Source organism: Anas platyrhynchos, chromosome 39 (genome assembly GCF_047663525.1).
Source record: "Anas platyrhynchos isolate ZD024472 breed Pekin duck chromosome 39, IASCAAS_PekinDuck_T2T, whole genome shotgun sequence".
Lineage (NCBI taxonomy): Eukaryota > Metazoa > Chordata > Aves > Anseriformes > Anatidae > Anas > Anas platyrhynchos.
Window position 1 is genome coordinate 2,191,286 of NC_092627.1, and position 139,750 is coordinate 2,331,035.

The following is a 139,750-nucleotide window of genomic DNA, read 5'->3' on the forward strand; positions in this document are numbered from 1 at the left end:
GATTTGCTCAGGAACAGCGAACCCGGAGGGTCCAGTTGCATGTGGGGCTGCGTAAAGGCTCCCCTGGGGAGTTCACTTGTACCCAAAGCCTTCCTTTGGGGGCACATTTGGATGGGTGAAAAGGGCTCGGAACGCATTTCCTGGGGCCTGATTTTTCAGTCGTCTTCGATGCCGGCTAGGGCTATGTTTAGGGTTGCTCGGAAACAGCGAACCCGGAGGGTCCAGTTGCATGTGGGGCTGCGTAAAGGCTCCCCTGGGGAGTTCACTTGTACCCAAAGCCTTCCTTTGGGGGCACTTTTGGATGGTCCAAAGGGGCTCGCAACGCGTTTTCTGGGGCCCGGTTTTTCAGTCTTCTCTCATGACGGCTAGGGATATATTTAGGGATACTCGGAAACAGCGAACCCGGAGGGTCCAGTTGCATGTGGGGCTGCGTAAAGGCTCCCCTGGGGAGTTCACTTGTACCCAAAGCCTTCCTTTAGGGGCACTTTTGCATGGTCCAAAGGGGCTTGCAATGCGTTTTCTGGGGCCCGGTTTTTCAGTCTTCTCCCATGCTGGCTAGGGATATGTTTAGGGTTGCTCAGAAAAAGCGAACCCGGAGGGTCCAGTTGCATGTGGGGCTGCGTACAGGCTCCCCTGGGGAGTTCTCTTGTACCCAAAGCCTTCCTTTGGGGGCACTTTTGGATGGTCCAAAGGGGCTCGCAACGCCTTTCCTGGGGCCTGATTTTTCACTCGTCTCCGATGCCGGCTAGTGTTATGTTTAGGGATGTTCGGAAACAGCGAACCCGGAGGGTCCAGTTGCATGTGGGGCTCCTTAAAGGCTCCACTGGGGAGTTCTCTTGTACACAAAGCCTTCCTTTGGGGGCACTTTTGGATGGGCGAAAAGGGCTCGCAACGCATTTCCTGGGGCCTGATTTTTCACTCGTCTTTGATACCGGCTAGGGCTATGTTTAGGGATACTCGGAAACAGCGAACCCGGAGGGTCCAGTTGCATGTGGGGCTGCGTAAAGGCTCCCCTGGGGAGTTCACTTGTACCCAAAGCCTTCCTTTGGTGACACTTTTGGATTGTCCAAAGGGGCTCGCAACGCATTACCTGGGGCCTGATTTTTCAGTCGTCTTCGATGACGGCTAGGGCTACGTTTAGGTTTGCTCAGGAACAGCGAACCCGGAGGGTCCAGTTGCATGTGGGGCTGCGTAAAGGCTCCCCTGGGGAGTTCACTTGTACCCAAAGCCTTCCTTTGGGGACACTTTTGGATGGGCGAAAAGGGCTCGCAACGCATTTCCTGGGGCCTGATTTTTCAGTCGTCTTCGATGCCGGCTAGGGCTATGTTTAGGGATGTTCGGAAACAGCGAACCCGGAGGGTCCAGTTGCATGTGGGGCTGCGTAAAGGCTCCCCTGGGGAGTTCACTTGTACCCAAAGCCTTCCTTTGGGGGCACTTTTGCATGGTCCAAAGGGGCTTGCAATGCGTTTTCTGGGGCCCAGTTTTTCAGCCTTCTCCCATGTCGGCTAGGGATATATTTAGGGTTGCTCAGAAAAAGCGAACCCGGAGGGTCCAGTTGCATGTGGGGCTGCGTAAAGGCTCCCCTGGGGAGTTCTCTTGTACCCAAAGTCTTCCTTTGGGGGCACTTTTGGATGGGCGAAAAGGGCTCGCAACGCATTTCCTGGGGCCTGATTTTTCACTCGTCTCCGATGCCGGCTAGTGTTATGTTTAGGGATGTTCGGAAACAGCGAACCCGGAGGGTCCAGTTGCATGTGGGGCTGCGTAAAGGCTCCCCTGGGGAGTTCTCTTGTACCCAAAGACTTCCTTTGGGGGCACTTTTGGATGGTCCAAAGGGGCTTGGAACGCATTTCCTGGGGTTGATTTTTCAGTCGTCTTCGATGCCGGCTAGGGCTATGTTTAGGGATACTCGGAAACAGCGAACCCAAAGGGTCCAGTTGCATGTGGGGCTGCGTAAAGGCTCCCCTGGGGAGTTCACTTGTACCCAAAGCCTTCCTTTGGGGGCACTTTTGCATGGTCAAAGGGGCTTGCAATGCGTTTTCTGGGGCCCAGTTTTTCAGCCTTCTCCCATGTCGGCTAGGAATATATTTAGGGTTGCTCAGAAAAAGCGAACCCGGAGGGTCCAGTTGCATGTGGGGCTGCGTAAAGGCTCCCCTGGGGAGTTCACTTGTACCCAAAGCCTTCCTTTGGGGGCACTTTTGGATAGGCGAAAAGGGCTCGCAACGCATTTCCTGGGGCCTGATTTTTCACTCGTCTCCGATGCCGGCTAGTGTTATGTTTAGGGATGTTCGGAAACAGCGAACCCGGAGGGTCCAGTTGCATGTGGGGCTGCGTAAAGGCTCCCCTGGGGAGTTCTCTTGTACCCAAAGACTTCCTTTGGGGGCACTTTTGGATGGTCCAAAGGGGCTCGCAACGCATTTCCTGGGGCCTGATTTTTCAGTCGTCTCCGATGACGGCTAGGCCTAGGTTTAGGATTGCTCAGGAAAAGTGAACCCAGAGGGTCCAGTTGCATGTGGGGCTGCGTAAATGCTCCCCTGGGGAGTTCACTTGTACCCAAAGCCTTCCTTTGGGGACACTTTTGGATGGGCGAAAAGGGCTCGCAACGCATTTCCTGGGGCCTGATTTTTCACTCGTCTCCGATGCCGGCTAGTGTTACGTTTAGGGATGTTCGGAAACAGCGAACCCGGAGGGTCCAGTTGCATGTGTGGCTGCGTAAAGGCTCCCCTGGGGAGTTCACTTGTACCCAAAGCCTTCCTTTGGGGGCACTTTTGCATGGTCCAAAGGGGCTTGCAATGCGTTTTCTGGGGCCCGGTTTTTCAGTCTTCTCCCATGCCGGCTAGGGATATATTTAGGGTTACTCGGAAAATTCGAACCCGGAGGGTCCAGTTGCATGTGGGGCTGCGTAAAGGCTCCCCTGGGGAGTTCTCTTGTACCCAAAGCCTTCCTTTTGGGGCACTTTTGGATGGTCCAAAGGGGCTCGCAACGCATTTCCTGGGGACTGATTTTTCACTCGTCTCCAATGACGGCTAGGGCTACGTTTAGGATTCCTCAGGAAAAGCGAACCCGGAGGGTCCAGTTGCATGTGGGGCTGCTTAAAGGCTCCACTGGGGAGTTCTCTTGTACACAAAGCCTTCCTTTGGGGGCACTTTTGGATGGGCGAAAAGGGCTCGCAACGCATTTCCTGGGGCCTGATTTTTCACTCGTCTTTGATACCGGCTAGGGCTATGTTTAGGGATGCTCGGAAACAGCGAACCCGGAGGGTCCAGTTGCATATGGGGCTGCGTAAAGGCTCCCCTGGGGAGTTCTCTTGTACCCAAAGCCTTCATTTGAGGGCACTTTTGGATGGTCCAAAGGGCTCGAAATGCATTTCCGGGGGCCTGATTTTTCACTCGTCTCCAATGACGGCTAGGGACACGTATATGTTTGCTCATAAACAGCGAACCCGGAGGGTCCAGTTGCATATGGGGCTGCGTAAAGGCTCCCCTGGGAACTTCAGATGTACCCAAAGCCTTCCTTTGGGGGCACTTTTGGATGGGCGAAAGGGTCTCGCAACGCGTTTCCTGGGGACTGATTTTTCACTCGTCTCCGATGACGGCTAGGGCTATGTTTAGGGATGCTTGGAAACAGCGAACCCGGAGGGTCCAGTTGCATGTGGGGCTGCGTGAAGGCTCCCCTGCGAACTTCAGATGTACCCAAAGCCTTCCTTTGGTTACACTTTTGGATGGTCCAAAGAAGCTTGCAACGCGTTTTCTGGGGCCTGATTTTTCAGTCGTCATCGAAGCAGGCTAGGGCTATGTTTAGGGATGCTTGGAAACAGCGAACCTGGAGGGTCCAGTTGCATGTGGGGCTGCGTAAAGGCTCCTCTGGGCAGTTCACTTGCACACAAAGCCTTCCTTTGGGGGCAATTTTGCATGGGCGAAAAGGGCTCGCAACGCATTTCCTGGGACCTGATTTTTCAGTCGTCTTCGATGCCGGCTAGGGCTATGTTTAGGGATGCTCGGAAACAGCGAACCCGGAGGGTCCAGTTGCATGTGGGGCTGCGTAAAGGCTCCCCTGGGGAGTTCTCTTGTACCCAAAGCCTTCCTTTGGTGACACTTTTGGATGGTCCAAAGGGGCTTGCAACGCGTTTCCTGGGGCCTGATTTTTCAGTCGTCTTCGATGACGGCTAGGGCTATGTTTAGGGATGCTCGGAAAAAGCGAACCCGGAGGGTCCAGTTGCATGTGGGGCTGCGTAAAGGCTCCCCTGGGGAGTTCTCTTGTACCCCAAGCCTTCCTTTGGGTGCACTTTTGGATGGTCCAAAGGGGCTCGGAACGCATTTCCTGGGGCCTGATTTCTCAGTCGTCTTGAATGCCGGTTGGGCTACGTTTAGGTTTGCTCAGGAACAGCGAACCCGGAGGGTCCAGTTGCATATGGGGCTGCGTAAAGGCTCCCCTGGGGAGTTCACTTGTACCCAAAGCTTTTTTTGGGGGGCACTTTTGGATGGGCGAAAAGGGCTCGGAACGCATTTCCTGGGGCCTGATTTTTCAGTCGTCTTCGATGCCGGCTAGGGATATGTTTAGGGATGCTCGGAAACAGCGAACCCGGTGGGTCCAGTTGCATGTGGGGCTGCGTAAAGGCTCCCCTGGGGAGTTCTCTTGTACCCAAAGCCTTCCTTTGGGGGCACTTTTGGATTGTCGAAAAAGGCTCCCAACGTGTTTCCTGGGGCCTGATTTTTCACTCGTCTCCTATGACGGCAAGGGCTATGTTTATGGTTGCTCGGAAACAGCGAACCCGGAGGGTCCAGTTTCATATGGGGCTGCGTAAACGCTCCCCTGGGGAGTTCACTTGTACCCAAAGCCTTCCTTTGGGGGCACATTTGGATGGTCCAAAGGGGCTCGGAACGCATTTCCTGGGGCCTGATTTTTCAGTCGTCTTCAATGCCGGCTTGGGCTACGTTTAGGTTTGCTCAGGAACAGAGAACCCGGAGGGTCCAGTTGCATGTGTGGCTGCGTAAAGGCTCCCCTGGGGAGTTCTCTTGTACCCAAAGCTTTTTTTTGGGGACACTTTTTGATGGGCGAAAAGGGCTCGGAACGCATTTCCTGGGGCCTGATTTTTCAGTCGTCTTCGATGCCGGCTAGGGATATGTTTAGGGATGCTCGGAAACAGCGAACCCGGTGGGTCCAGTTGCATGTGAGGCTGCGTAAAGGCTCCCCTGGGGAGTTCTCTTGTACCCAAAGCCTTCCTTTGGGGGCACTTTTGGATGGGCGAAAGGGTCTCGCAACGCGTTTCCTGGGGCCTGATTTTTCACTTGTCTCCGATGACGGCTAGGTCTATGTTTAGGGATGCTTGGAAACAGCGAACCCGGAGGGTCCAGTTGCATGTGGGGCTGCGTAAAGGCTCCCCTGGGGAGTTCACTTGTACCCAAAGCCTTCTTTTGGTGACACTTTTGGATGGTCCAAAGGGGTTGAAACGCGTTTTCTGGGGCCTGGTTTTTCTATCTTCTCCCATGCCGGCTAGGGATATATTTAGGGTTGCTCGGAAACAGCGAACCCGGAGGGTCGAGTTGCATGTGGGGCTGCGTAAAGGCTCCCCTTGAGAGTTCTCTTGTACCCAAAGCCTTCCTTTGGGGGCACTTTTGGATTGGCGAAAGGGGCTCGGAACGCATTTCCTGGGGCCTGATTTTTCAGTTAACTGTGATGCCGGCTAGGGCTATGTTTAGGGATACTCGGAAACAGCGAATCCAGAGGGTCCAGTTGCATGTGGGGCTGCGTAAAGGCTCCCCTGGGAACTTCAGATGTACCAAAAGCCTTCCTTTGGGGGCACTTTTGGATGGGAGAAAGAGGCTCGCAACGCATTTCCTGGGGCCTGATTTTTCAGTCCTCTCCGATGACGGCGAGGGATATATTTAGGGTTGCTCAGGAACAGCGAACCCGGAGGGTCCAGTTGCATATGGGGCTGCGTAAAGGCTCCCCTGGGGAGTTCTCTTGTACCCAAAGCCTTCCTTTGGGGGCACTTTTGGATGGGCGAAAAGGGCTCGCAACGCATTTCCTGGGGCCGGATTTTTCACTCGTCTCCGATGCCGGCTAGGGCTATGTTTAGGGATGCTCGGAAACAGCGAACCCGGACGGTCCAGTTGCATGTGGGGCTGCATAAAGGCTCCCCTGGGGAGTTCACTTGTTCCCAAAGCGTTCCTTTTGGGGCACTTTTGGATTGGCGAAAAGGGCTCGGAACGTGTTTCCTCGTACCTGATTTTTCACTCGTCTCCGAAACCGGCTAGGGCTATGTTTAGGTTTGCTCAGGAACAGCGAACCCGGAGGGTCCAGTTGCATGTGGGGCTGCGTAAAGGCTCCCCTGGGGAGTTCACTTGTACCCCAAGCCTTCCTTTGGGGGCACTTTTGGATGGGTGAAAAGGGCTCGGAACGCATTTCCTGGGGCCTGATTTTTCACTCGTCTCCGATGCCAGCTAGGGTTATGTTTAGGGATGCTCGGAAACAGCGAACCCGGAGGGTCCAGTTGCATGTGGTGCTGCGTAAAGGCTCCCCTGGGGAGTTCTCTTTTACCCCAAGCCTTCCTTTGGTTGCACTTTTGGATGGTCCAAAGGGGCTCGGAACGCGTTTCCTGGGGCCTGAATTTTCAGTCTTCTTCGATGCCGGCTAGGGCTATGTTTAGGGATGCTCGGAAACAGCGAACCCGGAGGGTCCAGTTGCATGTGGGGCTGCGTAAAGGCTCCCCTGGGGAGTTCTCTTGTACCCAAAGCTTTCCTTTGGGGGCACTTTTGGATGGCCGAAAAGGGCTCGGAACGCATTTCCTGGGGCCTGATTTTTCAGTAGTCTTCGATGCCGGCTAGGGATATGTTTAGGGATGCTCGGAAACCGTGAACCCGGTGGGTCCAGTTGCATGTGAGGCTGCGTAAAGGCTCCCCTGGGGAGTTCTCTTGTACCCCAAGCCTTCCTTTGGGGGCACTTTTGGATTGGCGAAAAAGGCTCCCAACGCGTTTCCTGGGGCCTGATTTTTCACTCGTCTCCGATGACGGAAAGGGCTATGTTTAGGGTTGCTCGGAACCAGCGAACCCTGAGGGTCCAGTTTCATATGGGGCTGCGTAAACTCTCCCCTGGGGAGTTCACTTGTACCCAAAGCCTTCCTTTGGGGGCACTTTTGGATTGGCGAAAAGGGCTCGCAACGCATTTCCTGGGGCCTGATTTTTCAGTCGTCTTCGATGACGGCTAGGGCTATGTTTAGGGATGCTTGGAACCAGCGAACCCGGAGGGTCCAGTTGCATGTGGGTCTGCATAAAGGCTCCCCTGGGGAGTTCACTTGTACCCAAAGCCTTCCTTTGGTGACACCTTTGGATTGGCCAAAGGGGCTTGCAACGCGTTTTCTGGGGCCCGGTTTTTCAGTCTTCTCCCATGCCGGCTAGGGATATATTTAGGGCTGCTCGGAAATAGCGAACCCGGAGGGTCGAGTTGCATGTGGGGCTGCATAAAGGCTCCCCTGGGGAGTTCACTTGTACCCAAAGCCTTCCTTTGGGGGCACTTTTGGATGGGCGAAATTGTCTCGCATCCCGTTTTCTGGGGCCTGATTTTTCAGTCGTCTTCGATGCCGGCTAGGGCTATGTTTAGGGATGCTCGGAAACAGCGAACCCGGAGGGTCCAGTTGCATATGGGGCTGCGTAAAGGCTCCCCTGGGGAGTTCACTTGTACCCAAAGCCTTCATTTGAGGGTACTTTTGGATGGTCCAAAGGGGCTCGAAATGCATTTCCGGGGGCCTGATTTTTCACTCGTCTCCAATGACGGCTAGGGACACGTATATGTTTGCTCATAAACAGCGAACCCGGAGGGTCCAGTTGCATATGGGGCTGCGTAAAGGCTCCCCTGGGAACTTCAGATGTACCCAAAGCCTTCCTTTGGGGGCACTTTTGGATGGGCGAAAGGGTCTCGCAACGCGTTTCCTGGGGACTGATTTTTCACTTGTCTCCGATGACGGCTAGGGCTATGTTTAGGGATGCTTGGAAACAGCGAACCCGGAGGGTCCAGTTGCATGTGGGGCTGCGTAAAGGCTCCCCTGGGGAGTTCACTTGTACCCAAAGCCTTCTTTTGGTGACACTTTTGGATGGTCCAAAGGGGTTGAAACGCGTTTTCTGGGGCCTGGTTTTTCACTCGTCTCCAATGACGGCTAGGGACACGTATATGTTTGCTCATAAACAGCGAACCCGGAGGGTCCAGTTGCATATGGGGCTGCGTAAAGGCTTCCCTGGGAACTTCAGATGTACCCAAAGCCTTCCTTTGGGGGCACTTTTGGATGGGCGAAAGGGTCTCGCAACGCGTTTCCTGGGGACTGATTTTTCACTTGTCTCCGATGACGGCTAGGGCTATGTTTAGGGATGCTCGGAAACAGCGAACCCGGAGGGTCGAGTTGCATGTGGGGCTGCGTAAAGGCTCCCCTGGGGAGTTCTCTTGTACCCAAAGCCTTCCTTTGGGGGCACTTTTGGATGGTCCAAAGGGGCTCGAAATGCATTTCCGGGGGCCTGATTTTTCACTCGTCTCCAATGACGGCTAGGGACACGTATATGTTTGCTCATAAACAGCGAACCCGGAGGGTCCAGTTGCATATGGGGCTGCGTAAAGGCTCCCCTGGGAACTTCAGATGTACCCAAAGCCTTCCTTTGGGGGCACTTTTGGATGGGCGAAAGGGTCTCGCAACGCGTTTCCTGGGGACTGATTTTTCACTTGTCTCCGATGACGGCTAGGGCTATGTTTAGGGATGCTCGGAAACAGCGAACCCGGAGGGTCGAGTTGCATGTGGGGCTGCGTAAAGGCTCCCCTGGGGAGTTCTCTTGTACCCAAAGCCTTCCTTTGGGGGCACTTTTGGATTGGCGAAAGGGTCTCGGAACGCATTTCCTGGGGCCTGATTTTTCAGTTGTCTGTGATGCCGGCTAGGGCTATGTTTAGGGATACTCGGAAACAGCGAATCCAGAGGGTCCAGTTGCATGTGGGGCTGCGTAAAGGCTCCCCTGGGAACTTCAGATGTACTAAAAGCCTTCCTTTGGGGGCACTTTTGGATGGGAGAAAGAGGCTCGCAACGCATTTCCTGGGGCCTGATTTTTCACTCCTCTCCGATGCCGGCTAGGGATAAATTTAGGGTTGCTCAGGAACAGCGAACCCGGAGGGTCCAGTTGCATATGGGGCTGCGTAAAGGCTCCCCTGGGGAGTTCTCTTGTACCCAAAGCTTTCCTTTGGGGGCACTTTTGGATGGGCGAAAAGGGCTTGCAACGCATTTCCTGGGGCCGGATTTTTCACTCGTCTCCGATGACGGCTAGGGCTATGTTTAGGGATGCTCAGAATCAGCGAACCCGGAGGGTCCAGTTGCATGTGGGGCTGCATAAAGGCCCCCCTGGGGAGTTCACTTGTTCCAAAAGCGTTCCTTTGGGGGCACTTTTGGATTGGCGAAAAGGGCTCGGAACGCGTTTCCTCGTACCTGATTTTTCACTCGTCTCCGAAACCGGCTAGGGCTATGTTTAGGTTTGCTCAGGAACAGCGAACCCGGAGGGTCCATTTGCATGTGGGGCTGCGTAATGGCTCCCCTGGGGAGTTCACTTGTACCCAAAGTCTTCCTTTCGGGGCACTTTTGGATGGTCCAAAGGGCCTCGGAATGCATTTCTTGGGGCCTGATTTTTCACTCGTCTCCAATGACGGCTAGGGCTACGTTTAGGTTTGCTCATAAACAGCGAACCCGGAGGGTCCAGTTGCATATGGGGCTGCGTAAAGGCTCCCCTGGGAACTTCAGATGTACCCAAAGCCTTCCTTTGGGGCACTTTTGGATGGGCGAAAGGGTCTCGCAACGCGTTTCCTGGGGACTGATTTTTCACTCGTCTCCGATGACGGCTAGGGCTATGTTTAGGGATACTTGGAAATAGCGAACCCGGAGGGTCCAGTTGCATGTGGGGCTCCGTAAAGGCTCCCCTGGGGAGTTCATTTGTACCCAAAGCCTTCCTTTGGGGGCACTTTTGGATTGGCGAAAGGGGCTCGAAACGCATTTCCTGGGGCCTGATTTTTCAGTTGTCTGTGATGCCGGCTAGGGCTATGTTTCGGGATACATGGAAACAGCGAATCCAGAGTGTCCAGTTGCATGTGGGGCTGTGTAAAGTCTCCCCTGGTAACTTCAGATATACTAAAAGCCTTCCTTTTGGGGCACTTTTGGATTGTCAAAAGGGGCTTGCAACGCGTTTCCTGGGGCCTGATTTTTCAGTCGTCTTCGATGCCGGCTAGGGCTATGTTTAGGGATGCTCGGAAACAGCGAACCCGGAGGGTCCAGTTGCATGTGGGGCTGCGTAAAGGCTCCCCTGGGGAGTTCACTTGTACCCCAAGCCTTCCTTTGGGGGCACTTTTGGATGGTCCAAAGGGGCTCGGAAGGCGTTTCCTGGGGCCTGATTTTTCACTCGTCTCCAATGCCAGCCAAGGTTATGTTTAGGGATGCTCGGAAACAGCGAACCCGGAGGGTCCAGTTGCATGTGGTGCTGCGTAAAGGCTCCCCTGGGGAGTTCTCTTGTACCCAAAGCTTTCCTTTGGGGGCACTGTTGGATTGGCGAAAAAGGCTCCCAACACGTTTCCTGGGGCCTGATTTTTCACTCGTCTCCGATGACGGAAAGGGCTATGTTTAGGGTTGCTCGGAAACAGCGAACCCGGAGGGTCCAGTTTCATATGGGGCTGCGTAAAGGCTCCCCTGGGGAGTTCACTTGTACCCAAAGCCTTCCTTTGGGGGCACTTTTGGATTGCCGAAAAGGGCTCGGAACGCATTTCCTGGGGCCTGATTTTTCAGTCGTCTTCAATGCCGGCTAGGGCTATGTTTAGGGTTGCTCGGAAACAGCGAACCCGGAGGGTCCAGTTTCATATGGGGCTGCGTAAAGGCTCCCCTGGGGAGTTCACTTGTACCCAAAGCCTTCCTTTGGGGGCACTTTTGCATGGTCCAAAGGGGCTTGCAATGCGTTTTCTGGTGCCCGGATTTCAGCCTTCTCCCATGTCGTCTAGGGATATATTTAGGGTTGCTCTGAAAAAGCGAACCCGGAGGGTCCAGTTGCATGTGGGGCTGCGTACAGGCTCCCCTGGGGAGTTCTCTTGTACCCAAAGCCTTCCTTTTGGGGCACTTTTGGATGGTCCAAAGGGGCTCGCAACGCCTTTCCTGGGACCTGATTTTTCACTCGTCTCCGATGCTGGCTACTGTTATGTTTAGGGATGTTCGGAAACAGCGAACCCGGAGGGTCCAGTTGCATGTGGGGCTGCGTAAAGGCTCCCCTGGGGAGTTCACTTGTACCCAAAGCCTTCCTTTGGTGACACTTTTGGATTGTCCAAAGGGGCTCGCAACGCATTTCCTGGGGCCTGATTTTTCACTACTCTCCGATGACGGCTAGGGCTACCTTTAGGTTTGCTCAGGAACAGCGAACCCGGAGGGTCCAGTTGCATGTGGGGCTGCGTAAAGGCTCCCCTGGGGAGTTCTCTTGTACCCAAAGCCTTCCTTTGGGGGCACTTTTGGATGGGCGAAAAGGGGCTTGCAACGCCTTTCCTGGGGCCTGATTTTTCACTCATCTTCGTTGCCGGCTAGGGCTATGTTTAGGGATACTCGGAAACAGCGAACCCGGAGGGTCCAGTTGCATGTGGGGCTGCGTAAAGGCTCCCCTGGGGAGTTCACTTGTACCCAAAGCCTTTCTTTGGGGGCACTTTTGGATGGTCCAAAAGGGCTTGGAACGCATTTCCTGGGGCCTCATTTTTCACTCGTCTCCTATGACGGCTAGGGCTACGTTTAGATTTGCTCAGGAACAGCGAACCCGGAGGGTCCAGTTGCATGTGGGGCTGCGTAAAGGCTCCCCTGGGGAGTTCACTTGTACCCAAAGCCTTCCTTTGGGGGCACATTTGGATGGGTGAAAAGGGCTCGGAACGCATTTCCTGGGGCATGATTTTTCAGTCGTCTTCGATGCCGGCTAGGGCTATGTTTAGGGTTGCTCGGAAACAGCGAACCCGGAGGGTCCAGTTGCATGTGGGGCTGCGTAAAGGCTCCCCTGGGGAGTTCACTTGTACCCAAAGCCTTCCTTTGGGGGCACTTTTGGATGGTCCAAAGGGGCTTGCAACGCGTTTTCTGGGGCCCGGTTTTTCAGTCTTCTCTCATGACGGCTAGGGATATATTTAGGGATACTCGGAAACAGCGAACCCGGAGGGTCCAGTTGCATGTGGGGCTGCGTAAAGGCTCCCCTGGGGAGTTCACTTGTACCCAAAGCCTTCCTTTAGGGGCACTTTTGCATGGTCCAAAGGGGCTTGCAATGCGTTTTCTGGGGCCCGGTTTTTCAGTCTTCTCCCATGCTGGCTAGGGATATGTTTAGGGTTGCTCAGAAAAAGCGAACCCGGAGGGTCCAGTTGCATGTGGGGCTGCGTACAGGCTCCCCTGGGGAGTTCTCTTGTACCCAAAGCCTTCCTTTGGGGGCACTTTTGGATGGTCCAAAGGGGCTCGCAACGCCTTTCCTGGGGCCTGATTTTTCACTCGTCTCCGATGCCGGCTAGTGTTATGTTTAGGGATGTTCGGAAACAGCGAACCCGGAGGGTCCAGTTGCATGTGGGGCTGCGTAAAGGCTCCCCTGGGGAGTTCTCTTGTACCCAAAGCCTTCCTTTGGGGGCACTTTTGGATTGGCGAAAAGGGCTCGCAACGCATTTCCTGGGGCCTGATTTTTCAGTCGTCTTCAATGACGGCTAGGGCTACGTTTAGGTTTGCTCAGGAACAGCGAACCCGGAGGGTCCAGTTGCATGTGGGGCTGCGTAAAGGCTCCCCTGGGGAGTTCTCTTGTACCCAAAGCGTTCCTTTGGGGGCACTTTTGGATGGGCGAAAAGGGGCTTGGAACGCCTTTCCTGGGGCCTGATTTTTCAGTCGTCTTCGATGCCGGCTAGGGCTACGTTAAGATTTACTCAGGAACAGCGAACCCGGAGGGTCCAGTTGCATGTGGGGCTGCGTAAAGGCTCCCCTGGGGAGTTCACTTGTACCCAAAGCCTTCCTTTGGGGGCACATTTGCATGGTCCAAAGGGGCTTGCAACGCGTTTTCTGGGGCCCGGTTTTTCAGCCTTCTCCCATGTCGGCTAGGAATATATTTAGGGTTGCTCAGAAAAAGCGAACCCGGAGGGTCCAGTTGCATGTGGGGCTGCGTAAAGGCTCCCCTGGGGAGTTCACTTGTACCCAAAGCCTTCCTTTGGGGGCACTTTTGGATAGACAAAAAGGGCTCGCAACGCATTTCCTGGGGCCTGATTTTTAACTCGTCTCCGATGCCGGCTAGTGTTATGTTTAGGGATGTTCGGAAACAGCGAACCCGGAGGGTCCAGTTGCATGTGGGGCTGCGTAAAGGCTCCCCTGGGGAGTTCACTTGTACCCAAAGCCTTCCTTTGGGGGCACTTTTGCATGGTCCAATGGGGCTTGGAACGCATTTCCTGGGGCGTGATTTTTCAGTCGTCTCTGATGACGGCTAGGGCTACGTTTAGATTTGTTCAGGAACAGCGAATCCGGAGGGTCTAGTTGCATGTGGGGCTGCGTAAAGGCTCCCCTGGGGAGTTCACTTGTACCCAAAGCCTTCCTTTGGGGGCACTTTTGGATGGTCCAAAAGGGCTTGGAACGCATTTCCTGGGGCCTCATTTTTCACTCGTTTCCAATGACGGCTAGGGCTACGTTTAGATTTGCTCAGGAACAGCGAACCCGGAGGGTCCAGTTGCATGTGGGGCTGCGTAAAGGCTCCCCTGGGGAGTTCTCTTGTACCCAAAGCCTTCCTTTGGGGACACTTTTGGATGGGCGAAAAGGGCTCGCAACGCATTTCCTGGGGCCTGATTTTTCACTCGTCTCCGATGCCGGCTAGTGTTATGTTTAGGGATGTTCGGAAACAGCGAACCCGGAGGGTCCAGTTGCATGTGGGGCTGCGTAAAGGCTCCCCTGGGGAGTTCACTTGTACCCAAAGCCTTCCTTTGGGGGCACTTTTGCATGGTCCAAAGGGGCTTGCAATGCGTTTTCTGGGGCCCGGTTTTTCAGTCTTCTCCCATGCCGGCTAGGGATATATTTAGGGTTACTCGGAAAATTCGAACCCGGAGGGTCCAGTTGCATGTGGGGCTGCGTAAAGGCTCCCCTGGGGAGTTCTCTTGTACCCAAAGCCTTCCTTTTGGGGCACTTTTGGATGGTCCAAAGGGGCTCGCAACGCATTTCCTGGGGCCTGATTTTTCACTCGTCTCCGATGCCGGATACTGTTATGTTTAGGGATGTTCGGAAACAGCGAACCCGGAGGGTCCAGTTGCATGTGGGCCTGCGTAAAGGCTCCCCTGGGGAGCTCACTTGTACCCAAAGCCTTCCTTTGGTGACACTTTTGGATTGTCCAAAGGGGCTCGCAACGCATTTCCTGGGGCCTGATTTTTCAGTCGTCTTCGATGACGGCTAGGGCTACGTTTAGGTTTGCTCAGGAACAGCGAACCCGGAGGGTCCAGTTGCATGTGGGGCTGCGTAAAGGCTCCCCTGGGGAGTTCTCTTGTACCCAAAGCCTTCCTTTGGGGGCACTTTTGGATGGGCGAAAAGGGCTCGCAACGCATTTCCTGGGGCCTGATTTTTCACTCGTCTCCGATGACGGCTAGGGCTACGTTTAGGTTTGCTCAGGAAAAGCGAACCCGGAGGGTCCAGTTGCATGTGGGGCTGCGTAAAGGCTCCCCTGGGGAGTTCACTTGTACCCAAAGCCTTCCTTTGGTGACACTTTTGGATTGTCCAAAGGGGCTCGCAACGCATTACCTGGGGCCTGATTTTTCAGTTGTCTTCGATGACGGCTAGGGCTACGTTTAGGTTTGCTCAGGAACAGCGAACCCGGAGGGTCCAGTTGCATGTGGGGCTGCGTAAAGGCTCCCCTGGGGAGTTCACTTGTACCCAAAGCCTTCCTTTGGGGACACTTTTGGATGGGCGAAAAGGGCTCGCAACGCATTGCCTGGGGCCTGATTTTTCAGTCGTCTTCGATGCCGGCTAGGGCTATGTTTAGGGATGTTCGGAAACAGCGAACCCGGAGGGTCCAGTTGCATGTGGGGCTGCGTAAAGGCTCCCCTGGGGAGTTCACTTGTACCCAAAGCCTTCCTTTGGGGGCACTTTTGCATGGTCCAAAGGGGCTTGCAATGCGTTTTCTGGGGCCCAGTTTTTCAGCCTTCTCCCATGTCGGCTAGGGATATATTTAGGGTTGCTCAGAAAAAGCGAACCCGGAGGGTCCAGTTGCATGTGGGGCTGCGTAAAGGCTCCCCTGGGGAGTTCTCTTGTACCCAAAGTCTTCCTTTGGGGGCACTTTTGATGGGCGAAAAGGGCTCGCAACGCATTTCCTGGGGCCTGATTTTTCACTCGTCTCCGATGCCGGCTAGTGTTATGTTTAGGGATGTTCGGAAAGAGCGAACCCGGAGGGTCCAGTTGCATGTGGGGCTGCGTAAAGGCTCCCCTGGGGAGTTCTCTTGTACCCAAAGACTTCCTTTGGGGGCACTTTTGGATGGTCCAAAGGGGCTCGCAACGCATTTCCTGGGGCCTGATTTTTCAGTCGTCTCCGATGACGGCTAGGCCTAGGTTTAGGATTGCTCAGGAAAAGCGAACCCAGAGGGTCCAGTTGCATGTGGGGCTGCGTAAATGCTCCCCTGGGGAGTTCACTTGTACCCAAAGCCTTCCTTTGGGGGCACTTTTGGATGGGCGAAAAGGGCTCGCAACGCATTTCCTGGGGCCTGATTTTTCACTCGTCTTCGATGCCGGCTAGGGCTATGTTTAGGGATACTCGGAAACAGCGAACCCGGAGGGTCCAGTTGCATGTGGGGCTGCGTAAAGGCTCCCCTGGGGAGTTCACTTGTACCCAAAGCCTTCCTTTGGGGGCACTTTTGGATGGTCCAAAGGGGCTTGCAATGCGTTTTCTGGGGCCGGATTTCAGCCTTCTCCCATGTCGGCTAGGGATTTATTTAGGGTTGCACAGAAAAAGCGAACCCGGAGGGTCCAGTTGCATGTGGGGCTGTGTAAAGGCTCCCCTGGGGAGTTCTCTTGTACCCAAAGCCTTCCTTTGGGGGCACTTTTGGATGGTCCAAAGGGGCTCGGAACGCATTTCCTGGGGCCTGATTTTTCAGTCGTCTTCGATGACGGCTAGGGCTACGTTTAGGTTTGCTCAGGAACAGCGAACCCGGAGGGTCCAGTTGCATGTGGGGCTGCGTAAAGGCTCCCCTGGGGAGCTCACTTGTACCCAAAGCTTTCCTTTGGGGGCACTTTTGGATGGTCCAAAGGGGCTTGGAACGCATTTCCTGGGGCCTGATTTTTCAGTCGTCTCCGAAGAAGGCTAGGGCTACGTTTAGATTTGCTCAGGAACAGCGAATCCGGAGGGTCTAGTTGCATGTGGGGCTGCGTAAATGCTCCCCTGGGGAGTTCACTTGTACCCAAAGCCTTCCTTTGGGGGCACTTTTGGATGGGCGAAAAGGGCTCGCAACGCATTTCCTGGGGCCTGATTTTTCACTCGTCTTCGATGCCGGCTAGGGCTATGTTTAGGGATACTCGGAAACAGCGAACCCGGAGGGTCCAGTTGCATGTGGGGCTGCGTAAAGGCTCCCCTGGGGAGTTCACTTGTACCCAAAGCCTTCCTTTGGGGGCACTTTTGGATGGTCCAAAGGGGCTTGCAATGCGTTTTCTGGGGCCGGATTTCAGCCTTCTCCCATGTCGGCTAGGGATTTATTTAGGGTTGCACAGAAAAAGCGAACCCGGAGGGTCCAGTTGCATGTGGGGCTGTGTAAAGGCTCCCCTGGGGAGTTCTCTTGTACCCAAAGCCTTCCTTTGGGGGCACTTTTGGATGGTCCAAAGGGGCTCGGAACGCATTTCCTGGGGCCTGATTTTTCAGTCGTCTTCGATGACGGCTAGGGCTACGTTTAGGTTTGCTCAGGAACAGCGAACCCGGAGGGTCCAGTTGCATGTGGGGCTGCGTAAAGGCTCCCCTGGGGAGCTCACTTGTACCCAAAGCTTTCCTTTGGGGGCACTTTTGGATGGTCCAAAGGGGCTTGGAACGCATTTCCTGGGGCCTGATTTTTCAGTCGTCTCCGAAGAAGGCTAGGGCTACGTTAAGATTTGCTCAGGAACAGCGAATCCGGAGGGTCTAGTTGCATGTGGGGCTGCGTAAATGCTCCCCTGGGGAGTTCACTTGTACCCAAAGCCTTCCTTTGGGGGCACTTTTGGATGGTCCAAAAGGGCTTGGAACGCATTTCCTGGGGCATCATTTTTCACTCGTCTCCGATGACGGCTAGGGCTACGTTTAGATTTGCTCAGGAACAGCGAACCCGGAGGGTCCAGTTGCATGTGGGGCTGCGTAAAGGCTCCCCTGGGGAGTTCTCTTGTACCCAAAGCCTTCCTTTGGGGACACTTTTGGATGGGCGAAAAGGGCTCGCAACGCATTTCCTGGGGCCTGATTTTTCACTCGTCTCCGATGCCGGATAGTGTTATGTTTAGGGATGTTCGGAAACAGCGAACCCGGAGGTTCCAGTTGCATGTGGAGCTGCGTAAAGGCTCCCCTGGGGAGCTCACTTGTACCCAAAGCCTTCCTTTGGGGGCACTTTTGGATGGTCCAAAGGGGCTTGGAACGCATTTCCTGGGGCCTGATTTTTCAGTCGTCTCCGATGACGGCTAGGGCTACATTTAGCTTTGCTCAGGAACAGCGAATCCGGAGGGTCTAGTTGCATGTGGGGCTGCGTAAAGGCTCCCCTGGGGAGTTCACTTGTACCCAAAGCCTTCCTTTGGGGGCAGTTTTGGATGGTCCAAAAGGGCTTGGAACGCATTTCCTGGGGCCTCATTTTTCACTCGTCTCCGATGACGGCTAGGGCTACGTTAAGATTTACTCAGGAACAGCGAACCCGGAGGGTCCAGTTGCATGTGGGGCTGCGTAAAGGCTCCCCTGGGGAGTTCTCTTGTACCCAAAGCCTTCCTTTGGGGACACTTTTGGATGGGCGAAAAGGGCTCGCAACGCATTTCCTGGGGCCTGATTTTTCAGTCGTCTTCGATGCCGGCTAGGGCTATGTTTAGGGATGTTCGGAAACAGCGAACCCGGAGGGTCCAGTTGCATGTGGGGCTGCGTAAAGGCTCCCCTGGGGAGTTCACTTGTACCCAAAGCCTTCCTTTGGGGGCACTTTTCGATGGTCCAAAGGGGCTTGCAATGCGTTTTCTGGGGCCCGGTTTTTCAGTCTTCTCCCATGCCGGCTAGGGATATATTTAGGTTTACTCGGAAAATTCGAACCCAGAGGGTCCAGTTGCATGTGGGGCTGCGTAAAGGCTCCCCTGGGGAGTTCTCTTGTACCCAAAGCCTTCCTTTGGGGGCACTTTTGGATGGTCCAAAGGGGCTCGCAACGCATTTCCTGGAGCCTGATTTTTCACTCGTCTCCGATGACGGCTAGGGCTACGTTTAGGTTTGCTCAGGAACAGCGAACCCGGAGGGTCCAGTTGCATGTGGGGCTGCGTAAAGGCTCCCCTGGGGAGTTCTCTTGTACCCAAAGCCTTCCTTTGGGGGCACTTTTGATGGGCCAAAATGGCTTGGAACGCATTTCCTGGGGTTGATTTTTCAGTCGTCTTCGATGCCGGCTAGGGCTATGTTTAGGGATACTCGGAAACAGCGAACCCAAAGGGTCCAGTTGCATGTGGGGCTGCGTAAAGGCTCCCCTGGGGAGTTCACTTGTACCCAAAGCCTTCCTTTGGGGGCACTTTTGCATGGTCAAAGGGGCTTGCAATGCGTTTTCTGGGGCCCAGTTTTTCAGCCTTCTCCCATGTCGGCTAGGAATATATTTAGGGTTGCTCAGAAAAAGCGAACCCGGAGGGTCCAGTTGCATGTGGGGCTGCGTAAAGGCTCCCCTGGGGAGTTCACTTGTACCCAAAGCCTTCCTTTGGGGGCACTTTTGGATAGGCGAAAAGGGCTCGCAACGCATTTCCTGGGGCCTGATTTTTCACTCGTCTCCGATGCCGGCTAGTGTTATGTTTAGGGATGTTCGGAAACAGCGAACCAGGAGGGTCCAGTTGCATGTGGAGCTGCGTAAAGGCTCCCCTGGGGAGCTCACTTGTACCCAAAGCCTTCCTTTGGCGGCACTTTTGGATGGTCCAAACGGGCTTGGAACGCATTTCCTGGGGCCTGATTTTTCAGTCGTCTCCGACGACGGCTAGGGCTACGTTTAGATTTGGTCAGGAAAAGCGAACCCGGAGGGTCCAGTTGCATGTGGGGCTGCGTAAAGGCTCCCCTGGGGAGTTCTCTTGTACCCAAAGCCTTCCTTTGGGGACACTTTTGGATGGGCGAAAAGGGCTCGCAACGCATTTCCTGGGGCCTGATTTTTCAGCCGTCTTCGATGCCGGCTAGGGCTATGTTTAGGGATGTTCGGAAACAGCGAACCCGGAGGGTCCAGTTGCATGTGGGGCTGCGTAAAGGCTCCCCTGGGGAGTTCTCTTGTACACAAAGCCTTCCTTTGGGGGCACTTTTGGATAGGTGAAAAGGGCTCGCAACGCATTTCCTGGGGCCTGATTTTTCACTCGTCTCCGATGCCGGCTAGTGTTATGTTTAGCGATGTTCGGAAACAGCGAACCCAGAGGGTCCAGTTGCATGTGGGGCTACGTAAAGGCTCCCCTGGGGAGTTCTCTTGTACCCAAAGCCTTCCTTTGGGGGCACTTTTGGATGGTCCAAAGGGGCTCGCAACGCGTTTTCTGGGGCCTGGTTTTTCAGTCATCTCTCATGACGGCTAGGGATATATATAGGGATGCTCGGAAACAGCGAACCCGGAGGGTCCAGTTGCATGTGGGGCTGCGTAAAGGCTCCCCTGGGCAGTTCTCTTGTACCCAAAGCCTTCCTTTGGGGGCACTTTTGGATAGGCGAAAAGGGCTCGCAACGCATTTCCTGGGGCCTGATTTTTCAGTCGTCTCCGATGCCGGCTAGTGTTATGTTTAGTGATGTTCGGAAACAGCGAACCCGGAGGGTCCAGTTGCATGTGGGGCTGCGTAAAGGCTCCCCTGGGGAGTTCACTTGTACCCAAAGCCTTCCTTTGGGGTCAGTTTTGGATGGTCCAAAGGGGCTCGCAACGCGTTTTCTGGGGCCTGATTTTTCACTCGTCTCCGAAGACGGCTAGGGCTACGTTTAGATTTGCTCAGAAACAGTGAACCCGGAGGGTCCAGTTGCATGTGGGGCTGCGTAAAGGCTCCCCTGGGGAGTTCTCTTGTACCCAAAGCCTTTTTTGGGGGGCACTTTTGGATGGTCCAAAGGGGCTCGCAACGCATTTCCTGGGGCCTGATTTTTCACTCGTCTCCGATGACGGCTAGGCCTACGTTTAGGATTGCTCAGGAAAAGCGAACCCGGAGGGTCCAGTTGCATGTGGGGCTGCGTAAATGCTCCCCTGGGGAGTTCACTTGTACCCAAAGCCTTCCTTTGGGGGCACTTTTGGATGGTCCAAAGGGGCTTGCAATGCGTTTTCTGGGGCCCGGTTTTTCAGTCTTCTCCCATGCCGGCTAGGGATATATTTAGGGTTACTCGGAAAATTCGAACCCAGAGGGTCCAGTTGCATGTGGGGCTGCGTAAAGGCTCCCCTGGGGAGTTCTCTTGTACCCAAAGCCTTCCTTTGGGGGCACTTTTGGATGGTCCAAAGGGGCTCGCAACGCATTTCCTGGAGCCTGATTTTTCACTCGTCTCCGATGACGGCTAGGGCTACGTTTAGATTTGCTCAGGAACAGCGAACCCGGAGGGTCCAGTTGCATGTGGGGCTGTGTAAAGGCTCCCCTGGGGAGTTCACTTGTACCCAAAGCCTTCCTTTGGGGGCACTTTTGGATGGGCGAAAAGGGCTCGCAACGCCTTTCCTGGGGCCTGATTTTTCACTCGTCTCCGATGCCGGCTAGTGTTATGTTTAGGGATGTTCGGAAACAGCGAACCCGGAGGGTCCAGTTGCATGTGGGGCTGCGTAAAGGCTCCCCTGGGGAGTTCACTTGTACCCAAAGCCTTCCTTTGGTGACACTTTTGGATTGTCCAAAGGGGATCGCAAAGCATTTCCTGGGGCCTGATTTTTCAGTCGTCTTCGATGACGGCTAGGGCTACGTTTAGGTTTGCTCAGGAACAGCGAACCCGGATGGTCCAGATGCATGTGGGGCTGCGTAAAGGCTCCCCTGGGGAGTTCTCTTGTACCCAAAGCGTTCCTTTGGGGGCACTTTTGGATGGGCGAAAAGGGCTCGCAACGCATTTCCTGGGGCCTGATTTTTCACTCGTCTTCGATGCCGGCAAGGGCTATGTTTAGGGATACTCAAAAACAGCGAACCCGGAGGGTCCAGTTGCATGTGGGGCTGCGTAAAGGCTCCCCTGGGGAGTTCACTTGTACCCAAAGCCTTCCTTTGGGGGCACATTTGCATGGTCCAAAGGGGCTTGCAACGCGTTTTCTGGGGCCCGGTTTTTCAGTCTTCTCCCATGTCGGCTAGGGATATATTTAGGGTTGCTCAGAAAAAGCGAACCCGGAGGGTCCAGTTGCATGTGGGGCTGCGTAAAGGCTCCCCTGGGCAGTTCTCTTGTACCCAAAGCCTTCCTTTGGGGGCACTTTTGGATAGGCGAAAAGGGCTCGCAACGCATTTCCTGGGGCCTGATTTTTCACTCGTCTCCGATGCCGGCTAGTGTTATGTTTAGGGATGTTCGGAAACAGCGAACCCGGAGGGTCCAGTTGCATGTGGAGCTGCGTAAAGGCTCCCCTGGGGAGCTCACTTGTACCCAAAGCCTTCCTTTGGGGGCACTTTTGGATGGTCCAAAGGGGCTCGCAACGCATTTCCTGGGGCCTGATTTTTCACTCGTCTCCGATGACGGCTAGGGCTACGTTAAGATTTGCTCAGGAACAGCGAATCCAGATGGTCCAGTTGCATGTGGGGCTGCGTAAAGGCTCCCCTGGGGAGTTCACTTGTACCCAAAGCCTTCCTTTGGGGGCACTATTGCATGGTCCAAAAGGGCTTGGAACGCATTTCCTGGGGCCTCATTTTTCACTCGTCTCCGATGACGGCTAGGGTTACGTTTAGATTTGCTCAGGAACAGCGAACCCGGAGGGTCCAGTTGCATGTGGGGCTGCGTAAAGGCTCCCCTGGGGAGTTCACTTGTACCCAAAGCCTTCCTTTGGGGACACGTTTGGATGGGCGAAAAGGGCTCGCAACGCATTTCCTGGGGCCTGATTTTTCAGTCGTCTTCGATGCCGGCTAGGGCTATGTTTAGGGATGTTCGGAAAAATCGAACCCGGAGGGTCCAGTTGCATGTGGGGCTGCGTAAAGGCTCCCCTGGGAACTTCAAGTGTACCCAAAGCCTTCCTTTGGGGGCACTTTTGGATGGTCCAAAGGGGCTCGCAACGCATTTCCTGGGGCCTGATTTTTCACTCGTCTCCGATGACGGCTAGGGCTACGTTTAGGATTGCTCAGGAAAAGCGAACCCGGAGGGTCCAGTTGCATGTGGGGCTGCGTAAAGGCTCCCCTGGGGAGTTCACTTGTACCCAAAGCCTTCCTTTGGGGGCACTTTTGGATGGGCGAAAAGGGCTCGCAACGCCTTTCCTGGGGCCTGATTTTTCACTCGTCTCCGATGCCGGCTAGTGTTATGTTTAGGGATGTTCGGAAACAGCGAACCCGGAGGGTCCAGTTGCATGTGGGGCTGCGTAAAGGCTCCCCTGGGGAGTTCACTTGTACCCAAAGCCTTCCTTTGGTGACACTTTTGGATTGTCCAAAGGGGATCGCAACGCATTTCCTGGGGCCTGATTTTTCAGTCGTCTTCGATGACGGCTAGGGCTACGTTTAGGTTTGCTCAGGAACAGCGAACCCGGATGGTCCAGATGCATGTGGGGCTGCGTAAAGGCTCCCCTGGGAAGTTCTCTTGTACCCAAAGCGTTCCTTTGGGGGCACTTTTAGATGGGCGAAAAGGGCTCGCAACGCATTTCCTGGGGCCTGATTTTTCACTCGTCTTCGATGCCGGCAAGGGCTATGTTTAGGGATACTCGGAAACAGCGAACCCGGAGGGTCCAGTTGCATGTGGGGCTGCGTAAAGGCTCCCCTGGGGAGTTCACTTGTACCCAAAGCCTTCCTTTGGGGGCACATTTGCATGGTCCAAAGGGGCTTGCAACGCGTTTTCTGGGGCCCGGTTTTTCAGTCTTCTCCCATGTCGGCTAGGGATATATTTAGGGTTGCTCAGAAAAAGCGAACCCGGAGGGTCCAGTTGCATGTGGGGCTGCGTAAAGGCTCCCCTGGGCAGTTCTCTTGTACCCAAAGCCTTCCTTTGGGGGCACTTTTGGATGGTCCAAAGGGGCTCGCAACGCATTTCCTGGGGCCTGATTTTTCACTCGTCTCCGATGACGGCTAGGCCTACGTTTAGGATTGCTCAGGAAAAGCGAACCCGGAGGGTCCAGTTGCATGTGGGGCTGCGTAAAGGCTCCCCTGGGGAGTTCACTTGTACCCAAAGCCTTCCTTTGGGGGCACTTTTGATGGGCGAAAAAGGCTTGGAACGCATTTCCTGGGGCCTGATTTTTCACTCGTCTTCGATGCCGGCTAGGGCTATGTTTAGGGATGTTCGGAAACAGCGAACCCGGAGGGTCGAGTTGCATGTGGGGCTGCGTAAAGGCTCCCCTGGGGAGTTCACTTGTACCCAAAGCCTTCCTTTGGGGGCACTTTTGCATGGTCCAAAGGGGCTTGCAATGCGTTTTCTGGGGCCCAGTTTTTCAGCCTTCTCCCATGTCGGCTAGGGATATATTTGGGGTTGCTCAGTAAAAGCGAACCCGGAGGGTCCAGTTGCATGTGGGGCTGCATAAAGGCTCCCCTGGGGAGTTCACTTGTACCCAAAGCCTTCCTTTGGGGGCAATTTTGAATAGGCGAAAAGGGCTCGCAACGCATTTCCTGGGGTCTGATTTTTCACTCGTCTCCGATGCCGGCTAGGGCTATGTTTAGTGATGCTCGGAAAAAGCGAACCCAGAGGGTCCATTTGCATGTGGGGCTGCGTAAAGGCTCCCCTGGGGAGTTCACTTGTACCCAAAGCCTTGCTTTCGGGGCACTTTTGGATGGTCCAAAGGGGCTCGCAACGCGTTTTCTGGGGCCCGGTTTTTCAGTCTTCTCTCATGACGGCTAGGGATATATTGAGGGATGCTCGGAAACAGCGAACCCGGAGGGTCCAGTTGCATGTGGGGCTGCATAAAGGCTCCCCTGGGGAGTTCACTTGTACCCAAAGCCTTCCTTTGGGGGCACTTTTGCATGGTCCAAAGGGGCTTGCAATGCGTTTTCAGGGGCCCGTTTTTTCAGTCTTCTCCCATGCTGGCTAGGGATATGTTTAGGGATCCTAGGAAACAACGAACCCAGAGGGTCCAGTTGCATGTGGGGCTGCGTAAAGGCTTCCCTGGGGAGTTCACTTGTACCCAAAGCCTTCCTTTGGGGGCACATTTGGATGGTCCAAAGGGGCTTGAAAAGCGTTTTCTGGGGCCCGGTTTTTCAGTCTTCTCCCATGCCGGCTAGGGATATATTTAGGGTTACTCGGAAAATTCGAACCCGGAGGGTCCAGTTGCATGTGGGGCTGCGTAAAGGCTCCCCTGGGGAGTTCACTTGTACCCAAAGCCTTCCTTTGGGGGCACTTTTGCATGGTCCAAAGGGGCTTGCAATGCGTTTTCTGGGGCCCAATTTTTCAGCCTTCTCCCATGTCGGCTAGGGATATATTTAGGGTTGCTCAGAAAAAGCGAACCCGGAGGGTCCAGTTGCATGTGGGGCTGCGTAAAGGCTCCCCTGGGGAGTTCACTTGTACCCAAATTCTTCCTTTGGGGGCACTTTTGGATAGGCGAAAAGGGCTCGCAACGCATATCCTGGGGCCTGATTTTTCACTCGACTCCGATGCCGGCTAGTGTTATGTTTAGGGATGTTCGTAAACAGCGAACCCGGAGGGTCCAGTTGCATGTGGGGCTGCGTAAAGGCTCCCCTGGGGAGTTCACTTGTACCCAAAGCCTTCCTTTGGGGGCACTTTTGGATGGTCCAAAGGGGCTTAGAACGCATTTCCTGGGGCCTGATTTTTCACTCATCTCCGATGACGGCTAGGGCTACGTTTAGATTTGCTCAGGAACAGCGAACCCGGAGGGTCCAGTTGCATGTGGGGCTGCGTAAAGGCTCCCCTGGGGAGTTCTCTTGTACCCAAAGCCTTCCTTTGGGGGCACTTCTGGATGGTCCAAAGGGGCTCGCAACGCATTTCCTGGGGCCTCATTTTTCACTGGTCTCCGATGACGGCTAGGCCTACGTTTAGGATTGCTCAGGAAAAGCGAACCCAGAGGGTCCAGTTGCATGTGGGGCTGCGTAAAGGCTCCCCTGGGGAGTTCACTTGTACCCAAAGCCTTCCTTTGGGGGCACTTTTGGATGGTCCAAAAGGGCTTGGAACGCATTTCCTGGGGCCTCATTTTTCACTCGTCTCCGATGACGGCTAGGGTTACGTTTAGATTTGCTCAGGAACAGCGAACCCGGAGGGTCCAGTTGCATGTGGGGCTGCGTAAAGGCTTCCCTGGGGAGTTCTCTTGTACCCAAAGCCTTCCTTTGGGGACACTTTTGGATGGGCGAAAAGGGCTCGCAACGCATTTCCTGGGGCCTGATTTTTCAGTCGTCTTCGATGCCGGCTAGGGCTATGTTTAGGGATGTTCGGAAACAGCGAACCCGGAGGGTCCAGTTGCATGTGGGGCTGCGTAAAGGCTCCCCTGGGGAGTTCACTTGTACCCAAAGCCTTCCTTTGGGGGCACATTTGGATGGTCCAAAGGGGCTTGAAAAGCGTTTTCTGGGGCCCGGTTTTTCAGTCTTCTCCCATGCCGGCTAGGGATATATTTAGGGTTACTCGGAAAATTCGAACCCGGAGGGTCCAGTTGCATGTGGGGCTGCGTAAAGGCTCCCCTGGGGAGTTCACTTGTACCCAAAGCCTTCCTTTGGGGGCACTTTTGCATGGTCCAAAGGGGCTTGCAATGCGTTTTCTGGGGCCCAATTTTTCAGCCTTCTCCCATGTCGGCTAGGGATATATTTAGGGTTGCTCAGAAAAAGCGAACCCGGAGGGTCCAGTTGCATGTGGGGCTGCATAAAGGCTCCCCTGGGGAGTTCACTTGTACCCAAAGCCTTCCTTTGGGGGCACTTTTGGATAGGCGAAAAGGGCTCGCAACGCATATCCTGGGGCCTGATTTTTCACTCGTCTCCGATGCCGGCTAGTGTTATGTTTAGTGATGCTCGGAAAAAGCGAACCCAGAGGGTCCATTTGCATGTGGGGCTGCGTAAAGGCTCCCCTGGGGAGTTCTCTTGTACCCAAAGCCTTCCTTTGGGGGCACTTTTGGATGGTCCAAAGGGGCTCGGAACGCCTTTCCTGGGGCCTGATTTTTCACTCGTCTCCGATGCCGGCTAGTGTTATGTTTAGGGATGTTCGGAAACAGCGAACCCGGAGGGTCCAGTTGCATGTGGAGCTGCGTAAAGGCTCCCCTGGGGAGCTCACTTGTACCCAAAGCCTTCCTTTGGGGGCACTTTTGGATGGTCCAAAGGGGCTTGGAACGCATTTCCTGGGGCCTGATTTTTCAGTCGTCTCCAATGACGGCTAGGGCTACGTTTAGATTTGCTCAGGAACAGCGAACCCGGAGGGTCCAGTTGCATGTGGGGCTGCGTAAAGGCTCCCCTGGGGAGTTCACTTGTACCCAAAGCCTTCCTTTGGGGACACTTTTGGATGGGCGAAAAGGGCTCGCAACGCATTTCCTGGGGCCTGATTTTTCAGTCGTCTTCGATGCCGGCTATGGCTATGTTTAGGGATGTTCGGAAACAGCGAACCCGGAGGGTCCAGTTGCATGTGGGGCTGCGTAAAGGCTCCCCTGGGGAGTTCACTTGTACCCAAAGCCTTCCTTTGGGGGCACTTTTGGATTGTCCAAAGGGGCTTGAAAAGCGTTTTCTGGGGCCCGGTTTTTCAGTCTTCTCCCATGCCGGCTAGGGATATATTTAGGGTTACTCGTAAAATTCGAACCGGGAGGGTCCAGTTGCATGTGGGGCTGCGTAAAGGCTCCCCTGGGGAGTTCTCTTGTACCCAAAGCCTTCCTTTGGGGGCACTTTTGGATGGTCCAAAGGGGCTCGCAACGCATTTCCTGGGGCCTGATTTTTCACTCGTCTCCGATGACGGCTAGGCCTACGTTTAGGATTGCTCAGGAAAAGCGAACCCGGAGGGTCCAGTTGCATGTGGGGCTGCGTAAAGGCTCCACTGGGGAGTTCTCTTGTACCCAAAGCCTTCCTTTGGGGACACTTTTGGATGGGCGAAAAGGGCTCGCAACGCATTTCCTGGGGCCTGATTTTTCACTCGTCTTTGATACCGGCTAGGGATATGTTTAGGGATGCTCGGAAAAAGCGAACCCAGAGGTTCCAGTTGCATGTGGGGCTGCGTAAAGGCTCCCCTGGGGAGTTCACTTGTACCCAAAGCCTTCCTTTGGGGGCACTTTTGGATAGGCGAAAAGGGCTCGCAACGCATTTCCTGGGGCCTGATTTTTCACTCGTCTCCGATGCCGGCTAGTGTTATGTTTAGTGATGCTCGGAAAAAGCGAACCCCGAGGGTCCAGTTGCATGTGGGGCTGCGTAAAGGCTCCCCTGGGGAGTTCACTTGTACCCAAAGCCTTCCTTTGGGGGCACTTTTGCATGGGCGAAAAGGGCTCGCAACGCATTTCCTGGGGCCTGATTTTTCACTCTTCTTCGATGCCGGCTAGGGCTATGTTTAGGGATACTCGGAAACAGCGAACCCGGAGGGTCCAGTTGCATGTGGGGCTGCGTAAAGGCTCCCCTGGGGAGTTCACTTGTACCCAAAGCCTTCCTTTGGGGGCATTTTGCATGGTCCAAAGGGGCTTGCAATGCGTTTTCTGGGGCCCGGATTTCAGCCTTCTCCCATGTCGGCTAGGGATATATTTAGGGTTGCTCAGAAAAAGCGAACCCGGAGGGTCCAGTTGCATGTGGGGCTGCGTACAGGCTCCCCTGGGGAGTTCTCTTGTACCCAAAGCCTTCCTTTTGGGGCACTGTTGGATGGTCCAAAGGGGCTCGGAACGCCTTTCCTGGGGCCTGATTTTTCACTCGTCTCCGATGACGGCTAGTGTTATGTTTAGGGATGTTCGGAAACAGCGAACCCGGAGGGTCCAGTTGCATGTGGGGCTGCGTAAAGGCTCCCCTGGGGAGTTCACTTGTACCCAAAGCCTTCCTTTGGTGACACTTTTGGATTGTCCAAAGGGGCTCGCAACGCATTTCCTGGGGCCTGATTTTTCAGTCGTCTTCGATGACGGCTAGGGCTACGTTTAGGTTTGCTCAGGAACAGCGAACCCAGAGGGTCCAGTTGCATGTGGGGCTGCGAAAAGGCTCCCCTGGGGAGTTCTCTTGTAACCAAAGCCTTCCTTTGGGGGCACTTTTGGATGGGCGAAAAGGGCTCGCAACGCATTTCCTGGGGCCTGATTTTTCAGTCGTCTTCGATGCCGGCTAGGGCTATGTTTAGGGATACTCGGAAACAGCGAACCCGGAGGGTCCAGTTGCATGTGGGGCTGCGTAAAGGCTCCCCTGGGGAGTTCACTTGTACCCAAAGCCTTCCTTTGGGGGCACATTTGCATGGTCCAAAGGGGCTTGCAACGTGTTTTCTGGGGCCCGGTTTTTCAGCCTTCTCCCATGACGGCTAGGGATATATTTAGGGTTGCTCAGAAAAAGCGAACCCGGAGGGTCCAGTTGCATGTGGGGCTGCGTAAAGGCTCCCCTGGGCAGTTCTCTTGTACCCAAAGCCTTCCTTTTGGGGCACTTTTGGATGGTCCAAAGGGGCTCGCAACGCATTTCCTGGGGCCTGATTTTTCACTCGTCTCCGATGACGGCTAGGCCTACGTTTAGGATTGCTCAGGAACAGCGAACCCGGAGGGTCCAGTTGCATGTGGGGCTGCGTAAAGGCTCCCCTGGGGAGTTCTCTTGTACCCAAAGCCTTCCTTTGGGGGCACTTTTGGATGGGCGAAAAGGGCTCGCAACGCATTTCCTGGGGCCTGATTTTTCACTCGTCTTTGATACCGGCTAGGGCTATGTTTAGGGATGCTCGTAAAAAGCGAACCCAGAGGTTCCAGTTGCATGTGGGGCTGCGTAAAGGCTCCCTGGGGAGTTCACTTGTACCCAAAGCCTTCCTTTGGGGGCACTTTTGCATGGTCCAAAGGGGCTTGCAATGCGTTTTCTGGGGCCCAGTTTTTCAGCCTTCTCCCATGTCGGCTAGGGATATATTTATGGTTGCTCAGAAAAAGCGAACCCGGAGGGTCCAGTTGCATGTGGGGCTGCGTAAAGGTTCCCCTGGGGAGTTCACTTGCACACAAAGCCTTCCTTTGGGGGCACTTTTGGATAGACGAAAAGGGCTCGCAACGCATTTCCTGGGGCCTGATTTTTCACTCGTCTCCGATGCCGGCTAGTGTTATGTTTAGGGATGTTCGGAAACAGCGAACCCGGAGGGTCCAGTTGCATGTGGGGCTGCGTAAATGCTCCCCTGGGGAGTTCACTTGTACCCAAAGCCTTCCTTTGGGGGCACTTTTTGATAGGCGAAAAGGGCTTGGAACGCATTTCCTGGGGCCTGATTTTTCACTCGTCTCCGATGCCGGCTAGTGTTATGTTTAGTGATGCTCGGAAAAAGCGAACCCAGAGGGTCCAGTTGCATGTGGGGCTGCGTAAAGGCTCCCCTGGGGAGTTCACTTGTACCCAAAGCCTTCCTTTGGGGGCACTTTTGGATGGTCCAAAGGGGCTCGCAACGCGTTTTCTGGGGCCCGGTTTTTCAGTCTTCTCTCATGACGGCTAGGGATATATTTAAGGATGCTCGGAAACAGCGAACCCGGAGGGTCGAGTTGCATGTGGGGCTGCGTAAAGGCTCCCCTGGGGAGTTCACTTGTACCCAAAGCCTTCCTTTGGGGGCACTTTTGGATAGACGAAAAGGGCTCGCAACGCATTTCCTGGGGCCTGATTTTTCACTCGTCTCCGATGCCGGCTAGTGTTATGTTTAGGGATGTTCGGAAACAGCGAACCCTGAGGTTCCAGTTGCATGTGGGGCTGCGTAAATGCTCCCCTGGGGAGTTCACTTGTACCCAAAGCCTTCGTTTGGGGGCACTTTTGGATGGGCGAAAAGGGCTTGGAACGCATTTCCTGGGGCCTGATTTTTCACTCGTCTTCGATGACGGCTAGGGCTACGTTTAGATTTGCTCAGGAACAGCGAACCCGGAGGGTCCAGTTGCATGTGGGGCTGCGTAAAGGCTCCCCTGGGGAGTTCTCTTGTACCCAAAGCCTTCCTTTGGGGGCACTTTTGGATGGTCCAAAAGGGCTCGCAACGCATTTCCTGGGGCCTGATTTTTCACTCGTCTCCGATGACGGCTAGGGCTACGTTTAGGTTTGCTCAGGAACAGCGAACCCAGAGGGTCCAGTTGCATGTGGGGCTGCGAAAAGGCTCCCCTGGGGAGTTCTCTTGTAACCAAAGCCTTCCTTTGGGGGCACTTTTGGATGGGCGAAAAGGGCTCGCAACGCATTTCCTGGGGCCTGATTTTTCAGTCGTCTTCGATGACGGCTAGGGCTATGTTTAGGGATACTCGGAAACAGCGAACCCGGAGGGTCCAGTTGCATGTGGGGCTGCGTAAAGGCTCCCCTGGGGAGTTCACTTGTACCCAAAGCCTTCCTTTGGGGGCACATTTGCATGGTCCAAAGGGGCTTGCAACGCGTTTTCTGGGGCCCGGTTTTTCAGCCTTCTCCCATGACGGCTAGGGATATATTTAGGGTTGCTCAGAAAAAGCGAACCCGGAGGGTCCAGTTGCATGTGGGGCTGCGTAAAGGCTCCCCTGGGCAGTTCTCTTGTACCCAAAGCCTTCCTTTTGGGGCACTTTTGGATGGTCCAAAGGGGCTCGCAACGCATTTCCTGGGGCCTGATTTTTCACTCGTCTCCGATGCCGGCTAGTGTTATGTTTAGGGATGTTCGGAAACAGCGAACCCGGAGGGTCCAGTTGCATGTGGGGCTGCGTAAAGGCTCCCCTGGGGAGTTCTCTTGTACCCAAAGCCTTCCTTTGGGGGCACTTTTGGATGGTCCAAAGGGGCTCGCAACGCGTTTTCTGGGGCCCGGTTTTTCAGTCTTCTCTCATGACGGCTAGGGATATATTTAGGGATGCTCGGAAACAGCGAACCCGGAGGGTCCAGTTGCATGTGGGGCTGCGTAAAGGCTCCCCTGGGGAGTTCACTTGTACCCAAAGCCTTCCTTTGGGGGCACTTTTGGATAGGCGAAAAGGGCTCGCAACGCATTTCCTGGGGCCTGATTTTTCACTCGTCTCCGATGCCGGCTAGTGTTATGTTTAGTGATGTTCGGAAACAGCGATCCCGGAGGGTCCAGTTGCATGTGGGGCTGCGTAAAGGCTCCCCTGGGGAGTTCACTTGTACCCAAAGCCTTCCTTTGGGGGCACTTTTGGATGGTCCAAAGGGGCTCGCAACGCATTTCCTGGGGCCTGATTTTTCACTCGTCTCCGATGACGGCTAGGCCTACGTTTAGGATTGCTCAGGAAAAGCGAACCCGGAGGGTCCAGTTGCATGTGGGGCTGCGTAAATGCTCCCCTGGGGAGTTCACTTGTACCCAAAGCCTTCCTTTGGGGGCACTTTTGGATGGGCGAAAAGGGCTCGCAACGCATTTCCTGGGGCCTGATTTTTCACTCGTCTTCGATGCCGGCTAGGGCTATGTTTAGGGATACTCGGAAACAGCGAACCCGGAGGGTCCAGTTGCATGTGGGGCTGCGTAAAGGCTCCCCTGGGGAGTTCACTTGTACCCAAAGCCTTCCTTTGGGGGCACTTTTGGATGGTCCAAAGGGGCTCGCAACGCGTTTTCTGGGGCCTGATTTTTCACTCGTCTCCGATGACGGCTAGGGCTACGTTTAGATTTGCTCAGGAACAGCGAACCCGGAGGGTCCAGTTGCATGTGGGGCTGTGTAAAGGCTCCCCTGGGGAGTTCACTTGTACCCAAAGCCTTCCTTTGGGGGCACTTTTGGATGGGCGAAAAGGGCTCGCAACGCCTTTCCTGGGGCCTGATTTTTCACTCGTCTCCGATGCCGGCTAGTGTTATGTTTAGGGATGTTCGGAAACAGCGAACCCGGAGGGTCCAGTTGCATGTGGGGCTGCGTAAAGGCTCCCCTGGGGAGTTCACTTGTACCCAAAGCCTTCCTTTGGTGACACTTTTGGATTGTCCAAAGGGGATCGCAAAGCATTTCCTGGGGCCTGATTTTTCAGTCGTCTTCGATGACGGCTAGGGCTACGTTTAGGTTTGCTCAGGAACAGCGAACCCGGATGGTCCAGATGCATGTGCGGCTGCGTAAAGGCTCCCCTGGGGAGTTCTCTTGTACCCAAAGCGTTCCTTTGGGGGCACTTTTGGATGGGCGAAAAGGGCTCGCAACGCATTTCCTGGGGCCTGATTTTTCACTCGTCTTCGATGCCGGCAAGGGCTATGTTTAGGGATACTCGGAAACAGCGAACCCGGAGGGTCCAGTTGCATGTGGGGCTGCGTAAAGGCTCCCCTGGGGAGTTCACTTGTACCCAAAGCCTTCCTTTGGGGGCACATTTGCATGGTCCAAAGGGGCTTGCAACGCGTTTTCTGGGGCCCGGTTTTTCAGTCTTCTCCCATGTCGGCTAGGGATATATTTAGGGTTGCTCAGAAAAAGCGAACCCGGAGGGTCCAGTTGCATGTGGGGCTGCGTAAAGGCTCCCCTGGGCAGTTCTCTTGTACCCAAAGCCTTCCTTTGGGGGCACTTTTGGATAGGCGAAAAGGGCTCGCAACGCATTTCCTGGGGCCTGATTTTTCACTCGTCTCCGATGCCGGCTAGTGTTATGTTTAGGGATGTTCGGAAAAAGCGAACCCGGAGGGTCCAGTTGCATGTGGAGCTGCGTAAAGGCTCCCCTGGGGAGCTCACTTGTACCCAAAGCCTTCCTTTGGGGGCACTTTTGGATGGTCCAAAGGGGCTCGCAACGCATTTCCTGGGGCCTGATTTTTCACTCGTCTCCGATGACGGCTAGGGCTACGTTAAGATTTGCTCAGGAACAGCGAATCCAGATGGTCCAGTTGCATGTGGGGCTGCGTAAAGGCTCCCCTGGGGAGTTCACTTGTACCCAAAGCCTTCCTTTGGGGGCACTATTGCATGGTCCAAAAGGGCTTGGAACGCATTTCCTGGGGCCTCATTTTTCACTCGTCTCCGATGACGGCTAGGGTTACGTTTAGATTTGCTCAGGAACAGCGAACCCGGAGGGTCCAGTTGCATGTGGGGCTGCGTAAAGGCTCCCCTGGGGAGTTCACTTGTACCCAAAGCCTTCCTTTGGGGACACGTTTGGATGGGCGAAAAGGGCTCGCAACGCATTTCCTGGGGCCTGATTTTTCAGTCGTCTTCGATGCCGGCTAGGGCTATGTTTAGGGATGTTCGGAAAAATCGAACCCGGAGGGTCCAGTTGCATGTGGGGCTGCGTAAAGGCTCCCCTGGGAACTTCAAGTGTACCCAAAGCCTTCCTTTGGGGGCACTTTTGGATGGTCCAAAGGGGCTCGCAACGCATTTCCTGGGGCCTGATTTTTCACTCGTCTCCGATGACGGCTAGGGCTACGTTTAGGATTGCTCAGGAAAAGCGAACCCGGAGGGTCCAGTTGCATGTGGGGCTGCGTAAAGGCTCCCCTGGGGAGTTCACTTGTACCCAAAGCCTTCCTTTGGGGGCACTTTTGGATGGGCGAAAAGGGCTCGGAACGCCTTTCCTGGGGCCTGATTTTTCACTCGTCTCCGATGCCGGCTAGTGTTATGTTTAGGGATGTTCGGAAACAGCGAACCCGGAGGGTCCAGTTGCATGTGGGGCTGCGTAAAGGCTCCCCTGGGGAGTTCACTTGTACCCAAAGCCTTCCTTTGGTGACACTTTTGGATTGTCCAAAGGGGATCGCGAAGCATTTCCTGGGGCCTGATTTTTCAGTCGTCTTCGATGACGGCTAGGGCTACGTTTAGGTTTGCTCAGGAACAGCGAACCCGGATGGTCCAGATGCATGTGGGGCTGCGTAAAGGCTCCCCTGGGAAGTTCTCTTGTACCCAAAGCGTTCCTTTGGGGGCACTTTTAGATGGGCGAAAAGGGCTCGCAACGCATTTCCTGGGGCCTGATTTTTCACTCGTCTTCGATGCCGGCTAGGGCTATGTTTAGGGATACTCGGAAACAGCGAACCCGGAGGGTCCAGTTGCATGTGGGGCTGCGTAAAGGCTCCCCTGGGGAGTTCACTTGTACCCAAAGCCTTCCTTTGGGGGCACATTTGCATGGTCCAAAGGGGCTTGCAACGCGTTTTCTGGGGCCCGGTTTTTCAGTCTTCTCCCATGTCGGCTAGGGATATATTTAGGGTTGCTCAGAAAAAGCGAACCCGGAGGGTCCAGTTGCATGTGGGGCTGCGTAAAGGCTCCCCTGGGCAGTTCTCTTGTACCCAAAGCCTTCCTTTGGGGGCACTTTTGGATGGTCCAAAGGGGCTCGCAACGCATTTCCTGGGGCCTGATTTTTCACTCGTCTCCGATGACGGCTAGGGCTTCGTTTAGGATTGCTCAGGAAAAGCGAACCTGGAGGGTCCAGTTGCATGTGGGGCTGCGTAAAGGCTCCCCTGGGGAGTTCACTTGTACCCAAAGCCTTCCTTTGGGGGCACTTTTGATGGGCGAAAAAGGCTTGGAACGCATTTCCTGGGGCCTGATTTTTCACTCGTCTTCGATGCCGGCTAGGGCTATGTTTAGGGATGTTCGGAAACAGCGAACCCGGAGGGTCGAGTTGCATGTGGGGCTGCGTAAAGGCTCCCCTGGGGAGTTCACTTGTACCCAAAGCCTTCCTTTGGGGGCACTTTTGCATGGTCCAAAGGGGCTTGCAATGCGTTTTCTGGGGCCCAGTTTTTCAGCCTTCTCCCATGTCGGCTAGGGATATATTTGGGGTTGCTCAGTAAAAGCGAACCCGGAGGGTCCAGTTGCATGTGGGGCTGCATAAAGGCTCCCCTGGGGAGTTCACTTGTACCCAAAGCCTTCCTTTGGGGGCAATTTTGAATAGGCGAAAAGGGCTCGCAACGCATTTCCTGGGGTCTGATTTTTCACTCGTCTCCGATGCCGGCTAGGGCTATGTTTAGTGATGCTCGGAAAAAGCGAACCCAGAGGGTCCATTTGCATGTGGGGCTGCGTAAAGGCTCCCCTGGGGAGTTCACTTGTACCCAAAGCCTTGCTTTCGGGGCACTTTTGGATGGTCCAAAGGGGCTCGCAACGCGTTTTCTGGGGCCCGGTTTTTCAGTCTTCTCTCATGACGGCTAGGGATATATTGAGGGATGCTCGGAAACAGCGAACCCGGAGGGTCCAGTTGCATGTGGGGCTGCATAAAGGCTCCCCTGGGGAGTTCACTTGTACTCAAAGCCTTCCTTTGGGGGCACTTTTGCATGGTCCAAAGGGGCTTGCAATGCGTTTTCAGGGGCCCGTTTTTTCAGTCTTCTCCCATGCTGGCTAGGGATATGTTTAGGGATCCTAGGAAACAACGAACCCAGAGGGTCCAGTTGCATGTGGGGCTGCGTAAAGGCTTCCCTGGGGAGTTCACTTGTACCCAAAGCCTTCCTTTGGGGGCACATTTGGATGGTCCAAAGGGGCTTGAAAAGCGTTTTCTGGGGCCCGGTTTTTCAGTCTTCTCCCATGCCGGCTAGGGATATATTTAGGGTTACTCGGAAAATTCGAACCCGGAAGGTCCAGTTGCATGTGGGGCTGCGTAAAGGCTCCCCTGGGGAGTTCACTTGTACCCAAAGCCTTCCTTTGGGGGCACTTTTGCATGGTCCAAAGGGGCTTGCAATGCGTTTTCTGGGGCCCAATTTTTCAGCCTTCTCCCATGTCGGCTAGGGATATATCTAGGGTTGCTCAGAAAAAGCGAACCCGGAGGGTCCAGTTGCATGTGGGGCTGCGTAAAGGCTCCCCTGGGGAGTTCACTTGTACCCAAATTCTTCCTTTGGGGGCACTTTTGGATAGGCGAAAAGGGCTCGCAACGCATATCCTGGGGCCTGATTTTTCACTCGACTCCGATGCCGGCTAGTGTTATGTTTAGGGATGTTCGTAAACAGCGAACCCGGAGGGTCCAGTTGCATGTGGGGCTGCGTAAAGGCTCCCCTGGGGAGTTCACTTGTACCCAAAGCCTTCCTTTGGGGGCACTTTTGGATGGTCCAAAGGGGCTTGGAACGCATTTCCTGGGGCCTGATTTTTCACTCATCTCCGATGACGGCTAGGGCTACGTTTAGATTTGCTCAGGAACAGCGAACCCGGAGGGTCCAGTTGCATGTGGGGCTGCGTAAAGGCTCCCCTGGGGAGTTCTCTTGTACCCAAAGCCTTCCTTTGGGGGCACTTCTGGATGGTCCAAAGGGGCTCGCAACGCATTTCCTGGGGCCTCATTTTTCACTCGTCTCCGATGACGGCTAGGCCTACGTTTAGGATTGCTCAGGAAAAGCGAACCCAGAGGGTCCAGTTGCATGTGGGGCTGCGTAAAGGCTCCCCTGGGGAGTTCACTTGTACCCAAAGCCTTCCTTTGGGGGCACTTTTGGATGGTCCAAAAGGGCTTGGAACGCATTTCCTGGGGCCTCATTTTTCACTCGTCTCCGATGACGGCTAGGGTTACGTTTAGATTTGCTCAGGAACAGCGAACCCGGAGGGTCCAGTTGCATGTGGGGCTGCGTAAAGGCTTCCCTGGGGAGTTCTCTTGTACCCAAAGCCTTCCTTTGGGGACACTTTTGGATGGGCGAAAAGGGCTCGCAACGCATTTCCTGGGGCCTGATTTTTCAGTCGTCTTCGATGCCGGCTAGGGCTATGTTTAGGGATGTTCGGAAACAGCGAACCCGGAGGGTCCAGTTGCATGTGGGGCTGCGTAAAGGCTCCCCTGGGGAGTTCACTTGTACCCAAAGCCTTCCTTTGGGGGCACATTTGGATGGTCCAAAGGGGCTTGAAAAGCGTTTTCTGGGGCCCGGTTTTTCAGTCTTCTCCCATGCCGGCTAGGGATATATTTAGGGTTACTCGGAAAATTCGAACCCGGAGGGTCCAGTTGCATGTGGGGCTGCGTAAAGGCTCCCCTGGGGAGTTCACTTGTACCCAAAGCCTTCCTTTGGGGGCACTTTTGCATGGTCCAAAGGGGCTTGCAATGCGTTTTCTGGGGCCCAATTTTTCAGCCTTCTCCCATGTCGGCTAGGGATATATTTAGGGTTGCTCAGAAAAAGCGAACCCGGAGGGTCCAGTTGCATGTGGGGCTGCGTAAAGGCTCCCCTGGGGAGTTCACTTGTACCCAAAGCCTTCCTTTGGGGGCACTTTTGGATAGGCGAAAAGGGCTCGCAACGCATATCCTGGGGCCTGATTTTTCACTCGTCTCCGATGCCGGCTAGTGTTATGTTTAGTGATGCTCGGAAAAAGCGAACCCAGAGGGTCCATTTGCATGTGGGGCTGCGTAAAGGCTCCCCTGGGGAGTTCTCTTGTACCCAAAGCCTTCCTTTGGGGGCACTTTTGGATGGTCCAAAGGGGCTCGGAACGCCTTTCCTGGGGCCTGATTTTTCACTCGTCTCCGATGCCGGCTAGTGTTATGTTTAGGGATGTTCGGAAACAGCGAACCCGGAGGGTCCAGTTGCATGTGGAGCTGCGTAAAGGCTCCCCTGGGGAGCTCACTTGTACCCAAAGCCTTCCTTTGGGGGCACTTTTGGATGGTCCAAAGGGGCTCGCAACGCATTTCCTGGGGCCTGATTTTTCAGTCGTCTCCAATGACGGCTAGGGCTACGTTTAGATTTGCTCAGGAACAGCGAACCCGGAGGGTCCAGTTGCATGTGGGGCTGCGTAAAGGCTCCCCTGGGGAGTTCACTTGTACCCAAAGCCTTCCTTTGGGGACACTTTTGGATGGGCGAAAAGGGCTCGCAACGCATTTCCTGGGGCCTGATTTTTCAGTCGTCTTCGATGCCGGCTAGGGCTATGTTTAGGGATGTTCGGAAACAGCGAACCCGGAGGGTCCAGTTGCATGTGGGGCTGCGTAAAGGCTCCCCTGGGGAGTTCACTTGTACCCAAAGCCTTCCTTTGGGGGCACTTTTGGATTGTCCAAAGGGGCTTGAAAAGCGTTTTCTGGGGCCCGGTTTTTCAGTCTTCTCCCATGCCGGCTAGGGATATATTTAGGGTTACTCGTAAAATTCGAACCGGGAGGGTCCAGTTGCATGTGGGGCTGCGTAAAGGCTCCCCTGGGGAGTTCTCTTGTACCCAAAGCCTTCCTTTGGGGGCACTTTTGCATGGTCCAAAGGGGCTCGCAACGCATTTCCTGGGGCCTGATTTTTCACTCGTCTCCGATGACGGCTAGGCCTACGTTTAGGATTGCTCAGGAAAAGCGAACCCGGAGGGTCCAGTTGCATGTGGGGCTGCGTAAAGGCTCCACTGGGGAGTTCTCTTGTACCCAAAGCCTTCCTTTGGGGACACTTTTGGATGGGCGAAAAGGGCTCGCAACGCATTTCCTGGGGCCTGATTTTTCACTCGTCTTTGATACCGGCTAGGGATATGTTTAGGGATGCTCGGAAAAAGCGAACCCAGAGGTTCCAGTTGCATGTGGGGCTGCGTAAAGGCTCCCCTGGGGAGTTCACTTGTACCCAAAGCCTTCCTTTGGGGGCACTTTTGGATAGGCGAAAAGGGCTCGCAACGCATTTCCTGGGGCCTGATTTTTCACTCGTCTCCGATGCCGGCTAGTGTTATGTTTAGTGATGCTCGGAAAAAGCGAACCCCGAGGGTCCAGTTGCATGTGGGGCTGCGTAAAGGCTCCCCTGGGGAGTTCACTTGTACCCAAAGCCTTCCTTTGGGGGCACTTTTGCATGGGCGAAAAGGGCTCGCAACGCATTTCCTGGGGCCTGATTTTTCAGTCGTCTTCGATGCCGGCTAGGGCTATGTTTAGGGATACTCGGAAACAGCGAACCCGGAGGGTCCAGTTGCATGTGGGGCTGCGTAAAGGCTCCCCTGGGGAGTTCACTTGTACCCAAAGCCTTCCTTTGGGGGCATTTTGCATGGTCCAAAGGGGCTTGCAACGCGTTTTCTGGGGCCCGGATTTCAGCCTTCTCCCATGTCGGCTAGGGATATATTTAGGGTTGCTCAGAAAAAGCGAACCCGGAGGGTCCAGTTGCATGTGGGGCTGCGTACAGGCTCCCCTGGGGAGTTCTCTTGTACCCAAAGCCTTCCTTTTGGGGCACTGTTGGATGGTCCAAAGGGGCTCGGAACGCCTTTCCTGGGGCCTGATTTTTCACTCGTCTCCGATGACGGCTAGTGTTATGTTTAGGGATGTTCGGAAACAGCGAACCCGGAGGGTCCAGTTGCATGTGGGGCTGCGTAAAGGCTCCCCTGGGGAGTTCACTTGTACCCAAAGCCTTCCTTTGGTGACACTTTTGGATTGTCCAAAGGGGCTCGCAACGCATTTCCTGGGGCCTGATTTTTCAGTCGTCTTCGATGACGGCTAGGGCTACGTTTAGGTTTGCTCAGGAACAGCGAACCCAGAGGGTCCAGTTGCATGTGGGGCTGCGAAAAGGCTCCCCTGGGGAGTTCTCTTGTAACCAAAGCCTTCCTTTGGGGGCACTTTTGGATGGGCGAAAAGGGCTCGCAACGCATTTCCTGGGGCCTGATTTTTCAGTCGTCTTCGATGCCGGCTAGGGCTATGTTTAGGGATACTCGGAAACAGCGAACCCGGAGGGTCCAGTTGCATGTGGGGCTGCGTAAAGGCTCCCCTGGGGAGTTCACTTGTACCCAAAGCCTTCCTTTGGGGGCACATTTGCATGGTCCAAAGGGGCTTGCAACGTGTTTCTGGGGCCCGGTTTTTCAGCCTTCTCCCATGACGGCTAGGGATATATTTAGGGTTGCTCAGAAAAAGCGAACCCGGAGGGTCCAGTTGCATGTGGGGCTGCGTAAAGGCTCCCCTGGGCAGTTCTCTTGTACCCAAAGCCTTCCTTTTGGGGCACTTTTGGATGGTCCAAAGGGGCTCGCAACGCATTTCCTGGGGCCTGATTTTTCACTCGTCTCCGATGACGGCTAGGCCTACGTTTAGGATTGCTCAGGAACAGCGAACCCGGAGGGTCCAGTTGCATGTGGGGCTGCGTAAAGGCTCCCCTGGGGAGTTCTCTTGTACCCAAAGCCTTCCTTTGGGGGCACTTTTGGATGGGCGAAAAGGGCTCGCAACGCATTTCCTGGGGCCTGATTTTTCACTCGTCTTTGATACCGGCTAGGGCTATGTTTAGGGATGCTCGTAAAAAGCGAACCCAGAGGTTCCAGTTGCATGTGGGGCTGCGTAAAGGCTCCCTGGGGAGTTCACTTGTACCCAAAGCCTTCCTTTGGGGGCACTTTTGCATGGTCCAAAGGGGCTTGCAATGCGTTTTCTGGGGCCCAGTTTTTCAGCCTTCTCCCATGTCGGCTAGGGATATATTTATGGTTGCTCAGAAAAAGCGAACCCGGAGGGTCCAGTTGCATGTGGGGCTGCGTAAAGGTTCCCCTGGGGAGTTCACTTGCACACAAAGCCTTCCTTTGGGGGCACTTTTGGATAGACGAAAAGGGCTCGCAACGCATTTCCTGGGGCCTGATTTTTCACTCGTCTCCGATGCCGGCTAGTGTTATGTTTAGGGATGTTCGGAAACAGCGAACCCGGAGGGTCCAGTTGCATGTGGGGCTGCGTAAATGCTCCCCTGGGGAGTTCACTTGTACCCAAAGCCTTCCTTTGGGGGCACTTTTTGATAGGCGAAAAGGGCTTGGAACGCATTTCCTGGGGCCTGATTTTTCACTCGTCTCCGATGCCGGCTAGTGTTATGTTTAGTGATGCTCGGAAAAAGCGAACCCAGAGGGTCCAGTTGCATGTGGGGCTGCGTAAAGGCTCCCCTGGGGAGTTCACTTGTACCCAAAGCCTTCCTTTGGGGGCACTTTTGGATGGTCCAAAGGGGCTCGCAACGCGTTTTCTGGGGCCCGGTTTTTCAGTCTTCTCTCATGACGACTAGGGATATATTTAAGGATGCTCGGAAACAGCGAACCCGGAGGGTCGAGTTGCATGTGGGGCTGCGTAAAGGCTCCCCTGGGGAGTTCACTTGTACCCAAAGCCTTCCTTTGGGGGCACTTTTGGATAGACGAAAAGGGCTCGCAACGCATTTCCTGGGGCCTGATTTTTCACTCGTCTCCGATGCCGGCTAGTGTTATGTTTAGGGATGTTCGGAAACAGCGAACCCTGAGGTTCCAGTTGCATGTGGGGCTGCGTAAATGCTCCCCTGGGGAGTTCACTTGTACCCAAAGCCTTCGTTTGGGGGCACTTTTGGATGGGCGAAAAGGGCTTGGAACGCATTTCCTGGGGCCTGATTTTTCACTCGTCTTCGATGACGGCTAGGGCTACGTTTAGATTTGCTCAGGAACAGCGAACCCGGAGGGTCCAGTTGCATGTGGGGCTGCGTAAAGGCTCCCCTGGGGAGTTCTCTTGTACCCAAAGCCTTCCTTTGGGGGCACTTTTGGATGGTCCAAAGGGGCTCGCAACGCATTTCCTGGGGCCTGATTTTTCACTCGTCTCCGATGACGGCTAGGGCTACGTTTAGGTTTGCTCAGGAACAGCGAACCCAGAGGGTCCAGTTGCATGTGGGGCTGCGAAAAGGCTCCCCTGGGGAGTTCTCTTGTAACCAAAGCCTTCCTTTGGGGGCACTTTTGGATGGGCGAAAAGGGCTCGCAACGCATTTCCTGGGGCCTGATTTTTCAGTCGTCTTCGATGCCGGCTAGGGCTATGTTTAGGGATACTCGGAAACAGCGAACCCGGAGGGTCCAGTTGCATGTGGGGCTGCGTAAAGGCTCCCCTGGGGAGTTCACTTGTACCCAAAGCCTTCCTTTGGGGGCACATTTGCATGGTCCAAAGGGGCTTGCAACGCGTTTTCTGGGGCCCGGTTTTTCAGCCTTCTCCCATGACGGCTAGGGATATATTTAGGGTTGCTCAGAAAAAGCGAACCCGGAGGGTCCAGTTGCATGTGGGGCTGCGTAAAGGCTCCCCTGGGCAGTTCTCTTGTACCCAAAGCCTTCCTTTTGGGGCACTTTTGGATGGTCCAAAGGGGCTCGCAACGCATTTCCTGGGGCCTGATTTTTCACTCGTCTCCGATGACGGCTAGGCCTACGTTTAGGATTGCTCAGGAACAGCGAACCCGGAGGGTCCAGTTGCATGTGGGGCTGCGTAAAGGCTCCCCTGGGGAGTTCTCTTGTACCCAAAGCCTTCCTTTGGGGGCACTTTTGGATGGGCGAAAAGGGCTCGCAACGCATTTCCTGGGGCCTGATTTTTCACTCGTCTTTGATACCGGCTAGGGCTATGTTTAGGGATGCTCGTAAAAAGCGAACCCAGAGGTTCCAGTTGCATGTGGGGCTGCGTAAAGGCTCCCTGGGGAGTTCACTTGTACCCAAAGCCTTCCTTTGGGGGCACTTTTGCATGGTCCAAAGGGGCTTGCAATGCGTTTTCTGGGGCCCAGTTTTTCAGCCTTCTCCCATGTCGGCTAGGGATATATTTATGGTTGCTCAGAAAAAGCGAACCCGGAGGGTCCAGTTGCATGTGGGGCTGCGTAAAGGTTCCCCTGGGGAGTTCACTTGTACCCAAAGCCTTCCTTTGGGGGCACTTTTGGATAGACGAAAAGGGCTCGCAACGCATTTCCTGGGGCCTGATTTTTCACTCGTCTCCGATGCCGGCTAGTGTTATGTTTAGGGATGTTCGGAAACAGCGAACCCGGAGGGTCCAGTTGCATGTGGGGCTGCGTAAAGGCTCCCCTGGGGAGTTCACTTGTACCCAAAGCCTTCCTTTGGGGGCACTTTTTGATAGGCGAAAAGGGCTTGGAACGCATTTCCTGGGGCCTGATTTTTCACTCGTCTCCGATGCCGGCTAGTGTTATGTTTAGTGATGCTCGGAAAAAGCGAACCCAGAGGGTCCAGTTGCATGTGGGGCTGCGTAAAGGCTCCCCTGGGGAGTTCACTTGTACCCAAAGCCTTCCTTTGGGGGCACTTTTGGATGGTCCAAAGGGGCTCGCAACGCGTTTTCTGGGGCCCGGTTTTTCAGTCTTCTCTCATGACGGCTAGGGATATATTTAAGGATGCTCGGAAACAGCGAACCCGGAGGGTCCAGTTGCATGTGGGGCTGCGTAAAGGCTCCCCTGGGGAGTTCACTTGTACCCAAAGCCTTCCTTTGGGGGCACTTTTGGATAGACGAAACGGGCTCGCAACGCATTTCCTGGGGCCTGATTTTTCACTCGTCTCCGATGCCGGCTAGTGTTATGTTTAGGGATGTTCGGAAACAGCGAACCCTGAGGTTCCAGTTGCATGTGGGGCTGCGTAAATGCTCCCCTGGGGAGTTCACTTGTACCCAAAGCCTTCGTTTGGGGGCACTTTTGGATGGGCGAAAAGGGCTTGGAACGCATTTCCTGGGGCCTGATTTTTCACTCGTCTTCGATGACGGCTAGGGCTACGTTTAGATTTGCTGAGGAACAGCGAACCCGGAGGGTCCAGTTGCATGTGGGGCTGCGTAAAGGCTCCCCTGGGGAGTTCTCTTGTACCCAAAGCCTTCCTTTGGGGGCACATTTGCATGGTCCAAAGGGGCTCGCAACGCATTTCCTGGGGCCTGATTTTTCACTCGTCTCCGATGACGGCTAGGCCTACATTTAGGATTGCTCAGGAAAAGCGAACCCAGAGGGTCCAGTTGCATGTGGGGCTGCGTAAAGGCTCCCCTGGGGAGTTCACTTGTACCCAAAGCCTTCCTTTGGGGGCACTTTTGGATGGGCGAAAAGGGCTCGCAACGCATTTCCTGGGGCCTGATTTTTCAGTCGTCTTCGATGCCGGCTAGGGCTATGTTTAGGGATACTCGGAAACAGCGAACCCGGAGGGTCCAGTTGCATGTGGGGCTGCGTAAAGGCTCCCCTGGGGAGTTCACTTGTACCCAAAGCCTTCCTTTGGGGGCACATTTGCATGGTCCAAAGGGGCTTGCAACGCGTTTTCTGGGGCCCGGTTTTTCAGCCTTCTCCCATGTCGGCTAGGGCTACGTTTAGGATTCCTCAGGAAAAGCAAACCTGGAGGGTCCAGTTGCATGTGGGGCTGCGTAAAGGCTCCCCTGGGGAGTTCACTTGTACCCAAAGCCTTCCTTTGGGGGCACTTTTGATGGGCGAAAAGGGCTTGGAACGCATTTCCTGGGGCCTGATTTTTCACTCGTCTTCGATGCCGGCTAGGGATAAGTTTAGGGATACTCGGAAACAGCGAACCCGGAGGGTCCAGTTGCATGTGGGGCTGCGTAAAGGCTCCCCTGGGGAGTTCACTTGTACCCAAAGCCTTCCTTTGGGGGCACTTTTGGATGGTCCAAAGGGGCTCGCAACGCGTTTTCTGGGGCCTGGTTTTTCAGTCTTCTCTCATGACGGCTAGGGATATATTTAGGGATGCTCGGAAACAGTGAACCCGGAGGGTCCAGTTGCATGTGGGGCTGCGTAAAGGCTCCCCTGGGGAGTTCACTTGTACCCAAAGCCTTCCTTTGGGGGCACTTTTGCATGGTCCAAAGGGGCTTGCAATGCGTTTTCTGGGGCCCGGTTTTTCATTCTTCTCCCATGCTGGCTAGGGATATTTTTAGGGATCCTAGGAAACAACGAACCCACAGGGTCCAGTTGCATGTGGGGCTGCGTAAAGGCTCCCCTGGGGAGTTCACTTGTACCCAAAGCCTTCCTTTGGGGGCACTTTTGGATAGACGAAAAGGGCTCGCAACGCATTTCCTGGGGCCTGATTTTTCACTCGTCTCCGATGCCGGCTAGTGTTATGTTTAGGGATGTTCGGAAACAGCGAACCCGGAGGGTCCAGTTGCATGTGGGGCTGCGTAAAGGCTCCCCTGGGGAGTTCTCTTGTACCCAAAGCCTTCCTTTGGGGGCACTTTTGGATGGTCCAAAGGGGCTTGGAACGCATTTCCTGAGGCCTGATTTTTCACTCGTCTCCGATGACGGCTAGGGCTACGTTTAGATTTGCTCAGGAACAGCGAACCCGGAGGGTCCAGTTGCATGTGGGGCTGCGTAAAGGCTCCCCTGGGGAGTTCTCTTGTACCCAAAGCCTTCCTTTGGGGGCACTTTTGGATGGTCCAAAGGGGCTCGCAACGCATTTCCTGGGGCCTGATTTTTCACTCGTCTCCGATGACGGCTAGGCCTACGTTTAGGATTGCTCAGGAAAAGCGAACCCAGAGGGTCCAGTTGCATGTGGGGCTGCGTAAAGGCTCCCCTGGGGAGTTCACTTGTACCCAAAGCCTTCCTTTGGGGGCACTTTTGGATGGGCGAAAAGGGCTCGCAACGCATTTCCTGGGGCCTGATTTTTCAGTCGTCTTCGATGCCGGCTAGGGCTATGTTTAGGGATACTCGGAAACAGCGAACCCGGAGGGTCCAGTTGCATGTGGGGCTGCGTAAAGGCTCCCCTGGGGAGTTCACTTGTACCCAAAGCCTTCCTTTGGGGGCACATTTGCATGGTCCAAAGGGGCTTGCAACGCGTTTTCTGGGGCCCGGTTTTTCAGCCTTCTCCCATGTCGGCTAGGGCTACGTTTAGGATTCCTCAGGAAAAGCAAACCTGGAGGGTCCAGTTGCATGTGGGGCTGCGTAAAGGCTCCCCTGGGGAGTTCACTTGTACCCAAAGCCTTCCTTTGGGGGCACTTTTGATGGGCGAAAAGGGCTTGGAACGCATTTCCTGGGGCCTGATTTTTCACTCGTCTTCGATGCCGGCTAGGGATAAGTTTAGGGATACTCGGAAACAGCGAACCCGGAGGGTCCAGTTGCATGTGGGGCTGCGTAAAGGCTCCCCTGGGGAGTTCACTTGTACCCAAAGCCTTCCTTTGGGGGCACTTTTGGATGGTCCAAAGGGGCTCGCAACGCGTTTTCTGGGGCCTGGTTTTTCAGTCTTCTCTCATGACGGCTAGGGATATATTTAGGGATGCTCGGAAACAGTGAACCCGGAGGGTCCAGTTGCATGTGGGGCTGCGTAAAGGCTCCCCTGGGGAGTTCACTTGTACCCAAAGCCTTCCTTTGGGGGCACTTTTGCATGGTCCAAAGGGGCTTGCAATGCGTTTTCTGGGGCTCGGTTTTTCATTCTTCTCCCATGCTGGCTAGGGATATTTTTAGGGATCCTAGGAAACAACGAACCCACAGGGTCCAGTTGCATGTGGGGCTGCGTAAAGGCTCCCCTGGGGAGTTCACTTGTACCCAAAGCCTTCCTTTGGGGGCACTTTTGGATAGACGAAAAGGGCTCGCAACGCATTTCCTGGGGCCTGATTTTTCACTCGTCTCCGATGCCGGCTAGTGTTATGTTTAGGGATGTTCGGAAACAGCGAACCCGGAGGGTCCAGTTGCATGTGGGGCTGCGTAAAGGCTCCCCTGGGGAGTTCTCTTGTACCCAAAGCCTTCCTTTGGGGGCACTTTTGGATGGTCCAAAGGGGCTTGGAACGCATTTCCTGGGGCCTGATTTTTCACTCGTCTCCGATGACGGCTAGGGCTACGTTTAGATTTGCTCAGGAACAGCGAACCCGGAGGGTCCAGTTGCATGTGGGGCTGCGTAAAGGCTCCCCTGGGGAGTTCTCTTGTACCCAAAGCCTTCCTTTGGGGGCACTTTTGGATGGTCCAAAGGGGCTCGCAACGCATTTCCTGGGGCCTGATTTTTCACTCGTCTCCGATGACGGCTAGGCCTACGTTTAGGATTGCTCAGGAAAAGCGAACCCAAAGGGTCCAGTTGCATGTGGGGCTGCGTAAATGCTCCCCTGGGGAGTTCACTTGTACCCAAAGCCTTCCTTTGGGGGCACTTTTGGATGGGCGAAAAGGGCTCGCAACGCATTTCCTGGGGCCTGATTTTTCAGTCGTCTTCGATGCCGGCTAGGGTTATGTTTAGGGATGTTCGGAAAGAGCGAACCCGGAGGGTCCAGTTGCATGTGGGGCTGCGTAAAGGCTCCCCTGGGGAGTTCACTTGTACCCAAAGCCTTCCTTTGGTGACACTTTTGGATTGTCCAAAGGGGCTCGCAACGCATTTCCTGGGGCCGGATTTTTCAGTCGTCTTCGATGACGGCTAGGGCTACGTTTAGGTTTGCTCAGGAACAGCGAACCCGGAGGGTCCAGTTGCATGTGGGGCTGCGTAAAGGCTCCCCTGGGGAGTTCTCTTGTACCCAAAGCCTTCCTTTGGGGGCACTTTTGGATGGTCCAAAGGGGCTCGCAACGCGTTTTCTGGGGCCCGGTTTTTCAGTCTTCTCTCATGACGGCTAGGGATATATTTAAGGATGCTCGGAAACAGCGAACCCGGAGGGTCGAGTTGCATGTGGGGCTGCGTAAAGGCTCCCCTGGGGAGTTCACTTGTACCCAAAGCCTTCCTTTGGGGGCACTTTTGGATAGGCGAAAAGGGCTCGCAACGCATTTCCTGGGGCCTGATTTTTCACTCGTCTCCGATGCCGGCTAGTGTTATGTTTAGGGATGTTCGGAAACAGCGAACCCTGAGGTTCCAGTTGCATGTGGGGCTGCGTAAATGCTCCCCTGGGGAGTTCACTTGTACCCAAAGCCTTCGTTTGGGGGCACTTTTGGATGGGCGAAAAGGGCTTGGAACGCATTTCCTGGGGCCTGATTTTTCACTCGTCTTCGATGACGGCTAGGGCTACGTTTAGATTTGCTCAGGAACAGCGAACCCGGAGGGTCCAGTTGCATGTGGGGCTGCGTAAAGGCTCCCCTGGGGAGTTCTCTTGTACCCAAAGCCTTCCTTTGGGGGCACTTTTGGATGGTCCAAAGGGGCTCGCAACGCATTTCCTGGGGCCTGATTTTTCACTCGTCTCCGATGACGGCTAGGCCTACGTTTAGGATTGCTCAGGAAAAGCGAACCCGGAGGGTCCAGTTGCATGTGGGGCTGCGTAAAGGCTCCCCTGGGGAGTTCTCTTGTACCCAAAGCCTTCCTTTGGGGGCACTTTTTGATGGGCGAAAAGGGCTCGCAACGCATTTCCTGGGGCCTGATTTTTCAGTCGTCTTCAATGCCGGCTAGGGCTATGTTTAGGGATACTCGGAAACAGCGAACCCGGAGGGTCCAGTTGCATGTGGGGCTGCGTAAAGGCTCCCCTGGGGAGTTCACTTGTACCCAAAGCCTTCCTTTGGGGGCACATTTGCATGGTCCAAAGGGGCTTGCAACGCGTTTTCTGGGGCCCGGTTTTTCAGCCTTCTCCCATGTCGGCTAGGGCTACGTTTAGGATTCCTCAGGAAAAGCAAACCTGGAGGGTCCAGTTGCATGTGGGGCTGCGTAAAGGCTCCCCTGGGGAGTTCACTTGTACCCAAAGCCTTCCTTTGGGGGCACTTTTGATGGGCGAAAAGGGCTTGGAACGCATTTCCTGGGGCCTGATTTTTCACTCGTCTTCGATGCCGGCTAGGGATAAGTTTAGGGATACTCGGAAACAGCGAACCCGGAGGGTCCAGTTGCATGTGGGGCTGCGTAAAGGCTCCCCTGGGGAGTTCACTTGTACCCAAAGCCTTCCTTTGGGGGCACTTTTGGATGGTCCAAAGGGGCTCGCAACGCGTTTTCTGGGGCCTGGTTTTTCAGTCTTCTCTCATGACGGCTAGGGATATATTTAGGGATGCTCGGAAACAGTGAACCCAGAGGGTCCAGTTGCATGTGGGGCTGCGTAAAGGCTCCCCTGGGGAGTTCACTTGTACCCAAAGCCTTCCTTTGGGGGCACTTTTGCATGGTCCAAAGGGGCTTGCAATGCGTTTTCTGGGGCCCGGTTTTTCATTCTTCTCCCATGCTGGCTAGGGATATTTTTAGGGATCCTAGGAAACAACGAACCCACAGGGTCCAGTTGCATGTGGGGCTGCGTAAAGGCTCCCCTGGGGAGTTCACTTGTACCCAAAGCCTTCCTTTGGGGGCACTTTTGGATAGACGAAAAGGGCTCGCAACGCATTTCCTGGGGCCTGATTTTTCACTCGTCTCCGATGCCGGCTAGTGTTATGTTTAGGGATGTTCGGAAACAGCGAACCCGGAGGGTCCAGTTGCATGTGGGGCTGCGTAAAGGCTCCCCTGGGGAGTTCTCTTGTACCCAAAGCCTTCCTTTGGGGGCACTTTTGGATGGTCCAAAGGGGCTTGGAACGCATTTCCTGGGGCCTGATTTTTCACTCGTCTCCGATGACGGCTAGGGCTACGTTTAGATTTGCTCAGGAACAGCGAACCCGGAGGGTCCAGTTGCATGTGGGGCTGCGTAAAGGCTCCCCTGGGGAGTTCTCTTGTACCCAAAGCCTTCCTTTGGGGGCACTTTTGGATGGTCCAAAGGGGCTCGCAACGCATTTCCTGGGGCCTGATTTTTCACTCGTCTCCGATGACGGCTAGGCCTACGTTTAGGATTGCTCAGGAAAAGCGAACCCAGAGGGTCCAGTTGCATGTGGGGCTGCGTAAATGCTCCCCTGGGGAGTTCACTTGTACCCAAAGCCTTCCTTTGGGGGCACTTTTGGATGGGCGAAAAGGGCTCGCAACGCATTTCCTGGGGCCTGATTTTTCAGTCGTCTTCGATGCCGGCTAGGGTTATGTTTAGGGATGTTCGGAAAGAGCGAACCCGGAGGGTCCAGTTGCATGTGGGGCTGCGTAAAGGCTCCCCTGGGGAGTTCACTTGTACCCAAAGCCTTCCTTTGGTGACACTTTTGGATTGTCCAAAGGGGCTCGCAACGCATTTCCTGGGGCCGGATTTTTCAGTCGTCTTCGATGACGGCTAGGGCTACGTTTAGGTTTGCTCAGGAACAGCGAACCCGGAGGGTCCAGTTGCATGTGGGGCTGCGTAAAGGCTCCCCTGGGGAGTTCTCTTGTACCCAAAGCCTTCCTTTGGGGGCACTTTTGGATGGTCCAAAGGGGCTCGCAACGCATTTCCTGGGGCCTGATTTTTCACTCGTCTCCGATGACGGCTAGGCCTACGTTTAGGATTGCTCAGGAAAAGCGAACCCAGAGGGTCCAGTTGCATGTGGGGCTGCGTAAATGCTCCCCTGGGGAGTTCACTTGTACCCAAAGCGTTCCTTTGGGGGCACTTTTGGATGGTCCAAAGGGGCTTGAAAAGAGTTTTCTGGGGCCAGATTTTTCAGTCTTCTCCCATGCCGGCTAGGGATATATTTAGGATTACTCGGAAAATTCGAACCCAGAGGGTCCAGTTGCATGTGGGGCTGCGTAAAGGCTCCCCTGGGGAGTTCTCTTGTACCCAAAGCCTTCCTTTGGGGGCACTTTTGGATGGTCCAAAGGGGCTCGCAACGCATTTCCTGGGGCCTGATTTTTCACTCGTCTCCGATGACGGCTAGGCCTACGTTTAGGATTGCTCAGGAAAAGCGAACCCGGAGGGTCCAGTTGCATGTGGGGCTGCGTAAATGCTCCCCTGGGGAGTTCACTTGTACCCAAAGCCTTCCTTTGGGGACACTTTTGGATGGGCGAAAAGGGCTCGCAACGCATTTCCTGGGGCCTGATTTTTCAGTCGTCTTCGATGCCGGCTAGGGCTATGTTTAGGGATGTTCGGAAACAGCGAACCCGGAGGGTCCAGTTGCATGTGGGGCTGCGAAAAGGCTCCCCTGGGGAGTTCTCTTGTAACCAAAGCCTTCCTTTGGGGGCACTTTTGGATGGGCGAAAAGGGCTCGCAACGCATTTCCTGGGGCCTGATTTTTCAGTCGTCTTCGATGCCGGCTAGGGCTATGTTTAGGGATACTCGGAAACAGCGAACCCGGAGGGTCCAGTTGCATGTGGGGCTGCGTAAAGGCTCCCCTGGGGAGTTCACTTGTACCCAAAGCCTTCCTTTGGGGGCACATTTGCATGGTCCAAAGGGGCTTGCAACGCGTTTTCTGGGGCCCGGTTTTTCAGCCTTCTCCCATGTCGGCTAGGGATATATTTAGGGTTTCTCAGAAAAAGCGAACCCGGAGGGTCCAGTTGCATGTGGGGCTGCGTAAAGGCTCCCCTGGGCAGTTCTCTTGTACCCAAAGCCTTCCTTTTGGGGCACTTTTGGATGGTCCAAAGGGGCTCGCAACGCATTTCCTGGGGCCTGATTTTTCACTCGTCTCCGATGACGGCTAGGCCTACGTTTAGGATTGCTCAGGAACAGCGAACCCGGAGGGTCCAGTTGCATGTGGGGCTGCGTAAAGGCTCCCCTGGGGAGTTCTCTTGTACCCAAAGCCTTCCTTTGGGGGCACTTTTGGATGGGCGAAAAGGGCTCGCAACGCATTTCCTGGGGCCTGATTTTTCACTCGTCTTTGATACCGGCTAGGGCTATGTTTAGGGATGCTCGTAAAAAGCGAACCCAGAGGTTCCAGTTGCATGTGGGGCTGCGTAAAGGCTCCCTGGGGAGTTCACTTGTACCCAAAGCCTTCCTTTGGGGGCACTTTTGCATGGTCCAAAGGGGCTTGCAATGCGTTTTCTGGGGCCCAGTTTTTCAGCCTTCTCCCATGTCGGCTAGGGATATATTTATGGTTGCTCAGAAAAAGCGAACCCGGAGGGTCCAGTTGCATGTGGGGCTGCGTAAAGGTTCCCCTGGGGAGTTCACTTGTACCCAAAGCCTTCCTTTGGGGGCACTTTTGGATAGACGAAAAGGGCTCGCAACGCATTTCCTGGGGCCTGATTTTTCACTCGTCTCCGATGCCGGCTAGTGTTATGTTTAGGGATGTTCGGAAACAGCGAACCCGGAGGGTCCAGTTGCATGTGGGGCTGCGTAAATGCTCCCCTGGGGAGTTCACTTGTACCCAAAGCCTTCCTTTGGGGGCACTTTTTGATAGGCGAAAAGGGCTTGGAACGCATTTCCTGGGGCCTGATTTTTCACTCGTCTCCGATGCCGGCTAGTGTTATGTTTAGTGATGCTCGGAAAAAGCGAACCCAGAGGGTCCAGTTGCATGTGGGGCTGCGTAAAGGCTCCCCTGGGGAGTTCACTTGTACCCAAAGCCTTCCTTTGGGGGCACTTTTGGATGGTCCAAAGGGGCTCGCAACGCGTTTTCTGGGGCCCGGTTTTTCAGTCTTCTCTCATGACGGCTAGGGATATATTTAAGGATGCTCGGAAACAGCGAACCCGGAGGGTCCAGTTGCATGTGGGGCTGCGTAAAGGCTCCCCTGGGGAGTTCACTTGTACCCAAAGCCTTCGTTTGGGGGCACTTTTGGATGGGCGAAAAGGGCTTGGAACGCATTTCCTGGGGCCTGATTTTTCACTCGTCTTCGATGACGGCTAGGGCTACGTTTAGATTTGCTCAGGAACAGCGAACCCGGAGGGTCCAGTTGCATGTGGGGCTGCGTAAAGGCTCCCCTGGGGAGTTCTCTTGTACCCAAAGCCTTCCTTTGGGGGCACTTTTGGATGGTCCAAAGGGGCTCGCAACGCATTTCCTGGGGCCTGATTTTTCACTCGTCTCCGATGACGGCTAGGCCTACGTTTAGGATTGCTCAGGAAAAGCGAACCCAGAGGGTCCAGTTGCATGTGGGGCTGCGTAAAGGCTCCCCTGGGGAGTTCACTTGTACCCAAAGCCTTCCTTTGGGGGCACTTTTGGATGGGCGAAAAGGGCTCGCAACGCATTTCCTGGGGCCTGATTTTTCAGTCGTCTTCGATGCCGGCTAGGGCTATGTTTAGGGATACTCGGAAACAGCGAACCCGGAGGGTCCAGTTGCATGTGGGGCTGCGTAAAGGCTCCCCTGGGGAGTTCACTTGTACCCAAAGCCTTCCTTTGGGGGCACATTTGCATGGTCCAAAGGGGCTTGCAACGCGTTTTCTGGGGCCCGGTTTTTCAGCCTTCTCCCATGTCGGCTAGGGCTACGTTTAGGATTCCTCAGGAAAAGCAAACCTGGAGGGTCCAGTTGCATGTGGGGCTGCGTAAAGGCTCCCCTGGGGAGTTCACTTGTACCCAAAGCCTTCCTTTGGGGGCACTTTTGATGGGCGAAAAGGGCTTGGAACGCATTTCCTGGGGCCTGATTTTTCACTCGTCTTCGATGCCGGCTAGGGATAAGTTTAGGGATACTCGGAAACAGCGAACCCGGAGGGTCCAGTTGCATGTGGGGCTGCGTAAAGGCTCCCCTGGGGAGTTCACTTGTACCCAAAGCCTTCCTTTGGGGGCACTTTTGGATGGTCCAAAGGGGCTCGCAACGCGTTTTCTGGGGCCTGGTTTTTCAGTCTTCTCTCATGACGGCTAGGGATATATTTAGGGATGCTCGGAAACAGCGAACCCGGAGGGTCCAGTTGCATGTGGGGCTGCGTAAAGGCTCCCCTGGGGAGTTCACTTGTACCCAAAGCCTTCCTTTGGGGGCACTTTTGCATGGTCCAAAGGGGCTTGCAATGCGTTTTCTGGGGCCCGGTTTTTCATTCTTCTCCCATGCTGGCTAGGGATATTTTTAGGGATCCTAGGAAACAACGAACCCACAGGGTCCAGTTGCATGTGGGGCTGCGTAAAGGCTCCCCTGGGGAGTTCACTTGTACCCAAAGCCTTCCTTTGGGGGCACTTTTGGATAGACGAAAAGGGCTCGCAACGCATTTCCTGGGGCCTGATTTTTCACTCGTCTCCGATGCCGGCTAGTGTTATGTTTAGGGATGTTCGGAAACAGCGAACCCGGAGGGTCCAGTTGCATGTGGGGCTGCGTAAAGGCTCCCCTGGGGAGTTCTCTTGTACCCAAAGCCTTCCTTTGGGGGCACTTTTGGATGGTCCAAAGGGGCTTGGAACGCATTTCCTGGGGCCTGATTTTTCACTCGTCTCCGATGACGGCTAGGGCTACGTTTAGATTTGCTCAGGAACAGCGAACCCGGAGGGTCCAGTTGCATGTGGGGCTGCGTAAAGGCTCCCCTGGGGAGTTCTCTTGTACCCAAAGCCTTCCTTTGGGGGCACTTTTGGATGGTCCAAAGGGGCTCGCAACGCATTTCCTGGGGCCTGATTTTTCACTCGTCTCCGATGACGGCTAGGCCTACGTTTAGGATTGCTCAGGAAAAGCGAACCCAGAGGGTCCAGTTGCATGTGGGGCTGCGTAAATGCTCCCCTGGGGAGTTCACTTGTACCCAAAGCCTTCCTTTGGGGGCACTTTTGGATGGGCGAAAAGGGCTCGCAACGCATTTCCTGGGGCCTGATTTTTCAGTCGTCTTCGATGCCGGCTAGGGTTATGTTTAGGGATGTTCGGAAAGAGCGAACCCGGAGGGTCCAGTTGCATGTGGGGCTGCGTAAAGGCTCCCCTGGGGAGTTCACTTGTACCCAAAGCCTTCCTTTGGTGACACTTTTGGATTGTCCAAAGGGGCTCGCAACGCATTTCCTGGGGCCGGATTTTTCAGTCGTCTTCGATGACGGCTAGGGCTACGTTTAGGTTTGCTCAGGAACAGCGAACCCGGAGGGTCCAGTTGCATGTGGGGCTGCGTAAAGGCTCCCCTGGGGAGTTCTCTTGTACCCAAAGCCTTCCTTTGGGGGCACTTTTGGATGGTCCAAAGGGGCTCGCAACGCATTTCCTGGGGCCTGATTTTTCACTCGTCTCCGATGACGGCTAGGCCTACGTTTAGGATTGCTCAGAAAAAGCGAACCCGGAGGGTCCAGTTGCATGTGGGGCTGCGTAAAGGCTCCCCTGGGGAGTTCTCTTGTACCCAAAGCCTTCCTTTGGGGGCACTTTTGGATGGTCCAAAGGGGCTCGCAACGCATTTCCTGGGGCCTGATTTTTCACTCGTCTCCGATGACGGCTAGGCCTACGTTTAGGATTGCTCAGGAAAAGCGAACCCAGAGGGTCCAGTTGCATGTGGGGCTGCGTAAATGCTCCCCTGGGGAGTTCACTTGTACCCAAAGCGTTCCTTTGGGGGCACTTTTGGATGGTCCAAAGGGGCTTGAAAAGAGTTTTCTGGGGCCAGATTTTTCAGTCTTCTCCCATGCCGGCTAGGGATATATTTAGGATTACTCGGAAAATTCGAACCCAGAGGGTCCAGTTGCATGTGGGGCTGCGTAAAGGCTCCCCTGGGGAGTTCTCTTGTACCCAAAGCCTTCCTTTGGGGGCACTTTTGGATGGTCCAAAGGGGCTCGCAACGCATTTCCTGGGGCCTGATTTTTCACTCGTCTCCGATGACGGCTAGGCCTACGTTTAGGATTGCTCAGGAAAAGCGAACCCGGAGGGTCCAGTTGCATGTGGGGCTGCGTAAAGGCTCCCCTGGGGAGTTCACTTGTACCCAAAGCCTTCCTTTGGGGACACTTTTGGATGGGCGAAAAGGGCTCGCAACGCATTTCCTGGGGCCTGATTTTTCAGTCGTCTTCGATGCCGGCTAGGGCTATGTTTAGGGATGTTCGGAAACAGCGAACCCGGAGGGTCCAGTTGCATGTGGGGCTGCGTAAAGGCTCCCCTGGGGAGTTCACTTGTACCCAAAGCCTTCCTTTGGGGGCACTTTTGGATGGTCCAAAGGGGCTTGAAAAGAGTTTTCTGGGGCCAGATTTTTCAGTCTTCTCCCATGCCGGCTAGGGATATATTTAGGATTACTCGGAAAATTCGAACCCAGAGGGTCCAGTTGCATGTGGGGCTGCGTAAAGGCTCCCCTGGGGAGTTCTCTTGTACCCAAAGCCTTCCTTTGGGGGCACTTTTGGATGGTCCAAAGGGGCTCGCAACGCATTTCCTGGGGCCTGATTTTTCACTCGTCTCCGATGACGGCTAGGCCTACGTTTAGGATTGCTCAGAAAAAGCGAACCCGGAGGGTCCAGTTGCATGTGGGGCTGCGTAAAGGCTCCCCTGGGGAGTTCACTTGTACCCAAAGTCTTCCTTTGGGGGCACTTTTGATGGGCGAAAAGGGCTCGGAACGCATTTCCTGGGGCCTGATTTTTCAGTTGTCTTCGATGCCGGCTAGGGCTAGGTTTAGGGATACTCGGAAACAGCGAACCCGGAGGGTCCAGTTGCATGTGGGGCTGCGTAAAGGCTCCCCTGGGGAGTTCACTTGTACCCAAAGCCTTCCTTTGGGGGCACTTTTGCATGGTCCAAAGGGGCTTGCAGTGCGTTTTCTGGGGCCCAGTTTTTCAGCCTACTCCCATGTCGGCTAGGGATATATTTAGGGTTGCTCAGAAAAAGCGAACCCGAAGGGTCCAGTTGCATGTGGGGCTGCGTAAAGGCTCCCCTGGGGAGTTCACTTGTACCCAAAGCCTTCCTTTGGGGGCACTTTTGGATGGTCCAAAGGGGCTCGCAACGCATTTCCTGGGGCCCGGTTTTTCAGTCTTCTCTCATGACGGCTAGGGATATATTTAGGGATGCTCGGAAACAACGAACCCGGAGGGTCCAGTTGCATGTGGGGCTGCGTAAAGGCTCCCCTTGGGAGTTCACTTGTACCCAAAGCCTTCCTTTGGGGGCAGTTTTGGATAGACGAAAAGGGCTCGCAACGCATTTCCTGGGGCCTGATTTTTCACTCGTCTCCGATGCCGGCTAGTGTTATGTTTAGGGATGTTCGGAAACAGCGAACCCGGAGGGTCCAGTTGCATGTGTTGCTGCGTAAATGCTCCCCTGGGGAGTTCACTTGTACCCAAAGCCTTCCTTTGGGGGCACTTTTGGATGGTCCAAAGGGGCTTGGAACGCATTTCCTGGGGCCTGATTTTTCACTCATCTCCAATGACGACTAGGGCTACGTTTAGATTTGCTCAGGAACAGGGAACCCGGAGGGTCCAGTTGCATGTGGGGCTGCGTAAAGGCTCCCCTGGGGAGTTCTCTTGTACCCAAAGCCTTCCTTTGGGGGCACTTTTGGATGGTCCAAAGGGGCTCGCAACGCATTTCCTGGGGCCTGATTTTTCACTCGTCTCCGATGACGGCTAGGGCTACGTTTAGGATTGCTCAGGAAAAGCGAACCCAGAGGGTCCAGTTGCATGTGGGGCTGCGTAAATGCTCCCCTGGGGAGTTCACTTGTACCCAAAGCCTTCCTTTGGGGGCACTTTTGGATGGGCGAAAAGGGCTCGCAACGCATTTCCTGGGGCCTGATTTTTCAGTCGTCTTCGATGCCGGCTAGGGCTATGTTTAGGGATACTCGGAAACAGCGAACCCGGAGGGTCCAGTTGCATGTGGGGCTGCGTAAAGGCTCCCCTGGGGAGTTCACTTGTACCCAAAGCCTTCCTTTGGTGACACTTTTGGATTGTCCAAAGGGGCTCGCAACGCATTTCCTGGGGCCTGATTTTTCAGTCGTCTTCGATGACGGCTAGGGCTACGTTTAGGTTTGCTCAGGAACAGCGAACCCGGAGGGTCCAGTTGCATGTGGGGCTGCGTAAAGGCTCCCCTGGGGAGTTCTCTTGTACCCAAAGCCTTCCTTTGGGGGCACTTTTGGATGGGCGAAAAGGGCTCGCAACGCATTTCCTGGGGCCTGATTTTTCAGTCGTCTTCGATGCCGGCTAGGGCTATGTTTAGGGATACTCGGAAACAGCGAACCCGGAGGGTCCAGGTGCATGTGGGGCTGCGTAAAGGCTCCCCTGGGGAGTTCACTTGTACCCAAAGCCTTCCTTTGGGGGCACATTTTCATGGTCCAAAGGGGCTCGCAACGCGTTTTCTGGGGCCCGGTTTTTCAGCCTTCTCCCATGTCGGCTAGGGATATATTTAGGGTTGCTCAGAAAAAGCGAACCCGGAGGGTCCAGTTGCATGTGGGGCTGCGTAAAGGCTCCCCTGGGGAGTTCACTTGTACCCAAAGCCTTCCTTTGGGGGCACTTTTGCATGGTCCAAAGGGGCTTGCAATGCGTTTTCTGGGGCCCGGTTATTCAGTCTTCTCCCATGCTGGCTAGGGATATGTTGTTAGGGATCCTAGGAAACAACGAACCCAGAGGGTCCAGTTGCATGTGGGGCTGCGTAAAGGCTCCCCTGGGGAGTTCACTTGTACCCAAAGCCTTCCTTTGGGGGCACTTTTGGATAGACGAAAAGGGCTCGCAACGCATTTCCTGGGGCCTGATTTTTCACTCGTCTCCGATGCCGGCTAGTGTTATGTTTAGGGATGTTCGGAAACAGCGAACCCGGAGGGTCCAGTTGCATGTGGGGCTGCGTAAAGGCTCCCCTGGGGAGTTCACTTGTACCCAAAGCCTTCCTTTGGGGGCACTTTTGGATGGTCCAAAGGGGCTTGGAACGCATTTCCTGGGGCCTGATTTTTCACTCATCTCCGATGACGGCTAGGGCTACGTTTAGATTTGGTCAGGAACAGCGAACCCGGAGGGTCCAGTTGCATGTGGGGCTGCGTAAAGGCTCCCCTGGGGAGTTCTCTTGTACCCAAAGCCTTCCTTTGGGGGCACTTTTGGATGGTCCAAAGGGGCTCGCAACGCATTTCCTGGGGCCTGATTTTTCACTCGTCTTCGATACCGGCTAGGGCTATGTTTAGGGATACTCGGAAACAGCGAACCCGGAGGGTCCACTTGCATGTGGGGCTGCGTAAAGGCTCCCCTGGGGAGTTCACTTGTACCCAAAGCCTTCCTTTGGGGGCACTTTTGCATGGTCCAAAGGGGCTCGCAATGCGTTTTCTGGGGCCCGGATTTCAGCCTTCTCCCATGTCGGCTAGGGATATATTTAGGGTTGCTCAGAAAAAGCGAACCCGGAGGGTCCAGTTGCATGTGGGGCTGCGTAAAGGCTCCCCTGGGGAGTTCTCTTGTACCCAAAGCCTTCCTTTTGGGGCACTTTTGGATGGTCCAAAGGGGCTCGGAACGCCTTTCCTGGGGCCTTATTTTTCACTCGTCTCCGATGCCGGCTAGTGTTATATTTAGGGATGTTCGGAAACAGCGAACCCGGAGGGTCCAGTTGCATGTGGGGCTGCGTAAAGGCTCCCCTGGGGAGCTCACTTGTACCCAAAGCCTTCCTTTGGGGGCACTTTTGCATGGTCCAAAGGGGCTTGCAATGCGTTTCCTGGGGCCCAGTTTTTCAGCCTTCTACCATGTCGGCTAGGGATATATTTAGGGTTGCTCGGAAAAATCGAACCCGGAGGGTCCAGTTGCATGTTGGGCTGCGTAAAGGCTCCCCTGGGGAGTTCACTTGTACCCAAAGCCTTCCTTTGGGGGCACTTTTGGATAGGCGAAAAGGGCTCGCAACGCATTTCCTGGGGCCTGATTTTTCACTCGTCTCCGATGCCGGCTAGTGTTATGTTTAGGGATGTTCGGAAACAGCGAACCCGGAGGGTCCAGTTGCATGTGGAGCTGCGTAAAGGCTCCCCTGGGGAGCTCACTTGTACCCAAAGCCTTCCTTTGGGGGCACTTTTGGATGGTCCAAAGGGGCTTGGAACGCATTTCCTGGGGCCTGATTTTTCAGTCGTCTCCGATGACGGCTAGGGCTACGTTTAGATTTGCTCAGGAAAAGCGAACCCGGAGGGTCCAGTTGCACGTGGGGCTGCGTAAAGGCTCCCCTGGGGAGTTCTCTTGTACCCAAAGCCTTCCTTTGGGGACACTTTTGGATGGGCGAAAAGGGCTCGCAACGCATTTCCTGGGGCCTGATTTTTCAGTCGTCTTCGATGCCGGCTAGGGCTATGTTTAGGGATGTTCGGAAACAGCGAACCCGGAGGGTCCAGTTGCATGTGGGGCTGCGTAAAGGCTCCCCTGGGGAGTTCACTTGTACCCAAAGCCTTCCTTTGGGGGCACTTTTGCATGGTCCAAAGGGGCTTGAAACGCGTTTTCTGGGGCCCCGTTTTTCAGTCTTCTCCCATGCCGGCTAGGGATATATATAGGGTTACTCGGAAAATTCGAACCCGGAGGGTCCAGTTGCATGTGGGGCTGCGTAAAGGCTCCCCTGGGGAGTTCTCTTGTACCCAAAGCCTTCCTTTGGGGGCACTTTTGGATGGTCCAAAGGGGTTCGCAACGCGTTTTCTGGGGCCCGGTTTTTCAGTCTTCTCTCATGACGGCTAGGGATATATTTAGGGATGCTCGGAAACAGCGAACCCGGAGGGTCCAGTTGCATGTGGGGCTGCGTAAAGGCTCCCCTGGGGAGTTCACTTGTACCCAAAGCCTTCCTTTGGGGGCACTTTTGCATGGTCCAAAGGGGCTTGCAATGCGTTTTCTGGGGCCCGGTTTTCAGTCTTCTCCCATGCTGGCTAGGGATATGTTTAGGGATCCTAGGAAACAACGAACCCACAGGGTCCAGTTGCATGTGGGGCTGCGTAAAGGCTCCCCTGGGGAGTTCACTTGTACCCAAAGCCTTCCTTTGGGGGCACTTTTGGATAGGCGAAAAGGGCTGGCATCGCATTTCCTGGGGCCTGATTTTTCACTCGTCTCCGATGCCGGCTAGTGTTATGTTTAGGGATGTTCGGAAACAGCGAACCCGGAGGGTCCAGTTGCATGTGGGGCTGCGTAAAGGCTCCCCTGGGGAGTTCACTTGTACCCAAAGCCTTCCTTTGGGGGCACTTTTGATGGGCGAAAAGGGCTTGGAACGCATTTCCTGGGGCCTGATTTTTCAGTCGTCTTCGATGCCGGCTAGGGATATGTTTAGGGATACTCGGAAACAGCGAACCCGGAGGGTCCAGTTGCATGTGGGGCTGCGTAAAGGCTCCCCTGGGGAGTTCACTTGTACCCAAAGCCTTCCTTTGGGGGCACTTTTTCATGGTCCAAAGGGGCTCGCAACGCCTTTCCTGGGGCCTGATTTTTCACTCGTCTCCGATGACACCTAGGGATACGTTTAGGTTTGATCAGGAACAGCGATCCCGGAGGGTCCAGTTGCATGTGGGGCTGCGTAAAGGCTCCCCTGGGGAGTTCACTTGTACCCAAAGCCTTCCTTTGGGGGCACTTTTGCATGGTCCAAAGGGGCTCGCAACGCATTTCCTGGGGCCTGATTTTTCAATCGTCTCCGATGACGGCTAGGGATACGTTTAGGTTTACTCAGGAAAAGCGAACCCGGAGGGTCCAGTTGCATGTGGGGCTGCGTAAAGGCTCCCCTGGGGAGTTCTCTTGTACCCAAAGCCTTCCTTTCGGGGCACTTTTGGATGGGCGAAAAGTGCTCGCAACGCATTTCCTGGGGCCTGATTTTTCACTCGTCTCCGATGCCAGCTAGGGCTATGTTTAGGGATGTTCGGAAACAGCGAACCCGGAGGGTCCAGTTGCATGTGGGGCTGCGTAAAGGCTCCCCTGGGGAGTTCACTTGTACCCAAAGCCTTCCTTTGGGGGCACTTTTGGATGGTCCAAAGGGGCTTGAAACGCGTTTTCTGGGGCCTGATTCTTCAGTCGTCTCCGATGCCGGCTAGTGTTATGTTTAGGGATGTTCGGAAACAGCGAACCCGGAGGGTCCAGTTGCATGTGGGGCTGCGTAAAGGCTCCCCTGGGGAGTTCACTTGTACCCAAAGCCTTCCTTTGGGGGCACTTTTGCATGGTCCAAAGGGGCTCGCAACGCATTTCCTGGGGCCTCATTTTTCACTCGTCTCCGATGACGGCTAGGGCTACGTTTAGATTTGCTCAGGAAAAGCGAACCCGGAGGGTCCAGTTGCATGTGGGGCTGCGTAAAGGCTCCCCTGGGGAGTTCTCTTGTACCCAAAGCCTTCCTTTCGGGGCACTTTTGGATGGGCGAAAAGGGCTCGCAACGCATTTCCTGGGGCCTGATTTTTCAGTCGTCTTCGATGACGGCTAGGGCTATGTTTAGGGATGTTCGGAAACAGCGAACCCGGAGGGTCCAGTTGCATGTGGGGCTGCGTAAAGGCTCCCCTGGGGAGTTCACTTGTACCCAAAGCCTTCCTTTGGGGGCACTTTTGCATGGTCCAAAGGGGCTCGCAACGCATTTCCTGGGGCCTGATTTTTCACTCGTCTCCGATGACGGCTAGGGCTACGTTTAGATTTGCTCAGGAAAAGCGAACCCGGAGGGTCCAGTTGCATGTGGGGCTGCGTAAAGGCTCCCCTGGGGAGTTCACTTGTACCCAAAGCCTTCCTTTGGGGGCACTTTTGCATGGTCCAAAGGGGCTTGCAACGCATTTTCTAGGGCCCGGTTTTTCAATCTACTCCCATGCCGGCTAGGGATATATTTAGGTTTACTCGGAAAATTCGAACCGGGAGGGTCCAGTTGCATGTGGGGCTGCGTAAAGGCTCCCCTGGGGAGTTCTCTTGTACCCAAAGCCTTCCTTTGGGGGCACTTTTGGATGGTCCAAAGGGGCTCGCAACGCATTTCCTGGGGCCTGATTTTTCACTCGTCTCCGATGCCGGCTAGTGTTATGTTTAGGGATGTTCGGAAACAGCGAACCCGGAGGGTCCAGTTGCATGTGGGGCTGCGTAAAGGCTCCCCTGGGGAGTTCACTTGTACCCAAAGCCTTCCTTTGGTGACACTTTTGGATGGGCGATAGGGGCTTGGAACGCATTTCCTGGGGCCTGATTTTTCACTCGTCTCCGATGACGGCTAGGGCTACGTTTAGGTTTGCTCAGGAACAGCGAACCCGGAGGGTCCAGTTGCATGTGGGGCTGCGTAAAGGCTCCCCTGGGGAGTTCTCTTGTACCCAAAGCCTTCCTTTGGGGGCACTTTTGGATGGTCCAAAGGGGCTCGCAACTCATTTTCTAGGGCCCGGTTTTTCAGTCTACTCCCATGCCGGCTAGGGATATATTTAGGGTTACTCGGAAAATTCGAACCCGGAGGGTCCAGTTGCATGTGGGGCTGCGTAAAGGCTCCCCTGGGGAGTTCTCTTGTACCCAAAGCCTTCCTTTGGGGGCACTTTTGGATGGTCCAAAGGGGCTCGCAACTCATTTTCTAGGGCCCGGTTTTTCAGTCTACTCTCATGCCGGCTAGGGATATATTTAGGGTTACTCGGAAAATTCGAACCCGGAGGGTCCAGTTGCATGTGGGGCTGCGTAAAGGCTCCCCTGGGGAGTTCACTTGTACCCAAAGCCTTCCTTTGGGGGCACTTTTGCATGGTCCAAAGGGGCTTGCAACGCATTTTCTAGGGCCCGGTTTTTCAGTCTACTCCCATGCCGGCTAGGGATATATTTAGGGTTACTCGGAAAATTCGAACCCGGAGGGTCCAGTTGCATGTGGGGCTGCGTAAAGGCTCCCCTGGGGAGTTCACTTGTACCCAAAGCCTTCCTTTGGGGGCACTTTTGGATGGTCCAAAGGGGCTCGCAACGCATTTTCTAGGGCCCGGTTTTTCAGTCTACTCCCATGCCGGCTAGGGATATATTTAGGGTTACTCGGAAAATTCGAACCCGGAGGGTCCAGTTGCATGTGGGGCTGCGTAAAGGCTCCCCTGGGGAGTTCTCTTGTACCCAAAGACTTCCTTTGGGGGCACTTTTGGATGGTCCAAAGGGGCTCGCAACGCATTTCCTGGGGCCTGATTTTTCACTCGTCTCCGATGACGGCTAGGCCTACGTTTAGGATTGCTCAGGAAAAGCGAACCCGGAGGGTCCAGTTGCATGTGGGGCTGCGTAAAGGCTCCCCTGGGGAGTTCACTTGTACCCAAAGCCTTCCTTTGGGGTCACTTTTGGATGGGCGAAAAGGGCTTGGATCGCATTTCCTGGGGCCTGATTTTTCAGTCGTCTTCGATGCCGGCTAGGGATATATTTAGGGATACTCGGAAACAGCGAACCCGGAGGGTCCAGTTGCATGTGGGGCTGCGTAATGGCTCCCCTGGGGAGTTCACTTGTACCCAAAGCCTTCCTTTGGGGGCACTTTTGGATAGGCGAAAAGGGCTCGCAACGCATTTCCTGGGGCCTGATTTTTCACTCGTCTCCGATGCCGGCTAGTGTTATGTTTAGGGATGTTCGGAAACAGCGAACCCGGAGGGTCCAGTTGCATGTGGGGCTGCATAAAGGCTCCCCTGGGGAGTTCACTTGTACCCAAAGCCTTCCTTTGGTGACACTTTTGGATGGGCGATAGGGGCTTGGAACGCATTTCCTGGGGCCTGATTTTTCACTCGTCTCCGATGACGGCTAGGGCTACGTTTAGGTTTGCTCAGGAACAGCGAACCCGGAGGGTCCAGTTGCATGTGGGGCTGCGTAAAGGCTCCCCTGGGGAGTTCTCTTGTACCCAAAGCCGTCCATTGGGGGCACTTTTGGATGGGCGAAAAGGGCTTGCAACGCATTTTCTAGGGCCCGGTTTTTCAGTCTACTCCCATGCCGGCTAGGGATATATTTAGGGTTACTCCGAAAATTCGAACACGGAGGGTCCAGTTGCATGTGGGGCTGCGTAAAGGCTCCCCTGGGGAGTTCACTTGTACCCAAAGCCTTCCTTTGGGGGCACTTTTGCATGCTCCAAAGGGGCTTGCAACGCATTTTCTAGGGCCCGGTTTTTCAGTCTACTCCCATGCCGGCTAGGGATATATTTAGGGTTACTCGGAAAATTCGAACCCGGAGGGTCCAGTTGCATGTGGGGCTGCGTAAAGGCTCCCCTGGGGAGTTCACTTGTACCCAAAGCCTTCCTTTGGGGGCACTTTTGGATGGTCCAAAGGGGCTCGCAACTCATTTCCTGGGGCCTGATTTTTCACTCGTCTCCGATGACGGCTAGGGCTACGTTTAGGTTTGCTCAGGAACAGCGAACCCGGAGGGTCCAGTTGCATGTGGGTCTGCGTAAAGGCTCCCTTGGGGAGTTCTCTTGTACCCAAAGCCTTCCTTTGGGGGCACTTTTGGATGGTCCAAAGGGGCTCGCAACGCATTTCCTGGGGCCTGATTTTTCACTCGTCTCTGATGACGGCTAGGGCTACGTTTAGGATTGCTCAGGAAAAGCGAACCCGGAGGGTCCAGTTGCATGTGGGGCTGCGTAAAGGCTCCCCTGGGGAGTTCACTTGTACCCAAAGCCTTCCTTTGGGGTCACTTTTGGATGGGCGAAAAGGGCTTGGATCGCATTTCCTGGGGCCTGATTTTTCAGTCGTCTTCGATGCCGGCTAGGGATATATTTAGGGATACTCGGAAACAGCGAACCCGGAGGGTCCACTTGCATGTGGGGCTGCGTAAAGGCTCCCCTGGGGAGTTCACTTGTATCCAAAGCCTTCCTTTGGGGGCACTTTTGCATGGTCCAAAGGGGCTTGCAATGCGTTTTCTGGGGCCCGGTTTTTCAGCCTTCTCCCATGTCGGCTAGGGATATATTTAGGGTTGCTCAGAAAAAGCGAACCCGGAGGGTCCAGTTGCATGTGGGGCTGCGTAAAGGCTCCCCTGGGGAGTTCACTTGTACCCAAAGCCTTCCTTTGGGGGCACTTTTGGATAAGCGAAAAGGGCTTGGAACGCATTTCCTGGGGCCTGATTTTTCACTCGTCTCCGATGCCGGCTAGTGTTATGTTTAGGGATGTTCGGAAACAGCGAACCCGGAGGGTCCAGTTGCATGTGGGGCTGCGTAAAGGCTCCCCTGGGGAGTTCACTTGTACCCAAAGCCTTCCTTTGGTGACACTTTTGGATGGGCGATAGGGCTTGGAACTCATTTCCTGGGGCCTGATTTTTCATACGTCTCCGATGACGGCTAGGGCTACTTTTAGGTTTGCTCAGGAACAGCGAACCCGGAGGGTCCAGTTGCATGTGGGGCTGCGTAAAGGCTCCCCTGGGGAGTTCTCTTGTACCCAAAGCCTTCCTTTGGGGGCACTTTTGGATGGGCGAAAAGGGCTCGCAATGCATTTCCTGGGGCCTGATTTTTCAGTCGTCTTCGATTTCACCTAGGGCTATGTTTAGGGATGTTCGGAAAGAGCGAACCCGGAGGGTCCAGTTGCATGTGGGGCTGAGTAAAGGCTCCCCTGGGGAGTTCACTTGTACCCAAAGCCTTCCTTTGTGGGCACTTTTGGATGATCCAAAGGGGCTTGCAACGCATTATCTAGGGCCCGTTTTTTCAGTCTACTCCCATGCCGGCTAGGGATATATTTAGGGTTACTCGGAAAATTCGAACCCGGATGGTCCAGTTGCATGTGGGGCTGCGTAAAGGCTCCCCTGGGAAGTTCTCTTGTACCCAAAGCCTTCTTTTTTGGGCACTTTTGGATGGTCCAAAGGGGCTCGCAATGCATTTCCTGGGGCCTGATTTTTCACTCGTTTCCGATGACGGCTAGGGCTATGTTTAGGTTTGCTCAGGAACAGCAAACCCGGAGGGTCCAGTTGCATGTGGGGCTGCGTAAAGGCTCCCCTGGGGAGTTCTCTTGTACCCAAAGCCTTCCTTTGGGGGCACTTTTGGATGGGCGAAAAGGGCTCGCAACGCATTTCCTGGGGCCTGATTTTTCACTCGTCTTTTATACCGGCTAGGGCTATGTTTAGGGATGATCGGAAAAATCGAACCCAGAAATTCCAGTTGCATGTGTTGCTGCGTAAAGGCTCCCTTGGGGAGTTCTCTTGTACCCAAAGCCTTCTTTTGGGGGCACTTTTGCATGGTCCAAAGGGGCTTGCAACGCGTTTTCTGGGGCTCGGTTTTTCAGTCTTCTCCCATGCCGGCTAGGGATATGTTTAGGGATGCTCGGAAAAATCGAACCCGGAGGGTCCAGTTGCATGTGGGGCTGCGTAAAGGCTCCCCTGGGGAGTTCACTTGTACCCAAAGCCTTCCTTTGGTGACACTTTTGGATGGGCGATAGGGCTTGGAACTCATTTCCTGGGGCCTGATTTTTCAGTCGTATTTGATGCCGGCTAGGGGTACTTTTAGGTTTGCTCAGGAACAGCGAACCCGGAGGGTCCAGTTGCATGTGGGGCTGCGTAAAGGCTCCCCTGGGGAGTTCTCTTGTACCCAAAGCCTTCCTTTGGGGGCACTTTTGGATGGGCGAAAAGGGCTCGCAATGCATTTCCTGGGGCCTGATTTTTCAGTCGTCTTCGATTTCACCTAGGGCTATGTTTAGGGATGTTCGGAAAGAGCGAACCCGGAGGGTCCAGTTGCATGTGGGGCTGAGTAAAGGCTCCCCTGGGGAGTTCACTTGTACCCAAAGCCTTCCTTTGTGGGCACTTTTGGATGATCCAAAGGGGCTTGCAACGCATTATCTAGGGCCCGTTTTTTCAGTCTACTCCCATGCCGGCTAGGGATATATTTAGGGTTACTCGGAAAATTCGAACCCGGATGGTCCAGTTGCATGTGGGGCTGCGTAAAGGCTCCCCTGGGAAGTTCTCTTGTACCCAAAGCCTTCTTTTTTGGGCACTTTTGGATGGTCCAAAGGGGCTCGCAACGCATTTCCTGGGGCCTGATTTTTCACTCGTCTCCGATGACGGCTAGGGCTACGTTTAGGTTTGCTCAGGAACAGCAAACCCGGAGGGTCCAGTTGCATGTGGGGCTGCGTAAAGGCTCCCCTGGGGAGTTCTCTTGTACCCAAAGCCTTCCTTTGGGGGCACTTTTGGATGGGCGAAAAGGGCTCGCAACGCATTTCCTGGGGCCTGATTTTTCACTCGTCTTTTATACCGGCTAGGGCTATGTTTAGGGATGATCGGAAAAATCGAACCCAGAAATTCCAGTTGCATGTGGGGCTGCGTAAAGGCTCCCTTGGGGAGTTCTCTTGTACCCAAAGCCTTCTTTTGGGGGCACTTTTGCATGGTCCAAAGGGGCTTGCAACGCGTTTTCTGGGGCTCGGTTTTTCAGTCTTCTCCCATGCCGGCTAGGGATATGTTTAGGGATGCTCGGAAAAATCGAACCCAGAGGGTCCAGTTGCATGTGGGGCTGCGTAAAGGCTCCCCTGGGGAGTTCACTTGTACCCAAAGCCTCCCTTTGGGGGCACTTTTGGATGGGCAAAACGGGCTTGGAACGCATTTCCTGGGGCCTGATTTTTCAGTCGTCTTCGATGCCGGCTAGGGGTATGTTTAGGGATGCTCGGAAACAGCGAACCCGGAGTGTCCAGTTGCATGTGGGGCTGCGTAAAGGCTCCCCTGGGTAGTTCACTTGTACCCAAAGCCTTCTTTTGGGGGCACTTTTGGATGGTCCAAAGGGGCTCGCAACGCATTTCCTGGGGCCTGATTTTTCACTCGTCTCCGATGCCGGCTAGTGTTATGTTTAGGGATGTTCGGAAACAGCGAACCCGGAGGGTCCAGTTGCATGTGGGGCTGCGTAAAGGCTCCCCTGGGGAGTTCACTTGTACCCAAAACCTTCCTTTGGTGACACTTTTGGATGGGCGATAGGGCTTGGAACGCATTTCCTGGGGCCTGATTTTTCATTCGTCTCCGATGACGGCTAGGGCTACTTTTAGGTTTGCTCAGGAACAGCGAACCCGGAGGGTCCAGTTGCATGTGGGGCTGCGTAAAGGCTCCCCTGGGGAGTTCTCTTGTACCCAAAGCCTTCCTTTGGGGGCACTTTTGGATGGGCGAAAAGGGCTCGCAATGCATTTCCTGGGGCCTGATTTTTCAGTCGTCTTCGATTTCACCTAGGGCTATGTTTAGGGATGTTCGGAAAGAGCGAACCCGGAGGGTCCAGTTGCATGTGTGGCTGCGTAAAGGCTCCCCTGGGGAGTTCACTTGTACCCAAAGCCTTCCTTTGTGGGCACTTTTGGATGATCCAAAGGGGCTTGCAACGCATTATCTAGGGCCCGGTTTTTCAGTCTACTCCCATGCCGGCTAGGGATATATTTAGGGTTACTCGGAAAATTCGAACCCGGATGGTCCAGTTGCATGTGGGGCTGCGTAAAGGCTCCCCTGGGAAGTTCTCTTGTACCCAAAGCCTTCTTTTTGGGGGCACTTTTGGATGGTCGAAAGGGGCTCGCAACGCATTTCCTGGGGCCTGATTTTTCACTCGTCTCCGATGACGGCTAGGGCTACGTTTAGGTTTGCTCAGGAACAGCAAACCCGGAGGGTCCAGTTGCATGTGGGGCTGCGTAAAGGCTCCCCTGGGGAGTTCTCTTGTACCCAAAGCCTTCCTTTGGGGGCACTTTTGGATGGGCGAAAAGGGCTCGCAAGGCATTTCCTGGGGCCTGATTTTTCACTCGTCTTTTATACCGGCTAGGGCTATGTTTAGGGATGATCGGAAAAAGCGAACCCAGAAATTCCAGTTGCATGTGGGGCTGCGTAAAGGCTCCCCTGGGGAGTTCACTTGTACCCAAAGCCTTCCTTTGGGGGCACTTTTGGATGGTCCAAAGGGGCTTGGAACGCATTTCCTGGGGCCCGATTTTTCACTCGTCTCCTATGACACCTAGGGCTACGTTTAGATTTGCTAAGGAATAGCGAACCCGGAGGGTCCAGTTGCATGTGGGGCTGCGTAAATGCTCCCCTGGGGAGTTCACTTGTACCCAAAGCCTTCCTTTGGGGGCACTTTTGGATGGTCCAAAGGGGCTTGGAACGCATTTCCTGGGGCCTGATTTTTCACTCGTCTCCGATGACGGTGAGGGCTACGTTTAGGATTGCTCAGGAAAAGCGAACCCGGAGGGTCCAGTTGCATGTGGGGCTGTGTAAAGGCTCCCCTGGGGAGTTCTCTTGTACCCAAAGCCTTCCTTTGGGGGCACTTTTGGATGGTCCAAAAGGGCTCGCAACGCATTTCCTGGGGCCTGATTTTTCAGTCGTCTTCGATGCCGGCTAGGGCTATGTTTAGGGATGTTCGGAAACAGCGAACCCGGAGGGTCCAGTTGCATGTGGGGCTGCGTAAAGGCTCCCCTCGGGAGTTCACTTGTACCCAAAGCCTTCCTTTGGGGGCACTTTTGGATGGTCCAAATGGGCTTGCAACGAGGTTTCTGGGGCCCGGTTTTTCAGTCTTCTCCCATGCCGGCTAGGGATATATTTAGGGTTACTCGGAAAATTCGAACCCGGAGGGTCCAGTTGCATGTGGGGCTGCGTAAAGGCTCCCCTGTGTTATAAATGGCTCAGGATTCAAATTAGGATTAAATAAAAAAATAGGATTTATTAAACGAATATAAAGGAATAGAGGTAAGCAAACAGCGCTGGGTGCACCGGGAGTCTCTGCTCCACCAGGACGCACACCAGTTACATCAAGCAGCTGATTTTTATGCACCTAGACTAATACATATTCATTGCTACTTCTAAAAAAAGAGATTATTAAAATTAGCTTCCGGGGTCCAGTTCCTCCTACTGGAGCATGCGCATCAGTCTCCTCTGGGGGTCTCTAGGGGTCTTTCATGCTGAAGGCTCGTAGTCTTCCTCTCACCCTTTGTACTTACTTGGCACTATTCCAAGTTTATGGAACACTCTCTGTACACTCTCCACAGGTCTTGTCTCCCAACCGTCCTTCAGCTTCTTTTTTCTTCCTCTTAATCTCTTGGCCCCCCTGGCCAGATACCAAGGATCCTCATAGTATCCCATAACAGTCACTAGTTGTTATCAGTTGTTCTGAAACTCCCAGACATCAAACACAAACAGCTTTCTTATTTGACGCTTCACGAGTAATTAAAACATTCTTCCCCAGCCATTCACAGACACATCTATAGCAGTGTTAAGTTAATCTCGAAGAAGACAGGAAAAAAGGCTGTAACTGTTAGAACTAGAAGTCAGGAATAACAAAAGCAAACAGGTTCATAAATTTAAGGAGTGTTTTCTGAAGACGTGATAAATTGACTGGAATGAGGGGGAGACTGGGACACACTGCATCTGTGGTTCAAGAACTAAATTGCCAGTGCAGGGCCCAGAGGCAGACAGGATTCAAACAGAATTATTCTTTATGCACACGAATTTATGGACACGAATTTATGGACACGAATTGGAATTGTTAAAACATTCCTCACAATCCCTTATCTTCTTTTTAATATCCCCAATTCGTGTCTCTTCTGTTATTAATAATTGGATTTCATCAGTTTGTTCTTGGAGGGTCCAATCCTTAAGCATCATAATTGACATATTCCCTTCCTTTTTTAATGAAGTTATTACCAATGTACTATTTATCACCCAGTGTATTAATAATGTAAGACAAGGTATCATACAAGGTACAAATAATAACGTCATTACACCACATAACAATAAAAATAACACTCTTTTAACCCATGGTCCACCAGGCAGCCATAAAAATAAATCCCATTCCATATCCTTCCAGGTTTGTGTTTGCTCGCTCACCTCCCCCCTCTCCTTCTCTGGGATGGGAGAGAGAAATGGGAAAGTGAAGCCTGTGAGTTGAGATAAAAACAAGAAAATAATAATAATAATAACAATAATAATGATAATATTACTACTAGTAATAATGTGTACGAAACAAGTGATGCACAATGCAATTGCTCACCACCTGCTGTCTGATGCCCAACCTAACCCCGAGCAGTCCGGCCCTCCTCCCAGCCTGCCTGCTGGCAGGACAGTGAGAAGCTGAATTTGGCTTGGTCCTTGGCTTGATGTAAGCACTGCTCTGTAACAATTAAAAACAATTAAAACATCAGCATATTATTAACATTCTTCTCATCCTAAACCAGAACATAACATTCTATTAGCTACTAGGAAGAAACACCCTTTTTATCAATCTTTAAACAGCAATTACTAAAGCTAAATTTTCCACAGACTTCTTCTTCTTGTGCTAGTAAATAATCCAAAGCTAGGCGATTTTGATACAAAGCAGTTCTTATCATTTATAACTATTTCTATTACAGCTAATAACCTAATTATTCTATTAAGTATATATATACTGGGGTCCTATAGTCCCACGATCTGTCTTCTGCCCACGTAGCTGGATCATAATAGGCAAACACCTTCAGGGTCGATTCAGGCTTGTGTTACCGTTTGGCCTGTCAGGGTGATCCAGCTCCTGGAAAACGAATCACAATTTTATATAGGTTAAAAAAAAGGTTCTTATGTTATTTTCTCAGGACAACCTGACCTTAGTGTGGGAGAAGTCCAGTCGAGGCCCTCTCACTCGGCAGTCAATACCCATAGGGGTTGCCTCCCTCGGTAGACCATACACACCGCAGTGGAGGGTCCTGCCCTGGTCTTGCCTTCTCCCTTTCCTCCCTTCAGGCTTGTCCCCTTTATTTGGCATCCTTAATTCATGCAGAGCCTCGTTGCCAGAATATTAGTTCTTCCTTAGCTTGAGTTTCAGTTTCCCAGGAGCGGACTCAACCCTCCAAGTTTCAGTAGTTACTGGTCCTTTTATTCTGGATGCATGGGTCCCTTTCTGCGGTTCTCACAGCTGTTTCAGTAGTCAGTAAAACAAGGTACAGTCCCTCACACCGAGGGTTCAGTGATTCTTCCCTCCCGTGGCTGCTTGTTGAAACACTTTCTTTTTTATCTTCTGACAAGTTAAATAACAGTTATCTAATTTGCTTTGCCGTATGGCCCTTTTCAGGTTCCCGTAGCAGGATTCATCTGATAGCCTTTCAGGTTGATACAGATTTGACTACAGATACCAGGGTTTTGGCATTCATCACTATCTCCACAGTTTCCCAGCTGGACAGTCACATTCATTTTTGTTGCATTCCTTCAGGGGCAGAATTCCATCACCCCAGTCCTTGCAGTCTCTCTGCTGGTTACACACTTTATTGATATCTATGCACACAAAGTCAGATTCAGTACACATCTTCTTCACACAAGAACTCTCATCACTGCCATCTGAGCAGTCTTCACATTTTACTCTAGCACCGTTGGCAGCAGTGCACAGTCAGGCGAAGGCGAGCAACAGGCAGAGCGCCCTGCACCGTCACCTGTGTCACTTATACTACTCCTATTACCCATGCTGTTAGTGTCAGTGGCATCCTCCTTGTACCGTTTCTGTCTTTGTCTCCCCCCTTTTCTTTTTGTCACTGGCCATTCACCACAAATGGATAAGACACATGATTACTAATTAGGAAAGAGAGTGTAACGTCTGCTATACGGCTGCAGGCAGTGCCAGATGCAACCTTAGGTTTGTGAAAGAGCCTGCCGGTGGTCGTTTGGCAGTGTGATCTGCATCTCTGCACTCCTGCCCTGCAATAGAGCTAAGTCGTCATTAGCAATAGTTATAACACCGATCTGGGGACTAATAGTCTTTTTTTTGCATTGCAAGATAAACCTTTTATAAAAAGAATGCCAGAGTGAAGCAGCACAGCCGCTGCTGCCGCTGCCTCCATGGTTATGTCAGACAGGCTGCAGGGTCCTGATGTCCGCCCCTCTGCTCTGTGCCAACTCGCCTCACGGTGAGGGTCAGCTACCGGTGTCCACTGACGCCTCTGGTCTCCCGTAGCAACTCGATCTCGGATGTTCTGCAATTACTTCAATTTCCCCGCGTTTTGCAGCTTCTGTCAGGTCTATTCTGTGTCTCTCAGAGCCGTCCGTGGCTCTGCAGCGTCTCTCAGGGCTCTCTCCGTCCAGCGGTAGCCCCTCCGTAGTGTCTCGGGTCTCCTGGCGCCGCTCCGGTCTCTTGGCCTGTTCAGGTCTCAGCGAGTCCAGGTCTCGGCCTGTGTGGGCCTCATATGTTGCAGGAAGCATGTCATATCACGCTCCTGCCTTTTTCTTGTCACAGTCAAAACATTTAAGAGCAAAAATAGGATACACAAGATACACAAGATACACCGGGCCCATATATTAGGCACCACCACTCAAAACTTGGATAAAACAGCACTTCTTCTCAGTCTGTCAAGCACTTTGTCTCTGCCCACTCCCCTTGCGGAGAGTACGGAACAACGGATCCTGCACTCGCTTTGCAGCAATGCTGCGTCTCACTCACACAGCACAATCGCACACGGAGGCCTCCAGCACATCTCATTCATACCACAGGAATATAATTTAGAATGATAACCAACCAAATAAGTATTGTCTCTGACTGTGTTCTTCGTGAAGTGACTTGTAACACTTTGTTTCAAACCCTTACATTTACACAAATACTTTCAACACAAAATACATACATAAAAACACATACAATTATTAACACTCCAGTTAGTATCCCTCCAGCAGCCGAAAACATACCATTTGTCTGCAGTTTCAGGAGATCTTTGCTCCTGCGGTGAGCAGCTGAGAGTGGAGTCCCCTCCGAGCAAAAACACTCAGGGTGCACCTAGGGGCGTCCACGCTGCAGCTGATCCCGCAGCCGAGCAGAGTGTCTCCTGCCTGGCTCACCAAAATGACTCACAGAAAGCTGACTCCACAATCAGTAGGATTGTAAAGTAGGTATGTTTACTCAGTTCCGTGCAGCACGGGGCGGGTAGTCCCCCCAAAGTCGTGCAGGCCTAACGTGACAAATTGCTTTAGTAAAGAGTTACATATACATGAACATTCCTATACATATGCATAACCTGTCCCTTTGTGAACACTCCTCCTTATTTCAGACACCTTGGTTAAACTCTGAACCATGAGGTTTTTAATCTGGTTCTCGGGGCCCGAGAGGCTCCTGTTATCTGGTGGTATAAGTGCAGCACAGGCACAAATGTAGCACATATTCATTCTTAATCAATTGCTCTCTAATTTCTAATTCCAATATTTCAGCTTGCTCTTTTCTGGATCCACAGGTATTCTACTATTAATGTTCAAAGCCTGACAGACCCCCTCCTCTGTGGATCAAAATACAGGGGGTCTTAAGGGTTCTTTTGGTCATTCTGTCATAAAATACTGGATCATTTTTAATTTACTTTTTAATTTTCTGGGGCCCCTATTGTTCCAATTTCTAATCATTATTCATAATGGACTTTTTGGTCATATATCTGGTAATTTGCTCCCTTTCTGGTCCTTGGTCTTCGATTTTATCTGACCCATCCGGGAATTTTACTAGTGGCAATTCCCACAGCCCTTGGCTGCCCAGTGAGAGTGTCTTGCAGGGGGTTTAGGACCTATCACCCACCCACGTATCCCTCTTCTCACCAGTCCAGCCCCCCCGACAGGAGATTAGAACCAGTGAGAAAACAAAAAGACCTCCACGCTGACTTTAGAAGTCTCAGTTACACTCTCACACACAAAAACTGGCAACCGTATCCTTACCCAACCGGACGGTATCTTACGAATCAGTCGTCTTCGTCCAGACTCCAATCGGACGGTATCCACCAGCGTCTCTGCTGTCTTCGTCTGGGATCGAACCAGACGGTATCCAAACGACTGTCGTCTTCATCCGGTTCGATTCCGGACACCGGAATCCAACCGAACGGTATCCAAACGACCCTGTCGTCTTCGTCCGGATCTTCGCGCGCAGAATTACGGGCAAAAAACAGCCGGCAACACGGGAGCTCAAAAAAAAATTAAATTCTTTGCTTACCTTTATTCAGGTTCAGGATGGCATTAGTCCCGATCTGACTCAAACAGGAGCCACCAAATGGCGGGGCGCCTCTCCTAGATTAAATCAGAATTCAGGAACTATAGCCATCCCGGACGAACCCCCAAATTGTTATAAATGGCTCAGGATTCAAATTAGGATTAAATAAAAAAATAGGATTTATTAAAAGAATATAAAGGAATAGAGGTAAGCAAACAGCGCTGGGTGCACCGGGAGTCTCTGCTCCACCAGGACGCACACCAGTTACATCAAGCAGCTGATTTTTATGCACCTAGACTAATACATATTCATTACTACTTCTAAAAAAAGAGATTATTAAAATTAGCTTCCGGGGTCCAGTTCCTCCTACTGGAGCATGCGCATCAGTCTCCTCTGGGGGTCTCTAGGGGTCTTTCATGCTGAAGGCTCGTAGTCTTCCTCTCACCCTTTGTACTTACTTGGCACTATTCCAAGTTTATGGAACACTCTCTGTACACTCTCCACAGGTCTTGTCTCCCAACCGTCCTTCAGCTTCTTTTTTCTTCCTCTTAATCTCTTGGCCCCCCTGGCCAGATACCAAGGATCCTCATAGTATCCCATAACAGTCACTAGTTGTTATCAGTTGTTCTGAAACTCCCAGACATCAAACACAAACAGCTTTCTTATTTGACGCTTCACGAGTAATTAAAACATTCTTCCCCAGCCATTCACAGACACATCTATAGCAGTGTTAAGTTAATCTCGAAGAAGACAGGAAAAAAGGCTGTAACTGTTAGAACTAGAAGTCAGGAATAACAAAAGCAAACAGGTTCATAAATTTAAGGAGTGTTTTCTGAAGACGTGATAAATTGACTGGAATGAGGGGGAGACTGGGACACACTGCATCTGTGGTTCAAGAACTAAATTGCCAGTGCAGGGCCCAGAGGCAGACAGGATTCAAACAGAATTATGCTTTATGCACACGAATTAATGGACACGAATTTATGGACACGAATTGGAATTGTTAAAACATTCCTCACACCTGGGGAGTTCTCTTGTACCCAAAGCCTTCCTTTGGGGGCACTTTTGGATGGTCCAAAGGGGCTCGCAACGCATTTCCTGGGGCCTGATTTTTCACTCGTCTCCGATGACGGCTAGGGTTACGTTTAGGATTGCTCAGGAAAAGCGAACCCGGAGGGTCCAGTTGCATGTGGGGCTGCGTAAAGGCTCCCCTGGGGAGTTCACTTGTACCCAAAGCCTTCCTTTGGGGGCACTTTTGGATGGGCGAAAAGGGCTTGGAACGCATTTCCTGGGGCCTGATTTTTCAGTCGTCTCCGATTTCACCTAGGGCTATGTTTCGGGATACTCGGAAACAGCGAACCCGGAGGGTCCAGTTGCATGTGGGGCTGCGTAAAGGCTCCCTTGGGGAGTTCACTTGTACCCAAAGCCTTCCTTTGGGGGAACTTTTGGATGGTCCAAAGGGGCTTGGAACGCGTTTTCTGGGTCCCGGTTTTTCAGTCTTCTCCCATGCCGGCTAGGGATATGTTTAGGGATGCTCGGAAAAATCGAACCCAGAGGGTCCAGTTGCATGTGGGGCTGCGTAAAGGCTCCCCTGGGGAGTTCACTTGTACCCAAAGCCTTCCTTTGGGGGCACTTTTGGATGGGCAAAACGGGCTTGGAACGCATTACCTGGGGCCTGATTTTTCAGTCGTATTTGATGCCGGCTAGGGGTATGTTTAGGGATGCTCGGAAACAGCGAACCCGGAGGGTCCAGTTGCATGTGGGGCTGCGTAAAGGCTCCCCTGGGGAGTTCACTTGTAAACAAAGCCTTCTTTTGGGGGCACTTTTGGATGGTCCAAAGGGGCTCGCAACGCATTTCCTGGGGCCTTATTTTTCACTCGTCTCCGATGACGGCTAGGGTTACGTTTAGGTTTGCTCAGGAACAGCGAACCCGGAGGGTCCAGTTACATGTGGGGCTGCGTAAAGGCTCCCCTGGGGAGTTCACTTGTACCCAAAGCCTTCCTTTGGGGGCACTTTTGGATGGGCAAAATGGGCTCGCAAGGCATTTCCTGGGGCCTGATTTTTCATTCGTCTTCGATGCCGGCTAGGGCTATGTTTAGGGATACTCGGAAACAGCGAACCCGGAGGGTCCAGTTGCATGTAGGGCTGCGTAAAGGCTCCCCTGGGGAGTTCTCTTGTACCCAAAGCCTTCCTTTGGGGGCACTTTTGGATGGGCGAAAAGGGCTCGCAACGCATTTCCTGGGGCCTGATTTTTCAGTCGTCTTCGATGATGGCTAGGGCTATGTTTAGGGATGTTCGGAAACAGCGAACCCGGAGGGTCCAGTTGCATGTGGGGCTGCGTAAAGGCTCCCCTGGGGAGTTCTCTTGTACCCAAAGCCTTCCTTTGGGGGCACTTTTGGATGGTCCAAAGGGGCTTGAAACGCGTTTTCTGGGGCCCGGTTTTTCAGTCTTCTCCCATGCCGGCTAGGGATATATTTAGGGTTACTCGGAAAATTCGAACCCGGAGGGTCCAGTTGCATGTGGGGCTGTGTAAAGGCTCCCCTGGGGAGTTCTCTTCTACCCAAAGCCTTCCTTTGGGGGCACTTTTGGATGGTCCAAAGGGGCTCGTAACGCGTTTTCTGCGGCTAGGTTTTTCAGTCTTCTTCCATGACGGCTAGGGATATATTTAGGGTTACTCGGAAAATTCGAACCCGGAGGGTCCAGTTGCATGTGGGGCTGCGTAAAGGCTCCCCTGGGGAGTTCTCTTGTACCCAAAGCCTTCCTTTGGGGGCACATTTGGATGGTCCAAAGGGGCTCGCAACGCATTTCCTGGGGTCTGATTTTTCACTCGTCTCCGATGACGGCTAGGACTACGTTAAGGATTGCTCAGGAAAAGCGAACCCGGAGGGTCCAGTTGCATGTGGGGCTGCGTAAAGGCTCCCCTGGGGAGTTCACTTGTACCCAAAGCCTTCCTTTGGGGGCACTTTTGGATGGTCCAAAGGGGCTCGCAACGCGTTTTCGGGGGCCCGGTTTTTCAGTCTTCTCCCATGCCGGCTAGGGATATATTTAGGGTTACTCGGAAAATTCGAACCCGGAGGGTCCAGTTGCATGTGCGGCTGCGTAAAGGCTCCCCTGGGGAGTTCTCTTGTACCCAAAGCCTTCCTTTGGGGGCACTTTTGGATGGTCGAAAGGGGCTCGCGACGCATTTCCTGGGGCCTGATTTTTCACTCGTCTCCAATGACGGCTAGGGCTACGTTTAGGTTTGCTCAGGAACAGCGAACCCAGAGGGTCCAGTTGCATGTGGGGCTGCGTAAAGGCTCCCCTCGGGAGTTCTCTTGTACCCAAAGCCTTCTTTTGGGGGCACTTTTGCGTGCTACAAAGGGGCTTGCATGGCGTTTTCTGGGGCCCGGTTTTTTAGTCTTCTCCCATGACAGCTAGGGATATATATAGGGATGCTCGGAAAAATCGAACCCAGAGGGTCCAGTTGCATGTGGGGCTGCGTAAAGGCTCCCCTAGGGAGTTCTCTTGTACCCAAAGCCTTCCTTTGGGGGCACTGTTGGATGGGCGAAAAGGGCTTGGAATGCATTTCCTGGGGCCTGATTTTTCACTCGTCTCCGATGATGGCTAGGTCTATGTTTCAGGATACTCGGAAACAGCGAACCTGGAGGGTCCAGTTGCATGTGGGGCTGCGTAAAGGCTCCCCTAGGGAGTTCACTTGTACCCAAAGCCTTCCTTTGGGGGCACTTTTGGATGGGCGAAAAGGGCTTGGAACGCATTTCCTGGGCCTGATTTTTCAGTCGTCTCCGATAACACCTAGGGCTATGTTTAGGGATATTCGGAAACAGCGATCCCGGAGGGTCCAGTTGCATGTGGGGCTGCGTAAATGCTCCCCTGGGGAGTTCTCTTGTACCCAAAGCCTTCCTTTGGGGGCACTTTTGGATGGTCCAAAGGGGCTCGCAACGCATTTCCTGGGGCCTGATTTTTCAATCGTCTCCGATGACGGCTAGGGCTACGTTTAGGTTTGCTCAGGAACAGCGAACCCGGAGGGTCAAGTTGCATGTGGGGCTGCGTAAAGGCTCCCCTGGGGAGTTCACTTGTACCGAAAGCCTTCCTTTGGTGACACTTTTGGATGGTCCAAAGGGGCTCGCAACGCGTTTTCTGGGGCCCGGTTTTTCAGTCTTCTCCCATGCCGGCTAGGGATATATTTAGGGTTACTCGGAAAATTCGAACCCGGAGGGTCCAGTTGCATGTGGGGCTGCGTAAAGGCTCCCCTGGGGAGTTCTCCTGTACCCAAAGCCTTCCTTTGGGGGCACTTTTGGATGGTCCAAAGGGGCTCACAACACATTTCCTGGGGCCTGATTTTTCACTCGTCTCCGATGACGGCTAGGGCTACGTTTAGGTTTGCTCAGGAACAGCGAACCCAGAGGGTCCAGTTGCATGTTGGGCTGCGTAAAGGCTCCCCTGGGGAGTTCACTTGTACCCAAAGCCTTCCTTTGGGGGCACTTTTGGATGGGCGAAAAGGGCTCGCAACGCATTTCCTGGGGCCTGATTTTTCAGTCGTCTTCGATGATGGCTAGGGCTATGTTTAGTGATGCTCGAAAAAGCGAACCCGGAGGGTCCAGTTGCATGTGGCGCTGCGTTAAGGCTCCCCTGGGGAGTTCTCCTGTACCCAAAGCCTTCCTTTGGGGGCACTTTTGGATGGTCGAAAGGGGCTCGCAACGCATTTCCTGGGGCCTGATTTTTCACTCGTCTCCAATGACGGCTAGGGCTACGTTTAGGTTTGCTCAGGAACAGCGAACCCGGAGGGTCCAGTTGCATGTGGGGCTGCGTAAAGGCTCCCTTGGGGAGTTCACTTGAACCCAAAGCCTTCTTTTGGGGGCACTTTTGCGTGCTACAAAGGGGCTTGCAAGGCGTTTTCTGGGGCCCGGTTTTTTAGTCTTCTCCCATGACAGCTAGGGATATATATAGGGATGCTCGGAAAAATCGAACCCAGAGGGTCCAGTTGCACGTGGGGCTGCGTAAAGGCTCCCCTAGGGAGTTCTCTTGTACCCAAAGCCTTCCTTTGGGGGCACTGTTGGATGGGCGAAAAGGGCTTGGAATGCATTTCCTGGGGCCTGATTTTTCACTCGTCTCCGATGATGGCTAGGTCTATGTTTCGGGATACTCGGAAACAGCGAACCCGGAGGGTCCAGTTGCATGTGGGGCTGCGTAAAGGCTCCCCTGGGGAGTTCTCTTGTACCCAAAGTCTTCCTTTGGGGGCACTTTTGGATGGGCGAAAAGGGCTCGCAACGCATTTCCTGGGGCCTGATTTTTCACTCGTCTTCGATGCCGGCTAGGGCTACGTTTAGTGATGCTCGGAAAAAGGAAACCCGGAGGGTCCAGTTGCATGTGGGGCTGCGTAAAGGCTCCTCTGGGGAGTTCACTTGTACCCAAAGCCTTCCTTTGGGGGCACATTGGCATGGTCCAAAGTGGCTTGCAACGCGTTTTCTGGGGCCCAGTTTTTCAGTCTTCTCTCATGCCGGCTAGGGATATATTTAGGGTTACTCGGAAAATTCGAACCCGGAGGGTCCAGTTGCATGTGGGGCTGCGTAAAGGCTCCCCTGGGGAGTTCAGTTGTACCCAAAGCCTTCCTTTGGGGGCACTGTTGGATGGGCGAAAAGGGCTCGCAACATATTTTCTGGGGCCTGATTTTTCAGTCGTCTTCGATGCCGGATAGTGTTATGTTTAGGGATGTTCGGAAACAGCGAACCCGGAGGGTCCAGTTGCATGTGGGGCTGAGTAAAGGCTCCCCTGGGGAGTTCACTTGTACCCAAAGCCTTCCTTTGGTGACACTTTTGGATGGGTGAAAAGGGCTCGCAACGCATTTCCTGGGGCCTGATTTTTCACTCGTCTTCGATGACGGCTAGGGCTCTGTTTAGGGATGCTCGGAAAAAGCAAACCCGGAGGGTCCAGTTGCATGTGGGGCTGCGTAAAGGCTCCCCTGGGGAGTTCTCTTGTACCCAAAGCCTTCCTTTGGGGGCACTTTTGGATGGTCCAAAGAGGCTCGCAACGCATTTCCTGGGGCCTGATTTTTCACTCGTCTCCGATGACACGTAGAGTTACATTTAGGTTTGCTCAGGAACAGCGATCCCGGAGGGTCCAGTTGCATGTGGGGCTGCGTAAAGGCTCCCCTGGGGAGTTCTCTTGTACCCAAAGCCTTCCTTTGGGGGCACTTTTGGATGGTCCAAAGGGGCTCGCAACGCATTTCCTGGGGCCTGATTTTTCAATCGTCTCCGATGACGGCTAGGGCTACGTTTAGGTTTGCTCAGGAACAGCGAACCCGGAGGGTCCAGTTGCATGTGGGGCTGCGTAAAGGCTCCCTTGGGGAGTTCACTTGAACCCAAAGCCTTCCTTTGGGGGCACTTTTGCGTGCTACAAAGGGGCTTGCAAGGCGTTTTCTGGGGCCCGGTTTTTTAGTCTTCTCCCATGACAGCTAGGGATATATATAGGGATGCTCGGAAAAATCGAACCCAGAGGGTCCAGTTGCATGTGGGGCTGCGTAAAGGCTCCCCTGGGGAGTTCACTTGTACCCAAAGCCTTCCTTTGGTGACACTTTTGGATGGTCCAAAGGGGCTCGAAACGCATTTCCTGGGGCCTGATTTTTCACTCGTCTTCGATGACGGCTAGAGCTCTGTTTAGGGATGCTCGGAAAAAGCAAACCCGGAGGGTCCAGTTGCATGTGGGGCTGCGTAAAGGCTCCCCTGGGGAGTTCACTTGTACCCAAAGCCTTCCTTTGGGGGCACTTTTGGATGGGTGAAAAGGGCTCGCAACGCATTTCCTGGGGCCTGATTTTTCAGTCGTCTTCGATGCCGGCTAGGGATATGTTTAGGGATGCTCGGAAATATCGAACCCGGAGGGTCCAGTTGCACGTGGGGCTGCGTAAAGGCTCCCCTGGGGAGTTCACTTGTACCCAAAGCCTTCCTTTGGGGGCACTTTTGGATGGTCCAAAGGGGCTTGGAACGCATTTCCTGGGGCCTGATTTTTCACTCGTCTCCGATGACGGTGAGGGCTACGTTTAGGTTTGCTCAGGAACAGCGAACCCGGAGGGTCCAGTTGCATGTGGGGCTGCGTAAAGGCTCCCCTGGGGAGTTCTCTTGTACCCAAAGCCTTCCTTTGGGGACACTTTTGCATGGTCCAAAGGGGATTGGAACGCATTTCCTGGGGCGTGATTTTTCAGTCGTCTCTGATGACGGCTAGGGCTACGTTTAGGTTTGCTCAGGAACAGCGAACCTGGAGGGTCCAGTTGCATGTGGGGCTGCGTAAAGGCTCCCCTGGGGAGTTCACTTGTACCCAAAGCCTTCCTTTGGGGGCACTTTTGGATGGTACAAAGGGGCTTGGAACGCATTTCCTGGGGCCTGATTTTTCACTCGTCTCCAATGACGGTGAGGGTTACGTTTAGGTTTGCTCAGGAACAGCGAACCCGGAGGGTCCAGTTGCATGTGCGGCTGCGTAAAGGCTCCCCTGGGGAGTTCACTTGTACCCAAAGCCGTCCTTTGGGGGCACATTGGCATGGTCCAAAGTGGCTTGCAACGCGTTTTCTGGGGCCCGGTTTTTCAGTCTTCTCTCATGCCGGCTAGGGATATATTTAGGGTTACTCGGAAAATTCGAACCCGGAGGGTCCAGTTGCATGTGGGGCTGCGTAAAGGCTCCCCTGGGGAGTTCTCTTGTACCCAAAGCCTTCCTTTGGGGGCACTTTTGGATGGTCCAAAGGGGCTTGGAACGCATTTCCTGGGGCCTGATTTTTCAGTCGTCTCTGATGACGGCTAGGGGTACGTTTAGGTTTGCTCAGGAACAGCGAACCTGGAGGGTCCAGTTGCATGTGGGGCTGCGTAAAGGCTCCCCTGGGGAGTTCACTTGTACCCAAAGCCTTCCTTTGGGGGCACTGTTGGATGGGCGAAAAGGGCTCACAACGCATTTCCTGGGGCCTGATTTTTCAGTCGTCTTCGATGCCGGATAGTGTTATGTTTAGGGATGTTCGGAAACAGCGAACCCGGAGGGTCCAGTTGCATGTGGGGTTGAGTAAAGGCTCCCCTGGGGAGTTCACTTGTACTCAAAGCCTTCCTTTGGTGACACTTTTGGATGGTCCAAAGGGGCTCGCAACGCATTTCCTGGGGCCTGATTTTTCATTCGTCTTCGATGACGGCTAGGGCTCTCTTTAGGGATGCTCGGAAAAAGCAAACCCGGAGGGTCCAGTTGCATGTGGGGCTGCGTAAAGGCTCCCCTGGGGAGTTCTCTTGTACCCAAAGCCTTCCTTTGGGGGCACTTTTGGATGGTCCAAAGTGGCTCGCAACGCATTTCCTGGGGCCTGATTTTTCACTCGTCTCCGATGACACCTAGAGTTACATTTAGGTTTGCTCAGGAACAGCGAACCCGGAGGGTCCAGTTGCATGTGGGGCTGCGTAAATGCTCCCTTGGGGAGTTCACTTGAACCCAAAGCATTCTTTTGGGGGCACTTTTGCATACTTTAAAAGGGGCTTGCAAGGCGTTTTCTGGGGCCCTGTTTTTCAGTCTTCTCCCATGCCGGCTAGGGATATATATAGGGATGCTCGGAAAAATCGAACCCGGAGGGTCCAGTTGCATGGGGGGCTGCGTAAAGGCTCCCCTAGGGAGTTCTCTTGTACCCAAAGCCTTCCTTTGGGGGCACTGTTGGATGGGCGAAAATGCCTTGGAACGCATTTCCTGGGGCCTGATTTTTCACTCGTCTCCGATGATGGCTAGGTCTATGTTTCGGGATACTCGGAAACAGCGAACCCGGAGGGTCCAGTTGCATGTGGGGCTGCGTAAAGGCTCCCCTGGGGAGTTCTCTTGTACCCAAAGTCTTCCTTTGGGGGCACTTTTGGATGGGCGAAAAGGGCTCGCAACGCATTTCCTGGGGCCTGATTTTTCACTCGTCTTCGATGCCGGCTAGGGTTACGTTTAGTGATGCTCGGAAAAAGCGAACCCGGAGGGTCCAGTTGCATGTGGGGCTGCGTAAAGGCTCCCCTGGGGAGTTCACTTGTACCCAAAGCCTTCCTTTGGGGGCACTTTTGGATGGTCCAAAGGGGCTTGGAACGCATTTCCTGGGGCCTGATTTTTCACTCGTCTCCGATGACGGTGAGTGCTACGTTTAGGTTTGCTCAGGAACAGCGAACCCGGAGGGTCCAGTTGCATGTGGGGCTGCGTAAAGGCTCCCCTGGGGAGTTCACTTGTACCCAAAGCCGTCCTTTGGGGGCACATTGGCATGGTCCAAAGTGGCTTGCAACGCGTTTTCTGGGGCCCGGTTTTTCAGTCTTCTCTCATGCCGGCTGGGGTTATATTTAGGGTTACTCGGAAAATTCGAACCCGGAGGGTCCAGTTGCATGTGGGGCTGCGTAAAGGCTCCCCTGGGGAGTTCTCTTGTACCCAAAGCCTTCCTTTGGGGGCACTTTTGCATGGTCCAAAGGGGATTGGAACGCATTTCCTGGGGCGTGATTTTTCAGTCGTCTCTGATGACGGCTAGGGCTACGTTTAGGTTTGCTCAGGAACAGCGAACCTGGAGGGTCCAGTTGCATGTGGGGCTGCGTAAAGGCTCCCCTGGGGAGTTCTCTTGTACCCAAAGCCTTCCTTTGGGGGCACTGTTGGATGGGCGAAAAGGGCTCGCAACGCATTTCCTGGGGCCTGATTTTTCAGTCGTCTTCGATGCCGGATAGTGTTATGTTTAGGGATGTTCGGAAACAGCGAACCCGGAGGGTTCAGTTGCATGTCGGGCTGAGTAAAGGCTGCCCTGGGGAGTTCACTTGTACCCAAAGCCTTCCTTTGGTGACACTTTTGGATGGTCCAAAGGGGCTCGCAACACATCTCCTGGGGCCTGATTTTTCATTCGTCTTCGATGACGGCTAGGGCTCTGTTTAGGGATGCTCGGAAAAAGCAAACCTGGAGGGTCCAGTTGCATGTGGGGCTGCGTAAAGGCTCCCCTGGGGAGTTCTCTTGTACCCAAAGCCTTCCTTTGGGGGCACTTTTGGATGGTCCAAAGGGGCTCGCAACGCGTTTTCTGGGGCCCGGTTTTTCAGTCTTCTCCCATGCCGGCTAGGGATATATTTAGGGTTACTCGGAAAATTCGAACCCGGAGGGTCCAGTTGCATGTGGGGCTGCGTAAAGGCTCCCCTGGGGAGTTCACTTGTACCCAAAGCCTTCCTTTGGGCGCACCTTTGGATGGTCCAAAGGGGCTCGCAACGCATTTCCTGGGGCCTGATTTTTCAGTCGTCTTTTATGCCGGCTAGGGCTCTGTTTAGGGATGCTCGGAAAAATCGAACCCGGAGGGTCCAGTTGCATGTGGGGCTGCGTAATGGCTCCCCTGGGGAGTTCACTTGTACCCAAAGCCTTCCTTTGGGGGCACTTTTGGATGGTCCAAAGGGGCTTGAAAAGCGTTTTCTGGGGCCCGGTTTTTCAGTCTTCTCCCATGCCGGCTAGGGATATATTTAGGGTTATACGGAAAATTCGAACCCGGAGGGTCCAGTTGCATGTGCGGCTGCGTAAAGGCTCCCCTGGGGAGTTCTCTTGTACTCAAAGCCTTCCTTTGGGGGCACTTTTGGATGGTCCAAAGGGGCTCGTAACGCGTTTTCTGGGGCCCGGTTTTTCAGTCTTCTCCCATGCCGGCTAGGGATATATTTAGGGTTACTCGGAAAATTCGAACCCGGAGGGTCCAGTTGCATGTGGGGCTGCGTAAAGGCTCCCCTGGGGAGTTCACTTGTACCCAAAGCCTTCCTTTGGGGGCACTGTTGGATGGGCGAAAAGGGCTCGCAACGCATTTCCTGGGGCCTGATTTTTCAGTCGTCTTCGATGCCGGATAGTGTTATGTTTAGGGATGTTCGGAAACAGCGAACCCGGAGGGTTCAGTTGCATGTGGGGCTGAGTAAAGGCTCCCCTGGGGAGTTCACTTGTACCCAAAGCCTTCCTTTGGGGGCACATTTGGATGGTCCAAAGGGGCTCGCAACACATTTCCTGGGGCCTGATTTTTCATTCGTCTTCGATGACGGCTAGGGCTCTGTTTAGGGATGCTCGGAAAAAGCAAACCCGGAGGGTCCAGTTGCATGTGGGGCTGCGTAAAGGCTCCCCTTGGGAGTTCTCTTGTACCCAAAGCCTTCCTTTGGGGGCACTTTTGGATGGTCCAAAGGGGCTCGCAACGCGTTTTCTGGGGCCCGGTTTTTCAGTCTTCTCCCATGCCGGCTAGGGATATATTTAGGGTTACTCGGAAAATTCGAACCCGGAGGGTCCAGTTGCATGTGGGGCTGCGTAAAGGCTCCCCTGGGGAGTTCACTTGTACCCAAAGCCTTCCTTTGGGCGCACTTTTGGATGGTCCAAAGGGGCTCGCAACGCATTTCCTGGGGCCTGATTTTTCAGTCGTCTTTTATGCCGGCTAGGGCTCTGTTTAGGGATGCTCGGAAAAATCGAACCCGGAGGGTCCAGTTGCATGTGGGGCTGCGTAATGGCTCCCCTGGGGAGTTCACTTGTACCCAAAGCCTTCCTTTGGGGGCACTTTTGGATGGTCCAAAGGGGCTCGCAACGCATTTCCTGGGGCCTGATTTTTCACTTGTCTCCGATGACGGTGAGGGCTACGTTTAGGTTTGCTCAGGAACAGCGATCCCGGAGGGTCCAGTTGCATGTGGGGCTGCGTAAAGGCTCCCCTGGGGAGTTCTCTTGTACCCAAAGCCTTCCTTTGGGGGCACTTTTGGATGGTCCAAAGGGGCTTGAAAAGCGTTTTCTGGGGCCCGGTTTTTCAGTCTTCTCCCATGCCGGCTAGGGATATATTTAGGGTTACTCGGAAAATTCGAACCCGGAGGGTCCAGTTGCATGTGCGGCTGCGTAAAGGCTCCCCTGGGGAGTTCTCTTGTACTCAAAGCCTTCCTTTGGGGGCACTTTTGGATGGTCCAAAGGGGCTCGTAACGCATTTTCTGGGGCCTGATTTTTCAGTCGTCTTCGATGCCGGATAGTGTTATGTTTAGGGATGTTCGGAAACAGCGAACCCGGAGGGTTCAGTTGCATGTGGGGCTGAGTAAAGGCTCCCCTGGGGAGTTCACTTGTACCCAAAGCCTTCCTTTGGTGACACTTTTGGATGGTCCAAAGGGGCTCGCAACACATTTCCTGGGGCCTGATTTTTCATTCGTCTTCGATGACGGCTAGGGCTCTGTTTAGGGATGCTCGGAAAAAGCAAACCCGGAGGGTCCAGTTGCATGTGGGGCTGCGTAAAGGCTCCCCTGGGGAGTTCTCTTGTACTCAAAGCCTTCCTTTGGGGGCACTTTTGGATGGTCCAAAGGGGCTCGCAACGCGTTTTCTGGGGCCCGGTTTTTCACTCTTCTCCCATGCCGGCTAGGGATATATTTAGGGTTACTCGGAAAATTCGAACCCGGATGGTCCAGTTGCATGTGGGGCTGCGTAAAGGCTCCCCTGGGAAGTTCTCTTGTACCCAAAGCTTTCTTTTTTGGGCACTTTTGGATGGTCCAAAGGGGCTCGCAACGCATTTCCTGGGGCCTGATTTTTCAGTCGTCTTTTATGCCGGCTAGGGCTCTGTTTAGGGATGCTCGGAAAAATCGAACCCGGAGGGTCCAGTTGCATGTGGGGCTGCGTAATGGCTCCCCTGGGGAGTTCACTTGTACCCAAAGCCTTCCTTTGGGGGCACTTTTGGATGGTCCAAAGGGACTCGCAACGCATTTTTTGGGGCCTGATTTTTCACTTGTCTCCGATGACGGTGAGGGCTACGTTTAGGTTTGCTCAGGAACAGCGATCCCGGAGGGTCCAGTTGCATGTGGGGCTGCGTAAAGGCTCCCCTGGGGAGTTCTCTTGTACCCAAAGCCTTCCTTTGGGGGCACTTTTGGATGGTCCAAAGGGGCTTGAAAAGCGTTTTCTTGGGCCCGGTTTTTCAGTCTTCTCCCATGCCGGCTAGGGATATATTTAGGGTTACTCGGAAAATTCGAACCCGGAGGGTCCAGTTGCATGTGCGGCTGCGTAAAGGCTCCCCTGGGGAGTTCTCTTGTACTCAAAGCCTTCCTTTGGGGGCACTTTTGGATGGTCCAAAGGGGCTCGTAACGCGTTTTCTGGGGCCCGGTTTTTCAGTCTTCTCCCATGCCGGCTAGGGATATATTTAGGGTTACTCGGAAAATTCGAACCCGGAGGGTCCAGTTGCATGTGGGGCTGCGTAAAGGCTCCCCTGGGGAGTTCACTTGTACCCAAAGCCTTCCTTTGGGCGCACTTTTGGATGGTCCAAAGGGGCTCGCAACGCATTTCCTGGGGCCTGATTTTTCAGTCGTCTTTTATGCCGGCTAGGGCTCTGTTTAGGGATGCTCGGAAAAATCGAACCCGGAGGGTCCAGTTGCATGTGGGGCTGCGTAATGGCTCCCCTGGGGAGTTCACTTGTACCCAAAGCCTTCCTTTGGGGGCACTTTTGGATGGTCCAAAGGGGCTCGCAACGCATTTCCTGGGGCCTGATTTTTCACTTGTCTCCGATGACGGTGAGGGCTACGTTTAGGTTTGCTCAGGAACAGCGATCCCGGAGGGTCCAGTTGCATGTGGGGCTGCGTAAAGGCTCCCCTGGGGAGTTCTCTTGTACCCAAAGCCTTCCTTTGGGGGCACTTTTGGATGGTCCAAAGGGGCTTGAAAAGCGTTTTCTGGGGCCCGGTTTTTCAGTCTTCTCCCATGCCGGCTAGGGATATATTTAGGGTTACTCGGAAAATTCGAACCCGGAGGGTCCAGTTGCATGTGCGGCTGCGTAAAGGCTCCCCTGGGGAGTTCTCTTGTACTCAAAGCCTTCCTTTGGGGGCACTTTTGGATGGTCCAAAGGGGCTCGTAACGCGTTTTCTGGGGCCCGGTTTTTCAGTCTTCTCCCATGCCGGCTAGGGATATATTTAGGGTTACTCGGAAAATTCGAACCTGGAGGGTCCAGTTGCATGTGGGGCTGCGTAAAGGCTCCCCTGGGGAGTTCACTTGTACCCAAAGCCTTCCTTTGGGGGCACTTTTGGATGGTCCAAAGGGACTCGCAACGAATTTCCTGGGGCCTGATTTTTCACTCGTCTCCGATGACGGCTAGGGCTACTTTTAGGTTTGCTCAGAAACAGCGAACCCGGAGGGTCCAGTTGCATGTGGGGCTGCGTAAAGGCTCCCCTGGGAAGTTCTCTTGTACCCAAAGCCTTCCTTTGGGGGCACTTTTGGATGGTCCAAAGGGGCTCGCAACGCATTTCCTGGGGCCTGATTTTTCACTCGTCTCCGATGACGGCTAGGGCTCTGTTTAGGGATGCTCGGAAAAATCGAACCCGGAGGGTCCAGTTGCATGTGGGGCTGCGTAATGGCTTCCCTGGGGAGTTCACTTTTACCCAAAGCCTTCCTTTGGGGGCACTTTTGGATGGTCCAAAGGGGCTCGCAACGCATTTCCTGGGGCCTGATTTTTCACTTGTCTCCGATGACACCTAGGGCTACGTTTAGGTTTGCTCAGGAACAGCGATCCCGGAGGGTCCAGTTGCATGTGGGGCTGCATAAAGGCTCCCCTGGGGAGTTCTCTTGTACCCAAAGCCTTCCTTTGGGGGCACTTTTGGATGGTCCAAAGGTTCTTGCAAAGCGTTTTCTGGGGCCCGGTTTTTCAGTCTTCTCCCATGCCGGCTAGGGATATATTTAGGGTTACTCGGAAAATTCGAACCCGGAGGGTCCAGTTGCATGTGGGGCTGCGTAAAGGCTCCCCTGGGGAGTCCTCTTGTACCCAAAGCCTTCCTTTGGGGGCACTTTTGCATGGTCCAAAGGGGCTCGCAACGCATTTCCTGGGGCCTGATTTTTCACTCGTCTCCGATGATGGCTAGGGCTACGTTTAGGTTTGCTCAGGAACAGCGAACCCAGAGGGTCCAGTTGCATGTGTTGCTGCGTAAAGGCTCCCCTGGGGAGTTCTCTTGTACCCAAAGCCTTCCTTTGGGGGCACTTTTGGATGGTCCAAAGGGGCTCGCAACACATTTCCTGGGGCCTGATTTTTCAGTCGTCTTCAATGCCGGCTAGGGCTCTGTTTAGGGATGCTCGGAAAAATCGAACCCGGAGGGTCCAGTTGCATGTGGGGCTGCGTAAAGGCTCCCCTGGGGAGTTCTCTTGTACCCAAAGCCTTCCTTTGGGGACACTCTTGGATGGTCCAAAGGGGCTTGCAACGCGTTTTCTGGGGCCCGGTTTTTCAGTCTTCTCCCATGCCGGCTAGGGATATATTTAGGGTTACTCGGAAAATTCGAACCCGGAGGGTCCAGTTGCATGTGCGGCTGCGTAAAGGCTCCCCTGGGGAGTTCTCTTGTACCCAAAGCCTTCCTTTGGGGGCACTTTTGGATGGTCCAAAGGGACTCGCAATGCATTTCCTGGGGCCTGATTTTTCACTCGTCTCCGATGACGGCGAGGGTTACTTTTAGGTTTGCTCAGAAACAGCGAACCCGGAGGGTCCAGTTGCATGTGGGGCTGCGTAAAGGCTCCCCTGGGAAGTTCTCTTGTACCCAAAGCCTTCCTTTGGGGGCACTTTTGGATGGTCCAAAGGGGCTCGCAACGCATTTCCTGGGGCCTGATTTTTCACTCGTCTCCGATGATGGCTAGGGCTACGTTTAGGTTTGCTCAGGAACAGCGAACCCAGAGGGTCCAGTTGCATGTGTTGCTGCGTAAAGGCTCCCCTGGGGAGTTCTCTTGTACCCAAAGCCTTCCTTTGGGGGCACTTTTGGATGGTCCAAAGGGGCTCGCAACACATTTCCTGGGGCCTGATTTTTCAGTCGTCTTCAATGCCGGCTAGGGCTCTGTTTAGGGATGCTCGGAAAAATCGAACCCGGAGGGTCCAGTTGCATGTGGGCCTGCGTAAAGGCTCCCCTGGGGAGTTCTCTTGTACCCAAAGCCTTCCTTTGGGGACACTTTTGGATGGGCGAAAAGGGCTCGCAACGCATTTCCTGGGGCCTGATTTTTCACTCGTCTCCAATGACAGCGAGGGCTACGTTTAGGTTTGCTCAGATACAGCGAACTCGGAGGGTCCAGTTGCATGTGGGGCTGCGTAAAGGCTTCCCTGGGGAGTTCACTTGTACCCAAAGCCTTCCTTTGGGGGCACTTTTGGATGGTCCAAAGGGGCTCGCAACGCATTTCCTGGGGCCTGATTTTTCACTCGTCTCCGACGACACCTAGGGCTACGTTTAGGTTTGCTTAGGAACAGCGATCCCGGAGGGTCCAGTTGCATGTGGGGCTGCGTAAAGGCTCCCCTGGGGAGTTCACTTGTACCCAAAGCCTTCCTTTGGTGACAGTTTTGGATGGTCCAAAGGGGCTCGCAACACATTTCCTGGGGCCTGATTTTTCATTCGTCTTCGGTGCCGGCTAGGGTTATGTTTAGGGATGGTCGGAAAAATCGAACCCGGAGGGTCCAGTTGCATGTGGGGCTGCGTAAAGGCTCCCCTGGGGAGTTCTCTTGTACCCAAAGCCTTCCTTTGGGGGCACTTTTGCATGGTCCAAAGGGGCTCGCAACGCATTTCCTGGGGCCTGATTTTTCACTCGTCTCCAATGACAGCGAGGGCTACGTTTAGGTTTGCTCAGAAACAGCGAACCCGGAGGGTCCAGTTGCATGTGGGGCTGCGTAAAGGCTCCCCTGGGGAGTTCACTTGTACCCAAAGCCTTCCTTTGGGGGCACTTTTGGATGGTCCAAAGGGGCTCGCAACGCATTTCCTGGGGCCTGATTTTTAACTCGTCTCCGATGACGGCTAGTGTTACGTTTAGGTTTGCTCAGGAACAGCGAACCTGGAGGGTCCAGTTGCATGTGGGGCTGCGTAAAGGCTCCCCTGGGGAGTTCTCTTGTACTCAAAGCCTTCCTTTGGGGGCACTTTTGGATGGTCCAAAGGGGCTTGCAACGCGTTTTCTGGGGCCCGGTTTTTCAGTCTTCTCCCATGCCGGCTAGGGATATATTTAGGGTTACTCGGAAAATTCGAACCCGGAGGGTCCAGTTGCATGTGGGGCTGCGTAAAGGCTCCCCTGGGGAGTTCACTTGTACCCAAAGCCTTCCTTTGGGGGCACTTTTGGATGGTCCAAAGGGACTCGCAACGCATTTCCTGGGGCCTGATTTTTCACTCGTCTCCGATGACGGCGAGGGCTACTTTTAGGTTTGCTCAGAAACAGCGAACCCGGAGGGTCCAGTTGCAGGTGGGGCTGCGTAAAGGCTCCCCTGGGGAGTTCTCTTGTACCCAAAGCCTTCCTTTGGGCGCACTTTTGGATGGTCCAAAGGGGCTCGCAACGCATTTCCTGGGGCCTGATTTTACAGTCGTCTTCGATGCCGGCTAGGGCTCTGTTTAGGGATGCTCGGAAAAATCGAACCCGGAGGGTCCAGTTGCATGTGGGGCTGCGTAAAGGCTCCCCTGGGGAGTTCTCTTGTACCCAAAGCCTTCCTTTGGGGGCACTTTTGCATGGTCCAAAGGTTCTTGCAACGCGTTTTCTGGGGCCCGGTTTTTCAGTCTTCTCCCATGCCGGCTAGGGATATATTTAGGGTTACTCGGAAAATTCGAACCCGGAGGGTCCAGTTGCATGTGGGGCTGCGTAAAGGCTCCCCTGGGGAGTCCTCTTGTACCCAAAGCCTTCCTTTGGGGGCACTTTTGCATGGTCCAAAGGGGCTCGCAACGCATTTCCTGGGGCCTGATTTTTCACTCGTCTCCTATGATGGCTAGGGCTACGTTTAGGTTTGCTCAGGAACAGCGAACCCAGAGGGTCCAGTTGCATGTGTTGCTGCGTAAAGGCTCCCCTGGGGAGTTCACTTGTACCCAAAGCCTTCCTTTGGGGGCACTTTTGGATGGTCCAAAGGGGCTCGCAACACATTTCCTGGGGCCTGATTTTTCAGTCGTCTTCAATGCCGGCTAGGGCTCTGTTTAGGGATGCTCGGAAAAATCGAACCCGGAGGGTCCAGTTGCATGTGGGGCTGCGTAAAGGCTCCCCTGGGGAGTTCTCTTGTACCCAAAGCCTTCCTTTGGGGACACTTTTGGATGGGCGAAAAGGGCTCGCAACGCATTTCCTGGGGCCTGATTTTTCACTCGTCTCCAATGACAGCGAGGGCTACGTTTAGGTTTGCTCAGAAACAGCGAACTCGGAGGGTCCAGTTGCATGTGTTGCTGCGTAAAGGCTTCCCTGGGGAGTTCACTTGTACCCAAAGCCTTCCTTTGGGGGCACTTTTGGATGGTCCAAAGGGGCTCGCAACGCATTTCCTGGGGCCTGATTTTTCACTCGTCTCCGACGACACCTAGGGCTACGTTTAGGTTTGCTTAGGAACAGCGATCCCGGAGGGTCCAGTTGCATGTGGGGCTGCGTAAAGGCTCCCCTGGGGAGTTCACTTGTACCCAAAGCCTTCCTTTGGTGACACTTTTGGATGGTCCAAAGGGGCTCGCAACACATTTCCTGGGGCCTGATTTTTCATTCGTCTTTGATGCCGGCTAGGGTTATGTTTAGGGATGGTCGGAAAAATCGAACCCGGAGGGTCCAGTTGCATGTGGGGCTGCGTAAATGCTCCCCTGGGGAGTTCTCTTGTACCCAAAGCCTTCCTTTGGGGGCACTTTTGTATGGTCCAAAGGGGCTCGCAACGCATTTCCTGGGGCCTGATTTTTCACTCGTCTCCAATGACAGCGAGGGCTACGTTTAGGTTTGCTCAGAAACAGCGAACCCGGAGGGTCCAGTTGCATGTGGGGCTGCGTAAAGGCTCCCCTGGGGAGTTCACTTGTACCCAAAGCCTTCCTTTGGTGACACTTTTGGATGGTCCAAAGGGGCTCGCAACGCATTTCCTGGGGCCTGATTTTTAACTCGTCTCCGATGACGGCTAGTGTTACGTTTAGGTTTGCTCAGGAACAGCGAACCCGGAGGGTCCAGTTGCATGTGGGGCTGCGTACATGCTCCCCTGGGGAGTTCTCTTGTACCCAAAGCCTTCCTTTGGGGGCACTTTTGCATGGTCCAAAGTGGCTCGCAACGCGTTTTCTGGGGCCCGGTTTTTCAGTCTTCTCCCATGCCGGCTAGGGATATATTTAGGGTTACTCGGAAAATTCGAACCCGGAGGGTCCAGTTGCATGTGGGGCTGCGTAAAGGCTCCCCTGTGGAGTTCACTTGTACCCAAAGCCTTCCTTTGGGGGCACTTTTGGATGGTCCAAAGGGACTCGCAACGCATTTCCTGGGGCCTGATTTTTCACTCGTCTCCGATGACGGCGAGGGCTCTGTTTAGGGATGCTCAGAAACAGCGAACCCAGAGGGTCCAGTTGCATGTGGGGCTGCGTAAAGGCTCCCCTCGGGAGTCCTCTTGTACCCAAAGCCTTCCTTTGGGGGCACTTTTGGATGGTCCAAAGGGGCTCGCAACGCATTTCCTGGGGCCTGATTTTTCACTCGTCTCCTATGATGGCTAGGGCTACGTTTAGGTTTGCTCAGGAACAGCGAACCCAGAGGGTCCAGTTGCATGTGTTGCTGCGTAAAGGCTCCCCTGGGGAGTTCACTTGTACCCAAAGCCTTCCTTTGGGGGCACTTTTGGATGGTCCAAAGGGGCTCGCAACACATTTCCTGGGGCCTGATTTTTCAGTCGTCTTCAATGCCGGCTAGGGCTCTGTTTAGGGATGCTCGGAAAAATCGAACCCGGAGGGTCCAGTTGCATGTGGGGCTGCGTAAAGGCTCCCCTGGGGAGTTCTCTTGTACCCAAAGCCTTCCTTTGGGGACACTTTTGGATGGGCGAAAAGGGCTCGCAACGCATTTCCTGGGGCCTGATTTTTCACTCGTCTCCAATGACAGCGAGGGCTACGTTTAGGTTTGCTCAGAAACAGCGAACTCGGAGGGTCCAGTTGCATGTGGGGCTGCGTAAAGGCTTCCCTGGGGAGTTCACTTGTACCCAAAGCCTTCCTTTGGGGGCACTTTTGGATGGTCCAAAGGGGCTCGCAACGCATTTCCTGGGGCCTGATTTTTCACTCGTCTCCGACGACACCTAGGGCTACGTTTAGGTTTGCTTAGGAACAGCGATCCCGGAGGGTCCAGTTGCATGTGGGGCTGCGTAAAGGCTCCCCTGGGGAGTTCACTTGTACCCAAAGCCTTCCTTTGGTGACACTTTTGGATGGTCCAAAGGGGCTCGCAACACATTTCCTGGGGCCTGATTTTTCATTCGTCTTCGATGCCGGCTAGGGTTATGTTTAGGGATGGTCGGAAAAATCGAACCCGGAGGGTCCAGTTGCATGTGGGGCTGCGTAAATGCTCCCCTGGGGAGTTCTCTTGTACCCAAAGCCTTCCTTTGGGGGCACTTTTGTATGGTCCAAAGGGGCTCGCAACGCATTTCCTGGGGCCTGATTTTTCACTCGTCTCCAATGACAGCGAGGGCTACGTTTAGGTTTGCTCAGAAACAGCGAACCCGGAGGGTCCAGTTGCATGTGGGGCTGCGTAAAGGCTCCCCTGGGGAGTTCACTTGTACCCAAAGCCTTCCTTTGGTGACACTTTTGGATGGTCCAAAGGGGCTCGCAACGCATTTCCTGGGGCCTGATTTTTAACTCGTCTCCGATGACGGCTAGTGTTACGTTTAGGTTTGCTCAGGAACAGCGAACCCGGAGGGTCCAGTTGCATGTGGGGCTGCGTACATGCTCCCCTGGGGAGTTCTCTTGTACCCAAAGCCTTCCTTTGGGGGCACTTTTGCATGGTCCAAAGTGGCTCGCAACGCGTTTTCTGGGGCCCGGTTTTTCAGTCTTCTCCCATGCCGGCTAGGGATATATTTAGGGTTACTCGGAAAATTCGAACCCGGAGGGTCCAGTTGCATGTGGGGCTGCGTAAAGGCTCCCCTGGGGAGTTCACTTGTACCCAAAGCCTTCCTTTGGGGGCACTTTTGGATGGTCCAAAGGGACTCGCAACGCATTTCCTGGGGCCTGATTTTTCACTCGTCTCCGATGACGGCGAGGGCTACTTTTAGGTTTGCTCAGAAACAGCGAACCCAGAGGGTCCAGTTGCATGTGGGGCTGCGTAAAGGCTCCCCTGGGAAGTTCTCTTGTACCCAAAGCCTTCCTTTGGGCGCACTTTTGGATGGTCCAAAGGGGCTCGCAACGCATTTCCTGGGGCCTGATTTTTCAGTCGTCTTCGATGCCGGCTAGGGCTCTGTTTAGGGATGCTCGGAAAAATCGAACCCGGAGGGTCCAGTTGCATGTGGGGCTGCGTAAAGGCTCCCCTGGGGAGTTCTCTTGTACCCAAAGCCTTCCTTTGGGGGCACTTTTGCATGGTCCAAAGGTTCTTGCAACGCGTTTTCTGGGGCCCGGTTTTTCAGTCTTCTCCCATGCCGGCTAGGGATATATTTAGGGTTACTCGGAAAATTCGAACCCGGAGGGTCCAGTTGCATGTGGGGCTGCGTAAAGGCTCCCCTGGGGAGTCCTCTTGTACCCAAAGCCTTCCTTTGGGGACACTTTTGCATGGTCCAAAGGGGCTCGCAACGCATTTCCTGGGGCCTGATTTTTCACTCGTCTCCTATGATGGCTAGGGCTACGTTTAGGTTTGCTCAGGAACAGCGAACCCAGAGGGTCCAGTTGCATGTGTTGCTGCGTAAAGGCTCCCCTGGGGAGTTCACTTGTACCCAAAGCCTTCCTTTGGGGGCACTTTTGGATGGTCCAAAGGGGCTCGCAACACATTTCCTGGGGCCTGATTTTTCAGTCGTCTTCAATGCCGGCTAGGGCTCTGTTTAGGGATGCTCGGAAAAATCGAACCCGGAGGGTCCAGTTGCATGTGGGGCTGCGTAAAGGCTCCCCTGGGGAGTTCTCTTGTACCCAAAGCCTTCCTTTGGGGGCACTTTTGGATGGTCCAAAGGTTCTTGCAAAGCGTTTTCTGGGGCCCGGTTTTTCAGTCTTCTCCCATGCCGGCTAGGGATATATTTAGGGTTACTCGGAAAATTCGAACCCGGAGGGTCCAGTTGCATGTGGGGCTGCGTAAAGGCTCCCCTGGGGAGTCCTCTTGTACCCAAAGCCTTCCTTTGGGGGCACTTTTGCATGGTCCAAAGGGGCTCGCAACGCATTTCCTGGGGCCTGATTTTTCACTCGTCTCCGATGATGGCTAGGGCTACGTTTAGTTTTGCTCAGGAACAGCGAACCCAGAGGGTCCAGTTGCATGTGTTGCTGCGTAAAGGCTCCCCTGGGGAGTTCTCTTGTACCCAAAGCCTTCCTTTGGGGGCACTTTTGGATGGTCCAAAGGGGCTCGCAACACATTTCCTGGGGCCTGATTTTTCAGTCGTCTTCAATGCCGGCTAGGGCTCTGTTTAGGGATGCTCGGAAAAATCGAACCCGGAGGGTCCAGTTGCATGTGGGGCTGCGTAAAGGCTCCCCTGGGGAGTTCTCTTGTACCCAAAGCCTTCCTTTGGGGACACTCTTGGATGGTCCAAAGGGGCTTGCAACGCGTTTTCTGGGGCCCGGTTTTTCAGTCTTCTCCCATGCCGGCTAGGGATATATTTAGGGTTACTCGGAAAATTCGAACCCGGAGGGTCCAGTTGCATGTGCGGCTGCGTAAAGGCTCCCCTGGGGAGTTCTCTTGTACCCAAAGCCTTCCTTTGGGGGCACTTTTGGATGGTCCAAAGGGACTCGCAATGCATTTCCTGGGGCCTGATTTTTCACTCGTCTCCGATGACGGCGAGGGTTACTTTTAGGTTTGCTCAGAAACAGCGAACCCGGAGGGTCCAGTTGCATGTGGGGCTGCGTAAAGGCTCCCCTGGGAAGTTCTCTTGTACCCAAAGCCTTCCTTTGGGGGCACTTTTGGATGGTCCAAAGGGGCTCGCAACGCATTTCCTGGGGCCTGATTTTTCACTCGTCTCCGATGATGGCTAGGGCTACGTTTAGGTTTGCTCAGGAACAGCGAACCCAGAGGGTCCAGTTGCATGTGTTGCTGCGTAAAGGCTCCCCTGGGGAGTTCTCTTGTACCCAAAGCCTTCCTTTGGGGGCACTTTTGGATGGTCCAAAGGGGCTCGCAACACATTTCCTGGGGCCTGATTTTTCAGTCGTCTTCAATGCCGGCTAGGGCTCTGTTTAGGGATGCTCGGAAAAATCGAACCCGGAGGGTCCAGTTGCATGTGGGCCTGCGTAAAGGCTCCCCTGGGGAGTTCTCTTGTACCCAAAGCCTTCCTTTGGGGACACTTTTGGATGGGCGAAAAGGGCTCGCAACGCATTTCCTGGGGCCTGATTTTTCACTCGTCTCCAATGACAGCGAGGGCTACGTTTAGGTTTGCTCAGATACAGCGAACTCGGAGGGTCCAGTTGCATGTGGGGCTGCGTAAAGGCTTCCCTGGGGAGTTCACTTGTACCCAAAGCCTTCCTTTGGGGGCACTTTTGGATGGTCCAAAGGGGCTCGCAACGCATTTCCTGGGGCCTGATTTTTCACTCGTCTCCGACGACACCTAGGGCTACGTTTAGGTTTGCTTAGGAACAGCGATCCCGGAGGGTCCAGTTGCATGTGGGGCTGCGTAAAGGCTCCCCTGGGGAGTTCACTTGTACCCAAAGCCTTCCTTTGGTGACAGTTTTGGATGGTCCAAAGGGGCTCGCAACACATTTCCTGGGGCCTGATTTTTCATTCGTCTTCGGTGCCGGCTAGGGTTATGTTTAGGGATGGTCGGAAAAATCGAACCCGGAGGGTCCAGTTGCATGTGGGGCTGCGTAAAGGCTCCCCTGGGGAGTTCTCTTGTACCCAAAGCCTTCCTTTGGGGGCACTTTTGCATGGTCCAAAGGGGCTCGCAACGCATTTCCTGGGGCCTGATTTTTCACTCGTCTCCAATGACAGCGAGGGCTACGTTTAGGTTTGCTCAGAAACAGCGAACCCGGAGGGTCCAGTTGCATGTGGGGCTGCGTAAAGGCTCCCCTGGGGAGTTCACTTGTACCCAAAGCCTTCCTTTGGGGGCACTTTTGGATGGTCCAAAGGGGCTCGCAACGCATTTCCTGGGGCCTGATTTTTAACTCGTCTCCGATGACGGCTAGTGTTACGTTTAGGTTTGCTCAGGAACAGCGAACCTGGAGGGTCCAGTTGCATGTGGGGCTGCGTAAAGGCTCCCCTGGGGAGTTCTCTTGTACTCAAAGCCTTCCTTTGGGGGCACTTTTGGATGGTCCAAAGGGGCTTGCAACGCGTTTTCTGGGGCCCGGTTTTTCAGTCTTCTCCCATGCCGGCTAGGGATATATTTAGGGTTACTCGGAAAATTCGAACCCGGAGGGTCCAGTTGCATGTGGGGCTGCGTAAAGGCTCCCCTGGGGAGTTCACTTGTACCCAAAGCCTTCCTTTGGGGGCACTTTTGGATGGTCCAAAGGGACTCGCAACGCATTTCCTGGGGCCTGATTTTTCACTCGTCTCCGATGACGGCGAGGGCTACGTTTAGGTTTGCTCATGAACAGCGAACCCGGAGGGTCCAGTTGCATGTGGGGCTGCGTAAAGGCTCCCCTGGGGAGTTCTCTTGTACCCAAAGCCTTCCTTTGGGCGCACTTTTGGATGGTCCAAAGGGGCTCGCAACGCATTTCCTGGGGCCTGATTTTACAGTCGTCTTCGATGCCGGCTAGGGCTCTGTTTAGGGATGCTCGGAAAAATCGAACCCGGAGGGTCCAGTTGCATGTGGGGCTGCGTAAAGGCTCCCCTGGGGAGTTCTCTTGTACCCAAAGCCTTCCTTTGGGGGCACTTTTGCATGGTCCAAAGGTTCTTGCAACGCGTTTTCTGGGGCCCGGTTTTTCAGTCTTCTCCCATGCCGGCTAGGGATATATTTAGGGTTACTCGGAAAATTCGAACCCGGAGGGTCCAGTTGCATGTGGGGCTGCGTAAAGGCTCCCCTGGGGAGTCCTCTTGTACCCAAAGCCTTCCTTTGGGGGCACTTTTGCATGGTCCAAAGGGGCTCGCAACGCATTTCCTGGGGCCTGATTTTTCACTCGTCTCCTATGATGGCTAGGGCTACGTTTAGGTTTGCTCAGGAACAGCGAACCCAGAGGGTCCAGTTGCATGTGTTGCTGCGTAAAGGCTCCCCTGGGGAGTTCACTTGTACCCAAAGCCTTCCTTTGGGGGCACTTTTGGATGGTCCAAAGGGGCTCGCAACACATTTCCTGGGGCCTGATTTTTCAGTCGTCTTCAATGCCGGCTAGGGCTCTGTTTAGGGATGCTCGGAAAAATCGAACCCGGAGGGTCCAGTTGCATGTGGGGCTGCGTAAAGGCTCCCCTGGGGAGTTCTCTTGTACCCAAAGCCTTCCTTTGGGGACACTTTTGGATGGGCGAAAAGGGCTCGCAACGCATTTCCTGGGGCCTGATTTTTCACTCGTCTCCAATGACAGCGAGGGCTACGTTTAGGTTTGCTCAGAAACAGCGAACTCGGAGGGTCCAGTTGCATGTGTTGCTGCGTAAAGGCTTCCCTGGGGAGTTCACTTGTACCCAAAGCCTTCCTTTGGGGGCACTTTTGGATGGTCCAAAGGGGCTCGCAACGCATTTCCTGGGGCCTGATTTTTCAGTCGTCTCCGACGACACCTAGGGCTACGTTTAGGTTTGCTTAGGAACAGCGATCCCGGAGGGTCCAGTTGCATGTGGGGCTGCGTAAAGGCTCCCCTGGGGAGTTCACTTGTACCCAAAGCCTTCCTTTGGTGACACTTTTGGATGGTCCAAAGGGGCTCGCAACACATTTCCTGGGGCCTGATTTTTCATTCGTCTTTGATGCCGGCTAGGGTTATGTTTAGGGATGGTCGGAAAAATCGAACCCGGAGGGTCCAGTTGCATATGGGGCTGCGTAAATGCTCCCCTGGGGAGTTCTCTTGTACCCAAAGCCTTCCTTTGGGGGCACTTTTGTATGGTCCAAAGGGGCTCGCAACGCATTTCCTGGGGCCTGATTTTTCACTCGTCTCCAATGACAGCGAGGGCTACGTTTAGGTTTGCTCAGAAACAGCGAACCCGGAGGGTCCAGTTGCATGTGGGGCTGCGTAAAGGCTCCCCTGGGGAGTTCACTTGTACCCAAAGCCTTCCTTTGGTGACACTTTTGGATGGTCCAAAGGGGCTCGCAACGCATTTCCTGGGGCCTGATTTTTAACTCGTCTCCGATGACGGCTAGTGTTACGTTTAGGTTTGCTCAGGAACAGCGAACCCGGAGGGTCCAGTTGCATGTGGGGCTGCGTACATGCTCCCCTGGGGAGTTCTCTTGTACCCAAAGCCTTCCTTTGGGGGCACTTTTGCATGGTCCAAAGTGGCTCGCAACGCGTTTTCTGGGGCCCGGTTTTTCAGTCTTCTCCCATGCCGGCTAGGGATATATTTAGGGTTACTCGGAAAATTCGAACCCGGAGGGTCCAGTTGCATGTGGGGCTGCGTAAAGGCTCCCCTGTGGAGTTCACTTGTACCCAAAGCCTTCCTTTGGGGGCACTTTTGGATGGTCCAAAGGGACTCGCAACGCATTTCCTGGGGCCTGATTTTTCACTCGTCTCCGATGACGGCGAGGGCTCTGTTTAGGGATGCTCAGAAACAGCGAACCCAGAGGGTCCAGTTGCATGTGGGGCTGCGTAAAGGCTCCCCTCGGGAGTCCTCTTGTACCCAAAGCCTTCCTTTGGGGGCACTTTTGGATGGTCCAAAGGGGCTCGCAACGCATTTCCTGGGGCCTGATTTTTCACTCGTCTCCTATGATGGCTAGGGCTACGTTTAGGTTTGCTCAGGAACAGCGAACCCAGAGGGTCCAGTTGCATGTGTTGCTGCGTAAAGGCTCCCCTGGGGAGTTCACTTGTACCCAAAGCCTTCCTTTGGGGGCACTTTTGGATGGTCCAAAGGGGCTCGCAACACATTTCCTGGGGCCTGATTTTTCAGTCGTCTTCAATGCCGGCTAGGGCTCTGTTTAGGGATGCTCGGAAAAATCGAACCCGGAGGGTCCAGTTGCATGTGGGGCTGCGTAAAGGCTCCCCTGGGGAGTTCTCTTGTACCCAAAGCCTTCCTTTGGGGACACTTTTGGATGGGCGAAAAGGGCTCGCAACGCATTTCCTGGGGCCTGATTTTTCACTCGTCTCCAATGACAGCGAGGGCTACGTTTAGGTTTGCTCAGAAACAGCGAACTCGGAGGGTCCAGTTGCATGTGGGGCTGCGTAAAGGCTTCCCTGGGGAGTTCACTTGTACCCAAAGCCTTCCTTTGGGGGCACTTTTGGATGGTCCAAAGGGGCTCGCAACGCATTTCCTGGGGCCTGATTTTTCACTCGTCTCCGACGACACCTAGGGCTACGTTTAGGTTTGCTTAGGAACAGCGATCCCGGAGGGTCCAGTTGCATGTGGGGCTGCGTAAAGGCTCCCCTGGGGAGTTCACTTGTACCCAAAGCCTTCCTTTGGTGACACTTTTGGATGGTCCAAAGGGGCTCGCAACACATTTCCTGGGGCCTGATTTTTCATTCGTCTTCGATGCCGGCTAGGGTTATGTTTAGGGATGGTCGGAAAAATCGAACCCGGAGGGTCCAGTTGCATGTGGGGCTGCGTAAATGCTCCCCTGGGGAGTTCTCTTGTACCCAAAGCCTTCCTTTGGGGGCACTTTTGTATGGTCCAAAGGGGCTCGCAACGCATTTCCTGGGGCCTGATTTTTCACTCGTCTCCAATGACAGCGAGGGCTACGTTTAGGTTTGCTCAGAAACAGCGAACCCGGAGGGTCCAGTTGCATGTGGGGCTGCGTAAAGGCTCCCCTGGGGAGTTCACTTGTACCCAAAGCCTTCCTTTGGTGACACTTTTGGATGGTCCAAAGGGGCTCGCAACGCATTTCCTGGGGCCTGATTTTTAACTCGTCTCCGATGACGGCTAGTGTTACGTTTAGGTTTGCTCAGGAACAGCGAACCCGGAGGGTCCAGTTGCATGTGGGGCTGCGTACATGCTCCCCTGGGGAGTTCTCTTGTACCCAAAGCCTTCCTTTGGGGGCACTTTTGCATGGTCCAAAGTGGCTCGCAACGCGTTTTCTGGGGCCCGGTTTTTCAGTCTTCTCCCATGCCGGCTAGGGATATATTTAGGGTTACTCGGAAAATTCGAACCCGGAGGGTCCAGTTGCATGTGGGGCTGCGTAAAGGCTCCCCTGGGGAGTTCACTTGTACCCAAAGCCTTCCTTTGGGGGCACTTTTGGATGGTCCAAAGGGACTCGCAACGCATTTCCTGGGGCCTGATTTTTCACTCGTCTCCGATGACGGCGAGGGCTACTTTTAGGTTTGCTCAGAAACAGCGAACCCAGAGGGTCCAGTTGCATGTGGGGCTGCGTAAAGGCTCCCCTGGGAAGTTCTCTTGTACCCAAAGCCTTCCTTTGGGCGCACTTTTGGATGGTCCAAAGGGGCTCGCAACGCATTTCCTGGGGCCTGATTTTTCAGTCGTCTTCGATGCCGGCTAGGGCTCTGTTTAGGGATGCTCGGAAAAATCGAACCCGGAGGGTCCAGTTGCATGTGGGGCTGCGTAAAGGCTCCCCTGGGGAGTTCTCTTGTACCCAAAGCCTTCCTTTGGGGGCACTTTTGCATGGTCCAAAGGTTCTTGCAACGCGTTTTCTGGGGCCCGGTTTTTCAGTCTTCTCCCATGCCGGCTAGGGATATATTTAGGGTTACTCGGAAAATTCGAACCCGGAGGGTCCAGTTGCATGTGGGGCTGCGTAAAGGCTCCCCTGGGGAGTCCTCTTGTACCCAAAGCCTTCCTTTGGGGACACTTTTGCATGGTCCAAAGGGGCTCGCAACGCATTTCCTGGGGCCTGATTTTTCACTCGTCTCCTATGATGGCTAGGGCTACGTTTAGGTTTGCTCAGGAACAGCGAACCCAGAGGGTCCAGTTGCATGTGTTGCTGCGTAAAGGCTCCCCTGGGGAGTTCACTTGTACCCAAAGCCTTCCTTTGGGGGCACTTTTGGATGGTCCAAAGGGGCTCGCAACACATTTCCTGGGGCCTGATTTTTCAGTCGTCTTCAATGCCGGCTAGGGCTCTGTTTAGGGATGCTCGGAAAAATCGAACCCGGAGGGTCCAGTTGCATGTGGGGCTGCGTAAAGGCTCCCCTGGGGAGTTCTCTTGTACCCAAAGCCTTCCTTTGGGGACACTTTTGGATGGGCGAAAAGGGCTCGCAACGCATTTCCTGGGGCCTGATTTTTCACTCGTCTCCAATGACAGCGAGGGCTACGTTTAGGTTTGCTCAGAAACAGCGAACTCGGAGGGTCCAGTTGCATGTGTTGCTGCGTAAAGGCTTCCCTGGGGAGTTCACTTGTACCCAAAGCCTTCCTTTGGGGGCACTTTTGGATGGTCCAAAGGGGCTCGCAACGCATTTCCTGGGGCCTGATTTTTCACTCGTCTCCAATGACAGCGAGGGCTACGTTTAGGTTTGCTCAGAAACAGCGAACCCGGAGGGTCCAGTTGCACGTGGGGCTGCGTAAAGGCTCCCCTGGGGAGTTCACTTGTACCCAAAGCCTTCCTTTGGTGACACTTTTGGATGGTCCAAAGGGGCTCGCAACGCATTTCCTGGGGCCTGATTTTTAACTCGTCTCCGATGACGGCTAGTGTTACGTTTAGGTTTGCTCAGGAACAGCGAACCCGGAGGGTCCAGTTGCATGTGGGGCTGCGTACATGCTCCCCTGGGGAGTTCTCTTGTACCCAAAGCCTTCCTTTGGGGGCACTTTTGCATGGTCCAAAGTGGCTCGCAACGCGTTTTCTGGGGCCCGGTTTTTCAGTCTTCTCCCATGCCGGCTAGGGATATATTTAGGGTTACTCGGAAAATTCGAACCCGGAGGGTCCAGTTGCATGTGGGGCTGCGTAAAGGCTCCCCTGGGGAGTTCACTTGTACCCAAAGCCTTCCTTTGGGGGCACTTTTGGATGGTCCCCCCCCAGGGGACCTTCACACAGCCTGAAAAATCTTGCCCCAGAAAACGCGTTCATTTACGATATGGTGAGTGGGTTAGTTTAATCTTTCAGGTTCTGGTTAGGTTTAGTTTAGGGTGAGAGTATTAGGGTTAGGTTTAGGGATAGGGTTAGAGAATTAGGTTTAGTGTAAGGGTCAGTTTTAGGTTTAGTGTAACTTTTTTTTAGCGTAAGGTTAAGGGCTAAGTTTTGGATAAGAGTAAGGGTTAGAGTTAGGGTAAGTGTTAAAGGGTTAGTGGAAGGGGAAGAGGAAGGGGAATGGAAACTGGACGTGGAAGGAGAAGGGTAACGGGAACGGGAATAGGAACGGGAAGGGTTAATGTAGTGGCCGTCCCGGTGCCGGGGTTCACTCCCATGCGGATGGGAGGCTTGCCGTCCCGAGCTCCCGGGTGCCTCCGTCCGGAGGCGAAGAAGCAGACCGTCCCGAGCCCCTTGGTTCCGGTCTTGGGAGACACTAGTGCTAGCCGCACTGGGGTCCAGAGCCGACCTCGGGTGTCTCAGAGACGGCTATCCAATGGCACAGGTATCTGGCCACATACGGCGTGGTGCTTGCCGTGCGTTGAACGAGGTTGTTGCTGTCGAGACGTTCTGGGACCGGCTGTTCCGAAATCTGTGGACTGTGTTGGGCGTCATGCCGGCAAACTGTCCCGTGTTCCGGGTGTCCGGCCTCGATCGGCACGTTGGCCGGCCGTGCCGTGAAGCGGGAGGCTGGTGTCCGCTGCTATTGGGACTCGCCGTTCCCGTTCTATCCCGTGCGGATCGGCGAACGACCATCCCACGCTCCCGGTTATATCCGTTCGGAGGCGCGGGAGCCGACAGTCCCGAGCCCCTAGACGCAGGTCGTGGGCAACGTCTGTGCTAGCCACACCACGGTCCGGGCCCCGTATCGGGCGGATCGGAAAAGGCGATCCCACGACACGATTGTGCGGCCACGAGCTACATGCGTAGCAGCCGTGTTCTGAAACAGGAGGTTGTCATCCAGAGGCTCGGGGGCTGCCTGTCCCCAGGACCAGAGCTTCTGTCCTGTCCGGAGCGGCGGCCATCCGTCCCGAACACCCACGCTCTGGTCCTGGGCGATGTGTGTGCTAGCCGCACTAGGACCCGGTCGAACCTCTGTCGGCTCCGCTATTTCGATCGAAGGAAACTTGTGTCCCTCTACGGGCTGCGTTGGTCCGGCTTCCCGAGTCCCTAGGCTCCGGTCCTGGGAGACGTGTGTGCTAGCCGCACCGGGGTCCGGATCACGTCTCGGGCAGACTGGGGACAACAATCCCAAGACACGGTTGTCCGGCCACGAGCGGCATGGGAGCCAGACTTGCCGCGAAGCGTCAGGCTGTCGTTCAGCGGCTCGGAGTTACGCCGTCCCTGGGAGCGGAGATTCAGACAGTCCAGAGCGGCAGTCGTCCGGATGTGGTCCCTGGGCTCCGGTCCTAGGTGACGTGTGTGCTAGCCGCGCCGGGGTCCGGGTCGCGCCTTGGGCGGCTCGGGGAACGAGATTCCACGACACGGGTGACCGGACACAAGCGGTGTGGGTGCCAGCCTTGCCGCGAAGCAGGAGGCTGTGTTCCGTTCGCTCGGCAACTGTGCGTCCCGGAGCGGCCGCCGTCTTTCCCGAACGCCAAGACGCCGGTCCTGGGAGACGTGTATGCTAGCCGCGCAAGGGTAAGAATCCCGTTTCGGGCGGATTGGGGACAACGATCCCATGACACGGTTGTCCGGCCACGAGCGGCATGGGAGCCAGACTTGCCGCGAAGCGTGTGGCTGTCCTCCGCTGGCTCGTGAGCTGGCAGTCGCGGGGACATGGGGTTCTGTCCTCTCCGGAGCGGCAGCCGTCCGTCCCGAACAGCCACGCTCCTATCCTGGGCGACGTGCGTGCTAGCTGCACGGGGGTCCGGGTTCTGTCTTGGGCGGTTCGGGGAACGAGATCCCACGACACAGTGGTCCGGCCACGGGCTGCATGCGTAGCAGCCGTGTCGTGAAACAGGAGGCTGTCATCCGCTGGCTCGGGGGCTGGCTGTCCCCGAGAAGAAAGCTTCTGTCCTGTCCGGAGTGGCAGCCGTCCTTCCCGAACAGCCACGCTCCTATCCTGGGCGACGTGTGTGCTAGCCGCACTGGAGTCCGGGTGGGACCTCGGTCGGCTCCGCTATTTCGATCGCAGGAAACGTGTGTCACTCTACGGGCTGCGTGGGTCCGGCTTCCCGAGCCCCTAGGCTCCGGTCCTGCGCGACGTGTGTGCTAGCCGCACCGGGGTCCGTGTCCCGTCTCGGGCGAACTGTGGACAACGATCCCAAGACACGGTTGTCCGGCCACGAGCGGCATGAAAGCCAGACTTGCCGCGAAGCGTCAGGCTGTCGTTCAGCGGCTCGGAGTTACGCCGTCCCTGGGAGCGGAGATTCAGACAGTCCAGAGCGGCGTTCGTCCGGATGTGGTCCCTGGGCTCCGGTCCTGGGTGACGAGTGTGCTAGCCGCGCCGGGGTCCGGGTCCCGCCTTGGGCGGCTCGAAGAAAGTGATCGCAAGACACGGTTGTCCGGACACAAGCGGTGTGGGTGCCAGCCCTGCCGCGAAGCAGGAGGCTGTGTTCCGTTCGCTCGGCAACTGTGCGTCCCGGAGCGGCCGCCGTCTTTCCCGAACGCCAAGACTCCGGTCCTGGGAGACGTGTATGCTAGCCGCGCAAGGGTAAGAATCCCGTTTCGGGCGGATTGGGGACAACGATCCCATGACACGGTTGTCCGGCCACGAGCGGCATGGGAGCCAGACTTGCCGCGAAGCGTGTGGCTGTCCTCCGCTGGCTCGTGAGCTGGCAGTCGCGGGGACATGGGGTTCTGTCTTCTCCGGAGCGGCAGCCGTCCGTCCCGAGCAGCCACGCTCCTATCCTGGGCGACGTGTGTGCTAGCTGCACGGGGGTCCGGGTTCTGTCTTGGGCGGCTCGGGGAACGAGATCCCACGACACAGTGGTCCGGCCACGGGCTGCATGCGTAGCAGCCGTGTCGTGAAACAGGAGGCTGTCATCCGCTGGCTCGGGGGCTGGCTGTCCCCGAGACGAATGCTTCTGTCCTGTCCGGAGTGGCAGCCGTCCGTCCCGAACAGCCACGCTCCTATCCTGGGCGACGTGTGTGCTAGCCGCACTGGAGTCCGGGTGGAACCTCGGTCGGATCCGCTATTTCGATCGCAGGAAACGTGTGTCCCTATACGGGCTGCGTGGGTCCGGCTTCCCGAGTCCCTAGGCTCCGGTCCTGCGCGACGTGTGTGCTAGCCGCACTGGGGTCCGGGTGGGACCTCGGTCGGCTCCGCTATTTCGATCGCAGGAAACGTGTGTCACTCTACGGGCTGCGTGGGTCCGGCTTCCCGAGCCCCTAGGCTCCGGTCCTGCGCGACGTGTGTGCTAGCCGCGCCGGGGTCCGGGTCCCGCCTTGGGCGGCTCGACGAAAGTGATCGCAAGACACGGGTGTCCGGACACAAGCGGTGTGGGTGCCAGCCCTGCCGCGAAGCAGGAGGCTGTGTTCCGTTCGCTCGGCAACTGTGCGTCCCGGAGCGGCCGCCGTCTTTCCCGAACGCCAAGACTCCGGTCCTGGGAGACGTGTATGCTAGCCGCGCAAGGGAAAGAATCCCGTTTCGGGCGGATTGGGGACAACGATCCCATGACACGGTTGTCCGGCCACGAGCGGCATGGGAGCCAGACTTGCCGCGAAGCGTGTGGCTGTCCTCCGCTGGCTCGTGAGCTGGCAGTCGCGGGGACATGGGGTTCTGTCCTCTCCGGAGCGGCAGCCGTCCGTCCCGAACAGCCACGCTATTATCCTGGGCGACGTGTGTGCTAGCTGCACGGGGGTCCGGGTTCTGTCTTGGGCGGCTCGGGGAACGAGATCCCACGACACAGTTGTCCGTCCACGGGCTGCATGCCTAGGAGCCGTGTCGTGAAACAGGAGGCTGTCATCCGCTGGCTCGGGGGCTGGCTGTCCCCGAGAAGAAAGCTTCTGTCCTGTCCGGAGTGGCAGCCGTCCGTCCCGAACAGCCACGCTCCTATCCTGGGCGACGTGTGTGCTAGCCGCACTGGAGTCCGGGTGGGACCTCTGTCGGCTCCGCTATTTCGATCGCAGGAAACGTGTGTCCCTCTACGGGCTGCGTGGGTCCGGCTTCCCGAGTCCCTAGGCTCCGGTCCTGCGCGACGTGTGTGCTAGCCGCACCGGGGTCCGGGTCCCGTCTCGGGCGGACTGGGGACAACGATCCCAAGACACGGTTGTCCGGCCACGAGCGGCATGAAAGCCAGACTTGCCGCGAAGCGTCAGGCTGTCCTCCGCTGGCTCGTGGGCTGGCAGTCACGGGGACATGGGGTTCTGTCCTCTCCGGAGCGGCAGCCGTCCGTCCCGAACAGCCACGCTCCTATCCTGGGCGACGTGCGTGCTAGCTGCACGGCGGACCGGGTTCTGTCTTGGGCGGCTCGGGGAACGAGATCCCACGACACGGTGGTCCGGCCACGGGCTGCATGCCTAGGAGCCGTGTCGTGAAACAGGAGGCTGTCATCCGCTGGCTCGGGGGCTGGCTGTCTCCGAGACGAAAGCTTCTGCCCTGTCCGGAGTGGCAGCCGTCCGTCCCGAACAGCCACGCTCCTATCCTGGGCGACGTGTGTGCTAGCCGCACTGGGGTCCGGGTGGGACCTCGGTCGGCTCCGCTATTTCGATCGCAGGAAACGTGTGTCCCTCTACGGGCTGCGTGGGTCCGGCTTCCCGAGTCCCTAGGCTCCGGTCCTGCGCGACGTGTGTGCTAGCCGCACCGGGGTCCGTGTCCCGTCTCGGGCGAACTGTGGACAACGATCCCAAGACACGGTTGTCCGGCCACGAGCGGCATGAAAGCCAGACTTGCCGCGAAGCGTCAGGCTGTCGTTCAGCGGCTCGGAGTTACGCCGTCCCTGGGAGCGGAGATTCAGACAGTCCAGAGCGGCGTTCGTCCGGATGTGGTGCCTGGGCTCCGGTCCTGGGCGACGTGTGTGCTAGCCGCGCCGGGGTCCGGGTCCCGCCTTGGGCGGCTCGACGAAAGTGATCGCAAGACACGGGTGTCCGGCCACAAGCGGTGTGGGTGCCAGCCCTGCCGCGAAGCAGGAGGCTGTGTTCCGTTCGCTCGGCAACTGTGCGTCCCGGAGCGGCCGCCGTCTTTCCCGAACGCCAAGACTCCGGTCCTGGGAGACGTGTATGCTAGCCGCGCAAGGGTAAGAATCCCGTTTCGGGCGGATTGGGGACAACGATCCCATGACACGGTTGTCCGGCCACGAGCGGCATGGGAGCCAGACTTGCCGCGAAGCGTGTGGCTGTCCTCCGCTGGCTCGTGAGCTGGCAATCGCGGGGACATGGGGTTCTGTCTTCTCCGGAGCGGCAGCCGTCCGTCCCGAACAGCCACGCTATTATCCTGGGCGACGTGTGTGCTAGCTGCACGGGGGTCCGGGTTCTGTCTTGGGCGGCTCGGGGAACGAGATCCCACGACACAGTGGTCCGGCCACGGGCTGCATGCGTAGCAGCCGTGTCGTGAAACAGGAGGCTGTCATCCGCTGGCTCGGGGGCTGGCTGTCCCCGAGAAGAAAGCTTCTGTCCTGTCCGGAGTGGCAGCCGTCCGTCCCGAACAGCCACGCTCCTATCCTGGGCGACGTGTGTGCTAGCTGCACGGGGGTCCGGGTTCTGTCTTGGGCGGCTCGGGGAACGAGATCCCACGAAACAGCTGTCCGTCCACGGGCTGCATGTCTAGCAGCCGTGTCGTGAAACAGGAGGCTGTCATCCGCTGGCTCGGGGACTGGCTGTCCCCGAGAAGAAAGCTTCTGTCCTGTCCGGAGTGGCAGCCGTCCGTCCCGAACAGCCACGCTCCTATCCTGGGCGACGTGTGTGCTAGCCGCACTGGAGTCCGGGTGGGACCTCTGTCGGCTCCGCTATTTCGATCGCAGGAAACGTGTGTCCCTCTACGGGCTGCGTGGGTCCGGCTTCCCGAGTCCCTAGGCTCCGGTCCTGCGCGACGTGTGTGCTAGCCGCACCGGGATTCCGGGTCCCATCTCGGGCGGACTGGGGACAACGATCCCAAGACACGGTTGTCCGGCCACGAGCGGCATGAAAGCCAGACTTGCCGCGAAGCGTCAGGCTGTCCTCCGCTGGCTCGTGGGCTGGCAGTCACGGGGACATGGGGTTCTGTCCTCTCCGGAGCGGCAGCCGTCCGTCCCGAACAGCCACGCTCCTATCCTGGGCGACGTGCGTGCTAGCTGCACGGGGGTCCGGGTTCTGTCTTGGGCGGCTCGGGGAACGAGATCCCACGACACAGTGGTCCGGCCACGGGCTGCATGCGTAGCAGCCGTGTCGTGAAACAGGAGGCTGTCATCCGCTGGCTCGGGGGCTGGCTGTCTCCGAGACGAAAGCTTCTGCCCTGTCCGGAGTGGCAGCCGTCCGTCCCGAACAGCCACGCTCCTATCCTGGGCGACGTGTGTGCTAGCCGCACTGGAGTCCGGGTGGGACCTCTGTCGGCTCCGCTATTTCGATCGCAGGAAACGTGTGTCCCTCTACGGGCTGCGTGGGTCCGGCTTCCCGAGTCCCTAGGCTCCGGTCCTGCGCGACGTGTGTGCTAGCCGCACCGGGGTCCGGGTCCCGTCTCGGGCGGACTGGGGACAACGATCCCAAGACACGGTTGTCCGGCCACGAGCGGCATGAAAGCCAGACTTGCCGCGAAGCGTCAGGCTGTCCTCCGCTGGCTCGTGGGCTGGCAGTCACGGGGACATGGGGTTCTGTCCTCTCCGGAGCGGCAGCCGTCCGTCCCGAACAGCCACGCTCCTATCCTGGGCGACGTGCGTGCTAGCTGCACGGCGGACCGGGTTCTGTCTTGGGCGGCTCGGGGAACGAGATCCCACGACACGGTGGTCCGGCCACGGGCTGCATGCCTAGGAGCCGTGTCGTGAAACAGGAGGCTGTCATCCGCTGGCTCGTGGGCTGGCAGTCACGGGGACATGGGGTTCTGTCCTCTCCGGAGCGGCAGCCGTCCGTCCCGAACAGCCACGCTCCTATCCTGGGCGACGTGTGTGCTAGCCGCACTGGGGTCCGGGTGGGACCTCGGTCGGCTCCGCTATTTCGATCGCAGGAAACGTGTGTCACTCTACGGGCTGCGTGGGTCCGGCTTCCCGAGCCCCTAGGCTCCGGTCCTGCGCGACGTGTGTGCTGGCCGCACCGGGGTCCGTGTCCCGTCTCGGGCGGACTGGGGACAACGATCCCAAGACACGGTTGTCCGGCCACGAGCGGCATGAAAGCCAGACTTGCCGCGAAGCGTCAGGCTGTCTTTCAGCGGCTCGGAGTTACGCCGTCCCTGGGAGCGGAGATTCAGACAGTCCAGAGCGGCGTTCGTCCGGATGTGGTGCCTGGGCTCCGGTCCTGGGCGACGTGTGTGCTAGCCGCGCCGGGGTCCGGGTCCCGCCTTGGGCGGCTCGACGAAAGTGATCGCAAGACACGGGTGTCCGGCCACAAGCGGTGTGGGTGCCAGCCCTGCCGCGAAGCAGGAGGCTGTGTTCCGTTCGCTCGGCAACTGTGCGTCCCGGAGCGGCCGCCGTCTTTCCCGAACGCCAAGACTCCGGTCCTGGGAGACGTGTATGCTAGCCGCGCAAGGGTAAGAATCCCGTTTCGGGCGGATTGGGGACAACGATCCCATGACACGGTTGTCCGGCCACGAGCGGCATGGGAGCCAGACTTGCCGCGAAGCGTGTGGCTGTCCTCCGCTGGCTCGTGGGCTGGCAGTCGCGGGGACATGGGGTTCTGTCCTCTCCGGAGCGGCAGCCGTCCGTCCCGAACAGCCACGCTATTATCCTGGGCGACGTGTGTGCTAGCTGCACGGGGGTCCGGGTTCTGTCTTGGGCGGCTCGGGGAACGAGATCCCACGACACAGTTGTCCGGCCACGGGCTGCATGCCTAGGAGCCGTGTCGTGAAACAGGAGGCTGTCATCCGCTGGCTCGGGGGCTGGCTGTCTCCGAGACGAAAGCTTCTGCCCTGTCCGGAGTGGCAGCCGTCCGTCCCGAACAGCCACGCTCCTATCCTGGGCGACGTGTGTGCTAGCCGCACTGGGGTCCGGGTGGGACCTCGGTCGGCTCCGCTATTTCGATCGCAGGAAACGTGTGTCCCTCTACGGGCTGCGTGGGTCCGGCTTCCCGAGTCCCTAGGCTCCGGTCCTGCGCGACGTGTGTGCTAGCCGCACCGGGGTCCGTGTCCCGTCTCGGGCGAACTGTGGACAACGATCCCAAGACACGGTTGTCCGGCCACGAGCGGCATGAAAGCCAGACTTGCCGCGAAGCGTCAGGCTGTCGTTCAGCGGCTCGGAGTTACGCCGTCCCTGGGAGCGGAGATTCAGACAGTCCAGAGCGGCGTTCGTCCGGATGTGGTGCCTGGGCTCCGGTCCTGGGCGACGTGTGTGCTAGCCGCGCCGGGGTCCGGGTCCCGCCTTGGGCGGCTCGACGAAAGTGATCGCAAGACACGGGTGTCCGGCCACAAGCGGTGTGGGTGCCAGCCCTGCCGCGAAGCAGGAGGCTGTGTTCCGTTCGCTCGGCAACTGTGCGTCCCGGAGCGGCCGCCGTCTTTCCCGAACGCCAAGACTCCGGTCCTGGGAGACGTGTATGCTAGCCGCGCAAGGGTAAGAATCCCGTTTCGGGCGGATTGGGGACAACGATCCCATGACACGGTTGTCCGGCCACGAGCGGCATGGGAGCCAGACTTGCCGCGAAGCGTGTGGCTGTCCTCCGCTGGCTCGTGAGCTGGCAATCGCGGGGACATGGGGTTCTGTCCTCTCCGGAGCGGCAGCCGTCCGTCCCGAACAGCCACGCTATTATCCTGGGCGACGTGTGTGCTAGCTGCACGGGGGTCCGGGTTCTGTCTTGGGCGGCTCGGGGAACGAGATCCCACGACACAGTGGTCCGGCCACGGGCTGCATGCGTAGCAGCCGTGTCGTGAAACAGGAGGCTGTCATCCGCTGGCTCGGGGGCTGGCTGTCCCCGAGAAGAAAGCTTCTGTCCTGTCCGGAGTGGCAGCCGTCCGTCCCGAACAGCCACGCTCCTATCCTGGGCGACGTGTGTGCTAGCTGCACGGGGGTCCGGGTTCTGTCTTGGGCGGCTCGGGGAACGAGATCCCACGAAACAGCTGTCCGTCCACGGGCTGCATGTCTAGCAGCCGTGTCGTGAAACAGGAGGCTGTCATCCGCTGGCTCGGGGACTGGCTGTCCCCGAGAAGAAAGCTTCTGTCCTGTCCGGAGTGGCAGCCGTCCGTCCCGAACAGCCACGCTCCTATCCTGGGCGACGTGTGTGCTAGCCGCACTGGAGTCCGGGTGGGACCTCTGTCGGCTCCGCTATTTCGATCGCAGGAAACGTGTGTCCCTCTACGGGCTGCGTGGGTCCGGCTTCCCGAGTCCCTAGGCTCCGGTCCTGCGCGACGTGTGTGCTAGCCGCACCGGGATTCCGGGTCCCATCTCGGGCAGACTGGGGACAACGATCCCAAGACACGGTTGTCCGGCCACGAGCGGCATGAAAGCCAGACTTGCCGCGAAGCGTCAGGCTGTCCTCCGCTGGCTCGTGGGCTGGCAGTCACGGGGACATGGGGTTCTGTCCTCTCCGGAGCGGCAGCCGTCCGTCCCGAACAGCCACGCTCCTATCCTGGGCGACGTGCGTGCTAGCTGCACGGGGGTCCGGGTTCTGTCTTGGGCGGCTCGGGGAACGAGATCCCACGACACAGTGGTCCGGCCACGGGCTGCATGCGTAGCAGCCGTGTCGTGAAACAGGAGGCTGTCATCCGCTGGCTCGGGGGCTGGCTGTCCCCGAGAAGAAAGCTTCTGTCCTGTCCGGAGTGGCATCCGTCCTTCCCGAACAGCCACGCGCCTATCCTGGGCGACGTGTGTGCTAGCCGCACTGGAGTCCGGGTGGAACCTCGGTCGGATCCGCTATTTCGATCGCAGGAAACGTGTGTCCCTCTACGGGCTGCGTGGGTCCGGCTTCCCGAGTCCCTAGGCTCCGGTCCTGCGCGACGTGTGTGCTCGCCGCACAGGAGTCCGGGTGGGACCTCTGTCGGCTCCGCTATTTCGATCGCAGGAAACGTGTGTCCCTCTACGGGCTGCGTGGGTCCGGCTTCCCGAGTCCCTAGGCTCCGGTCCTGCGCGACGTGTGTGCTAGCCGCACCGGGGTCCGGGTCCCGTCTCGGGCGGCCTGGGGACAACGATCCCAAGACACGGTTGTCTGGCCACGAGCGGCATGAAAGCCAGACTTGCCGCGAAGCGTCAGGCTGTCCTCCGCTGGCTCGTGGGCTGGCAGTCACGGGGACATGGGGTTCTGTCCTCTCCGGAGCGGCAGCCGTCCGTCCCGAACAGCCACGCTCCTATCCTGGGCGACGTGTGTGCTAGCCGCACTGGGGTCCGGGTGGGACCTCGGTCGGCTCCGCTATTTCGATCGCAGGAAACGTGTGTCACTCTACGGGCTGCGTGGGTCCGGCTTCCCGAGCCCCTAGGCTCCGGTCCTGCGCGACGTGTGTGCTGGCCGCACCGGGGTCCGGGTCCCGTCTCGGGCGGACTGGGGACAACGATCCCAAGACACGGTTGTCCGGCCACGAGCGGCATGAAAGCCAGACTTGCCGCGAAGCGTCAGGCTGTCTTTCAGCGGCTCGGAGTTACGCCGTCCCTGGGAGCGGAGATTCAGACAGTCCAGAGCGGCGTTCGTCCGGATGTGGTGCCTGGGCTCCGGTCCTGGGCGACGTGTGTGCTAGCCGCGCCGGGGTCCGGGTCCCGCCTTGGGCGGCTCGACGAAAGTGATCGCAAGACACGGGTGTCCGGCCACAAGCGGTGTGGGTGCCAGCCCTGCCGCGAAGCAGGAGGCTGTGTTCCGTTCGCTCGGCAACTGTGCGTCCCGGAGCGGCCGCCGTCTTTCCCGAACGCCAAGACTCCGGTCCTGGGAGACGTGTATGCTAGCCGCGCAAGGGTAAGAATCCCGTTTCGGGCGGATTGGGGACAACGATCCCATGACACGGTTGTCCGGCCACGAGCGGCATGGGAGCCAGACTTGCCGCGAAGCGTGTGGCTGTCCTCCGCTGGCTCGTGGGCTGGCAGTCGCGGGGACATGGGGTTCTGTCCTCTCCGGAGCGGCAGCCGTCCGTCCCGAACAGCCACGCTATTATCCTGGGCGACGTGTGTGCTAGCTGCACGGGGGTCCGGGTTCTGTCTTGGGCGGCTCGGGGAACGAGATCCCACGACACAGTTGTCCGGCCACGGGCTGCATGCGTAGCAGCCGTGTCGTGAAACAGGAGGCTGTCATCCGCTGGCTCGGGGGCTGGCTGTCCCCGAGAAGAAAGCTTCTGTCCTGTCCGGAGTGGCAGCCGTCCGTCCCGAACAGCCACGCTCCTATCCTGGGCGACGTGTGTGCTAGCCGCACTGGAGTCCGGGTGGGACCTCTGTCGGCTCCGCTATTTCGATCGCAGGAAACGTGTGTCCCTCTACGGGCTGCGTGGGTCCGGCTTCCCGAGTCCCTAGGCTCCGGTCCTGCGCGACGTGTGTGCTAGCCGCACTGGGGTCCGGGTGGGACCTCGGTCGGCTCCGCTATTTCGATCGCAGGAAACGTGTGTCACTCTACGGGCTGCGTGGGTCCGGCTTCCCGAGCCCCTAGGCTCCGGTCCTGCGCGACGTGTGTGCTAGCCGCACCGGGGTCCGGGTCCCGTCTCGGGCGGACTGGGGACAACGATGCCAAGACACGGTTGTCCGGCCACGAGCGGCATGAAAGCCAGACTTGCCGCGAAGCGTCAGGCTGTCGTTCAGCGGCTCGGAGTTACGCCGTCCCTGGGAGCGGAGATTCAGACAGTCCAGAGCTGCGTTCGTCCGGATGTGGTGCCTGGGCTCCGGTCCTGGGCGACGTGTGTGCTAGCCGCGCCGGGGTCCGGGTCCCGCCTTGGGCGGCTCGACGAAAGTGATCGCAAGACACGGGTGTCCGGCCACAAGCGGTGTGGGTGCCAGCCCTGCCGCGAAGCAGGAGGCTGTGTTCCGTTCGCTCGGCAACTGTGCGTCCCGGAGCGGCCGCCGTCTTTCCCGAACGCCAAGACTCCGGTCCTGGGAGACGTGTATGCTAGCCGCGCAAGGGTAAGAATCCCGTTTCGGGCGGACTGGGGACAACGATCCCATGACACGGTTGTCCGGCCACGAGCGGCATGGGAGCCAGACTTGCCGCGAAGCGTGTGGCTGTCCTCCGCTGGCTCGTGAGCTGGCAATCGCGGGGACATGGGGTTCTGTCCTCTCCGGAGCGGCAGCCGTCCGTCCCGAACAGCCACGCTCCTATCCTGGGCGACGTGCGTGCTAGCTGCACGGCGGACCGGGTTCTGTCTTGGGCGGCTCGGGGAACGAGATCCCACGACACGGTGGTCCGTCCACGGGCTGCATGCCTAGGAGCCGTGTCGTGAAACAGGAGGCTGTCATCCGCTGGCTCGGGGGCTGGCTGTCTCCGAGACGAAAGCTTCTGCCCTGTCCGGAGTGGCAGCCGTCCGTCCCGAACAGCCACGCTCCTATCCTGGGCGACGTGTGTGCTAGCCGCACTGGAGTCCGGGTGGGACCTCTGTCGGCTCCGCTATTTCGATCGCAGGAAACGTGTGTCCCTCTACGGGCTGCGTGGGTCCGGCTTCCCGAGTCCCTAGGCTCCGGTCCTGCGCGACGTGTGTGCTAGCCGCACCGGGGTCCGTGTCCCGTCTCGGGCGAACTGTGGACAACGATCCCAAGACACGGTTGTCCGGCCACGAGCGGCATGAAAGCCAGACTTGCCGCGAAGCGTCAGGCTGTCGTTCAGCGGCTCGGAGTTACGCCGTCCCTGGGAGCGGAGATTCAGACAGTCCAGAGCGGCGTTCGTCCGGATGTGGTGCCTGGGCTCCGGTCCTGGGCGACGTGTGTGCTAGCCGCGCCGGGGTCCGGGTCCCGCCTTGGGCGGCTCGACGAAAGTGATCGCAAGACACGGGTGTCCGGCCACAAGCGGTGTGGGTGCCAGCCCTGCCGCGAAGCAGGAGGCTGTGTTCCGTTCGCTCGGCAACTGTGCGTCCCGGAGCGGCCGCCGTCTTTCCCGAACGCCAAGACTCCGGTCCTGGGAGACGTGTATGCTAGCCGCGCAAGGGTAAGAATCCCGTTTCGGGCGGATTGGGGACAACGATCCCATGACACGGTTGTCCGGCCACGAGCGGCATGGGAGCCAGACTTGCCGCGAAGCGTGTGGCTGTCCTCCGCTGGCTCGTGAGCTGGCAATCGCGGGGACATGGGGTTCTGTCCTCTCCGGAGCGGCAGCCGTCCGTCCCGAACAGCCACGCTATTATCCTGGGCGACGTGTGTGCTAGCTGCACGGGGGTCCGGGTTCTGTCTTGGGCGGCTCGGGGAACGAGATCCCACGACACAGTTGTCCGGCCACGGGCTGCATGCGTAGCAGCCGTGTCGTGAAACAGGAGGCTGTCATCCGCTGGCTCGGGGACTGGCTGTCCCCGAGAAGAAAGCTTCTGTCCTGTCCGGAGTGGCAGCCGTCCGTCCCGAACAGCCACGCTCCTATCCTGGGCGACGTGTGTGCTAGCCGCACTGGAGTCCGGGTGGGACCTCTGTCGGCTCCGCTATTTCGATCGCAGGAAACGTGTGTCCCTCTACGGGCTGCGTGGGTCCGGCTTCCCGAGTCCCTAGGCTCCGGTCCTGCGCGACGTGTGTGCTAGCCGCACCGGGGTCCGGGTCCCGTCTCGGGCGGACTGGGGACAACGATCCCAAGACACGGTTGTCCGGCCACGAGCGGCATGGGAGCCAGACTTGCCGTGAAGCGTCAGGCTGTCCTCCGCTGGCTCGTGGGCTGGCAGTCGCGGGGACATGGGGTTCTGTCCTCTCCGGAGCGGCAGCCGTCCGTCCCGAACAGCCACGCTCCTATCCTGGGCGACGTGCGTGCTAGCTGCACGGGGGTCCGGGTTCTGTCTTGGGCGGCTCGGGGAACGAGATCCCACGACACGGTGGTCCGGCCACGGGCTGCATGCCTAGGAGCCGTGTCGTGAAACAGGAGGCTGTCATCCGCTGGCTCGGGGGCTGGCTGTCTCCGAGACGAAAGCTTCTGCCCTGTCCGGAGTGGCAGCCGTCCGTCCCGAACAGCCACGCTCCTATCCTGGGCGACGTGTGTGCTAGCCGCACGGGGGTCCGGGTTTTGTCTTGGGCGGCTCGGGGAACGAGATCCCACGACACAGTTGTCCGGCCACGGGCTGCATGCGTAGCAGCCGTGTCGTGAAACAGGAGGCTGTCATCCGCTGGCTCGGGGACTGGCTGTCCCCGAGACGAAAGCTTCTGTCCTGTCCGGAGTGGCAGCCGTCCGTCCCGAACAGCCACGCTCCTATCCTGGGCGACGTGTGTGCTAGCCGCACTGGAGTCCGGGTGGGACCTCTGTCGGCTCCGCTATTTCGATCGCAGGAAACGTGTGTCCCTCTACGGGCTGCGTGGGTCCGGCTTCCCGAGTCCCTAGGCTCCGGTCCTGCGCGACGTGTGTGCTAGCCGCACCGGGGTCCGTGTCCCGTCTCGGGCGAACTGTGGACAACGATCCCAAGACACGGTTGTCCGGCCACGAGCGGCATGAAAGCCAGACTTGCCGCGAAGCGTCAGGCTGTCGTTCAGCGGCTCGGAGTTACGCCGTCCCTGGGAGCGGAGATTCAGACAGTCCAGAGCGGCGTTCGTCCGGGTGTGGTGCCTGGGCTCCGGTCCTGGGCGACGTGTGTGCAAGCCGCGCCGGGGTCCGGGTCCCGCCTTGGGCGGCTCGACGAAAGTGATCGCAAGACACGGGTGTCCGGCCACAAGCGGTGTGGGTGCCAGCCCTGCCGCGAAGCAGGAGGCTGTGTTCCGTTCGCTCGGCAACTGTGCGTCCCGGAGCGGCCGCCGTCTTTCCCGAACGCCAAGACTCCGGTCCTGGGAGACGTGTATGCTAGCCGCGCAAGGGTAAGAATCCCGTTTCGGGCGGATTGGGGACAACGATCCCATGACACGGTTGTCCGGCCACGAGCGGCATGGGAGCCAGACTTGCCGCGAAGCGTGTGGCTGTCCTCCGCTGGCTCGTGAGCTGGCAATCGCGGGGACATGGGGTTCTGTCCTCTCCGGAGCGGCAGCCGTCCGTCCCGAACAGCCACGCTATTATCCTGGGCGACGTGTGTGCTAGCTGCACGGGGGTCCGGGTTCTGTCTTGGGCGGCTCGGGGAACGAGATCCCACGACACAGTGGTCCGGCCACGGGCTGCATGCGTAGCAGCCGTGTCGTGAAACAGGAGGCTGTCATCCGCTGGCTCGGGGACTGGCTGTCCCCGAGAAGAAAGCTTCTGTCCTGTCCGGAGTGGCAGCCGTCCGTCCCGAACAGCCACGCTCCTATCCTGGGCGACGTGTGTGCTAGCCGCACTGGAGTCCGGGTGGGACCTCTGTCGGCTCCGCTATTTCGATCGCAGGAAACGTGTGTCCCTCTACGGGCTGCGTGGGTCCGGCTTCCCGAGTCCCTAGGCTCCGGTCCTGCGCGACGTGTGTGCTAGCCGCACCGGGGTCCGGGTCCCGTCTCGGGCGGACTGGGGACAACGATCCCAAGACACGGTTGTCCGGCCACGAGCGGCATGAAAGCCAGACTTGCCGCGAAGAGTCAGGCTGTCCTCCGCTGGCTCGTGGGCTGGCAGTCACGGGGACATGGGGTTCTGTCCTCTCCGGAGCGGCAGCCGTCCGTCCCGAACAGCCACGCTCCTATCCTGGGCGACGTGCGTGCTAGCTGCACGGGGGTCCGGGTTCTGTCTTGGGCGGCTCGGGGAACGAGATCCCACGACACAGTGGTCCGGCCACGGGCTGCATGTGTAGCAGCCGTGTCGTGAAACAGGAGGCTGTCATCCGCTGGCTCGGGGGCTGGCTGTCCCCGAGACGAAAGCTTCTGTCCTGTCCGGAGTGGCAGCCGTCCGTCCCGAACAGCCACGCTCCTATCCTGGGCGACGTGTGTGCTAGCCGCACTGGAGTCCGGGTGGGACCTCTGTCGGCTCCGCTATTTCGATCGCAGGAAACGTGTGTCCCCCTACGGGCTGCGTGGGTCCGGCTTCCCGAGTCCCTAGGCTCCGGTCCTGCGCGACGTGTGTGCTAGCCGCACCGGGGTCCGGGTCCCGTCTCGGGCGGACTGGGGACAACGATCCCAAGACACGGTTGTCCGGCCACTAGCGGCATGGGAGCCAGACTTGCCGCGAAGCGTCAGGCTGTCCTCCGCTGGCTCGTGGGCTGGCAGTCGCGGGGACATGGGGTTCTGTCCTCTCCGGAGCGGCAGCCGTCCGTCCCGAACAGCCACGCTCCTATCCTGGGCGACGTGCGTGCTAGCTGCACGGGGGTCCGGGTTCTGTCTTGGGCGGCTCGGGGAACGAGATCCCACGACACGGTGGTCCGGCCACGGGCTGCATGCGTAGCAGCCGTGTCGTGAAACAGGAGGCTGTCATCCGCTGGCTCGGGGGCTGGCTGTCTCCGAGACGAAAGCTTCTGCCCTGTCCGGAGTGGCAGCCGTCCGTCCCGAACAGCCACGCTCCTATCCTGGGCGACGTGTGTGCTAGCCGCACTGGGGTCCGGGTGGGACCTCGGTCGGCTCCGCTATTTTGATCGCAGGAAACGTGTGTCACTCTACGGGCTGCGTGGGTCCGGCTTCCCGAGCCCCTAGGCTCCGGTCCTTTGCGACGTGTGCGCTAGCCGCACCGGGGTCCGGGTCCCGTCTCGGGCGGACTGGGGACAACGATCCCAAGACACGGTTGTCCGGCCACGAGCGGCATGAAAGCCAGACTTGCCGCGAAGCGTCAGGCTGTCGTTCAGCGGCTCGGAGTTACGCCGTCCCTGGGAGCGGAGATTCAGACAGTCCAGAGCGGCGTTCGTCCGGATGTGGTGCCTGGGCTCCGGTCCTGGGCGATGAGTGTGCTAACCGCGCCGGGGTCCGGGTCCCGCCTTGGGCGGCTCGACGAAAGTGATCGCAAGACACGGGTGTCCGGCCACAAGCGGTGTGGGTGCCAGCCTCGCCGCGAAGCAGGAGGCTGCGCTCAGTTCGCTCGGAAGCCTTCGTTTGGGGGAACTTATGGTTCGGCGAAAGGGGCTTTGAATGTCGTTTCTGGGGCGCAATTTTTCGTTCGTCTCAAATTCCGGGTAGGGATGTGTTTCGGATCCCTCAGTAAGATCGAAGTCAGAGGGTACATTTGCATTTGGGGCTGTGTGAACGCTCACCTGGGGAGATCAGTTTAGCCATAGTCTTTCAAAGGGGCAGTATTTGAAGGGCCAAAGGGGATTTGAACGCATTTTCTCGGGCCCTCTTTTGAATTCCTCTCCCATACCTGGAAGGGCTATGTTGCAGGTTGCGCAGAAATAGCAAACACAGAGGGCAAAGTGGCATGTGGGGCTCCGTGAAGGCACCCCTGGGGAGTACAGATGTACCCAAAGCCTTCCTTTGGGGGCACATTTGGATAGGCGAAAGGTCTTATAAGGCATTTTCTTAGGCCCGATTTTTCAGTCATGTCCGATGCCAGCTAGGGCTATATTTAGGCTTGCAGTGAAAGAGCGAACACGGAGGGTCCAGTTGCATGTGGGGCTGCATAAAGGCTCCCCAGGGGAGTTCAGTTTTACCAAAGAAAACGCCTTACAAGACACTTTCGCCCATCCAAAACTGCCCCAAAAGGAAGGCTTTGGGTACAAGTGAACTCCCCAGGGGAGCCTTTACGCAGCCCCACATGCAACTGGACCCTCCGGGTTCGCTGTTTCCGAGCATCCCTAAACATATCCCTAGCCGGCATCGAAGACGAATGAAAAATCAGGCCCCAGGAAATGCGTTGCGAGCCCTTTTCGTCCATCCAAAAGTACCCCCAAAGGAAGGCTTTGGGTACAAGAGAACTCCCCAGGGGAGCCTTTACGCAGCCCCACATGCAACTGAACCCTCCTTGTTCGCTCTTTCACAGCAAGCCTAAATATAGCCCTCGGCGTAATGGGAGAATACTGAAAACTCGGGCCTCAGAAAACGCATTGCGATTCCCGTTGGACCATCCAAAAGTGTCCCCAAAGGAAGGCTTTGAGTACAAGTGAACTCTCCAGGGGAGCCTTTATGCAGCCCCATATGCAACTGGACCCTCCGGGTTCGCTCTTTCCGAGCAACACTACACATAACCCTAGCCGGCATGGGAGACGACTGAAAAATATGGCCCCAGAAAACTCATTCCAAGCCCATTTCGCCCATCCAGACGTGCCCCAAAGGAAGGCTTTGGGTACAAGTGAACTCCCCAGGGGAGCCTTTACGCAGCCCCACATGCAACTGGACTCTCCGGGTTCGCTGTTCCTGAGCAAACCTAAACGTAGCCCTAGCCGTCATCGGAGACGAGTGAAAAATCAGGCCCCAGGAAATGTGTTGCGAGCCCCTTTGGACCATCCAAAAGTGCCCCCAAAGGAAGGCTTTGGGTACAAGTGAACTCCCCAGGGGAGCCTTTACGCAGCCCCACATGCAACTGGACCCTCCGGGTTCGCTTTTTCCGAGCAACCCTAAATATATCCCTAGCCGGCATGGGAGAAGACAGAAAAACCGGGCCCCAGAAAACGCGTTGCAAGCCCCTTTGGACCATGCAAAAGTGCTCCCAAAGGAAGGCTTTGGGTACAAGTGAACTCCCCAGGGGAGCCTTTACGCAGCCCCACATGCAACTGGACCCTCCTGGTTCGATTTTTCAGAGCATCCCTAAACATAGCCCTAGCCGGCATGGGAGAAGACTGAAAAACCGGGCCCCAGAAAACGCGTTGCAAGCCCCTTTGGACCATGCAAAAGTGCCCCCAAAGGAAGGCTTTGGGTACAAGTGAACTCCCCAGGGGAGCCTTTACGCAGCCCCACATGCAACTGGACCCTCCGGGTTCGCTGTTCCTGAGCAAACCTAAACGTAGCCCTAGCCATCTTCGGACACAAGTGAAAAATCAGGCCCCAGGAAATGCGTTCCGAGCCCTTATCGCTGATCCAGAAGTGCCCCCAAAGGAAGGCTTTGGGTACAAGTGAACTCCCCAGGGGAGCCTTTACGCAGCCCCACATGCAACTGGACTCTCCGGGTTCGCTGTTCCTGAGCAAACCTAAACGTAGCCCTAGCCGTCATCGGAGACGAGTGAAAAATCAGGCCCCAGGAAATGCCTTGCGAGCCCCTTTTGCCCATGCAAAAGTGCCCCCAAAGGAAGGCTTTGGGTACAAGAGAACTCCCCAGGGGAGCCTTTACGCAGCCCCACATGCAACTGGACCCTCCGGGTTCGCTGTTTCCGAGTATCCCTAAACATAGCAATAGCCGGCATTGAAGACGACTGAAAAATCAGGCCCCAGGAAATGTGTTCCAAGCCCCTTTGGACCATCCAAAAGTGCCCCCAAAGGAAGGCTTTGGGTACAAGAGAACTCCCCAGGGGAGCCTTTACGCAGCCCCACATGCAACTGGACCCTCCGGGCTCGCTGTTTCCGAGCATCCCTAAACATAGCCCTAGCCGGCATAAAAGACGACTGAAAAATCAGGCCCCAGGAAATGCGTTGCGAGCCCTTTTCGCCCATCCAAAAGTGCCCCCAAAGGAAGGCTTTGGGTACAAGTGAACTGCCCAGGCGAGCCTTTACAAAGCCCCACATGCAACTGGACCCTCCAGGTTCGCTGTTCCTGAGCAAACCTAAACGCAGCCCTAGCCATCTTCGGAGACAAGTGAAAAATCAGGCCCCAGGAAATTTGTTCCCAGCCCTTATCGCCCATCCAATAGTGCCCCCAAAGGAAGGCTTTGGGTACAAGTGAACTCCCCAGGGGAGCCTTTACGCAGCCCCACATGCAACTGGACTCTCCGGGTTCGCTGTTCCTGAGCAAACCTAAACGTAGCCCTAGCCGTCATCGGAGACAAGTGAAAAATCAGGCCCCAGGAAATGTGTTGCTAGCCCCTTTGGACCATCCAAAAGTGCCCCCAAAGGAAGGCTTTGGGTACAAGTGAACTCCCCAGGGGAGCCTTTACGCAGCCCCACATGCAACTGGACCCTCCTGGTTCGATTTTTCAGAGCATCCCTAAACATAGCCGTAGCCGGCATGGGAGAAGAATGAAAAACCGGGCCCCAGAAAACGCGTTGCAAGCCCCTTTGGACCATGCAAAAGTGCCCCCAAAGGAAGGCTTTGGGTACAAGTGAACTCCCCAGGGGAGCCTTTACGCAGCCCCACATGCAACTGGACCCTCCGGGTTCTCTGTTTCCGAGCATCCCTAAACATAGCCCTAGCCTGCATCGAAGACGACTGAAAAATCAGGCCCCAGGAAATGCGTTCCGAGCCGTTTTTTCCCATCCAAAAGTGCCCCCAAAGGAAGTCTTTGGGTACAAGTGAACTCCCCAGGGGAGCCTTTACGCAGTCCCACATGCAACTGGACCCTCCGGGTTCGCTGTTCCTGAGCAAACCTAAACGTAGCCCTTAACGTTATGGCAGACGAGTGAAAAATCAGGCCCCAGGAAATTTCTTCCGAGCCCTTATCGCCGATCCAGAAGTGCCCCCAAAGGAAGGCTTTGGGTACAAGTGAACTCCCCAGGGGAGCATTTACGCAGCCCCACATGCAACTGGACCCTCCAGGTTCGCTGTTCCTGAGCAAACCTAAACGTAGCCCTAGCCATCTTCGAAGACAAGTGAAAAATCAGGCCCCAGGAAATGCGTTCCGAGCCCTTTTGGGCCATCCAAAAGTGCCCCCAAAGGAAGGCTTTGGGTACAAGAGAACTCCCCAGGGGAGCCTTTACACAGCCCCACATGCAACTGGACCCTCCGGGTTCGCTGTTTCCGAGTATCCCTAAACATAGCCCTAGCCGGCATCGAAGACGACTGAAAAATCAGGCCCCAGGAAATGTGTTCCGAGCCCCTTTGGACCATCCAAAAGTGCCCCCAAAGGAAGGCTTTGGGTACAAGAGAACTCCCCAGGGCAGCCTTTACGCAGCCCCACATGCAACTGGACCCTCCGGGCTCGCTGTTTCCGAGCATCCCTAAACATAACCCTAGCCGGCATCAAAGACGACTGAAAAATCAGGCCCCAGGAAATGCGTTGCGAGCCCTTTTCGCCCATCCAAAAGTGCCCCCAAAGGAAGGCTTTGGGTACAAGTGAACTCCCCAGGGGAGCCTTTACGCAGCCCCACATGCAACTGGACCGTACGGGTTCGCTGTTCCTGAGCAAACCTAAAGGTAGCCCTAGCCGTCTTCAGAGACGAGTGAAAAATCAGGCCCCATGAAATGCGTTCCGAGCCCTTTTTGCCCATCCAAAAGTGACCCCAAAGGAAGGCTTGGAGTACAAGAGAACTCCCCAGGGGTGCCTTTACGCAGCCCCACATGCAACCGGACCCTCCGGGTTCGCTGTTCCTGAGCATAATTAAACATAGCCCTAGCCGTCATCGGAGACGAGTGAAAAATCAGGCCCCAGGAAATGCGTTCCGAGCCCCTTTGGACCATCCAAAAGTGCCCCCAAAAGAAGGCTTTGGGTACAAGTGAACTCCCCAGGGGAGCCTTTACGCAGCCCCACATACAACTGGACCCTCCGGGTTCGATTTTTCCGAGCAACCCTAAATATATCCCTAGCCGGCTTGGGAGAAGACTGAAAAACTGGGCCCCAGAAAACGCGTTGCAAGCCCCTATCGCCCATCCAAAAGTGTCACCAAAGTAAGGCTTTGGGTACAAGTGAACTCCCCACGGGAGACTTTACGCAGCCCCACATGCAACTGGACCCTCCAGGATCGCTTTTTCCGAGCATTCCTACACATATCCCTACCGTCATCGAAGACGACTGAAAAATTAAGCCCCAGGAAATGCGCTGCGAGCCCTTTTCGTCCATCCAAAAGTGCGCCCAAAGGAAGGCTTTGGGTACAAGAGAACTCCCCAGGGGAGCCTTTACGCAGCCCCACATGCAACTGGACCCTCCGGGTTCGCTGTTTCTGAGTATCCCTAAACATAGCCCTAGCCGGCATCGAAGACGACTGAAAAATCAGGCCCCAGGAAATGTGTTCCAAGCCCCTTTGGACCATCCAAAAGTGCCCCCAAAGGAAGGCTTTGGGTACAAGAGAACTCCCCAGGGGAGCCTTTACGCAGCCCCACATGCAACTGGACCCTCCGGGCTCGCTGTTTCCGAGCATCCCTAAACATAGCCCTAGCCGGCATCAAAGACGACTGAAAAATCAGGCCCCAGGAAATGCGTTGCGAGCCCTTTTTGCCCATCCAAAAGTGCCCCCAAAGGAAGGCTTTGGGTACAAGTGAACTCCCCAGGCGAGCCTTTACAAAGCCCCACATGCAACTGGACCCTCCAGGTTCGCTGTTCCTGAGCAAACCTAAACGCAGCCCTAGCCATCTTCGGAGACAAGTGAAAAATCAGGCCCCAGGAAATGTGTTGCGAGCCCCTTTGGACCATCCAAAAGTGCCCCCAAAGGAAGGTTTTGGGTACAAGTGAATTCCCCAGGGGAGCCTTTACAAAGCCCCACATGCAACTGGACTCTCCGGGTTCGCTGTTCCTGAGCAAACCTAAACGTAGCCCTAGCCGTCGTCAGAGACAAGTGAAAAATCAGGCCCCAGGAAACTTGTTGCGAGCCCTTTTCGCCCATTCAAAAGTGTCCCCAAATTAAGGCTTTGAGTAAATCTGAAGTTCCCAGGGGAGCCTTTACGCAGCCCCACATGCAACTGGATCCTCCGGGTTTGCTTTTTCCGAGCAACCCTAAATATATCCCTAGCAGGCATGGGAGAAAACTGAAAAACCGGGCCCAAGAAAACGAGTTGCAAGCCCCTTTGGACCATGCAAAAGTGCCCCCAAAGGAAGGCTTTGGGTACAAGTGAACTCCCCAGGGGAGCCTTTACGCAGCCCCACATGCAACTGGACCCTCCGGGTTCGCTGTTCCTGAGCAAACCTAAACGTAGCCCTAGCCGGCATGGGAGAAGATTGAAAAACTGGGCCCCAGAAAACGCGTTGCAAGCCCCTATCGCCCATCCAAAGGTGTCACCAAAGGAAGGCTTTGGGTACAAGTGAATTCCCCAGGGGAGCCTTTACGCAGCCCCACATGCAACTGGACTCTCCGGGTTCGATTTTCCGAGCATCCCTAAACATATCCCTAGCCGGAATGGGAGACAACTGAAAAACCGGGCCCCAGAAAACACGTTGTAAGCCCCTTTGGACCATGCAAAAGTGCCCCCAAAGGAAGGCTTTGGGTACAAGTCAACTCCCCAGGGGAGCCTTTACGCAGCCCCACATGCAACTGGACCCTCCGGGTTTGCTGTTCCTGAGCAAACCTAAACGTAGCCCTAGCTGTCATCGGAGACGAGTGAAAAATCAGGCCCCAGGAAATGCGTTGCGAGATCCTTTGGACCATGCAAAAGTGCCCCCAAAGGAAGGCTTTGGGTACAAGAGAACTCCCCAGGGGAGCCTTTACGCAGCCCCACATGCAACTGGACCCTCCGGGTTCTCTGTTTCCGAGCATCCCTAAACATAGCCCTAGCCTGCATCGAAGACGACTGAAAAATCAGGCCCCAGGAAATGTGTTGCGAGCCCCTTTTGACCATCCAAAAGTGCCCCCAAAGGAAGGTTTTGGGTACAAGTGAATTCCCCAGGGGAGCCTTTACAAAGCCCCACATGCAACTGGACTCTCCGGGTTCGCTGTTCCTGAGCAAACCTAAACGTAGCCCTAGCCGTCGTCAGAGACAAGTGAAAAATCAGGCCCCAGGAAACTTGTTGCGAGCCCTTTTCGCCCATTCAAAAGTGTCCCCAAATTAAGGCTTTGAGTAAATCTGAAGTTCCCAGGGGAGCCTTTACGCAGCCCCACATGCAACTGGATCCTCCGGGTTTGCTTTTTCCGAGCAACCCTAAATATATCCCTAGCAGGCATGGGAGAAATCTGAAAAACCGGGCCCAAGAAAACGAGTTGCAAGCCCCTTTGGACCATCCAAAAGTGTCACCAAAGGAAGGCTTTGGGTACAAGAGAACTCCCCAGGGGAGCCTTTACGCAGCCCCACATGCAACTGGACCCTCCGGGTTTGCTGTTCCTGAGCAAACCTAAACGTAGCCCTAGCTGTCATCGGAGACGGGTGAAAAATCAGGCCCCAGGAAATGCGTTGCGAGCCCCTTTGGACCATCCAAAAGTGCCCCCAAAGGAAGGCTTTGGGTACAAGAGAACTCCCCAGGGGAGCCTTTACGCAGCCCCACATGCAACTGGACCCTCCGGGTTCGCTGTTCCTGAGCAAACCTAAACGTAGCCCTAGCCGGCATGGGAGAAGATTGAAAAACTGGGCCCCAGAAAACGCGTTGCAAGCCCCTATCGCCCATCCAAAGGTGTCACCAAAGGAAGGCTTTGGGTACAAGTGAATTCCCCAGGGGAGCCTTTACGCAGCCCCACATGCAACTGGACTCTCCGGGTTCGATTTTCCGAGCATCCCTAAACATATCCCTAGCCGGAATGGGAGACAACTGAAAAACCGGGCCCCAGAAAACACGTTGTAAGCCCCTTTGGACCATGCAAAAGTGCCCCCAAAGGAAGGCTTTGGGAACAAGTCAACTCCCCAGGGGAGCCTTTACGCAGCCCCACATGCAACTGGACCCTCCTGGTTCGCTGTTTCCGAGCATCCCTAAACATAGCCCTAGCCGGCATCGAAGACGACTGAAAAATCAGGCCCCAGGAAATGCGTTCCGAGCCCTTTTCGTCCATCCAAAAGTGCCCCCAAAGGAAGGCTTTGGGTACAAGTGAACTCCACAGGGGAGCCTTTACGCAGTCCCACATGCAACTGGACCCTCCGGGTTCGCTGTTCCTGAGCAAACCTAAACGTAGCCCTAGCCGTCTTCAGAGACAAGTGAAAAATCAGGCCCCAGGAAATTTGTTGCTAGCCCTTTTCGCCCATCCAATAGTGCCCCCAAAGGAAGGCTTTGAGTAAATCTGAAGTTCCCAGGGGAGCCTTTACGCAGCCCCACATGCAACTGGACCCTCTGGGTTCGCTGTTCCTGAGAAAACCTAAACGTAGCCCTAGCCCTCATCGGAGACGAGTGAAAAATCAGGCCCCAGGAAATTTGTTGCGAGCCCCTTTGGACCATCCAAAAGTGCCCACAAAGGAAGGCTTTGGGTACAAGTCAACTCCCCAGGGGAGCCTTTACGCAGCCCCACATGCAACTGGACCCTCCGGGTTTGTTTTTTCCGAGCATCCCTAAACATAGCCCTAGCCGGCATGGGAGAAGACTGAAAAACAGGGCCCCAGAAAACGCGTTGCAAGCCCCTTTGGACCATGCAAAAGTGCTCCCAAAGGAAGGCTTTGGGTACAAGTGAACTCCCCAGGGGAGCCTTTACGCAGCCCCACATGCAACTGGACTCTCCGGTTTCGATTTTTCCGAGCATCCCTAAACATAGCCCTAGCCGGCATGGGAGAAGACTGAAAAACCGGGCCCCAGAAAACGCGTTGCAAGCCCCTTTGGACCATGCAAAAGTGCCCCCAAAGGAAGGCTTTGGGTACAAGAGAACTCCCCAGGGGAGCCTTTACTCAGCCCCACATGCAACTGGACCCTCAGGGTTCGCTGTTCCTGAGCAAACCTAAACGTAGCCCTAGCCGTCATCGGAGACGAGTGAAAAATCACGCCCTTCGGGGGCGCATCTGGATGGGCGAATGGGGCTTGTAACGCATTTTCTGGGGCCCGAGTTTTCAGTCGACTGCCAGGCGGGCCAGGACTATATTTAGGGTTGCTGTGAAAGAGCGATTACGGAGGGTCCAGTTGCATGTGGAGCTGTGTAACGGTTCCCATGGGGAGTTCACTTGTACCCAAAGCCTTCCTTTGGGGGCACTTTTGGATGGGCGAATGGGGCTTGTAACGCGTTTTCTGGGGCCCGATTTTTCAGTCGTCTGCCATGCGGGCCAGGGTTATATTTAAGGTTGCTATGAAAGAGCGAATACGGCGGGTCCAGTTGCATGTGGGGCTGCGTAAAGGCTCCCCTGGGGAGTTCAGTTGAACCCAAAGCCTTCCTTTGGGGCACGTCTGGATGGGCGAAATGGGCTTGGAATGAGTTTTCTGGGGCCCGAGTTTTCAGTCGTCTCCCATGCCGGCTAGGGTTATGTGTAGTGTTGCTCGGAAAGAGCGAACCAGGAGGGTCCAGTTGCATGTAGTGCTGCATAAAGGCACCCCTGGGGAGTTCTCTTGTACCCAAAGCCTTCCTTTGGGGGCACTTTTGGATGGTCCAACGGGAATCGCAATGCGTTTTCTGAGGCCCGCTTTTTCAGTCTTCTCCCATAGCACCGAGGGATATATTTAGGCTTGCGGTGAAAGAGTGAACCCGGAGGGTCCAGTTGCATGTGGAGCTCCGTAAAGGGCTCCCCTGGGGAGTTCAGTTGTACCCAAAGAATTCCTTTGGAGGCACTTTTGGATGGGTGAATGGGGCTTGAAACCCTTTTTCTGTGGCCCGAGTTTTCAGTCGTCTCCCATGCCGGCTACGGTTATATATAGTTTTGCTCGGAAAGAGCGAACCCGGAGGGTCCATTTCCATGTGGGGCTGCAAAAAGGCTCTCCTGGGGAGTTCAGTTGTACCCAAAGCCTTCCTCTGGGGGCACTTTTGCATGGTCCAAGGGGAATCGCAATGCGTTTCTTAAGGCCCACTTTTTTAGTTTTCTCCTATTGCGTTGAGGGCTATATTTAGGCTTGGGGTGAAAGAGTGAACCCGGAGGGTCCAGTTGCATGTGGGGCTGCATAAAGGCTCCCCTGGGGAGTTCACTTGTACCCAAAGCCTTCCTTTGGGGGCACTTCTGGATGGGTGAATGGGGCTTGAAACGCTTTTTCTGTGGCCCGAGTTTTCAGTCTTCTACCATGCTTGCTAGTTTTATATTTAGGGTTGCTAGTAAACAGCAAACACGGAGGGTCCAGTTGCATGTGGGGCTGCATAAAGGCTCCCCTGGGGAGTTCAGTTTTACCCAAAGCCTACCTCTGGGGGCACTTTTGGATGGGCAAAAGGGGCTCGGAATGCGTTTTCTGGGGACCGAGTTTTCAGTCTTCTCCCATGCCGGCTAGGGTTATATATAGTGTTGCTCGGAAAGAGCGAACCCGGAGGGTCCAGTTGAATGTGGGGCTGCATAAAGGCTCCCCTGGGGAGTTCACTTGTACCCAAAGCCTTCCTTTGGGGGCACTTTTGGATGGTCCAAGGGGAATCGCAATGCGTTTACTAAGGCCCACTTTTTTAGTTTTCTCCTATTGCTTTGAGGGCTATATTTAGGCTTGCGGTGAAAGTGCGAAAAAGGAGGGTCCAGTTTCATGTGGGGCTGCATAAAGGCTCCCCTGGGGATTTCACTTGTACCCAAAGCCTTCCTTTGGGGGCACTTTTGCATGGTCCAAAGGGGCTCGCAACGCATTTCCTGGGGCCTGATTTTTCACCCGTCTCCGATGACAGCTAGGGCTACGTTTAGGTTTGCTCAGGAACAGCAAACCCGGAGGGTCCAGTTGCATGTGGGGCTGCGTAAAGGCTCCCCTGGGGAGTTCACTTGTACCCAAAGCCTTCCTTTGGGGGCACTTTTGGATGGGTGAAAAGGGCTCGCAACGCATTTCCTGGGGCCTGATTTTTCAGTCGTCTTTGATGCCGGCTAGGGCTATGTTTAGGGATGCTCGGAAACAGCGAGCCCGGAGGGTCCAGTTGCATGTGGGGCTGCGTAAAGGCTCCCCTGGGGAGTTCTCTTGTACCCAAAGCCTTCCTCTGGGGCACTTTTGGATGGACGAAAAGGGCTCGCAGCGCATTTCCTGGGGCTTAATTTTTCAGTCGTCTTCGATGACGGTAGGGTTATGTGTAGGAATGCTCGGAAAAAGCGATACTGGAGGGTCCAGTTGCATGTGGGGCTGCGTAAAGGCACCCCTGGGGAGTTCACTTGTACCCAAAGCCTTCCTTTGGTGACACTTTTGGATGGGCGATAGGGGCTTGCAACGCGTTTTCTGGGGCCCAGTTTTTCAGTCTTCTCCCATGCCTGCTAGGGATATATTTAGGGTTGCTCGGAAAAAGCAAACCCGGAGGATCCAGTTGCATGTGGGGCTGCGTAAAGGCTCCCCTGGGAACTTCAGATTTACTCAAAGCCTTAATTTGGGGACACTTTTGAATGGGCGAAAAGGGCTCGCAACAAGTTTCCTGGGGCCTGATTTTTCACTTGTCTCTGACGACGGCTAGGGCTACGTTTAGGTTTGCTCAGGAACAGCGAACCCGGAGAGTCCAGTTGCATGTGGGGCTTTGTAAAGGCTCCCCTGGGGAATTCACTTGTACCCAAAACCTTCCTTTGGGGGCACTTTTGGATGGTCCAAAGGGGCTCGCAACACATTTCCTGGGGCCTGATTTTTCACTCGTCTGCCATAACGTCAAGGGCTACGTTTAGGTTTGCTCAGGAACAGCGAACCCGGAGGGCCAGTTGTATGTGGGGCTGCGTAAAGGTTCCCCTGGGGAGTTCACTTGTACCCAAAGACTTCCTTTGGGGGCACTTTTGGATGGGCAAAAAGGGCTCGGAACGCATTTCCTGGGGCCTGATTTTTCAGTCGTCTTCGATGCAGGCTAGGGCTATGTTTAGGGATGCTCGGAAACAGAGAACCCGGAGAGTCCAGTTGCATGTGGGGCTGCGTAAAGGCTCCCCTGGGGAGTTCACTTGTACCCAAAGCCTTCCTTTGGAGGCACTTTTGGATGGGCGATAGGGGCTTGCAACGCGTTTTCTGGGGCCCAGTTTTTCAGTCTTCTCCCATGCCGGCTAGGGCTACGTTTAGGTTTGCTCAGGAACAGCGAACCCGGAGGGTCCAGTTGCATGTGGGGCTGCGTAAAGGCTCCCCTGGGGAGTTCTCTTGTACCCAAAGCCTTCCTTTGGGGGCACTTTTGCATGGTCCAAAGGGGCTCGCAACGCATTTCCTGGGGCCTGATTTTTCACCCGTCTCCGATGACAGCTAGGGCTACGTTTAGGTTTGCTCAGGAACAGCAAACCCGGAGGGTCCAGTTGCATGTGGGGCTGCGTAAAGGCTCCCCTGGGGAGTTCACTTGTACCCAAAGCCTTCCTTTGGGAGCACTTTTGCATGGTCCAAAGGGGCTTGCAACTCGTTTTCTTGGGCCCGGTTTTTCAGTTTTCTCCCATGCCTGCTAGGGATATATTTAGGGTTGCTCGGAAAAAGCAAACCCGGAGGGTCCAGTTGCATGTGGGGCTGCGTAAAGGCTCCCCTGGGAACTTCAGATTTACTCAAAGCCTTAATTTGGGGACACTTTTGAATGGGCGAAAAGGGCTCGCAACAAGTTTCCTGGGGCCTGATTTTTCACTTGTCTCCGACGACGGCTAGGGCTACGTTTAGGTTTGCTCAGGAACAGCGAACCCGGAGAGTCCAGTTGCATGTGGGGCTGCGTAAAGGCTCCCCTGGGGAATTCACTTGTACCCAAAATCTTACTTTGGGGGCAATTTTGCATGGTCCAAAGGGGCTTGCAACGCGTTTTCTGGGGCCCGGTTTTTCAGTCTTCTCCCATGCCGGCTAGGGCTATGTTTAGGGATGCTCTGAAAAATCGAACCAGGAGGGTCCAGTTGCATGTGGGGCTGCGTAAAGGCTCCCCTGGGGAGTTCACTTGTACCCAAAGCCTTCCTTTGGGAGCACTTTTGCATGGTCCAAAGGGGCTTGCAACGCGTTTTCTGGGGCCCGGTTTTTCTGTCTTCTCCCATGCCGGCTAGGGATATATTTAGGGTTGCTCGGAAAAATCGAACCAGGAGGGTCCAGTTGCATGTGGGGCTGCGTAAAGGCTCCCCTGGGGAGTTCACTTGTACCCAAAGCCTTCCTTTGGGGGCACTTTTGGATGGTCCAAAGGGGCTCGCAACACATTTCCTGGGGCCTGATTTTTCACTCGTCTCCGATGACTGCTAGGGCTACATTTAGGTTTGCTCAGGAACAGCGAACCCGGAGGGTCCAGTTGCATGTGGGACTGCGTAAAGGCTCCCCTGGGGAGTTCACTTGTACCCAAAGCCTTCCTTTGGGGGCACTTTTGGATGGTTCAAAGGGGCTCGGAACGCATTTCCTGGGGCCTGATTTTTCTGTCGTCTCTGATGACGGCTCGGGCTATGTTTAGGTTTGCTCAGGAACAGCGAACCCGGAGGGTCCAGTTGCATGTGGGGCTGCGTAAAGGCACCCTTGTGGAGTTCTCTTGTACTCAAAGCCTTCCTTTGGGGTCACTTTTGGATGGGCGAAAAGGGCTCGGAACGCATTTCCTGGGGCCTGATTTTTCACTCGTCTCTGAAGACGGCTAGGGCTACCTTTAGGTTTGCTCAGGAACAGCGAACCCGCACGGTCCAGTTGCATGTGGGGCTGCGTAAAGGCTCCCCTGGGGAGTTCACTTGTACCCAAAGCCTTCCTTTGGGGGCACTTTTGGATGGGCGAAAAGGGCTTGCAACGCATTTCCTGGGGCCTGATTTTTCAGTCGTCTTTGATGCCGGCTAGGGCTATGTTTAGGGATGCTCGGAAACAGCGAGCCCGGAGGGTCCAGTTGCATGTGGGGCTGCGTAAAGGCTCCCCTGGGGAGTTCTCTTGTACCCAAAGCCTTCCTTTGGTGACACTTTTGGATGGGCGATAGGGGCTTGCAACGCGTTTTCTGGGGCCCAGTTTTTCAATCTTCTCCCATGCCGGCTAGGGCTACGTTTAGGTTTGCTCAGGAACAGCGAACCCGGAGGGTCCAGTTGCATGTGGGGCTGCGTAAAGGCTCCCCTGGGGAGTTCTCTTGTACCCAAAGCCTTCCTTTGGGGGCACTTTTGGATGGTCCAAAGGGGCTCGCAACGCATTTCCTGGGGCCTGATTTTTCACCCGTCTCCAATGACAGCTAGGGCTACGTTTAGGTTTGCTCAGGAACAGCAAACCCGGAGGGTCCAGTTGCATGTGGGGCTGCGTAAAGGCTCCCCTGGGGAGTTCACTTGTACCCAAAGCCTTCCTTTGGGAGCACTTTTGCATGGTCCAAAGGGGCTTGCAACTCGTTTTCTTGGGCCCGGTTTTTCAGTTTTCTCCCATGCCTGCTAGGGATATATTTAGGGTTGCTCGGAAAAAGCAAACCCGGAGGATCCAGTTGCATGTGGGGCTGCGTAAAGGCTCCCCTGGGAACTTCAGATTTACTCAAAGCCTTAATTTGGGGACACTTTTGAATGGGCGAAAAGGGCTCGCAACAAGTTTCCTGGGGCCTGATTTTTCACTTGTCTCCGACGACGGCTAGGGCTACGTTTAGGTTTGCTCAGGAACAGCGAACCCGGAGAGTCCAGTTGCATGTGGGGCTTTGTAAAGGCTCCCCTGGGGAATTCACTTGTACCCAAAACCTTCCTTTGGGGGCACTTTTGGATGGTCCAAAGTGGCTTGCAACACATTTCCTGGGGCCTGATTTTTCACTCGTCTGCCATAACGTTAAGGGCTACGTTTAGGTTTGCTCAGGAACAGCGAACCCGGAGGGTCCAGTTGCATGTGGGACTGCGTAAAGGCTCCCCTGGGGAGTTCACTTGTACCCAAAGACTTCCTTTGGGGGCACTTTTGGATGGGAAAAAACGGCTCGGAACTCATTTCCTGGGGCCTGATTTTTCAGTCGTCTTCGATGCAGGCTAGGGCTATGTTTACGGATGCTCGGAAACAGAGAACCCGGAGGGTCCAGTTGCATGTGGGGCTGCGTAAAGGCTCCCCTGGGGAGTTCACTTGTACCCAAAGCCTTCCTTTGGGGGCACTTTTGCATGGTCCAAAGGGGCTTGCAACGCGTTTTCTGGGGCCCGGTTTTTCAGTCTTCTCCCATGCCGGCTAGGGCTATGTTTAGGGATGCTCTGAAAAATCGAACCAGGAGGGTCCAGTTGCATGTGGGGCTGCGTAAAGGCTCCCCTGGGGAGTTCACTTGTACCCAAAGCCTTCCTTTGGGAGCACTTTTGCATGGTCCAAAGGGGTTTGCAACGCGTTTTCTGGGGCCCGGTTTTTCTGTCTTCTCCCATGCCGGCTAGGGATATATTTAGGGTTGCTCGGAAAAATCGAACCAGGAGGGTCCAGTTGCATGTGGGGCTGCGTAAAGGCTCCCCTGGGGAGTTCACTTGTACCCAAAGCCTTCCTTTGGGGGCACTTTTGGATGATCCAAAGGGGCTCGCAACACATTTCCTGGGGCCTGATTTTTCAGTCGTCTCAGATGACGGCTAGGGCTACGTTTAGGTTTGCTCAGGAACAGCGAACCCGGAGGGTCCAGTTGCATGTGGGACTGCGTAAAGGCTCCCCTGGGGAGTTCACTTGTACCCAAAGCCTTCCTTTGGGGGCACTTCTGCATGGGCGATAAGGGCTCGGAACAAATTTCCTGGGGCCTGATTTTTCACTTGTCTCCGAAGATGGCTAGGGCTACGTTTAGGTTTGCTCAGGAACAGCGAACCTGGAGGGTCCAGTTGCATGTGGGGCTTTGTAAAGGCTCGCCTGGGGAGTTCACTTGTACCCAAAGCCTTCCTTTGGGGGCACTTTTGGATGGTTCAAAGGGGCTCGGAACGCATTTCCTGGGGCCTGATTTTTCTGTCGTCTCTGATGACGGCTCGGGCTATGTTTAGGTTTGCTCAGGAACAGCGAACCCGGAGGGTCCAGTTGCATGTGGGGCTGCGTAAAGGCTCCCCTGGGGAGTTCTCTTGTACCCAAAGCCTTCCTTTGGGGGTACTTTTGGATGGTCCAAAGGGGCTTGCAACGCGTTTTCTGGGGCCCGGTTTTTCAGTCTTCTCCCATGTCGGCTAGGGCTATGTTCAGGGATGCTCGGAAAAATCGAACCCGGAGAGTCCAGTTGCATGTGGGGCTGCGTAAAGGCTCCCCTGGGGAGTTCACTTGTACCCAAAGCCTTCCTTTGGTGACACTTTTGGATGGGCGATAGGGGCTTGCAACGCGTTTTCTGGGGCCCAGTTTTTCAGTCTTCTCCCATGCCGGCTAGGGATATATTTAGTGTTGCTTGGAAAAATCGAACCCGGAGGGTCCAGTTGCATGTGGGGCTGCGTAAAGGCTCCCCTGGGGAGTTCACTTGTACCCAAAGCCTTCTTTTGGGGGCACTTTTGGATGGTCCAAAGGGGCTAGCAACGCATTTCCTGGGGCCTGATTTTTCACCAGTTTCCGATGACGGCTAGGGCTACGTTTAGGTTTGCTCAGGAACAGCGAACCCGGAGAGTCCAGTTGCATGTGGGGCTGCGTAAAGGCACCCCTGGGGAGTTCTCTTGTACTCAAAGCCTTCCTTTGGGGTCACTTTTGGATGGGCAAAAAGGGCTCGGAACGCATTTCATGGGGCCTGATTTTTCACTCGTCTCTGAAGACGGCTAGGGCTACCTTTAGGTTTGCTCAGGAACAGCGAACCGGGAGAGTCCAGTTGCATGTGGGACTGCGTAAAGGCTCCCCTGGGGAGTTCACTTGTACCCAAAGACTTCGTTTGGGGTCACTTTTGGATGGGCGATAAGGGCTCGGAACACATTTCCTGGGGCCTGATTTTTCACTCGTCTTCGATGCCGGTTAGGGCTATGTTTAGGGATGCTCGGAAATAGCGAACCCGGAGGGTCCAGTTGCATGTGGGGCTGCGTAAAGGCTCCCCTGGGGAGTTCACTTGTACCCAAAGCCTTCCTTTGGTGTCAGTTTTCGATGGGCGATATTGTCTTGCAACGCGTTTTCTGGGGCGCAGTTTTTCAGTCTTCTCCCATGCCGGCTAGGGATATATTTAGGGTTGTTTTGAAAAATCGAACCCCGAGGGTCCAGTTGCATGTGGGGCTGCGTAAAGGCTCCCCTGGGGAGTTCTCTTGTACCCAAAGCCTTCCTTTGGGGGCTCTTTTGGATGGGCGAAAAGGGCTCGGAACACATTTCCTGGGGCCTGATTTTTCACTTGTCTTCGATGCAGGCTAGGGATATGTTTAGTGATGCTCGGAAAAAGCGAACCCGGAGGGTCCAGTTGCATGTGGGGCTGCGTAAAGGCTCCCCTGGGGAGTTCACTTGTACCCAAAGCCTTCCTTTGGGGGCACTTTTGGATGGTCCAAAGGGGCTCGCAACTCATTTCCTGTGGCCTGATTTTTCACTAGTCTCCGATGACGGCTAGGCTACATTTAGTTTTGCTCAGGAACATCGAACCCGGAGGGTCCAGTTGCATGTGGGGCTGCGTAAAGGCTCCCCTGGGGAGTTCACTTGTACCCAAAGCCTTCCTTTGGGGGCACTTTTGGATGGGCGAAAAGGGCTTGCAACGCATTTCCTGGGGCCTGATTTTCAGTCGTCTTCGATGCCGGGTAGGGCTCTGTTTAGGGATACTCGGAAACAGCGAACCCGGAGGGTCCAGTTGCATGTGGGGCTGCGTAAAGGCTCCCCTGGGGAGTTCACTTTTACCCAAAGCCTTCCTTTGGTGACACTTTTCGATGGGCGATAGGGGCTTGCAACGCGTTTTCTGGGGCCCGGTTTTTCAGTTTTCTACCATGCCGGCTAGGGATATATTTAGGGTTGCTTGGAAAAATCGAACCCGGAGGGTCCAGTTGCATGTGGGGCTGCGTAAAGGCTCCCCTGGGGAGTTCACCTGTACGCAAAGCCTTCTTTTGGGGGTACTTTTGGATGGTCCAAAGGGGCTCGCAACGCATTTCCTGGGGCCTGATTTTTCACTCGTCTTCGATGTCGGCTAGGGATATGCTTAGGGATGCTCGGAAAAAGTGAACACGGAGGGTCCAGTTGCATGTGGGGCTGCGTAAAGGCTCCCCTGGGGAGTTCACTTGTACCCAAAGCCTTCCTTTGGGGGCACTTTTGGATGGGCGAAAGGGGCTTGCAACGCATTTCCTGGGGCCTGATTTTTCAGTCGTCTTCGATGCCGGGTAGGGCTCTGTTTAGGGATACTCGGAAACAGCGAACCCGGAGGGTCCAGTTGCATGTGGGGCTGCGTAAAGGCTCCCCTGGGGAGTTCACTTGTACCCAAAGCCTTCCTTTGGTGACACTTTTCGATGGGCGATAGGGGCTTGCAACGCGTTTTCTGGGGCCCGGTTTTTCAGTTTTCTACCATGCCGGCTAGGGATATATTTAGGGTTGCTTGGAAAAATCGAACCCGGAGGGTCCAGTTGCATGTGGGGCTGCGTAAAGGCTCCCCTGGGGAGTTCACCTGTACCCAA